The sequence below is a fragment of the Melozone crissalis genome, unplaced genomic scaffold (genome assembly GCF_028551555.1).
Source record: "Melozone crissalis strain CALT ecotype California unplaced genomic scaffold, PUWL_Pcris_2 ptg000016l_1, whole genome shotgun sequence".
NCBI lineage: Eukaryota > Metazoa > Chordata > Aves > Passeriformes > Passerellidae > Melozone > Melozone crissalis.
The window spans coordinates 980,846-1,112,063 of NW_026535794.1; the positions used below are offsets into that span (position 1 = coordinate 980,846).

The 131,218-nt window shown below is 58.4% G+C and overlaps 9 protein-coding genes and 1 pseudogene across 9 annotated transcripts; all 10 read right to left on the reverse strand.

Annotated features, from left to right (window-relative positions):
• Positions 1–2,146: 2,146 nt before the first annotated feature.
• Positions 2,147–14,233, reverse strand: CDC25A (cell division cycle 25A). The gene is made up of 16 exons (XM_054273174.1): positions 14,035–14,233; positions 12,310–12,389; positions 10,667–10,721; positions 10,265–10,297; positions 10,097–10,133; positions 9,624–9,725; positions 8,821–8,919; positions 8,073–8,207; positions 7,341–7,415; positions 6,621–6,770; positions 6,267–6,359; positions 5,760–5,822; positions 5,553–5,651; positions 4,586–4,716; positions 4,155–4,266; positions 2,147–2,850 (listed from the first exon to the last, which is right to left on the reverse strand). The coding sequence occupies exons 1-16, from the start codon at positions 14,184–14,186 to the stop codon at positions 2,710–2,712; spliced, it is 1,557 nt and encodes a 518-aa protein (XP_054129149.1). The 5' UTR covers positions 14,187–14,233; the 3' UTR covers positions 2,147–2,709.
• Positions 14,234–16,185: 1,952 nt separating this feature from the next.
• Positions 16,186–20,615, reverse strand: LOC128935148 (E3 ubiquitin-protein ligase TRIM7-like; annotated as a pseudogene).
• A 6,251-nt stretch (positions 20,616–26,866) lies between these two features.
• LOC128935147 (E3 ubiquitin-protein ligase TRIM7-like) lies at positions 26,867–31,491 on the reverse strand. Its single transcript, XM_054273185.1, has 7 exons — positions 31,084–31,491; positions 29,957–30,043; positions 29,415–29,645; positions 29,047–29,069; positions 28,657–28,760; positions 28,384–28,419; positions 26,867–27,381 (listed from the first exon to the last, which is right to left on the reverse strand). Exons 1-7 carry the CDS (start codon positions 31,489–31,491, stop codon positions 26,867–26,869), a joined length of 1,404 nt encoding a protein of 467 aa, XP_054129160.1.
• Positions 31,492–38,399: 6,908 nt separating this feature from the next.
• LOC128935140 (E3 ubiquitin-protein ligase TRIM7-like) lies at positions 38,400–43,082 on the reverse strand. The gene is made up of 7 exons (XM_054273175.1): positions 42,675–43,082; positions 41,543–41,629; positions 41,001–41,231; positions 40,581–40,603; positions 40,179–40,294; positions 39,909–39,941; positions 38,400–38,914 (listed from the first exon to the last, which is right to left on the reverse strand). Exons 1-7 carry the CDS (start codon positions 43,080–43,082, stop codon positions 38,400–38,402), a joined length of 1,413 nt encoding a protein of 470 aa, XP_054129150.1.
• A 6,322-nt stretch (positions 43,083–49,404) lies between these two features.
• Positions 49,405–54,187, reverse strand: LOC128935142 (E3 ubiquitin-protein ligase TRIM7-like). The gene is made up of 7 exons (XM_054273178.1): positions 53,780–54,187; positions 52,655–52,741; positions 52,113–52,343; positions 51,593–51,615; positions 51,191–51,306; positions 50,918–50,953; positions 49,405–49,919 (listed from the first exon to the last, which is right to left on the reverse strand). Exons 1-7 carry the CDS (start codon positions 54,185–54,187, stop codon positions 49,405–49,407), a joined length of 1,416 nt encoding a protein of 471 aa, XP_054129153.1.
• Positions 54,188–57,067: 2,880 nt separating this feature from the next.
• Positions 57,068–61,739, reverse strand: LOC128935227 (E3 ubiquitin-protein ligase TRIM7-like). Its single transcript, XM_054273375.1, has 6 exons — positions 61,332–61,739; positions 60,208–60,294; positions 59,667–59,897; positions 59,252–59,274; positions 58,850–58,965; positions 57,068–57,582 (listed from the first exon to the last, which is right to left on the reverse strand). Exons 1-6 carry the CDS (start codon positions 61,737–61,739, stop codon positions 57,068–57,070), a joined length of 1,380 nt encoding a protein of 459 aa, XP_054129350.1.
• Positions 61,740–75,770: 14,031 nt separating this feature from the next.
• LOC128935144 (E3 ubiquitin-protein ligase TRIM7-like) lies at positions 75,771–80,319 on the reverse strand. The gene is made up of 7 exons (XM_054273183.1): positions 79,912–80,319; positions 78,790–78,876; positions 78,245–78,475; positions 77,835–77,857; positions 77,433–77,548; positions 77,160–77,195; positions 75,771–76,558 (listed from the first exon to the last, which is right to left on the reverse strand). Exons 1-7 carry the CDS (start codon positions 80,317–80,319, stop codon positions 76,047–76,049), a joined length of 1,413 nt encoding a protein of 470 aa, XP_054129158.1. The 3' UTR covers positions 75,771–76,046.
• A 2,996-nt stretch (positions 80,320–83,315) lies between these two features.
• On the reverse strand, positions 83,316–87,950 carry LOC128935149 (E3 ubiquitin-protein ligase TRIM7-like). Its single transcript, XM_054273187.1, has 7 exons — positions 87,543–87,950; positions 86,400–86,486; positions 85,855–86,085; positions 85,573–85,595; positions 85,177–85,286; positions 84,907–84,939; positions 83,316–83,905 (listed from the first exon to the last, which is right to left on the reverse strand). Exons 1-7 carry the CDS (start codon positions 87,948–87,950, stop codon positions 83,394–83,396), a joined length of 1,404 nt encoding a protein of 467 aa, XP_054129162.1. The 3' UTR covers positions 83,316–83,393.
• A 4,874-nt stretch (positions 87,951–92,824) lies between these two features.
• On the reverse strand, positions 92,825–98,059 carry LOC128935141 (E3 ubiquitin-protein ligase TRIM7-like). Its single transcript, XM_054273176.1, is given in 6 exon segments — positions 92,825–93,616; positions 94,867–94,970; positions 95,257–95,279; positions 95,978–96,208; positions 96,520–96,606; positions 97,652–98,059. Coding segments are annotated over 6 exon segments (1,401 nt in total). The 3' UTR covers positions 92,825–93,068.
• Positions 98,060–111,520: 13,461 nt separating this feature from the next.
• LOC128935137 (zinc finger protein 777-like) lies at positions 111,521–118,211 on the reverse strand. Its single transcript, XM_054273173.1, has 6 exons — positions 118,154–118,211; positions 117,630–118,028; positions 116,637–116,763; positions 114,900–115,013; positions 114,594–114,704; positions 111,521–113,634 (listed from the first exon to the last, which is right to left on the reverse strand). The coding sequence occupies exons 1-6, from the start codon at positions 118,175–118,177 to the stop codon at positions 112,739–112,741; spliced, it is 1,671 nt and encodes a 556-aa protein (XP_054129148.1). The 5' UTR covers positions 118,178–118,211; the 3' UTR covers positions 111,521–112,738.
• Between the last annotated feature and the right edge of the window lie 13,007 nt (positions 118,212–131,218).

Genomic DNA, 131,218 nt, shown 5'->3' on the forward strand with positions numbered 1-131,218 from the left:
CCAGAGGCCTGCGAAGAGCTGCTGCACAAAGAAAACAGGAGGCAAAAAGGCAAAGACAGAAGGTTTGTTTGAGAAGATGCACAAGGATTTAAAACAGAAAATTGCCTGGTTTTGGCCAAAATCACCTTTTGGCTGTTCTTAAGGGAGCCTGAACGCCCCTGAGGCAGCACTGGGGGGATGCCCAACACCCACTGCCAATTGCCAAGGGAATGCAGGGGCTCCAGGAGCTGCTGGCCCTTTGCAGCTGGCCTTTATTAGCCCCAAAGACAGAGCATGAGAGTCCTTTAGGCCACAAAGGTAACGGGGTATGGGAGGAAGCACCGAGCTCTGCAGCGTTCAGGAGCTGGGGGCTGAGGCTGATGAAGGTTTAAGCTGCTTTCAGCATCAGTTTTCAGGGTGACAGATGGAGGGAAGGGGGAAGGAAAGCCCACCCCATTCTCTGCCCGAGCCTCCCGAGGCTTTGGAGGCACCGTGCTGGATTTCCAGGGAAGCTTTTCACTCTGACCCCATTGTTGGCCTCCTGCTCAGCTGTGACTGGCCCCAGCAGGGATGGAGTGAGGGGAGCACACGGCTCTGGCACTCAGGGGGCTGCAGCCCCGATGGTGGAACCCCAGATGGTTTGGGTTCAAGGCACCTGAAAGCCCACCCAGTGCCCACCTGCATGGCAGGGACACCTCCCACTGTCCCAGGTGCTCCCACCTGGCCTTGGGCACTGCCAGGGATGCAGGGGCAGCCTCAGCTGCTCTGGGAGTTTATCCTGGAAGCAACAAGCACAGACACAAAAAGCACCCAGCACCAGCCCGGGGTTCTGCCACCGTGAGCAAGCAGCTCATCCCTGTCCTGTGCAAGGAGAGGTGCAGGCAGTAACTTGGGGGTTTAGGACTTTATTCCCTGTGCCTACAGTTTTGAGTTTGGATCCTGTTTAGATCCCTCTCACACAGAACAAGGTGGGCAGGGACGGGGGGGGCTCCCCTGCGCCCCTCTGGGGTTTCAGCCATTCCCAGTCCCTGCCCTGCCGGGACTCAGCCACACCAGCCAGCCCAGAGCCTGAGCACCAGGAGGGTGGGAAGGGAGCAGGGCGAGGGAAGTGCAGCTGTGAACCAGGACTGCTGCCATGGTTGTGCTGCAGCCGAGTGACCTTGGAAAGGAGCAGCCTGAGCCAGGCCAGCGTCCATCTGCTCTTTCTGGCCAGGAGGAGGAGTTCAACATTCCCATGGAGCAACAGCTGGATGGCAGAGTGGGACTGAGAGATCCTGCCCAGCCCTTGTGGTGCTGAGCTGGTGCGTCACCCCTGGGCTGGGCCACAGGGCAGTCTGGGGCACTCAGACCTTTCCTGACTCTCCAGCACCCCACATCCCCTTCCCAGAGTTCAACCCTGCCCAAGGCAATGGGAGAAAATTGTAACCATCTCCTCTCATTTAACATTTCATCATCTCCCCATTCAAGAGAGTCAGCTCTGAGGGAAAACAGCAAATTCCAATTTTTTTTTAAACAAGAAAGAATTCCAAGTTTAATCCTCTCGGGAGCAAAAGGATTAACAGCAGGTTTTAAGAAATAGGTTTCAAAAAATAGCAAGTTAAAATTCCACATAAAGCACCCCCATTTCAGTATTTTTTGACATGGATACAACAGAGTGAACCAGGAAGTTCCCAGGCACGTGGAGCTTCCCAGGAGCAGCAGTTTTCCCCTGGAAGTTGGTGTGAGGAAAATGGATTTAGGAGTTGGAGCTGAAGTGACCCCAAAACCAGCAGCAAAGCAGCTTGGGAGGGCAGAACTTCCTCAGCTGAGGGGGTCCAACACAGCTGAGGAAATTCTGCTTCCCCCACGGATAAATCCCACCTCCTGCCTTTCCTGGCAGATGGAGAGGTGCCCACAGCCACCCCCAGGGAAGAGGTGTCAGAGTCAGAGCAGCTTCTGGGATCCCTCACAGCCAGGATCTGCTCTGGCAGCGTTTCAGGATAAGAACAACAACTCACAGGCTCAGAGGCAGCAGCGACACCACTGAGAATCCTGGCATCACACAACTGCTGGACCCCCTCAGCTCCCAACTCTCCCTCCACCAAAACACCAACTCCTCCAGAAGCACCACAGACAGCCCCTGAAATGAAACAGCCTGGAGCGAACGAGGTGAACGTGATGTTTATGAACAATAAGCAGTTTCCCTCAGATGGGCTCCCAGGGCTTCCTGCAGTGCTGGCCCAGGTGGGAATCCTGAGCCATCGTGGGATATTTCCCATTTTCCTTCCCACAATGCTACACAGAACCAAAACTGCATTGAGAAAAACAATGACCCCCCCACTCCCCCCCAGCAGGTAGCCCTGGAGCAGAAACAAGGTTTAAGTACAATCCAGATGATCCAACCGCAGCGGTATTGGCTTCATTTGACTGTATTTAAATAAAATTAAGCATTTAAAAAATTAACAGGCACTACAATTCCCTGGCAGTGCTGACACCGAGCCCAGCCCCACGAAGCTGTCCCCACCCTTCCTGGGCGATCTGGGGGTGTCACACAACGCAAGAAGCCACAACATTTTCACCAAGCAACGTAACCAAAAGAATCCCAAGGCAGCTCCCAGCTGGAATCCGGCTCGCGGGGCCGAGGTCCAGGTGATCCCAGGGAGGAGACAGCCCAGGGGGTGGGAGCACAGGAACACGGGGCTGTCCCACTGCAGCCCCAGGCTGGGCAGTCCTTGCAGGTCCCTGCAGCCCTCAGAGCTTCTTGAGCCGACTGTACATCTCCCTCTTGCTCTTCTCCCCGGCCCAGGTCCGGCTCTTGGTGCGGAACCTCTTCAGGTCCTCCTTGAAGTCCTTGTGGTGCATCGGGCGGTAGCTCTGGGGCTCGCAGAAGCTCTGGGGAAACAGGAGCTGGGGTCACCTCAGTGGCACCAGGGTGCTGATCCCTGATCCCAGCACCAGGAGCAAACAGGGACAGACCCCCCTTCCAGGCAGGAGCTGCGTGGCAGACACAGAGCCCAGGGAGATTCAGGTTACAGCCATCAAAACAAGGGCTTTGTGTACAGGGCTCTCATCCCAAATTTCCTGGCACAGAACACACGGGCTGAGCTGGTTGAGAGTTCACCTTGCAAGGTGGGAGGATGTTCCTGCTCAGATGGTCAGAGCAGGGTGGCTGATCACGGCAAGGTCGTGCATTTAGGGAACAATGAGCACTGCGGGTCCCCTCCAGCCCCAGCATTCCACGATCCGCGTGCCTCGGGCCAGCTCCCGGCTCCCACCGAGCTGCCCTTGGCTGTCCCGTGCTGCCACCTTGAGGCCTCGGTGCCCTCTCCTCAGGACAGCCCCAAGTCCACGGGGACACCCCAAACCCCGGGGGTCCCTCAGCCCAGCAGATCTCAGGGAGAGACAAAACCCGGGCAGCACTGGCTGCCATCAGCTGCAGGGCTGGGAGAGCCAACACCCCACAGGGAAGGAGCCGACAGCCCCATCCAGCCAGGCCAGGCATCTCCCACCTCCCAGGGATGAGGAGCTGAGGCCTGTTTGTGTCACAGCACCAGGACAGAGCCCAGGAGTGCTGGGACCATGGAAATGCTGCAGGAGCCAAGGACAGGAGAAATCCCAGCCCCAAAGTGCTGGGAAGAGCTGGAGGTGGGTTTTAGTTTCCTTGTCTCTATTAGAGGCTGCAAACGCCAAGCTCAGGTTTTCAATTTTGCTGGTTTAGGACTGTACAAAATCTCAGGTTTCCATTTATTATCCAGCAATTACTGTCAAGCCTTGTCTTCCCCCCTGCTCTGAGCAGGCTGAAATCCTTTCTCTGAGTGACAGTTTGTTCTGAAGGGGCAGAAACCACTTCTATTTTACTTGAGACAAGTGGAAAAGCCCTTCAGCTATGGCAGGAAGACAGCCCCAAGACGTGGAACAGGCTGAGCTGCTCTGGGACCAACCCAATGAAAGAGAGAGAGGAGGAAAAGCCCCCCAGCCAAACCACTCTGCCCCAAGGAGAAGTTTGAGTAGGAAGAAATTAATATAATTTATCTGTGTATGATAGAGGCCATAGAAAGGCTTGGGTTGGAGGACTTAAAAGATTTTGTTCCACATTCTGCCATGGGCAGGGACACCTTCCACTGTCCCAGGCTGCTCCAAGCCCCTTCCCACCTGGCCTTGGACACTGCCAGGGATGAGAAATCCACGTTACTCACCTGGCACCTCGAGAAGAAATCCTTGTAGCCCCCCTTGAGCACGTAGAGCTCTGGGTAGTGCAGGTTGGGGTACTCATTGCTCAGCCTGTCCTGCTCCCTCACAAACCGGCACCTGCAGGGGGAAAACCCCGTGTTAAATCCCACATTGACCCAGGAACTCCCAAAGCTGCACCCCAAACCCCCCATCCCTCAGAGGAGGAGCTGGAGCTGCCCATCAGGGAGAGCCTGAGCAGCCCCACAGCTCAGAGGCTTTTCCTTTCCCCTCTGAACACTGCAGTGCTCCAGCCCAGACCCAGCACAGCTCCTCACCCCCAGGCTGTGCCAGCCCCTGCCAGAGGTGCCAACCAGCCCGTGCACAGCAAGTGGAGCCAGCCCAGCCCCTCCCAGTGCTCCCAGGGCAGTGGGAGCCCTGCCCAGGGAGAGCAGCTCACATGCGCGGGCCCCGCTCCGAGGAGAACTCGCAGTGGAACACCACGATGACGCGCTTGTCCTCCGACGGCTGGATGGGCTTCTTCAGCAGGAAATTCTGCACCTCCTCCTCCATGTGCAGGTTTATGGCACCCTGCAGGGCAGAGTGCAAGCACTGAGTGCAGGGGAACGGCCACAAACTCACCCCACTCCCTTGGGAACCAATGCCTCATCGGGGCTTGCTGGAGGAGCTCTGGAACCTTCGCCCAGCACAGCTCTAATCCTCACCAGGGCACCATGGACAGTCTGGAACCTTCTCCCAACACAGCTCTAATCCTCATCAGGGCACCATGGACAGTCTGGAACCTTCTCCCAACACAGCTCCAAACCCCACCAGGACACCATGGACAGTCTGGAACTGGCTCTGTGTGATTCCTCAGCCAGGAATTCCTTCCCAATCTCCCATCCATCCCTGCCCTCAGGCAGTGGGAGCCATTCCCTGTGTCCTGTCCCTCCATGCCTTGTCCCCAGTCCCTCTGCAGCTCTGCTGGAGCCCCTCCAGGCCCTGAGAGGAGCTCAAACACCACAAGGTATCTGGGTGACCTGTTCCTGGTTCTGTTTCACACAGCCATTTTTCCTTTGAAGTCTGTCACTGAAATGAAGTTTAGCACTCCAATTTTAGCCTCCAGAGATATGAGGATGCTGGACACTGAGTGTCACATCCTCCTCAGGAACCTCTGTCACCCTGAGGGCCACTGCTCCTCTGCTTACAGAGAGCAGAATGTCCCCTCTTCTGAGGGAACAGCCCCTTTGTGACCCACGTGTGGGCCCAGGGTCCAAACCCAGGCAGTGGGGGAGCATGACAGGATCCCAGAGGGGCCCCTCAGGAATAACATATCCACAGGGCCTTGGATAAAAATCAGCCCCACAGGGATCCCAGAGACCCCAGGCTGCAGCTTTACCTGCCCTGCTCTTATGGGGCCAACATACCTTGATGTGCCCCCCTTCATACTCATAGGGGTATCTACAGTCAATTATCACACACTGCTTGATGAAGCTCTCAAACTTCCCAGTCAGCACAGACACAATCTGAGAAAAAAAGACCACAAAAAAACAGAGTTCAGTTGATTCAAGTCATTTTTGTGTTGTTCCCCAGCCCCCACTAAAGAATTTTTCTGGCTCCCTTGGAGCACTCACCATTTCGGAGTCGATGTATTTTAAATCTTGATGTTTCCCATCGACAGTGTCAAATAAATAACTCTGGAAGGGACAGGATTGAAAAAATTCCAGCTGTGAGTCATGTGGTGACAGCACAGCATCCAGCAGTTCACTCTGACAGACACTCTGCTGGCCAGAACCTCTGCAGGAGTTAAAGCTCCTAGGAATGCTAAAATCAGGCACAGAATTTCTGTTTTGGCTCCTACACTAGAGGATTTTATAGGGCTTTAACCACAAATGGATCAGTTTGTGTCCAGCCTGGGCCATCCCCTTCTCACCAACAGCCTCTCCTGGTTGTTTGAAGGAATTGTTAAGGTTGGAAAAGACCTCCAAGACCAAGCCCAAAGAAGCAAGGCAGGTTAATGAGGGAACAGAAGAGCCTCTCTAAAGGGAAGTGTTTTTCTGGGCTGGTTTGAGACATCCCCACCAAGAGAGGCCCTTAAAACACTCCATTCAAACACTTGGCCATGGAATCTCTGGAATTACCTTGGAGAAGTCCCCAATAAGGTCCCTCTGGTCACTGTCCAAAATGCTCTCAATCTCTGCTGCGGAGGGCTGGGTCCTCACCAGCTTCAGGCTCTGCAGGACACAGGTCAGAGATCCTTGAGGACACACACATCCCATTCCCTGCTCCCCACAGCTGACAGCTTGGAGTGCACTGCCAAGCCCTGAACTGCCCCCTCAGCTTCCCCGCTCAGGGCAGAGCTCAGGCTCAGCACGGTGGAATTGCTGCCCCAAAATCCACCTGGAAAAGCTTCCACCAACCTTCACAAACCAGACCCCAACTCTGCATGTCCCCTCCTCAATTCTGTGTCACAAACTGGATGCTGAGCCACCAACCGTGGAGTCCTCAGAAGTTCCTGGCAGGCTTTTCCTCTTCTTGCTTTTCCCTGGGGAATTCTCCTCCTGGGACCTCTCCATCCTCTTCTGGGTGGTTCTTCCTGCAATGCTTGACATGGATGAAGAGCCAAACAGCCGGCACCGCTTGGCCTGCGAGGGAGGAGAGGAGTTGAATTGTCCAGCAAAGGTTTATAAAAGAAAATAAACACAACTCAGGCTTTCAGATTATTCCAATCTTGGCCTCATTTAAGGCACCACCACTGCAGAGCAACAGGGGGCTGTTAATCTGAATTATCCAGGCTTTGCATTTCCAGTAAGACTTGTTACTGGGGGAGCTTGGGGCAGCATAAGCAAGATAAAGAGCCAGCAAAATGCTCTACATCAATTAGCAGCCAATTTATTAGCAGATTGAAGAGCTTTCTGCTGGAGCTCCTTTCCCAGTCTGTTATCAAAGCATCAGGTTACAGCATTCCAGGTGAGTCCCTGCAGAGTGAATTCCACATATGCCAAGATTCTGATAAGGGAAGTCAAGATCTTCTCACATTTATGAAGTGCAAGAAGAAATTCTATTCCTATAAACACCAATTGTTCCACACTGCCAGAGTCTGCCCGGTGAACAGCCCCAAGGGAATTGTTCAGGGGGTTATGTCAGGGCTTGTTGTGCTCTCAGGGATGCAGGGGACAGGGGGGTGACAGTCCCTGTCCCTTGTGGGGACTCACCCTGCTGTCTGCTCTCCTCATGACCAGCGGCGCCGTCCAGAGGCTGGACACGTCTGAGGGCATCTCCTCATCGTTCTGCAAGAGAGGGAAACCCTGCTCATCCCCACCACAGACACACTGCAGGTACAGCTCCTGCCTGCCCCAGCTGCACAGCCCAGCTGGAGCCAGCTCCAGAGATTTAACTCCATCCCCAGTGCAATTCTTCAGGAAATAATGGAACTGGGCAGAAGCGTGTTGGACAAGGTGAGTTTATCAATTCACTGATTGATTAACAAAGATGAGCCTCCAGGGCTTTCAGCATTTCAAACTCCCTTGGGTTTACAGTTTTGCATCTAAGTGGCTCAAAGCAATCACCACCTCTGACTTTTTCAGCAAGTTTCTAAAGAAAAATGCCAACTGCTCAAATAATTCCCTCAGTCCTCAAACTAAAAATAATTCACTTGTTCAGAGCCCAAGCAAATCCCACTGGCTGCACTGGGAAAGAGCAGTTATAAGATAAAGGCACCCCAGTGTGAGTTAGAAAAGATGATGAGAACTAATTAATCTCCTTGTGGGACATGTCCCTGCCCGTGTGAAGGGGATTGGAGCTGGATAAGCTTTAAGGTCCCTTCCAACCCAGAGCAGTCTGGGCCTCTGTGATTGCCAAAAACCCAGTGTGATGCAGTGTGAGCACACCAGACACATCAGGCAGAGCTGATCTGGGGATCTCCACCCCATCCCCTCTGCACACACCTTCAAGTCCTGGTCATCCAGCAGCTCCATGAAGCCATCATCATCCTCACTCTCCGAGGAGCGCAGGGAATGCTGCTGCAGGAAGGCTGCCCTGGAGTTCTCCTGTTCCCCAGAGGCCGTTTCCCCCACGGGCAGCTGAGGGGAGGCAGAAGGAGTTTGAACAGCATTCCCTCTGCTCCCTGCAGGATGCTGCAGCCAAGGAGGGGCCACCAGGGCTCCCTGCACTCCAGAACACCGTGGTCATCATCCCCAGCCCTGAGCTGCAGCACAGGCAGGGATCAGCAGGATTCTGGAAGGGCTGCTGGATCCAGGCAGCTGAGCAAGGCTTGGCCCCCCAGCTCTGGTTCTGGGCAATGATTTTTCAGTTGCTTTTTTTAAACAACGGGGTACAAATAAGGCAAATTTTCTCCCTGGATGTCACATCTGGACACAAAACCCAGCTGCATTTACAGAGTTTGGTTTGTTGTTCCAAATGCATCTGCCTGAACATTCAGTATCAGCTTTACTGATCATGTCATTCCAAACCAATGTCCAGGCTCCCTTCACTTACTGAGCAGAACCCCAGCTCTGTCCTGACTCATCTTTCCCAGAACAATGTTTCAAATTTCTCATGAGCCAGAGGTGAGAAGAATTCTCTTATCTGGCAGGCAGAAAAACTTATTTATCTGACATCACCACTTCAGAACCCTGATTTGGTTATTTTGAGGGCAGAGAATTAGGTGAGAATTAGTTGAGAAGAACCAAGTACCTGGGCTGGAGACGAATTCTGCCTTGCTGCAGGAACACCCCTCCCATCACGGAAGCCACGAGAAGCTGGTTTGGTTGGCTTCTTGAACTCAAATGATTCCTGAAATAAAAAACAGCAAAATGATCATTTTACCAAAATTACAAACTGTGTTCAGCTGCTTGGATCCTTTTATCTTTTCCATTTTGTTAAGCTGCCTGACATTCTGGATTTAAGCTCCCTGCTGCCAACAGAAGAGTCTGAAGGTGAATGTTTTCAAATTAAAGTTGTTACAGCAGTGCTTCACCTAACACAATCCACCATTTATGCTCTTGGCATCACCTACAGGCTTCAGGGCTTCTGTATTCCTGTCAGCCAGTTCTCTGCAGAATAAATAAATCATTCTTGGGGGCACCAAGCACTGACGCCTCATTGCCCACAGGATTCCCAGCAGCCAGGGCAGGCCCAGGACACTGAAGCCCAGAGGAACCAGTGGGGACAGCCAGGGGTGACCTCCCCAGACCCCTCCTGGAGGCAGCTCCTGCCCAGAGCAAGCAGGGGAACAGATTTTCCTCTGCCACAGCCAGAAAGGAGCCAGGGTCAGTGGCACCAAGGCAGACCTGGGCAAAGCCTTCCCCATTTTCATTAACCTGCCAACAGCTCTGATCAGGGCTGCAAGTTCCCTTCAGAGAAGCTGAGCTAAAGGTGGCTGTGCCTGAAGAACAGCCTGGCAGGCACCTGAATCCTTTCCCATCACATTCCCTGTGCAGGGATGTGCTAATCCAGCTGTCCCTCCCCTCCCACAAGCATCAGGAAACAGCACTCACATTTTCCTTATTTTCATCCTGATCCAAAGGCTGGAAAGCATCAGTGTCCAGAGAGTCAGAGTGGTTTCTCTTCAGAGCAGGGCTAGAGCCCAGCAGGCTTTGCTGCAACACAGAAGGGACAGCTCAGGACTGTGCAGCAGTCCTTGCACAAACACATTTCAAGCACTAAAGGGGTTAACAGAAACTGGAAAGCTCTGACTACAGATTTTGCACACCCTGTGCAGGAATCCTCTGCTGACATCTTGGTATAGGGACCAAAATGCTTCAGTGCAGCAGAGATGGAGCCACACCACAGAAATTTCACACTAAATTAAGTGAGATTGGGAGTTTACAAACTGCAGTTCTGACATTAAGCACCCCAGCAGCTGGTGTTGAAGCCAGAAAATTAACAATGCATTAAAATTAAATGCATTCAACCAAAACCATGCTAAACCCTTTAACATGTATAAAACATCAATCCCACTCTCACTTACTGGCAGGGAATGGATTCTTCTGAAAGGTATTCGAAGGCTACAATGAAAAAGAACCAAAATTATTTCAACATTTTGCTTTAAAAGGCAGGGACATTAATAGAAATCACCCCCCAGTTCCATAATCTAAAAGAGACACCGAGGAAGAATTTAAAATAGAATTATACTTACTTCAGCCTGCTGGCTTTGATTGCTTTCTCAAACCTAAAAGCAAAAGATCACAGGTTGGACTTGAAGATCTTAGAGGTCTTTCCCAAATTACATGTTTCTGTGGTTCTAAAGGCACAGACTTAAACCAAATGTTAAAAGGTGCAATTCAGCCAGCCCTTGGTGCAGCCCCAGGCTGCAGGTGGGTGCCAGTGCCATGTGGCTGGCACAACACCCAGCTGAGAGGCAGCACTGCAGTGCCCTGGGCAGGGGCAGGGCCAAGCCCAGCATTCCAGCTCTGGAGCACAGGGAGAGGGGCAGCAGGGGAGCCCCAGGGCACTGTGCCAGCACAGGAAAGCCCTGCCCAGGCCTCATCAGCCCAGGTTTGTGGGTTAACCACACCAGGTTTCACACAGGGGCACTCACGTGTCCTCCACGGCGTCGTGGGAGCTCGCAGGGCCAGGAGAATCCAAAGCCAAACCTGCACAGGAGACACAGATTTCCACTCATTTATACCCAGGGATGTCACAGATTTCCCACTCATTTATAGCCAGGGATGTCACAGATTTCCCACTGATTTATAGCCAGGGATGTCACAGATTTCCCACTCATTTATACCCAGGGATGTCACAGATTTCCCACTCATTTATAGCCAGGGATGTCACAGATTTCCCACTCATTTATACCCAGGGATGTCACAGATTTCCCACTGATTTATACCCAGGGATATCACAGATTTCCCACTCATTTATAGCCAGGGATATCACAGATTTCGAACTCATTTATACCCAGGGATGTCACAGATTTCCCACTCATTTATAGCCAGGGATATCACAGATTTCCCACTCATTTATAGCCAGGAATGTCACAGATTTCCCACTGATTTATAGCCAGGGATATCACAGATTTCCCACTGATTTATAGCCAGGGATGTCACAGATTTCCCACTCATTTATAGCCAGGGATGTCACAGATTTCCCACTGATTTATACCCAGGAACTATCACACACTGCTACACATTTCCACAGAAAGACCCAGGAAATTCATGTGCAAAGTCCCACCTGCACCTGACCTCAGTGCAGAATAAAAAAGAGTCACAGCCACTCCTCACCATGGGTTTGGCCGTGGATCATCAAGTGCCAGTGCTTGAGAATTTAAAAAAGACCCCAAGCCCTGCCTGGGCTGTCACCTGGAACACAGTGCTGGCACTCAGCACTCTGTTTATCCACCACACACATCTTAATAAACAATTCAGTCCTTTAGGGGTTTTTTTAAGCCATGTTTTTAGTTATACCTGCAAAGAAATTTGGGGCTCATTCCCAAAAATAAGCAGTCAAAAGACCTGAATGTCCTGGGATTAACAGGAAGCACTCCAGAAGCACAAAGCAAGCCCAGCTTTACAGCCCCAGAGCATTTCAGACACATCCAGAGTCACTCCAGCACGGACTCCTGAGGAGCCACAGAAAGTGAGGATTTAGCAAGGCTGGTTGCTCTGTCCTGCTCCATGGTCTGTGAGCTGTACTCGTGCTTTAGCACTTCACAAAGTTCTTTTTTAGGCTGAAAGTGCCCTCAAAATGGGGCATAAATCCAGGTGGAAACAGTGATTTCCCTCAGCTGGAGCAATGAAGCACCAGAGGGAATCTACAAGTTATGGGGTGAGAGCTTATTTCATTTTCACAGATAGAACAACTCGTGTGAAAAACAGGAAATCCTCCCAGGAAGTAGCAGAACTGAGGGGTTTCAGATCATCAGCCAGCTCTGGGTGACAGGAGAACACAGGACAGAGCCACTCACTGGCACAGTCTGGGTTTCAAGAGACAAAAAAGGAGGACTTGTTTTCCCTCCCTACTGCTCGCAGCCTCCAGGACAATTATAGCAAAAAAAAAATTAAAATAAATTATATATATCTATATCCACAGCCCAAGCCCTGAGCTGCAGAGGTTTCCTGGGGATTTTCCACCTGCCTCCCTCCTTCCAAGGGCCAGTCCTCTCTCCAAACCCCAGGTGCCACATAGAAGTGCATTGCTTTCCAATTCCTAATCACTGTTTGTTAATTGAGGCAGCCCCACCTGAGTCTGTGGACTCTGAAGAGGCTGATCTGTGCAATCCATTTTTGGTTCCCATGTCTTGGTCCAGGTTTTCACGCTGCCTGGAAAGGAAAGTTTGGGATTTGCTTTAAAAGCAAGAAACACAACACTGCAGCTAGGTACAGCACAGGTGGGCATCACCTGGATTCCTCCCAGCGCCCAGTTATCCTTCCTGGAACTGCAATCCTCTTTGACAGCCACCCCTTTAATTCAAGTCTTGCATAGAGAAAATTGGCAGATTTCTAATTCAAATCCATTTTGATAAATAGTTACCTCCCAAATTTTGTTTTATCTGCTAAACCTCGGCACTGAGAGAGAAGAAAATCACATGGAGCCCCACATATGTAAGGGAAAAGCTACTTGAGTGAGGCTCCAGCAAGTGGTTAATTAAAAACTAAAAAGAAAAAAAAAAAAGTAGCCAGGGCTACAAATTCAAAGGGCTGAATAACTTCCAAGGGGGGCACTGCCCATGGTCTGCAGGAATCTGAAGGAAGGGAGGACCATAAAGCAGGTGGTGGCAGAAATGAGAATGACAGAAAATCAACAAATAAAACCCAGGAGGGTCATTGAGATCCGAGCGGGCCAGGACAAAACAGGAGCCCCACAAGGGAGGAGCTGTGGGAATAATGGGATTAGAGGAGTTCAGAGAGCAGCAAAATGGAGCAGCTGTGGCTGCAGTTTGGGGAACGGGAGCAGCTGCCAGCACAGGCTGCGGCACCTGGGACTCAGAGCAGAGAGCAGGAACGGGGCCGGGATGGACAGGGCAGCCAGGGGGACACGGGAGGGACACAAAGGGGTTTGTGGGACAGAGGGAAGGGCTCAGGAGGGAAGGGGAGAAGCAGGGAAGGTGTCCCAGAGCGGGGATCCATGCGGCATGAGGAGAGAACAGAGGGAAGCACCAGCAAAGGGTCGGGGGACACCAAGGGACACATGGAGGGAGGGCTACAACTGAGGCCTCGTGGGTGGCCGTGGGGAGAAGAAACAGCTCCGGGAGGCGCCGTTTTTGGGGGAAGGGCTGGGAGAAGGGTGCTGCAGGCCTGGGCTGGAGGGAGAGCAGCAGCATGAGCCCCCACTGCCTCACTGCCGGGGGGAGAAGGGCACCGAGAGACCCCCGAGGCCTCCACTGGGCTGGGGGAAAGGAGAAGGAGGGACCCACGAGGCCTCGCTGGGGTTTTTGGGGGATGAGGGCAGAGAAGCACCCCGAGGCCTTCCTTGGGAAATGGGGGGGACAGGGAAGGAAATGAGAGCTCTCCTGAGGGCAGGCAGGGCCGAGGAGGGAGCAGAGACATTCCGGAGGGCCTGGGGAAGGGGGTGGTAAACTGGGGCTTTGGGGCTTCAGAGGGCATGGAGACATCCCAGGGGAGTTTGGGGTTTTTTTCTGGAGGGGCGGGCGGGAATTCCAAAAGGCTTCGCTGCGCGGGAGGGAAGTACGGGGGTGGATGGGACGGAAGGAAAACGACTCCAGGCGGCCCTGAGGGTTTCACATATGGGGGAGCCTCCCTAGGCCTCGCTTCGGGTCCGGGAGGGGGAACAAAACGCTCTGGAATGGGGACAAAGTGCCCGGGAGGGCTCGGAGGGATGGCGGAAAGGAGAAAGAAGCTCTCTTAGAGCAGGAGGAGGAAGCGGGCGGTAAAGCCTCCAAACCTCGCTTTTTGAGGGGATCAGGACAGCGGTGAGAAAAAGGAGAATGCCCGGGCCCCGACTCACCCGCGCCCCAGCTGCTCCATAGTGAGGCGGAGGTCCGAGACAGGCGAGAGCTCATCCTGAAAGAGCGCCTTGACCACGGCGGGCGAGGCGGGGGACGCCGGCGAGAGAAGCAGGAGGCGGCGGCGGTGGGAAGTGCTCGGGGTGGGATCCATCGGAGGGGGACCGGGAATCCAGCACAGCCGTCCCGTCCCTGCCGACAGCGCGGACGCCGCAGCGTTTTGACCCCAACCAGTACCCGTCGCCCGCTCCGAAGCTGGCGCCAAACCGCGACTCAGCCAATCAGCGCGCGGAGCCCCGCGGGGGGCGGGTTGTTTTTTTTCAAACCTCCCCTCCCACCGCGCGCGCCCCGGCCAGTAGGAACGGCGGCGCCGCGGCCAGGCCCCGCCCACGGCGGTTGCTTGGCGTCGCTCTGGACCAATAGGAACGCGAGGAAGCGAGAAGGGGGGGATGCGCGCCAGTGCGGGGGGGAGGACTACATTTCCCAGTGTCCCTAGCAGGCGCGCCGCGTTATCGCTCTCTGCGTTGCATGCTGGGGAATGTAGTTCCCGCCTCACAGAGGCGCGTATTTTCCGCCATGTTTCCGACCGTCTCCCTTTAGCCTGGGCGTGAGGGGAAAATGGGGAACATGAACGAAAAAAGGCACAAATTCAGCAGATAACACCACCTCGCTGACACAAGGAGCCCTTCTCATATCATTTCTCCTCAAAGAGCCCTTCCCATATAATTTCTCTTCAAATAAGCTCTCCATGAGAACAAAAGCCACTTTATAAAAGCCACTTCGTGGGGGTTTGGTGAGCGGCTGGGGAAATAAGGCAGGGCACAGGCCTGCGACACCAGGATGGGGTTCACGGAGAGAGGAGCAGGAGAAGGGAGACTGACAGTCCCCCACTTGTACTCCACATAAACTCTTTAGGACACGCAGCTTCTCCTCAGCACAGGGTTGGCAGATCTTGCTGTCCAGCCCCTGGCAAATCCTCTGCCATGTCTCTCTGGTGATTCCAGAAGCTGCTGTGTCCAGCTGATCGCTTTGGTTCCAGGAGATCTCCAGGACACAACCCACAAGCCGTGTTGCTCTGCCTGAGCCCTGCCAGTCACACAATGCCAGTTCCTGGATAAATATGTGGGGTGTTTCCTCTTTCCCCAAGCATACCAAATCTCAGAGATCGCCATCACACCGCAGCTCCTGCTGCTCTTCCCTAACTCCTGCTATCGATCCCTGAACATTTTCCTTTTTACAAATTTTTGAGCAGTTACCACCACTAATGGATAAGGCATTGGCTTCCTGAGCCAGGGACTGTGGGTTCTGTCCCATTGGGGTGCCAGAACTGAGGCCTTATGCAGATTGACCTAGAACACAGGCTAGATAGAGTTAAAGAATTAGGTAGGAATTTGGTAAAAGGCCTCAATGGCTACGTTTTGGGCAGTAGCCTGGCCGGGGCTACATCCAAGATGGACCCAAAGCAAGTGGTCTCACGCTTTTATAAGTTCTGCTTCATTAGAATATTGGAGTTAATTTTCCAAATACAGTTTTAGGTTATGAAGTACCATCCTCCTTCTTTCTCTCTCTTCAATTCTCTGTTGTTTTTATTTTTTGCGCCGGGACCTTCTATCCTTGGTCTCAAGCTACAAAAGGATTGTTTTTTCTACCTACCCTGTGAAAAGAACTTCCCAACACTTAACATGAAGCTCAGAGCTACGCACCAAAGCAGCACAGAATCCAAAAACTATGAAACATAAAATTGAAGACATAATTATCAGTTTGGGGCTCCAGCCTGGCTTTCCGAGTGCAGGGTGGCTGCATCCTCCACCCCAGCCCAGCCCAGCTGCCCCCAGCCCTGCAGTGCTGCCAAAGGCTGGCATGGACAATCAGAGCCTCTTCCCTCCTCCCTCCCGATTATTCTGTGGCCTCAGTGCCCACAGGGAGAGGCAGGACACCATCCCCATGGCCCCTAGGCAGGACAGCAGCACGCAGACAGCCCCAGGCAGGACAGCACTTCTTCAATGCTCCAAAGGACTGGGCGGGAGGAGATGCAGAAAATTGCAGAGAGGGTCCAGGGCAGGCAGAGCTGCAGGGAGGCTGCAGAGTGATGCCGTGTCATTGCCACAGCTCCTCCCTGCTCAGCCAGCCAAGGGCACGGGCAGGGGCCCGGCAGCCATCCCAGCCTGTCAGTCACACACCCGGATCTGGGTATCTTCTGAGCAGATCCAAAAATACGGGAAGACATTCTCAGTGAAGGTGGCCTCCAATTGCAGGATCAGGCTCATGTTCTTTGCGTTATAAAAGGTCACTCGGCCCATTTCATAGTCCAGGCAAACCCTGATTCTCTGGAGTTTTTCCCTGAGTGCCAGAACCTCAGGGGTCATGCAGATTGTACTGTACTCCCCAGCCCAGTGCAGTCGTAGGGCCCAGACCTTCTCAGAGCTGAGCAGGCTGACTAGGTCCTTCCGGAGCACGGACTCCAGGGCCACTCCCACAGCCCAGCAGCCCTTTTCCCCGACTTCCACCTCCCAGTAATGCCTCCCAGACGTGAACCCCTGGGAGCCCAGGACACTGAGAGTGCGCGTGAACTTCTTGGGGGTATTAGGGAGGCTTTGTTTCTGACTGCTGAACTGGACCAATTTGTTGTTGTCCAAGAGCATCAGGCAAGGATGCGCCGTCTGTGGGTCGAGCCTCACCTGCTCTAAAGGGTGACAGAAACATCAATCTGTGCCTGCTGCTCCCAGAGCTGCTGGAGAGTGCAGCCCGTGGGGAGCAGGGCATGCCGTGGCTGTGAGCAGGCAGTGCTGCAAGGCACGAGGGGCCAGGCCAGTCCCTGCTCCTGTGCCAAGGGCTCCCCCAGCTCGGAGCCTGCTCTGCCCAGCCAGCAGGCAGCCTCAAAGCTGCAGAGCCCCAGCTGCCCATCCACCGGGGATGTTCTGCTGCCATCCCGTGGCCGTGCCACAAGGCCACACAGCTGTCACTGGGCGGTGTCACCAGCCCAGACCCTCTGCCCAACCCACTCCTCCGGGGACTGCAGGGGGGAAACTGAGGCACGACTCTGCTGTGCTCAAGTGCATCATCCCAACAACGGAGAGTGTGGAGAGCGGCCTCAGCACAAATGGTGCCAGCCACAGCTCAGCCCAGCAATGCTGCATCATGGGGGCCCTGAGCACCTGCAGAAGCACTTCTGATCACACCTAAATGCCAGCTAAAATCAGGTACAGCCCCTGTGCTGAACTGGGCACAGCCTGACACGGCCTCCTGCTGTCCTGGCCCTGGCCTGGCGTCGCAGGACAGCATCCCTGGTGCTGCCTGGCACAGGGACAGACCTGGATTTGTACAGCAATCCTAGTCAAAACAACAGCACTCAGCTATAGACAGATGCTGGGTTTAGATGTGCTGTGAGCCCATCTCTGCACCAAGGACATGAGGACACTCATCCTGGAAAGCTTTTCCCTCTCAGTTGTGCTCAGCAGCTCCACAAACTTACCCCTTCTACCCCAGTATTTCTCCCTCCTCAGGTTCTCTGGAAGAAGGAAAGGAAGATGCATGAGTGTCTCTCCTGTGGCACCTGTCCTGCTCCCCAGCAGGGCAGCAAGCCAGATGTGGAGCCCCAGGCTCCAGCAAAGCCCATCCTGGGCAGGGTTCCCGTCTGGAGCAGCCGTTTTGCTCCTGAGCCCCAGGCAGAGGCAGCAGGCAGTGAGGATTTCCCACTGCCAGCCAAGCCCAGGGGAAGCACAGCACAGAGCCAGCAGGGCTTTACCTCTGAATTTATCCACCATGGCCACGACCTGCTGGCTCTTCTCAGTGAGGTTCTGAATGCTCTTCTGCAGCTCTGGGGAAACTGGCTCTGGTATCAGGGCCTTGGCTGCCTCACAGCTGAGGGGAACAGGGAGAGGAGCTCAGAGCCCAGCCACCAGCCAGGGCCAGCAGGGAAACAGGGAAATCCCTGCAGCCCCAGAGCCCAGGGCAGCTGTGTCCCTGCTATCAGCACAGGAAGCCCATCTTTAGGAGGGCTGCAGTGGCCTCTGGTGCCTGGTAACATCCCATGGAATGCCAAATCCCCAGCGGGGCAAACCACCTCCTTGGCGGCTCCTGCAGCGCTGCCAAAGCTCTGCCCAAAGGAGCTGGGCAGGAGGAGAGGGACAGCGAGCCTGTTTCATACCTGCTCAGGATTGTGCCGACATCCTGCAAGAGAGAAAACACAGGAGAGCTGTGGCACTGCCGAGGGCCAGGCAGCTGCAGTGGCTGCCCAGCTGTGTGAAGCAGCTTAAGGGGGCTGGGGCTGAGCCCACCCCTCATCCCAACCCTGCCTTCCCTCAGGGCCCTGACCCACAGCGGGCACAGCGCGGTGGCACAGCACAGTGTCACAGCACAGTGTCACAGCACGGTGTCACAGCACGGTGTCACAGCATGGTGTCACAGCACGGTGTCCCACCATGGCCCCAGCCTGCACCAGCATGCAGAGGGTGCCAGCACGGTGTCCCCAGCCCCAGCAGTGCCCAGGGGCTGATGCTGCCTCACCTTGAGGAACTCCACCGCCGGCTGCTCCTCCTTCTCCTGGATCTGCGCAATCACCGTGTCCAGTAGCGACTGCCTCTCCAAAACCCTGCGCGTGTATTCCTCGCTCTTTCTGATCAGCTCATGGGACATCTGCTCCAGCTGGGCCAGCAGGGTCTCCTTCTGCTCCTCCAGGCACTGCTGCAGCTCCTCAAAGCTCTCAGCCACTCGCTGCAGCTCCGACCTCACTGTCACCTGCAAGGCACCGCACGGAGGCCCTGAGCCCAGCCAGGCTCCGGCTGCCCCCGCAGGGACACGGCTGCTGCAGAGAGGGGACAAGGATCACACACAACGGGCCCACAGGTTTGCAACAGGAACAGCAGGAAGAACAGAGACGGGGGGGCAAGTCTGGATGTTGATGGGCCCAAGGAGGCCACATGAGATGGGCAGAGAAAAGAAGGTTGGCATGGATTAGGAGATAAAGATATATGGGGAGAGGGAAAGGTGGGACATTCCTGGGGAGCCACACGGGTGAGCAGTGGGGGGCATGGAGAGGAACACACACCTGCAGGTCTTCACTTTTCTCGTCTCCCCTGTGATTCAATTTTTTCTTCTGTTCTTGTAAAGAAAGCAGGTTTCTCCGGAGTTTCTTCTGGAGAAGGGATTAAAAAATGGCATTTGTGTTAATTTTGGAGTGGCATTCACAGGAGGGAGATGATGTCACCAAACAACACCTGTGGGGACAATCCCAATCTGGGGAGGCACTGTGGGTGACCCCTGAGTATCTGGGAGTGAGTTTTTGAGATCAGTGACACCACCCAACTCTTCAGATTCAGGATGGGGAGTTCCTTATCTACAGCTCTTATGGCCAGAAACATTTCTGGAATAATTTAATGGCGAAACCCTTCAGTTTGTGGGGTTTTAAATGTTTTTTGAATTAAAAAAAACCAAACAACTCTCAGCATTGGAAGTGTGATTTTTGGGAAGAGGTTTGCAGTGCCAGGAGCGGGGACTCAGGCACACCCCATAAATTTGCTGGAGTATTCACAATCTCCTCCGGCTCTGAGGCATCTCCTGCGTTGCAGTGAGCCCAGACCCCAGCCCACACTGTGGGGAGAAAGCCCGGCTGGGGACATGTGGGGCACAAGGGACCATGTGGGGAGCAAGAGGGGTGAGCAGGGAGAGGGACCTGGGCTCCTGCGTGGGCTGGGGCCAGGCCATGGCAGAAGCAGCAGCCCCAGCAGGGTGGCTACAGCAGCCCAAGCCGGCAGCCACACACGGAGCCCGGGCAGCCGCCGGCTGAGGCCGCAGCTCCGTGGCTGGCCGGGGACACGGCCGAAGCTGTGTGTGGAGGGGAAGCAGAGCCGTGCCCTGAGGGAAGCCCAGACCCTGCTCGGAGCAGCCCCAGCCGCGCACGGAGGGCACCCAGAGCCACAGGCAGAGGAGCTGATGGCCAGAGCAGAGCCCAGGCTGTCCCTGAAGGGAGCCCAGACGTGTGCCCGGACAGGACACGGAGCTGTGCCCACAGGGGAGCCCAGGCTGTCCCCGAGGGAGCCCAGCCCCTGCTGCAGGGGATCCCCGCCTGTGGCCGGAGGGGAGCCTGAGCTGTGCCCCTCGGCCGCCCCAGCCCGGGCAGCCGAGGCCCCCAGCCCCTGCCCAAGCCCCCGGCCCCTCTCGCGGCGCCGCCCCGTACCTGCAGCTCCCGGGCGGCCTCTTCGGCGGGGCGGACACGGTGCCCGCGGTGCTGGGGCCCGTCCCGGCAGGGCGCGCAGAGCAGGGCGGCGCAGGGCTCGCAGAACAGCGCCAGGGCCTTGCCGTGCTGGGGGCACCGCGGCCGCGCCGCCTCCTCCTCCAGGGACCGGGCCAGCCCGGCTATGTTGCCCAGGGAGCGGATGGGGCGCTGCGAGCCCGGCTCCAGCGGGGCGCGGCACTGCGGGCAGGCGGCGGGGCGCGGGGGGTCCCCCAGCACGGCCGCCAGGCACTGCCCGCAGAAGCTGTGCCCGCACGCCGTGACCACGGGCTGCTCGAACACATCCAGGCACACCGGGCAGGTGGCCTCGGCCAACAGCTGCTCTCGCAGAGCCAGGACCTCCTCAGCCATGGACGCCATGGAGCGCAATAGACGGAAGCTGCCGGGGAGGAAGCGGCCCTCGGTCGGGATCGCTCCGGGGCGAGGCAGGGCCGGGCTGCAGGACCAGGAATGGCCTTGGGGGTGTAACTCTGAGATTGTGTGTGTGAGAGTGTGATTATATCAGTGTGTGTATCAGTGTTCGTGTGCAAGAGTGTGACTGTGTCTCTGGTTGTGCATGAGTGTGACAGTGTGTGTGTCTGTGTGTGTATGTGTGTGTGTGTATGTGTGTGCGCCCGGGAATGTCCCCTTCTCTCCCTGGGCAGATTCCTGTGCTTGCATCTGACATTACTCACACGCGTGTCCGTGTCCATGTGCGTATGTGCAAGCAGGGGAGGAAGGAGCAGGAAAACCCCAGGGGGACACGGGCACGGGGCCGCTGCGTGTGCTGTGTGTGCCCGTGTCTGCAGCCCACGGGAGTGGGGTGAGTGTGAGTGCGAGTGTGAGTGTGTCAGTGTGAGTGTGAGCCTTCATCCAAGCCTTCCCCCAGGGTGCAGCCAGCACAGTACTGCCAGCACCCGTAGATGCTGGGGATGCTTAAATCAGTTTAATTGTTAGTATGAGAAACCACTGTTCACTTTGACAATTTAAAAACCTTTGTTTAAACTTAAGAAAAATAAAACAAAGCACTACATAAGGAAAAAGTTGCACCCGTGGAACTGCCCCAGTGCATACCACGGGGCCGGTTCCAGATGGATGCTCAGCTTTTTATACCCCTGGGATAGCATGAGCCAGCCCTGGCCCTTCCCAAAGTCTGTCAGCCTGCTCTTCTTTGCCATTTATCAGTCAAGACTCCTCTCTTGTAACTGGGTTGGAGGTCAGGTGTTGCCATGCCACACCCCCTAAGCACCAAGCTTTTCCATTCCCACCTCCCCCAGGTAAGGGACACACGTGCAGCCTTCCTTGTACCTGTCCTAGACAGCCCCAGCTATCTGTTGGCAAGAATACAGGGGGGGAAAGGGAACCATGGGGAGAACAGAGGATACCCAAACTACCATAACATAACTATACATCACTAAAGCTTATCTTAATATTCACACAATAGTTATCTTTTACTTGCCTGGGCAAATAATCTCATTATCCATCAACAGCAATCCCCCCTTTTCTATTTTATCAGTTATTTGGCTCGAGCAATTAACTTATTTTTAATAGCATCTGTTGATGTGAGTGAGGACAGTGGAAGAGGGTTCTAAGTAAAATGATTGGTAGAGTCTGTGAACAGAGGTCCAGTATGGCTTTTACCCCCAGTTCCCATGCCCTCAGGGTTGCTGCCTGCAGCAGGGTTACTCTGATCTTCTCCGTGGTGAGTACAGGGGCCAACCTGGTCTTGCCCTCTGGTTCTCACTCTGCTTCAGTTTTAAGGGAATCATTTTAATGTTTCTCATTGTCCCTCCCCTTAACAGATACCTGTGATTTTCATAGCACAATTATATTAAATGACTATTACAAATTAAATTTTTTGTCCAAAAATGTTACTTAAACAGTTATTTAAAGCACTTAGAATAGTTCTGAGGCTTTCACTTGTCTTTCACAAAGTACAGTACACATTTATAGGTTTTACCAAGTCTACAGCAAAATTAAGGCACAAGGTGAGAATGTAAATAACAACAGTTGGAATGGGTTGGTTTGTATCTCAGTTACAAACTAAGCGGAACTGTACATATTGCAGACGGAGCTGGGGCTCCTCTGGTCAGTAGAGCTGAGCAGTGACACACACACAGTGACACACACAAACACACAGCTCTGTTTTCTCAGGGCACACAGCAGCCAGAGGCACAGGGCCGTGCATCCAGAGCCGTGTTTCTGGGTGTGCTCAGCCCGTGCCCGCACGCAGGGCTGTGTGCAGGACTGGCGCACACACACACAGGGATTTGTTTACTGCTATGGAGCCTTGGCATGCAGAGGCACCTGTCAGCAGCACACACCTGCACACAGCCACGGAGCTGTGCAGGCTCTGCTTGCACACGCTGCCGCACGTGTGCCACGGAGACACTCGCTGATGGATGTACAGTCTCTGCTCATGCACACGTGCTCACACACACCAGATTCCCTTGGACACAGAACTGTGTGCACTAACACAAACATATGAATGTGTGCACGCTAATATGGGCTGTGTTACCAACACACGTATCTTACATAGGGCTGTGCTCACACTTGCAGAGCCTGTGCACACTCACAAGCACAGGGCTGTACCCAACATAGTCGTACTTGAGAGGAAAATTGAACACACACGCACGTAATAATGCACACAACGCGCCTACACCGTGGTACCTGTGTGTGCACTCAGAGCTGTGCACACTGGCACACACAGGTATTGCTTGTGCAGACTCACACACCTTGGTACACGTGTAGCCACAGATACACACTGGCACATGCGTGTAAAGCACTCCCCAGGGCTCTTTTGGGGAGAGAGTAGTAGGATATCTACTGTCTGTTACCACCCTGCCACTTCGAGGGAGGATTTACCCTCCGTGCCTTTGGGGTGGGATCAGACAGTGTTGTTTTCAAGGAGAGGTTAAAGAAAGACTGCATTGGACTGCCATCCCCCATCTCTCACCTTGGCAGCACACAAAAATTCCCATCAAACCAGCCTTTGAACTGCCCAAACAATCCAACACAGTCAGGCAGTGCATCAACCCCCCACACAGAGAACAGCTCGGCTCTGATACTGCTGAGATGTCCCGCTGCCATCAGCATCCCTGTGCAAAGTCTCTGCAAGGCACTCGCAAAGTGCTTTCCTTGGAAGGCCCTGCACGTTTGCAAATGAGGGGATCCCAAACGCACTCATGAAAGTGCAATGTCAGCAGATGCTTCCCAACCCATCTCACAACATCCATCTCAACTGGATCTGCACACAACACTGACCAGCGATGTACAACATCTAAATATGTGACAGTGAACAAGAAATCTCTACAAATGCACTGCTCAAAGAGTAAATAAATGGATCTTGGTGTTCTCTATCCCTTTCACACCTACACTGTTGTGTTTTGTTAAGGGATACCTCTTATCTTTTAACTAAAAAAGGGGTGCTTTGAGACGACTGCTGGTTTCCCCGACAGAACTTGTCTCCTTGATTACTTAAAAAGACAGAGAAAGAAAGAAAAGGGAGAAAAAGAAAGTGAAGCTTTGCCTTCTTCTTGGAAAGCGAAAGCACCTCATATTCTCGGAAGCACCTCATATTCTCGGAAGCACCCCATATTCTCGGAAGAGCAGCGGAAGCAGCTGCTGAGCCGCTGCCGTGGTGCTCTCGTGTTTTCGCGGCTCTGTGCCGATGTGATCGCGGCGGGTTCTGCAGCTCCGTGTCCCGGCCAGCCCTGCCGGGCACAGCTGCCCCTCCCCGGCAGTGCCGAGTCTCCACGGCCGTGGCGGCTCCATTCCGATGGTCTGAGGCTGCCAGGAGCGCTGCTGGGCAGAGGGGGCTGCACATGTCCCGCCTCTCCCTCGGCTCCGCCGTTCAGCCAGACCGGCTGCCCGCGGCTCTAACACTTGCCGCCGCTCGCACGGGCCCCGGACCTGCCCGCCGGAGGGTTTTGCTTTGGTTTTGGTTTTGTGTTTGGTTTTTAGCCGACCTGGAGCCAGCCGCAGCGCACCGCCGCGGGGCAGACGTGCTCGGCCCGGGCTGGCCGCCGGTCCTTGCCCCGCTCCGCTCCCGCTCCGCGTTTGCTCAGCCCCGCCGTGCTGGGCTGTGGCTCTGCGCCGGACACGTCCCGCGGCACTGCCGCCAGGCTGGGCACCGCTGGCATTGGCAAGATGGCACAGCCGAGCCTGCCCGCTCCGGCGGCGGCTCCGCACCCGTGAATGTCTCGCTTTACCAAAGCGGCTGTCCCGTGGCCGGCAGCCCGCCCTGACAGAGCCGCGGCTCTGGGCTCCGCCGCCCAAAGCTCAAAGGCTCTCGGCGCCGCTGCTCCCGCGCCTCCGAACCGCCCTGGTCCATGCGGGCAGCCTTTGCTAGCGGCAGCCCTGCGCTCCGGTGCGTCCGAGGGCCGCAGCCCCGCTCCGTTGGCTCGGAGCTGCCGACAGGCACCGCGCCGGGGGCTCCCGGCTCGCTGCCGCCCGTGCCGTACGCGCGGTCCCCGGCCGGGAGCTCCGCGCATTCGGCGAAAGCCGCCGCTGGCCGCCCCTCCGCTACCCACGGCCCCCGCCGCCTCCGAGCGTCATTTTCCGCTAAATGGTGATTTCCTCCTGCCCCCAGCCGCCCGCGGCACGGGAAAGGTGCTTCGACTGCCCGGGCCGCCACGAGAGCCATTTTCTGCTGAGTGGTGATTTTCGCTATCACTTTAACACCGTGGATCTCTACTTGGCGAATTCCAGCTGCTCTCGAGCTTTTAAAAACTCCCTTAATGTTACGCGTCCCGCCTGCCGGAGGTCCCTGCTTTTGTCTTTCACGCATCCCGCCCGCGGCATTTCAGCCCTTCTTGCACACGCGTCCCGCCCGTTCCAGAGTTCCTCCCTTCTTCTCACCTGCCTCCCGCCCTGTTTCCAACCGTCCATCCACTATCCTGAAGCTTCAACAGACCAGGACGGATCCGTGTATTACTAATGTGAATCCTATTATTAATGTAATCTGTGTATTACTAATGTGAAGCTCGCGTTCATATCCTGGGATTACGGAACTGTATTCTGGCCAGATTAAATAGGAGGATATTTTACTGTGAGCACACTCCCAAAACTACTTCACTCGCAGTTTAGGCATACACATACTCACAATCCTCTAGATCCTTCTTCTTTTCGTTATATAGTCCCTTGCAGTCCCAGGTTTACCTGCAATCACCGATGGTCCCAAGAGAAGTCGTTGGATCTGGTAAAATCAGCAGCGGCACCATTCCTCTGAAATATCCTGGGCCAAAGGCGAAGAGGCTTTATGTCCCGGATATATCAGCCCCCATTGTGAGAGGCAACTGCTCACTTTGACAATTTAAAAAGCTTTATTAAACCTTAACAAAAATACAACAAAGGACTACCTAAGGAAAAATTCACAGAGCAGAAAACTGCCCGTGTACATACCATGAGCCAGTTCTTCTCCAAGATGGATGCTCAATCTCTTATACCCCTGGAGTTTCATCAGCCAGCCCTGGCCCTTCCCAAAGTCTGTCAGCCTGCTCTTCTTTGCCATTTATAGGTGGAAATTACTTTCTTGTAACTGGGTTGGAGGTCAGGTGTTGCCATGCCGCACTCCCTAAGCACCAAGCTTTTCCATTCCCACCTGCCCCAGGTAAGGGACACACGTGCAGCCTTCCTTGTACCTGTCCTAGACAGCCCCTAGTGTCTGATGGCAACAATACAGGGGGGGAAAGGAACCATGGGGAACAATAACATAACCATACATCACTAAAGCTTTTCTTAATATTCACACAATAGTTATCTTTTACTTCAGAGAGCAAATCATCTCATTATCCATCTATAACACTTAATAAGCTGGCAGGGGCTGGGAGCTTCGCCCCGGCCCGGCCCCAATGGCGGTCGGAGCTGGGAGCGGAGCCCCTTCCCCAGGCCGTGCCCCGCGATCCTTCCCGAGGCCCGGCTCTGGGCGGAGCCGCTCCCGGCCAGCCGGGCTGCCTCAGGGCGCTTTGAAGGGATTGTGTCGGGGCGGCAGCTGCGCCCTGAGGGAGCCCGGGCTGATCCTGCGCTGCCTCCCTGCGCTGCCGGCCCGGCCCGCTCGCCCGAAATGCCCCCAAGGCCCGGCTGCTCCTGCCACGAGGGCTCCGGCCTCCATCCCTGCAGCGCACGACTCCGGCGCCTCTCCCGGTGCCTCCTGCACCCTCAGCCCGCTCCAAAGCACCCGCACAGCAGCAGCAGCAGCAGGCAGCCCCAGAATGCTCCCATCCACAGCAATGAGCAGCTGGTGGCTCCCAAAGAATAAAGCAGGGATTTATTACAAGGCCTCCATGGATTCACCTTGGGCAGCACAAGAGCCCGGCCAGGGCTACACCCAAGATGGACCCAAAGTGATCTCAAAATGGACGAGCGCTCACACTTTTGTAAGTGTGGTCTCATGCTTTTATAAGTTCTGCTCTATTTGAATATTGGAGTTAATTGACCAATTACAGCTTTAGGTTATGAAGTCCCATCGTCCTTGTTTTTCTCTCTTCAATTCACTGTTCTTTATACTTTTGGGCCTGGTCCTTGTATCACTGTATCCAGAGTGATGCCGTGTCATTGCCACAGCTCCTCCCTGCTCAGCCAGCCAAGGGCACGGGCAGGGGCCGGGCAGCCATCCCAGCCTGTCAGTCACACACCCGGATCTGGGTTTCTTTTAAATAGAGCAAAAAATACGGGAAGACTCTCTCAGTGAAGGTGGCCTCCAACTGCAAGATCTGTGTCAGGTCCTTTGCGTTGTAGAAGGTCACTCGGCCCATTTCATAGTCCAGGCAGACCCTGATTCTCTGGAGATTTTCTCTGAGTGCCAGCGGGGGTGGGGTCTTGCAGACTGCTCTGTACTGGCGCCTCCACTCCTCCTCCAGGGCCCAGACCTTCCCAGAGCTGTCCAGGTAGAATGGCTCCTTCCTGGGCACGGACTCCAGGGCCACACCCACGACCCAGCAGACCTTATCCCCGACCTCCACCTCCCAGTAATGCCTCCCAGATGTGAATCCCACGGTGCCCAAGACACTGCACCATTGCATGAATCTCTTGGGGCTGTCAGGGAGGTTTTGTTCTTCAGCTCCTAACCTGACGGTTTTGCAGTCCCTCGAGAGGATCAGGCGAGGATGCGCCGTGTCTGGGTCCAGTCTCACCTGCTCTAGAGGGGGACAGAAACATCAGTCTGTGCCTGCTGAGAACAGAACCAGCAGCTCTCCTCCAGCCTGCACCACGGGGCTGGCTCCTGTCCTGGGAGCACCAGGGGCACTCCTGCAGCCCCCTCGGCTGGCATGGGACACGGGAGCCTCACTGTGCCCACGCTGGCACCCGAGGGTGAAAAGCTGCTCCCTGAGGCAGGACTGAGGCAGGCAGTGTCCCCACAGGCAGGGGACAGACACGATGGGCTTTGCTCAAGCTGCTCCCAGAGCTGCTGGAGAGTGCAGCCCGTGGGGATGCCCCAGGGCATGCCGTGGCTGTGAGCAGGCAGTGCTGCAAGGCACGAGGGGCCAGGCCAGTCCCTGCTCCTGTGCCAAGGGCTCCCCCAGCTCGGAGCCTGCTCTGCCCAGCCAGCAGGCAGCCTCAAAGCTGCAGAGCCCCAGCTGCCCATCCAGCAGGGATGTTCTGCTGCCATCCCGTGGCCGTGCCACAAGGCCACACAGCTGTCACTGGGCGGTGTCACCAGCCCAGACCCTCTGCCCAACCCACTCCTCCGGGGACTGCAGGGGGGAAACTGAGGCACGACTCTGCTGTGCTCAAGTGCATCATCCCAACAACGGAGAGTGTGGAGAGCGGCCTCAGCACAAATGGTGCCAGCCACACCTCAGCCCAGTAATGCTGCATCATGGGGGCCCTGAGCACCTGCAGAAGCACTTCTGACCACACCTAAATGCCAGCTAAAATCAGGTACAGCCCCTCTGCTGAACTGGGCACAGCCTGACACGGCCTCCTGCTGTCCTGGCCCTGGCCTGGCGTCGCAGGACAGCATCCCTGGTGCCGCCTGGCACAGGGACAGACCTGGATTGTATAGCAGGCCTAGTCAAAACAATGGGAAAGATGCTGGGTATAGATGTGCTGTGAGCCTATCTCTGCACCAAGGACATGAGGACACTCATCCTGGAAAGCTTTTCCCCCTCAGTTGTGCTCAGCAGCTCCACAAACTTACCCCTTCTGCCCCAGTCTACCTCACTCCGCAGGTTCACTGGAAGAAGGAAAGGAAGATGCATGAGTGTCTCTCCTGTGGCACCTGTCCTGCTCCCCAGCAGGGCAGCAAGCCAGATGTGGAGCCCCAGGCTCCAGCAAAGCCCATCCTGGGCAGGGTTCCCGTCTGGAGCAGCCGTTTTGCTCCTGAGCCCCAGGCAGAGGCAGCAGGCAGTGAGGATTTCCCACAGCCAGCCAAGCCCAGGGGAAGCACAGCACAGAGCCAGCAGGGCTTTACCTCTGAATTTATCCACCATGTCCATGAGTTGTTGGCTGTTCTGAATGCTCCTCTGCAGCTCTGGGGAAACTGGCTCTGGGATCGGGGCCATGGCTGCCTCACAGCTGAGGGGAACAGGGACAGGAGCTCAGAGCCCAGCCACCAGCCAGGGCCAGCAGGGAAACAGGGAAATCCCTGCAGCCCCAGAGCCCAGGGCAGCTGTGTCCCTGCTATCAGCACAGGAAGCCCATCTTTAGGAGGGCTGCAGTGGCCTCTGGTCCCTGGGAACATCCCCTGGAATGCCAAATCCCCAGCGGGGCAAACCACCTCCTTGGCGGCTCCTGCAGCGCTGCCAAAGCTCTGCCCAAAGGAGCTGAGCAGGAGGAGAGGGACAGCGAGCCTGTTTCATACCTGCTCAGGATTGTGCCGACATCCTGCAAGAGAGAAAACACAGGAGAGCTGTGGCACTGCCGAGGGCCAGGCAGCTGCAGTGGCTGCCCAGCTGTGTGAAACAGCTTAAGGGGGCTGGGGCTGAGCCCACACCTCATCCCAACCCTGCCTTCCCTCAGGGCCCTGACCCACAGCAGGCACAGCGCGGTGGCACAGCACAGTGTCATAGCACAGTGTCACAGCACGGTGTCACAGCACGGTGTCACAGCATGGTGTCACAGCACGGTGTCCCACCATGGCCCCAGCCTGCACCAGCGTGCAGAGGGTGCCAGCTGGGTGTCCCCAGCCCCAGCAGGGCTCACAGAGCCCAGGGGCTGATGCTGCCTCACCTTGAGGAACTCGACCGCCGGCTGCTCCCGCTTCTCCTGGATCTGCGCAATCACCGTGTCCAGCAGCGACAGCCTCTCCAAAACCCTTCGCGTGTATTCCTCGCTCTTTCTGATCAGCTCATGGGACATCTGCTCCAGCTGGGCCAGCAGGGTCTCCTTCTGCTCCTCCAGGCACTGCTGCAGCTCCTCAAAGCTCTCAGCCACTCGCTGCAGCTCCGACCTCACTGTCACCTGCAAGGCACCGCACGGAGGCCCTGAGCCCAGCCAGGCTCCGGCTGCCCCCGCAGGGACACGGCTGCTGCAGAGAGGGGACAAGGATCACACACAGCGGGACCAGAGGTTTGCAACAGGAGCAGCAGGAAGAACGGAGACGGGGGGGGCAAGTCTGGATGTTGATGGGCCCAAGGAGGCCACATGAGAGGGACAGAGAAAAGAACATTGGCATGGATTAGGAGATAAGGATATATGGGGAGAGGGAAAGGTGGGACATTCCTGGGGAGCCACATGGGTGATCAGTGGGGGACAAGGAGAGGAACACACACCTGCAGGTCTTCACTTTTCTCGTCTCCCCTGTGATTCAATTTTTTCTTCTGTTCTTGTAAATAAAGCAGGTTTCTCCGGAGTTTCTTCTGGAGAAGGGATTAAAAAATAGCATTTGTGTTAATTTTGGACTGGCATTCACAGGAGGGAGATGATGTCACCAAACAACGCCTGTGGGGACAATCCCAATCTGGGGAGGCACTGTGGGTGACCCCTGAGTATCTGGGAGTGAGTTTTTGTGATCAGTGACACCACCCAACTCTTCAGATTCAGGATGAGAAGTTCCTTATCTACAGCTCTTATGGCCAGAAACATTTCTGGAATAATTTAATGGGGAAACCCTGCAGTTTGGGGGGTTTTAAATGTTTTTTGAATTAAAAAAAAAAAACAACTCTCAACATTGGAAGTGTGATTTCCGGGAAGAGGTTTGCAGTGCCAGTAGCAGGCACTCAGGCACACCCCATAAATTTGCTGGACTATTAACAAACTCCTCCGGCTCTGAGGCATCTCCTGCGTTGCAGTGAGCCCAGACCCCAGCCCACACTGTGGGGAGAAAGCCCGGCTGGGGACATGTGGGGCACAAGGGACCATGTGGGGAGCAAGAGGGGTGAGCAGGGAGAGGGACCTGGGCTCCTGCGTGGGCTGGGGCCAGGCCATGGCAGAAGCAGCAGCCCCAGCAGGGTGGCTACAGCAGCCCAAGCCGGCAGCCACACACGGAGCCCGGGCAGCCGCCGGCTGAGGCCGCAGCTCCGTGGCTGGCCGGGGACACGGCCGAAGCTGTGTGTGGAGGGGAAGCAGCGCCGTGCCCTGAGGGAAGCCCAGACCCTGCTCGGAGCAGCCCCAGCCGCGCACGGAGGGCACCCAGAGCCACAGGCAGAGGAGCTCATGGCCAGAGCAGAGCCCAGGCTGTCCCTGAAGGGAGCCCAGACGTGTGCCCGGACAGGACACGGAGCTGTGCCCACAGGGGAGCCCAGGCTGTCCCCGAGGGAGCCCAGCCCCTGCTGCAGGGGATCCCCGCCTGTGGCCGGAGGGGAGCCTGAGCTGTGCCCTTCGGCCGCCCCAGCCCGGGCAGCCGAGGCCCCCAGCCCCTGCCCAAGCCCCCGGCCCCTCTCGCGGCGCCGCCCCGTACCTGCAGCTCCCGGGCGGCCTCTTCGGCGGGGCGGACACGGTGCCCGCGGTGCTGGGGCCCGTCCCGGCAGGGCGCGCAGAGCAGGGCGGCGCAGGGCTCGCAGAACAGCGCCAGGGCCTTGCCGTGCTGGGGGCACCGCGGCCGCGCCGCCTCCTCCTCCAGGGACCGGGCCAGCCCGGCCATGTTGCCCAGGGAGCGGATGGGGCGCTGCGAGCCCGGCTCCAGCGGGGCGCGGCACTGCGGGCAGGCGGCGGCGCGCGGGGGGTCCCCCAGCACGGCCGCCAGGCACTGCCCGCAGAAGCTGTGCCCGCACGCCGTGACCACGGGCTGCTCGAATACATCCAGGCACACCGGGCAGGTGGTCTCGGCCAACAGCTGCTCTCGCAGAGCCAGCAGCTCCTCAGCCATGGCCGCGATGGACTGGAATAGACGGGAAGGTGCCGAGGCGGGGCAGGGCCGGGGCCTTGCCCCGGGGCACAGTCCGCACGGTACGGCAGGCGCGGCTTGCTCCGGGCGGGGCGCTGTCAGTGCCAGGTTTAATGTTTATATTCCTATAAATATCAATATGCTGGAACACGTCCAGCCTGGCTCGGCCGTGGCGGTGGCTCGGGACGGCCCTGCAGAAATCCCATCTCCAGGCCTTGCACTGTGTCCTGAGGTGACTTCATGATTCTCGAATCCCTATTCGTCTTTGTCGTTCAGAAATAAATTTTGCATCTTTAGGATTGGTTGTGACAGCGAAGAGGGGGTCAGAAGAAGAAGCGTGGAGTTTGTTTTTAGAAAACTGCATTCTCTCCTCCACATACCTGCTGCGGTTCGGCGTTGCCTGCAGCATGGACAGGCAGTGGGACAGAGCGCTCCTTTGCTCTTAGTAACTTTTAGTAGCTGAGGCAGAGAAGATGTCTGGACTGTGGGGTTTTCTTTTCCTTTTCATTGGAGCTGTTTAAACCTGTTCTGCACTGAACAGCCAGAAGAGCACCAGCAGCTCCCACCTGTGGCCCATCAGACCGGGCCTGGGCCTGAGGGACTGATAAGAGATTAAGTGAGCCAAGCTACAGCTCACAAAGGGGACTTTCTGAGTTTGTCATCTCTTGGAGCAGCAAGAGGTTTTTATATTAAATATGGCGCAATTTTGCTGCTGATGAATTCTTTGCCCCACAAAAACACATTTTTTTCAACTTTCCTCCACAGAAATATTTTTCTGAACCATTTGAGGGAGGGGACGCTTGAATTTGCTTTCCAGAGGAAAACCCTTGAAAGGTTTTTCTCCCAAAATGGTCCTAAACCCGGTGCCTCCTGCACCCTCAGCCCGCTCCAAAGCACCCGCACAGCAGCAGCAGCAGCAGCAGCAGCAGCGCTGAGGGAAGCAGAGCCCCTCGAGCTGCCTGGTGCTTCTCGGCCTGCTGGGCCCACATTGGCCCTTCTGTGCTGCTGCCCTGGGCTCAGCGCCGGAGGCTGCTGGGTGCCCAAAACCAAGGCCCCGGATTCAGCCGTCGCTTCTGCTCCTCCTGCACCCTGCTGTGCTGCCAGCCGGGGCCCAAGGAGAGTTTGGGGAGCACCATCCAGCCCCTGACACGATAAGGCAGTGGAACAAATCCCTCTGCAGGCGCTTACTGCCCTGCCATGGCCGTGCCCTGCTGAGTGTCCCTGCCACCCCACCGCCAGCTTCCCTGCCCCGGTGGCTCCCAGGCCCTGGGCCAGCGGCTGTGACAGGCCATGGCGGCGCTGCCAGCCCCTGCCCAGCGTCCCTGCAGCAGCCCGGGGTGACAGCCTGATGTCCCCACTCATCTGGAGCCCCTGGGCTGCTGCCCGGGCCTACACTGCCCATCTCAGCCCCAGCTGGGGACAGCGGTGGCTCCTGCTCGTCCCCTGTTCCTGGAGCTGCTTTCTGGCTGCATCTGTGTCCAGTTCTGCCAGCAGCCCAGGCCAGGCAAGGCCGGGGGACTGTCGCCCGTGGCCCAAGCTGCAGGGACAGGAGCCGTCGAGTCCGTGTCCCACCAGGGGAAAACGCTGTCAATTGTCACCACCGTGACAGATTTCAGAGTCACTGCCACCTGCGCTCAGGGCCACACTGGCCGTGCTGTCCCACTGGCACGGGAGCTGTCTCTGCAGAGACATTGGTGACATTTGGGCTGCTGAAGGTCACCGGGATGTTGTTCAATCCCAGCAGGGTCCAGTGGCCGAGGCTGTTAGAGCCGTGTGTGGCGGGCGAGGAGCAGCACGAGGGGCAGGAGTGGCTGTGTGGGGCCAGTGACACAGAGCAGGGCACGGGCACTGCCAGCCTGGCCACACCAAGGCCCAGCCACTGTGGGGCACAGCCAGGCTACAACAGGCACCTCAGCTGCTTCATTGCCAATAAAAAGCTGAATTCATCCATCCTTAGGAAGAAAAAAGGACTCTGCCAGGTCCCTGTCACTGCCATTGTGACGGACATGAGCCTCAGAGAACCAGAATCAGTTCTGCTTTTCATTGCCTCCTTGCCCATCCCTGCATCCAGTCCTGGTGAGGGGGATGCAGGGAGGCTGCTGAGGGACACAGGGCTGCAGCCAGGCCCTCCTGTGCTGCCCCCACACCTCCCTGCCAGGACATCAGCCCCAGCACAGCACTTTTCATGGAATCCCAGAATGGTTTGCCTGGGAAGGCACCTCCAAGCTCATCTTGTTCCACCTCCCTGCAAGGGCAGGAGCACCTTCCACTATCCCAGGCTGCTCAAAGCCTCATCCAGCCTGGCCAACTTCCAGAGATGGAAGTGTCAGCTCCTGTCAGACAGCAGGCCTGACCTGAAACCCCAAACTTCTTCCAGGGATCTGCAGCACCACCCCAGCAGTGGGAAGGCAGAAACCCTGGCAAGAGCCTGCCCAGGCAGCCCCAAAATGCTGCCACCCACAGCAATGAGCAGCTGGTGGCTCCCAAAGAATAAAGCAGGGATTTATTACAAGGCCTTCATGGATTCACCTTGGGCAGCACAAGAGCCCGGCCAGGGCTACACCCAAGAGGGACCCAAAGTGGTCACAAAATGGACAAGTGCTCACACTTTTATAAGTGTGGTCTCATGCTTTACAAGTTGTGCTCTATAGGTGCCCTTTGAGTCACAGTAAAATATATGTATTGTATGGGTGGCCTTGCCCCGGTCACTCCCAATTGTTCTTGATGGGCTGCAGCTGTGATGTCCTTCAGTGGGCTGCAGCTGTGACCAATGAAGATAACTGGGATAAAAAGGGGCTGGGCTGGCCAGTCAGGGAGAGCCTTGATGGTGCCCTGAGGGAGAAGATGGAACAATTTGCAGGAGAAGGAGTCTGTGCTGTGAAGAGATGCCCTTAGGAAAACACCAAAAAGGTATGGGACTCGTGAAATATGATAACAGTGCTCCCTTTAAATATTTGTGTTAATTAAGCAGTTGCAGCTTCAGGTTATGAAGTTGCATGCTGCTTCTTTTTCCCTCTTCAATTTGCTTTTTATACTTTTTGTCCTAGACCTTATATCCTTGTTCTCAAGCTACAAAAGGATTGTTTTGTCTACCTACCCTGTGAAGAGAACTTGCTAACAAGTAACAAGAAGCTTAAAGCTACACACCAAAGCAGCACAGAATCCAAAGAATATCGATCCTAAAATTCAAGGCATTGTTATCAGCTTGGGGCTCCAGCCTGGCTTCCAGAGTGCAGGGTGGCTGCATCCTCCAGCCCTGCAGTGCTGCCAAAGGCTGGCATGGACAATCAGAGCCTCTTCCCTCCTGTCTCCCGATTATTCTGTGGCCTCAGTGCCCACAGGGAGAGGCAGGACACCATCCCCATGGCCCCTAGGCAGGACAGCAGCACGCAGACAGCCCCAGGCAGGACAGCACTTCTTCAATGCTCCAAAGGACTTGGCGGGAGGAGATGCAGAAAATTGCAGAGAGGGTCCCGGGCAGGCAGAGCTGCAGGGAGGCTGCAGAGTGATGCCGTGTCATTGCCACAGCTCCTCCCTGCTCAGCCAGCCAAGGGCACGGGCAGGCCCTGTAAGAATCCGTGTCTGGATGGGCTGTTTGGGTGCATTCCAGCTAGCCATGGACCCCAGCCCACTCCATCTCACAAGGACGAAAGCAACAGTCCAAAAACGCTCTTCTCCATGCAGAGACCAACGTGGCACGTTCATTTCCAAGGTGGGAAAGAGACTGTTGCCTCATGGTGGGAGCCTTTTAACCCGGGGAATTGGGGGCAGAGGAGGAGGAGCACAGCCCATGGGACACCAGTGAGGAGGGGTAAAGCAGGGCAGAGACCAGGGGAGGGTACTGGGGAGAGGGGTGGGTGAAGGAAATCATGAGGTAGGAGAGGGGAAGAACAAACCATGTGATATAACATAAACTATTCAGTGCAATATAAAGACTATTCAGTGCAAATCTCCAGTCACCCAGTGTGAAAGAACAATCAACAATTTAGGGCAATGCAAGAGGGGCCCGGCAGCCATCCCACCCTGTCAGTGACACACCCGGATGTGGGTTACTACTGAGGAGACCGAAAAATATGGGAAGACTTTCTCAGTGAAGGTGGCCTCCACCTGCAAGATCTGTGTCATGTCCTCTGCGTTGTAGAAGGTCACTTGGCCCATTTCATAGTCCAGGCGGACCCTGATTTTCTGGAGCTTTTCCTTGAGTGCCAGCAATTCAGAGGACATAGAGAGTGCGCTGTAGTGGCCGCAGTGCAGTTGCAGCACCCAGACCTTTTCAGAACTGCCATGGTAGATTGGCTCCTTTGTTGCATGGCTTTGTACGAGTTCCTCAGGGTGAGAGAGATAGATGAGAATCTTGGTCTCATGATCAGAAGGCTGGATTTAATAATTTATGATATATATTACATTTTGACTATACTAAAAAGAATAGAGAGCAAAGTTCAGAATCTGCTAAGCTAAGAATAGAATAGGAATGAATAACCAAAGTTCTGTGTCCAGGCAGAAAGCAAGAAAACTCTCCTGTGAGTGGTCTGTAAATCCAAACACTCACAGAAGACCAATCACAGATGCACCTGCTGCATTCCACAGCAGCAGATAATTATTGTATACATTCTCTTTCTGGGGCCTCAGCTTCCCAGAAGAGGGAAAAATCCTAAAGAGAGGATTTTTCACAAAAGATGTCTGTGACAGGGTTTAATAAATGCAGGGCTTTTGGCCTCTCAGCCTCCTGACCTGGGGTCTGTGTCATCCCTGACCAATGGGGACAGGAGCCGGCCCAGGCAGCCCCAAAATGCTGCCACCCACAGCAATGAGCAGCTGGTGGCTCCCAAAGAATAAAGCAGGGATTTATTACAAGGCCTCCATGGATTCACCTTGGGCAGCACAAGAGCCCAGCCAGGGCTACACCCAAGATGGACCCAAAGTGGTCTCAAAATGGATGAGCACTCACAGTTTTACAAGTGTGGTCTCATGCTTTTATAAGTTCTGCTCCATTTGAATATTGGAGTTAATTGTTCTATTACAGCTTTAGGTTATGAAGTTGCATGCTCCTTGTTTTTCTCTCTTCAATTCTCTGTTTATACTTTTTGGGCCTGGACCTTGTGACAGTTATCCTTGGTATGAAGCTAGAAAAGGATTGTGTTTGCTACCTACTCTGTGAAGAGAACTTGCTAACACTTAACATGAAGCTCAGAGGTATTGAGTTTTCTCTGGGTCTTGGGCCCTCCAAGAGACAGGAGCAGTTGTTGGCTGCAGTAAAGTTGTTTATTGCATGAGTACATGGGGCTGGAAGGCAAAGAGCTGGAAGTGGGAAAGTCTGTGCTAAAGCTCTCTGGCGTTGAGTCCCGAGCAGAGGCAGCAGCAGCTCTGTGGCACAGAGCCCCAAGCAGAGGCAGCAGCAAAAGCTCCCTAGCATGCAATGCCAGGCCAAGGCAGCAGCAGCAGCCCCATGCCTTTCTCCTTTCCTCTTGATGGTGATGGTGGTTGTTGCTGTAGAGCCCCACACGGCACAAAGCACCAGGGCTCAGTCAGAAGGCTGTTCAGACTTATTTATTAAAGCAGCACGGTGCTTTTATGGTTTTACAAGAGGTTTACATTTACTTAAGGAACACATACACTGCCCATTGGTCATAAAGATAAAACTTTGAATAGGTGAAAGAAGCCACCCCACTGTGTAAGCCAAGCAAAGTCTAGATCTTTGTGCTTACACTTTTTTCTCTGTCTTTCTTTGCATTTTCATGGTGATAGCTTTGGTAAATTCCTTGAGACAGATATGAGGCATGCCTTATCTTCAGGAAGCCTTCCCTGGCTCACAAGAACAGCACAGAAATGCCCTTCCCATAGGTGGTGGCCCATACGCCAACACAGGAGTTTTTATACATAAAACAACCTATCAGCTAAAAACATGATTCTAAAACATTTTTTCTTCATCAGTCTAAACTTGATTCTAATGCACAAAAATATGAAAGTAGTATCAGTCCTTACCTAGATTTTTACGCATATGGCTTGATCTATCTGCACATATAGCATAATCTATTTATGTGAACATTTCTGTTTGCTCTGTTCTATATATCTTGATCTATTTATGCATATAGCTTGTCTATTTAGGTGAATAAGTCTATCTGTTTTGTCTATCAAGAAACCCAAGCAATATTCTACTATATTTTTAGTTATGTCTAGAGCTAAGTTACTGAACTGTAATCTAGGCCTCAAGGGTGTTTGCTAGCTAGCACAGTTACCTAAGGCACTTAAAATGTATATCTACTGACTTAAAACAAAGGAAACATTTCGATTTACTTAAACTTACTTACACTTCTTTTTACTATCTGTGTGGCTTCATATACTTAAATTTCTCTAAAGGCCTTAATTCAAACCCAGCGTTCATTTCTCTCTCTGAGGAAATTGAAGAGGCTTGTTTTCCAACACAGAGCTAGAGACCAAAGCATCACAGAACCCAAAAAGAATGAAAGCTAAAACTCAAGGCATAATTATCAGCTTGGGGCTCCAGCCTGGCTTCCTCTGTGTAGGGCGGCTGCATCCTCCACCCCAGCCCAGCCCAGCCCTGCAGTGCTGCCAAAGGCTGGCATGGACAATCAGAGCCTCTTCCCTCCTCCCTCCCGATTATTCTGTGGCCTCAGTGCCCACAGGCAGAGGCAGGACACCATCCCCATGGCCCCTAGGCAGGACAGCAGCACGCAGACAGCCCCAGGCAGGACAGCACTTCTTCAATGCTCCAAAGGACTTGGCGGGAGGAGATGCAGAAAATTGCAGAGAGGGTCCAGGGCAGGCAGAGCTGCAGGGAGGCTGCAGAGTGATGCCGTGTCATTGCCACAGCTCCTCCCTGCTCAGCCAGCCAAGGGCACGGGCAGGGGCCCGGCAGCCATCCCACCCTGTCAGTCACACACCCGGATCTGGGATTTAACTGAATAGAGCCAAAAATATGGGAAGACTTTTTCAGTGAAGGTGGTCTCAAACTGCAATATCTGCATCATGTCTTTCACATTGTAGAAGGTCACTCGGCCCGCTTTGTAGTCCAGGCACACCCTGATTCTCTGGAGTTTTTCCCTGAGTGCCAGCGGGTAGGGGGCCATGCAGACTGCTCTGTACTGGCCAGCTGATTCCATTCGCAGCTCCCAGACCTTCTCAGAGCTGGGCAGGTGGAGCGGCTCCTTCCTGGGCACGGACTCCAGGGCCACCCCCACGGCCCAGCTGCCCTCTTCTCCAACCTCCACCTCCCAGTAATGCCTCCCAGAAGTGAACCCCTGGGTGCCAAGGACACTGAGGCTGCCTGTGAACCTCTTGGGGGTGTCAGGGAGGTTTGTTACCCTACTATTTAACTGGACCATATTGCAGTGCTCCCAGACGATCAGGCGAGGATGCGCTGTGTCTGGGTCCAGCGTCACCTGCTCTAAAGGGGGACAGAAACATCAGTCTGTGCCTGCTGAGAACAGAACCAGCAGCTCTCCTCCAGCCTGCACCACGGGGCTGGCTCCTGTCCTGGGAGCACCAGGGGCACTCCTGCAGCCCCCTCGGCTGGCATGGGACACGGGAGCCTCACTGTGCCCACGCTGGCACCCGAGGGTGAAAAGCTGCTCCCTGAGGCAGGACTGAGGCAGGCAGTGTCCCCACAGGCAGGGGACAGACACAATGGGCTTTGCTCAAGCTGCTCCCAGAGCTGCTGGAGAGTGCAGCCCGTGGGGAGCAGGGCATGCCGTGGCTGTGAGCAGGCAGCGCTGCAAGGCACGAGGGGCCAGGCCAGTCCCTGCTCCTGTGCCAAGGGCTCCCCCAGCTCGGAGCCTGCTCTGCCCAGCCAGCAGGCAGCCTCAAAGCTGCAGAGCCCCAGCTGCCCATCCACCAGGGATGTTCTGCTGCCATCCCGTGGCCGTGCCACAAGGCCACACAGCTGTCACTGTGCGGTGTCACCAGCCCAGACCCTCTGCCCAACCCACTCCTCCGGGGACTGCAGGGGGGAAACTGAGGCACGACTCTGCTGTGCTCAAGTGCATCATCCCAACAACGGAGAGTGTGGAGAGCGGCCTCAGCACAAATGGTGCCAGCCACAGCTCAGCCCAGCAATGCTGCATCATGGGGGCCCTGAGCACCTGCAGAAGCACTTCTGATCACACCTAAATGCCAGCTAAAATCAGGTACAGCCCCTCTGCTGAACTGGGCACAGCCTGACACGGCCTCCTGCTGTCCTGGCCCTGGCGCCGCAGGACAGCATCCCTGGTGCCGCCTGGCACAGGGACAGACCTGGATTTGTATAGCAGGCCTAGTCAAAACAATGGGAAAGATGCTGGGTATAGATGTGCTGTAAGCCCATCTCTGCACCAAGGACATGAGGACAGTAATCCTGAAAAGCTTTTCCCCCTCAGTTGTGCTCAGCAGCTCCACAAACTTACCCCTTTGCCAGTCTATCTTGTGACACATGTTCACTGGAAGAAGGAAAGGAAGATGCATGAGTGTCTCTCCTGTGGCACCTGTCCTGCTCCCCAGCAGGGCAGCAAGCCAGATGTGGAGCCCCAGGCTCCAGCAAAGCCCATCCTGGGCAGGGTTCCCATCTGGAGCAGCCGTTTTGCTCCTGAGCCCCAGGCAGAGGCAGCAGGCAGTGAGGATTTCCCACTGCCAGCCAAGCCCAGGGGAAGCACAGCACAGAGCCAGCAGGGCTTTACCTCTGAATTTTGTCACTGTGTCCACGACCTGCTGGCTCTTCCAAGTGAGGCTCTGAACGCTCTTCTGCAGCTCTGGGGAAACTGGCTCTGGTATCAGGGCCTTGGCTGCCTCACAGCTGAGGGGAACAGGGAGAGGAGCTCAGAGCCCAGCCACCAGCCAGGGCCAGCAGGGAAACAGGGAAATCCCTGCAGCCCCAGAGCCCAGGGCAGCTGTGTCCCTGCTATCAGCACAGGAAGCCCATCTTTAGGAGGGCTGCAGTGGCCTCTGGTCCCTGGTAACATCCCATGGAATGCCAAATCCCCAGCGGGGCAAACCACCTCCTTGGCGGCTCCTGCAGCGCTGCCAAAGCTCTGCCCAAAGGAGCTGAGCAGGAGGAGAGGGACAGCGAGCCTGTTTCATACCTGCTCAGGATTGTGCCAACATCCTGCAAGAGAGAAAACACAGGAGAGCTGTGGCACTGCCGAGGGCCAGGCAGCTGCAGTGGCTGCCCAGCTGTGTGAAGCAGCTTAAGGGGGCTGGGGCTGAGCCCACCCCTCATCCCAACCCTGCCTTCCCTCAGGGCCCTGACCCACAGCGGGCACAGCGCGGTGTCACAGCACAGTGTCACAGCACGGTGTCACAGCACGGTGTCACAGCACGGTGTCACAGCATGGTGTCACAGCACAGTGTCACAGCACAGTGTCACAGCACGGTGTCACAGCATGGTGTCACAGCACAGTGTCCCACCATGGCCCCAGCCTGCACCAGCGTGCAGAGGGTGCCAGCTGGGTGTCCCCAGCCCCAGCAGGGCTCACAGTGCCCAGGGGCTGATGCTGCCTCACCTTGAGGAACTCGACCGCCGGCTGCTCCCGCTTCTCCTGGATCTGCGCAATCACCGTGTCCAGCAGCGACTGCCTCTCCAAAACCCTGCGCGTGTATTCCCCGCTCTTACTGACCAGCTCCAGGGACATCTGCCCCAGCTGGGCCAGCAGGATTTTCTTCTGACCCTCCAGGCACTGCTGCAGCTTCTCGAATGTCTCAAGCACACGCCGATACTCCAACATCACTGTCACCTGCAAGGCACCGCACGGAGGCCCTGAGCCCAGCCAGGCTCCGGCTGCCCCCGCAGGGACACGGCTGCTGCAGAGAGGGGACAAGGATCACACACAACGGGACCAGAGGTTTGCAACAGGAGCAGCAGGAAGAACGGAGACAGGAGGGGCAAGTCTGGATGTTGATGGGCCCAAGGAGGCCACATGAGAGGGACAGAGGAAAGAAGGTTGGCATGGATTAGGAGATAAGGATATATGGGGAGAGGGAAAGGTGGGACATTCCTGGGGAGCCACATGGGTGAGCCGTGGGGGGCATGGAGAGGAACACACACCTGCAGGTCTTCACTTTTCTGGTCTCCTCTGTGATTCAAGTTTTCCTTCTGTTCTTGCAAAGAAAGCAGGTTTGTCTGGAGTGTCTCCTGGGCCAGGGATTAAAAAAAGGCATTTGTGTTAATTTTGGAGTGGCATTCACAGGAGGGAGATGATGTCACTAAACAACACCTGTGGGGACAATCCCAATCTGGGGAGTCCCTGGGGGTAACACTGAGGGTATGGGAGTGAGTTTTCAGCTCAGAGGCAGCACCCACCTCTCCACAGTTACTTTAGTCCGGCTGGGGAGACCCTATCCACAGATCTTATGGCCAGAAACATTTCTGGAATAACTTCATGTGGAAACCCTGGCGTTTGTGGCTTTTTATTTTTTTGGGTTTTTTTAATTAGAAAAACCAACTCTCAACATTGGAAGTGTGATTTCTGGGAAGAGGTTTGCAGTGACAGTGGCAGCGTCTCAGACACACCCCATAAATTTGCTGGAGTATCAACAAACTCCTGCTCTGAGGCATCTCCTGCGTCGCAGTGAGCCCAGACCCCAGCCCACACTGTGGGGAGAAAGCCCGGCTGGGGACATGTGGGGCACAAGGGACCATGTGGGGACCCCGAGGGGTGAGCAGGGAGAGGGACCTGGGCTCCTGCGTGGGCTGGGGCCAGGCCATGGCAGAAGCAGCAGCCCCAGCAGGGTGGCTACAGCAGCCCAAGCCGGCAGCCACACACGGAGCCCGGGCAGCCGCCGGCTGAGGCCGCAGCTCCGTGGCTGGCCGGGGACACGGCCGAAGCTGTGTGTGGAGGGGAAGCAGAGCCGTGCCCTGAGGGAAGCCCAGACCCTGCTCGGAGCAGCCCCAGCCGCGCACGGAGGGCACCCAGAGCCACAGGCAGAGGAGCTGATGGCCAGAGCAGAGCCCAGGCTGTCCCTGAAGGGAGCCCAGACGTGTGCCCGGACAGGACACGGAGCTGTGCCCACAGGGGAGCCCAGGCTGTCCCCGAGGGAGCCCAGCCCCTGCTGCAGGGGATCCCCGCCTGTGGCCGGAGGGGAGCCTGAGCTGTGCCCCTCGGCCGCCCCAGCCCGGGCAGCCCAGGCCCCCAGCCCCTGCCCAAGCCCCCGGCCCCTCTCGCGGCGCCGCCCCGTACCTGCAGCTCCCGGGCGGCCACTTCGGCGGGGCGGACACGGTGCCCGCGGTGCTGGGGCCCGTCCCGGCAGGGCGCGCAGAGCAGGGCGGCGCAGGGCTCGCAGAACAGCGCCAGGGCCTTGCCGTGCTGGGGGCACCGCGGCCGCGCCGCCTCCTCCTCCAGGGACCGGGCCAGCCCGGCCATGTTGCCCAGGGAGCGGATGGGGCGCTGCGAGCCCGGCTCCAGCGGGGCGCGGCACTGCGGGCAGGCGGCGGGGCGCGGGGGGTCCCCCAGCACGGCCGCCAGGCACTGCCCGCAGAAGCTGTGCCCGCACGCCGTGACCACGGGCTGCTCGAACACATCCAGGCACACCGGGCAGGTGGCCTCGGCCAACAGCTGCTCTCGCAGAGCCAGCAGCTCCTCAGCCATGGCCGCGATGGACTGGAATAGACGGAAGCTGCCGGGGAGGAAGCGGCCCGCGGTCGGGACCGCTCCGGGGCGAGGCAGGGCCGGGCTGCAGGACCAGGAATGGCCTTGGGGGTGTAACTCTGAGATTGTGTGTGTGAGAGTGTGAGTATATCAGTGTGTGTATCAGTGTGTGTGTGCAAGAGTGTGACTGTGTCTCTGATTGTGCATGAGTGTGTGTGTATGTGTGTGTCTGTCTGTGTGTGTACACATCCATGTCGCTGCACACACGTGTGGAATGTCACACTTTGTGCACATCCATGTCACTGCAAGTCTGCAAGTGTGTCTGTGGTCTGTGTGTGCCTGTGTCTGTGTGAGTGAGTGTGCGCCTGGGAATGTCCCCATCTCTCCCTGGGCAGATTCCTGTGCCTGCATCTGACATTACTCACACGCGTGTCCGTGTCCATGTGCGTGTGTGCAAGCAGGGGAGAAACGAGCAGGAAAACCCCGGGGGTCACACGGGCACGGGGCCGCTGTGCGCGCTGCGTGTGCTGTGTGTGCCCATGTCTGCAGGCCACGGGAGCGGGGTTTGAGTGTGAGTGTGAACGTGTCAGTGTGAGTGTGAGTGCGAGTGTGTCAGTGTCAGTGTGAGCCTTCATCCCAGCCTTAACCTGGGGCACAGCCGGCACGGTGCTGCCAGCACCCGTGGATGCTGGGAATGCTTAAATTAGTTGAATCGGTAATATGCGAAACCACTGCTCACTTTGAAAATATTAAAAGGTTTATTAAACATTAACAAAAATACAACAAAGGACTACCTAAGGAAAAATTCGCAGCTTTTTATACCCCTGGGATAGCATGAGCCAGCCCTGGCCCTTCCCAAAGTCTGTCAGCCTGCTCTTCTTTGCCATTTATCAGTCAAGACTCCTCTCTTGTAACTGGATTGGAGGTCAGGTGTTGCCATGCTGCACCCCGTAAGCACCAAGCTTTTCCATTCCCACCTGCCCCAGGTAAGGGACACACGTGCAGCCTTCCTTGTACCTGTCCTAGACAGCCCCGGCTGTCTGATGGCAACAATACAGGGGGGGAAAGGAACCATGGGGAGAACAGAGGAGATCTAAACTATAATACCATAACAATACATCCCTAAAGCTTATCTTAATATTCACACAATAGTTATCTTTTACTTGCAAGGGCAAATAATCTCACTATCCATCTATAGCAATCCCCCCTTTTCTATTTTATCAGTTATTTGGCTCAAGCAATTAACTTATTTTTAATAGCATCTGTTGATGTGAGTGAGGACAGTGGAAGAGGGTTCTAAGTAAAATGATTGGTAGAGTCTGTGAACAGAGGTCCAGTATGGCTTTTACCCCCAGTTCCCATGCCCTCAGGGTTGCTGCCTGCAGCAGGGTTACTCTGATCTTCTCCGTGGTGAGTACAGGGGCCAACCTGGTCTTGCCCTCTGGTTCTCACTCTGCTTCAGTTTTAAGGGAATCATTTTAATGTTTCTCATTGTCCCTCCCCTTAACAGATACCTGTGATTTTCATAGCACAATTATATTAAATGACAATTTAAATTTTTTGTTCAAAAATGTTACTTAAACAGTTATTTAAAGCACTTAGAATAGTTCTGAGGCTTTCACTTGTCTTTCACAAAGTACAGTACACATTTATAGGTTTTACCAAGTCTACAGCAAAATTAAGGCACAAGGTGAGAATGTAAATAACAACAGTTGGAATGGGTTGGTTTGTATCTCAGTTACAAACTAAGCTGAACTGTGCATATTGCAGACAGGAGCTGGGGCTCCTCTGGTCAGTAGAGCTGAGCAGTGACACACACACAGTGACACACACAAACACACAGCTCTGTTTTCTCAGGGCACACAGCAGCCAGAGGCACAGGGCCGTGCATCCAGAGCCGTGTTTCTGGGTGTGCTCAGCCCGTGCCCGCACGCAGGGCTGTGTGCAGGACTGGCGCACACACACACAGGGATTTGTTTACTGCTATGGAGCCTTGGCATGCAGAGGCACCTGTCAGCAGCACACACCTGCACACAGCCACGGAGCTGTGCAGGCTCTGCTTGCACACGCTGCCGCACGTGTGCCACGGAGACACTCGCTGATGGATGTACAGTCTCTGCTCATGCACACGTGCTCACACACACCAGATTCCCTTGGACACAGAACTGTGTGCACTAACACAAACATATGAATGTGTGCACGCTAATATGGGCTGTGTTACCAACACACGTATCTTACATAGGGCTGTGCTCACACTTGCAGAGCCTGTGCACACTCACAAGCACAGGGCTGTACCCAACATAGTCGTACTTGAGAGGAAAATTGAACACACACGCACGTAATAATGCACACAACGCGCCTACACCGTGGTACCTGTGTGTGCACTCAGAGCTGTGCACACTGGCACACACAGGTATTGCTTGTGCAGACTCACACACCTTGGTACACGTGTAGCCACAGATACACACTGGCACATGCGTGTAAAGCACTCCCCAGGGCTCTTTTGGGGAGAGAGTAGTAGGATATCTACTGTCTGTTACCACCCTGCCACTTCGAGGGAGGATTTACCCTCCGTGCCTTTGGGGTGGGATCAGACAGTGTTGTTTTCAAGGAGAGGTTAAAGAAAGACTGCATTGGACTGCCATCCCCCATCTCTCACCTTGGCAGCACACAAAAATTCCCATCAAACCAGCCTTTGAACTGCCCAAACAATCCAACACAGTCAGGCAGTGCATCAACCCCCCACACAGAGAACAGCTCGGCTCTGATACTGCTGAGATGTCCCGCTGCCATCAGCATCCCTGTGCAAAGTCTCTGCAAGGCACTCGCAAAGTGCTTTCCTTGGAAGGCCCTGCACGTTTGCAAATGAGGGGATCCCAAACGCACTCATGAAAGTGCAATGTCAGCAGATGCTTCCCAACCCATCTCACAACATCCATCTCAACTGGATCTGCACACAACACTGACCAGCGATGTACAACATCTAAATATGTGACAGTGAACAAGAAATCTCTACAAATGCACTGCTCAAAGAGTAAATAAATGGATCTTGGTGTTCTCTATCCCTTTCACACCTACACTGTTGTGTTTTGTTAAGGGATACCTCTTATCTTTTAACTAAAAAAGGGGTGCTTTGAGACGACTGCTGGTTTCCCCGACAGAACTTGTCTCCTTGATTACTTAAAAAGACAGAGAAAGAAAGAAAAGGGAGAAAAAGAAAGTGAAGCTTTGCCTTCTTCTTGGAAAGCGAAAGCACCTCATATTCTCGGAAGCACCTCATATTCTCGGAAGCACCCCATATTCTCGGAAGAGCAGCGGAAGCAGCTGCTGAGCCGCTGCCGTGGTGCTGTCGTGTTTTCGCGGCTCTGTGCCGATGTGATCGCGGCGGGTTCTGCAGCTCCGTGTCCCGGCCAGCCCTGCCGGGCACAGCTGCCCCTCCCCGGCAGTGCCGAGTCTCCACGGCCGTGGCGGCTCCATTCCGATGGTCTGAGGCTGCCAGGAGCGCTGCTGGGCAGAGGGGGCTGCACATGTCCCGCCTCTCCCTCGGCTCCGCCGTTCAGCCAGACCGGCTGCCCGCGGCTCTAACACTTGCCGCCGCTCGCACGGGCCCCGGACCTGCCCGCCGGAGGGTTTTGCTTTGGTTTTGGTTTTGTGTTTGGTTTTTAGCCGACCTGGAGCCAGCCGCAGCGCATCGCCGCGGGGCAGACGTGCTCGGCCCGGGCTGGCCGCCGGTCCTTGCCCCGCTCCGCTCCCGCTCCGCGTTTGCTCAGCCCCGCCGTGCTGGGCTGTGGCTCTGCGCCGGACACGTCCCGCGGCACTGCCGCCAGGCTGGGCACCGCTGGCATTGGCAAGATGGCACAGCCGAGCCTGCCCGCTCCGGCGGCGGCTCCGCACCCGTGAATGTCTCGCTTTACCAAAGCGGCTGTCCCGTGGCCGGCAGCCCGCCCTGACAGAGCCGCGGCTCTGGGCTCCGCCGCCCAAAGCTCAAAGGCTCTCGGCGCCGCTGCTCCCGCGCCTCCGAACCGCCCTGGTCCATGCGGGCAGCCTTTGCTAGCGGCAGCCCTGCGCTCCGGTGCGTCCGAGGGCCGCAGCCCCGCTCCGTTGGCTCGGAGCTGCCGACAGGCACCGCGCCGGGGGCTCCCGGCTCGCTGCCGCCCGTGCCGTACGCGCGGTCCCCGGCCGGGAGCTCCGCGCATTCGGCGAAAGCCGCCGCTGGCCGCCCCTCCGCTACCCACGGCCCCCGCCGCCTCCGAGCGTCATTTTCCGCTAAATGGTGATTTCCTCCTGCCCCCAGCCGCCCGCGGCACGGGAAAGGTGCTTCGACTGCCCGGGCCGCCACGAGAGCCATTTTCTGCTGAGTGGTGATTTTCGCTATCACTTTAACACCGTGGATCTCTACTTGGCGAATTCCAGCTGCTCTCGAGCTTTTAAAAACTCCCTTAATGTTACGCGTCCCGCCTGCCGGAGGTCCCTGCTTTTGTCTTTCACGCATCCCGCCCGCGGCATTTCAGCCCTTCTTGCACACGCGTCCCGCCCGTTCCAGAGTTCCTCCCTTCTTCTCACCTGCCTCCCGCCCTGTTTCCAACCGTCCACTATCCTGAAGCTTCAACAGACCAGGACGGATCCGTGTATTACTAATGTGAATCCTATTATTAATGTAATCTGTGTATTACTAATGTGAAGCTCGCGTTCATATCCTGGGATTACGGAACTGTATTCTGGCCAGATTAAATAGGAGGATATTTTACTGTGAGCACACTCCCAAAACTACTTCACTTGCAGTTTAGGCATACACATACTCACAATCCTCTAGATCCTTCTTCTTTTCGTTATATAGTCCCTTGCAGTCCCAGGTTTACCTGCAATCACCGATGGTCCCAAGAGAAGTCGTTGGATCTGGTAAAATCAGCAGCGGCACCATTCCTCTGAAATATCCTGGGCCAAAGGCGAAGAGGCTTTATGTCCCGGATATATCAGCCCCCATTGTGAGAGGCAACTGCTCACTTTGACAATTTAAAAAGCTTTATTAAACCTTAACAAAAATACAACAAAGGACTACCTAAGGAAAAATTCACAGAGCAGAAAACTGCCCGTGTACATACCATGAGCCAGTTCTTCTCCAAGATGGATGCTCAATCTCTTATACCCCTGGAGTTTCATCAGCCAGCCCTGGCCCTTCCCAAAGTCTGTCAGCCTGCTCTTCTTTGCCATTTATAGGTGGAAATTACTTTCTTGTAACTGGGTTGGAGGTCAGGTGTTGCCATGCCGCACTCCCTAAGCACCAAGCTTTTCCATTCCCACCTGCCCCAGGTAAGGGACACACGTGCAGCCTTCCTTGTACCTGTCCTAGACAGCCCCTAGTGTCTGATGGCAACAATACAGGGGGGGAAAGGAACCATGGGGAACAATAACATAACCATACATCACTAAAGCTTTTCTTAATATTCACACAATAGTTATCTTTTACTTCAGAGAGCAAATCATCTCATTATCCATCTATAACACTTAATAAGCTGGCAGGGGCTGGGAGCTTCGCCCCGGCCCGGCCCCAACGGCGGTCGGAGCTGGGAGCGGAGCCCCTTCCCCAGGCCGTGCCCCGCGATCCTTCCCGAGGCCCGGCTCTGGGCGGAGCCGCTCCCGGCCAGCCGGGCTGCCTCAGGGCGCTTTGAAGGGATTGTGTCGGGGCGGCAGCTGCGCCCTGAGGGAGCCCGGGCTGATCCTGCGCTGCCTCCCTGCGCTGCCGGCCCGGCCCGCTCGCCCGAAATGCCCCCAAGGCCCGGCTGCTCCTGCCACGAGGGCTCCAGCCTGCATCCCCGCAGCGCACGGCTCCGGCGCCTCTCCCGGTGCCTCCTGCACCCTCAGCCCGCTCCAAAGCACCCGCACAGCAGCAGCAGCAGCAGGCAGCCCCAGAATGCTCCCACCCACAGCAATGAGCAGCTGGTGGCTCTCAAAGAATAAAGCAGGGATTTATTACAAGGCCTCCATGGATTCACCTTGGGCAGCACAAGAGCCCGGCCAGGGCTACACCAAAGATGGACCCAAAGTGATCACAAGATAGACGAGCGCTCACACTTTTGTAAGTGTGGTCTCATGCTTTTATAAGTTCTGCTCTATTTGAATATTGGAGTTAATTGACCAATTACAGCTTTAGGTTATGAAGTCCCATCGTCCTTGTTTTTCTCTCTTCAATTCACTGTTCTTTATACTTTTGGGCCTGGTCCTTGTATCACTGTATCCAGAGTGATGCCGTGTCATTGCCACAGCTCCTCCCTGCTCAGCCAGCCAAGGGCACGGGCAGGGGCCCGGCAGCCATCCCAGCCTGTCAGTCACACACCCGGATCTGGGTTTCTTTTAAATAGAGCAAAAAATACGGGAAGACTCTCTCACTGAAGGTGGCCTCCAACTGCAAGATCTGCGTCAGGTCCTTTGCATTGTAGAAGGTCACTCGGCCCATTTCATAGTCCAGGCAAACCCTGATTCTCTGGAGATTTTCCCTGAGTGCCAGCGGGTGTGGAGTCTTGCAGATTGTACTGTACTGGCCCCTCCAGTCCTCCTGAAGGGCCCAGACCTTCTCAGATCCGTGCAGAGCGAGTGGCTCCTTCCTCGGCACGGACTCCAGGGCCACCCCCACGGCCCACCAGCCCTCTTCCCCGACCTCCACCTCCCAGTAATGCCTCCCAGATGTGAATCCCAGGGTGCCCAAAACACTGCACCACTGCATGAATCTCTTGGGGCTGTCAGGGAGGTTTTGTTCTTCAGGTCCTAACCTGACGGTTTTGCAGTTCTTTGAGAGGATCAGGTGAGGATTCGCTGTCTCTGTGTCCAGCGTCACCTGCTCTAGAGGGGGACAGAAACATCAGTCTGTGCCTGCTGAGAACAGAACCAGCAGCTCTCCTCCAGCCTGCACCACGGGGCTGACTCCTGTCCTGGGAGCACCAGGGGCACTCCTGCAGCCCCCTCGGCTGGCATGGGACACGGGAGCCTCACTGTGCCCACGCCGGCACCCGAGGGTGAAAAGCTGCTCCCTGAGGCAGGACTGAGGCAGGCAGGGTCCCCACAGGCAGGGGACAGACACGATGGGCTTTGCTCAAGCTGCTCCCAGAGCTGCTGGAGAGTGCAGCCCGTGGGGAGCAGGGCATGCCGTGGCTGTGAGCAGGCAGCGCTGCAAGGCACGAGGGGCCAGGCCAGTCCCTGCTCCTGTGCCAAGGGCTCCCCCAGCTCGGAGCCTGCTCTGCCCAGCCAGCAGGCAGCCTCAAAGCTGCAGAGCCCCAGCTGCCCATCCACCGGGGATGTTCTGCTGCCATCCCGTGGCCGTGCCACAAGGCCACACAGCTGTCACTGGGCGGTGTCACCAGCCCAGACCCTCTGCCCAACCCACTCCTCCGGGGACTGCAGGGGGGAAACTGAGGCACGACTCTGCTGTGCTCAAGTGCATCATCCCAACAACGGAGAGTGTGGAGAGCGGCCTCAGCACAAATGGTGCCAGCCACACCTCAGCCCAGCAATGCTGCATCATGGGGGCCCTGAGCACCTGCAGAAGCACTTCTGATCACACCTAAATGCCAGCTAAAATCACGTACAGCCCCTTTGCTTAACTGGGCACAGCCTGACACGGCCTCCTGCTGTCCTGGCCCTGGTCTGGCGTCGCAGGACAGCATCCCTGGTGCTGCCTGGCACAGGGACAGACCTGGATTGTATAGCAGGCCTAGTCAAAACAATGGGAAAGATGCTGGGTATAGATGTGCTGTGAGCCTATCTCTCCTCCAAGGACATGAGGACACTCATCCTGGAAAGCTTTTCCCCCTCAGTTGTGCTCAGCAGCTCCACAAACTTACCCCTTCTGCCCCAGTCTATCTCACTCCGCAGGTTCACTGGAAGAAGGAAAGGAAGATGCATGAGTGTCTCTCCTGTGGCACCTGTCCTGCCCCCCAGCAGGGCAGCAAGCCAGATGTGGAGCCCCAGGCTCCAGCAAAGCCCATCCTGGGCAGGGTTCCCGTCTGGAGCAGCCGTTTTGCTCCTGAGCCCCAGGCAGAGGCAGCAGGCAGTGACGATTTCCCACTGCCAGCCAAGCCCAGGGGAAGCACAGCACAGAGCCAGCAGGGCTTTACCTCTGAATTTATCCACCATGGCCACGACCTGCTGGCTCTTCTCAGTGAGGTTCTGAATGCTCTTCTGCAGCTCTGGGGAAACTGGCTCTGGGATCGGGGCCATGGCTGCCTCACAGCTGAGGGGAACAGGGAGAGGAGCTCAGAGCCCAGCCACCAGCCAGGGCCAGCAGGGAAACAGGGAAATCCCTGCAGCCCCAGAGCCCAGGGCAGCTGTGTCCCTGCTATCAGCACAGGAACCCCATCTTTAGGAGGGCTGCAGTGGCCTCTCGTCCCTGGTAACATCCCATGGAATGCCAAATCCCCAGCGGGGCAAACCACCTCCTTGGCGGCTCCTGCAGCGCTGCCAAAGCTCTGCCCAAAGGAGCTGAGCAGGAGGAGAGGGACAGCGAGCCTGTTTCATACCTGCTCAGGATTGTGCCGACATCCTGCAAGAGAGAAAACACAGGAGAGCTGTGGCACTGCCGAGGGCCAGGCAGCTGCAGTGGCTGCCCAGCTGTGTGAAGCAGCTTAAGGGGGCTGGGGCTGAGCCCACCCCTCACCCCAACCCTGCCTTCCCTCAGGGCCCTGACCCACAGCGGGCACAGCGCGGTGGCACAGCACAGTGTCACAGCGCAGTGTCACAGCACGGTGTCACAGCATGGTGTCACAGCATGGTGTCACAGCACGGTGTCACAGCACAGTGTCACAGTGTCACAGCACGGTGTCACAGCACGGTGTGACAGCACAGTGTCACAGCACGGTGTCACAGCACAGTGTCACAGCACGGTGTCAGTGTCACAGCACAGTGTCACAGCACAATGTCACAGCACAGTGTCACAGTGTCCCACCATGGCCCCAGCCTGCACCAGCATGCAGAGGGTGCCAGCTGGGTGTCCCCAGCCCCAGCAGGGCTCACAGTGCCCAGGGGCTGATGCTGCCTCACCTTGAGGAACTCGACCGCTGGCTGCTCCTGCTTCTCCCGGATCTGCGCAATCACCGTGTCCAGCAGCGACTGCCTCTCCAAAACCCTGCGGGTGTATTCCCCGCTGTTACTGTCCAGCTTATGGGACATCTGCTCCAGCTGGGCCAGCAGGGTCTCCTTCTGCTCCTCCAGGCACTGCTGCAGCTCCTCAAAGCTCTCAGCCACTCGCTGCAGCTCCAACCTCACTGTCACCTGCAAGGCACCGCGCGGAGGCCCTGAGCCCAGCCAGGCTCCGGCTGCCCCCGCAGGGACACGGCTGCTGCAGAGAGGGGACAAGGATCACACACAACGGGACCAGAGGTTTGCAACAGGAACAGCAGGAAGAACGGAGACGGCGGGGGCAAGTCTGGATGTTGATGGGCCCAAGGAGGCCACATGAGATGGGCAGAGAAAAGAACGTTGGCATGGATTAGGAGATAAAGATATATGGGGAGAGGGAAAGGTGGGACATTCCTGGGGAGCCACACGAGTGAGCAGTGGGGGACAAGGAGAGGAACACACACCTGCAGGTCTTCACTTTTCTCGTCTCCCCTGTGATTCAATTTTTTCTTCTGTTCTTGTAAATAAAGCAGGTTTCTCCGGAGTTTCTTCTGGAGAAGGGATTAAAAAATAGCATTTGTGTTAATTTTGGACTGGCATTCACAGGAGGGAGATGATGTCACCAAACAACACCTGTGGGGACAATCCCAATCTGGGGAGGCACTGTGGGTGACCCCTGAGTATCTGGGAGTGAGTTTTTGAGATCAGTGACACCACCCAACTCTTCAGATTCAGGATGAGAAGTTCCTTATCTACAGCTCTTATGGCCAGAAACATTTCTGGAATAATTTAATGGGGAAACCCTGCAGTTTGGGGGGTTTTAAATGTTTTTTGAATTAAAAAAAAAACAACTCTCAGCATTGGAAGTGTGATTTTTGGGAAGAGGTTTGCAGTGCCAGTAGCAGGCACTCAGGCACACCCCATAAATTTGCTGGACTATTAACAAACTCCTCCGGCTCTGAGGCATCTCCTGCGTTGCAGTGAGCCCAGACCCCAGCCCACACTGTGGGGAGAAAGCCCGGCTGGGGACATGTGGGGCACAAGGGACCATGTGGGGACCCCGAGGGGTGAGCAGGGAGAGGGACCTGGGCTCCTGCGTGGGCTGGGGCCAGGCCATGGCAGAAGCAGCAGCCCCAGCAGGGTGGCTACAGCAGCCCAAGCCGGCAGCCACACACGGAGCCCGGGCAGCCGCCGGCTGAGGCCGCAGCTCCGTGGCTGGCCGGGGACACGGCCGAAGCTGTGTGTGGAGGGGAAGCAGCGCCGTGCCCTGAGGGAAGCCCAGACCCTGCTCGGAGCAGCCCCAGCCGCGCACGGAGGGCACCCAGAGCCACAGGCAGAGGAGCTCATGGCCAGAGCAGAGCCCAGGCTGTCCCTGAAGGGAGCCCAGACGTGTGCCCGGACAGGACACGGAGCTGTGCCCACAGGGGAGCCCAGGCTGTCCCCGAGGGAGCCCAGCCCCTGCTGCAGGGGATCCCCGCCTGTGGCCGGAGGGGAGCCTGAGCTGTGCCCCTCGGCCGCCCCAGCCCGGGCAGCCAAGGCCCCCAGCCCCTGCCCAAGCCCCCGGCCCCTCTCGCGGCGCCGCCCCGTACCTGCAGCTCCCGGGCGGCCTCTTCGGCGGGGCGGACACGGTGCCCGCGGTGCTCGGGCCCGTCCCGGCAGGGCGCGCAGAGCAGGGCGGCGCAGGGCTCGCAGAACAGCGCCAGGGCCTCGCCGTGCTGGGGGCACCGCGGCCGCGCCGCCTCCTCCTCCAGGGACCGGGCCAGCCCGGCCATGTTGCCCAGGGAGCGGATGGGGCGCTGCGAGCCCGGCTCCAGCGGGGCGCGGCACTGCGGGCAGGCGGCGGCGCGCGGGGGGTCCCCCAGCACGGCCGCCAGGCACTGCCCGCAGAAGCTGTGCCCGCACGCCGTGACCACGGGCTGCTCGAACACATCCAGGCACACCGGGCAGGTGGCCTCGGCCAACAGCTGCTCTCGCAGAGCCAGCAGCTCCTCAGCCATGGCCGCGATGGACTGGAATAGACGGGAAGGTGCCGAGGCGGGGCAGGGCCGGGGCCTTGCCCCGGGGCACAGTCCGCACGGTACGGCAGGCGCGGCTTGCTCCGGGCGGGGCGCTGTCAGTACCAGGTTTAATGTTTATATTCCTGTAAATATCAATATGCTGGAACACGTCCAGCCTGGCTCGGCCGTGGCGGTGGCTCGGGACGGCCCTGCAGAAATCCCATCTCCAGGCCTTGCACTGTGTCCTGAGGTGACTTCATGATTCTCGAATCCCTATTCGTCTTTGTCGTTCAGAAATAAATTTTGCATCGTTAGGATTGGTTGTGACAGCGAAGAGGGGGTCAGAAGAAGAAGCGTGGAGTTTGTTTTTAGAAAACTGCATTCTCTCCTTCTCCACATTCCTCCTGCGGTTCAGCGTTGTCTGCAGCATGGACAGGCAGTGGGACAGCGCGCTCCTTTGCTCTTAGTTACTTTTAGCTAGCTGAGGCAGAGAAGACCTCTGTACTGTGGGGTTTTCTTTTCCTTTTCATTGGAGCTGTTTAAACCTGTTCTGCACTGACCAGCCAGAAGAGCACCAGCAGCTCCCACCTGTGGCCCATCAGACCGGGCCTGGGCCTGAGGGACTGATAAGAGATTAAGTGAGCCAAGCTACAGCTCACAAAGGGGACTTTCTGAGTTTGTCATCTCTTGGAGCAGCAAGAGGTTTTTATATTAAATATGGCTCAATTTTCCTGCTGATGAATTCTTTGCCCCACAAAAACACATTTTTTTCAACTTTCCTCCACAGAAATGTTTTTCTGAACCAGTTGAGGGAGGGGACGCTTGAATTTGCTTTCCAGAGGAAAACCCTTGAAAGGTTTTTCTCCCAAAATGGTCCTAAACCCGGTGCCTCCTGCACCCTCAGCCCGCTCCAAAGCACCCGCACAGCAGCAGCAGCAGCAGCAGCAGCAGCGCTGAGGGAAGCAGAGCCCCTCGAGCTGCCTGGTGCTTCTCGGCCTGCTGGGCCCAGATTGGCCCTTCTGTGCTGCTGCCCTGGGCTCAGCGCCGGAGGCTGCTGGGTGCCCAAAACCAAGGCCCCAGATTCAGCCGTCGCTTCTGCTCCTCCTGCACCCTGCTGTGCTGCCAGCCGGGGCCCAAGGAGAGTTTGGGGGGCACCATCCAGCCCCTGACACGATAAGGCAGTGGAACAAATCCCTCTGCAGGCGCTTACTGCCCTGCCATGGCCGTGCCCTGCTGAGTGTCCCTGCCACCCCACCGCCAGCTTCCCTGCCCCGGTGGCTCCCAGGCCCTGGGCCAGCGGCTGTGACAGGCCATGGCGGCGCTGCCAGCCCCTGCCCAGCGTCCCTGCAGCAGCCCGGGGTGACAGCCTGATGTCCCCACTCATCTGGAGCCCCTGGGCTGCTGCCCGGGCCTACACTGCCCATCTCAGCCCCAGCTGGGGACAGCGGTGGCTCCTGCTCGTCCCCTGTTCCTGGAGCTGCTTTCTGGCTGCATCTGTGTCCAGTTCTGCCAGCAGCCCAGGCCAGGCAAGGCTGGGGGACTGTCGCCCGTGGCCCAAGCTGCAGGGACAGGAGCCGTCGAGTCCGTGTCCCAGCAGGGGAGAACGCTGTCAATTGTCACCACTGTGACAGATTTCAGAGTCACTGCCACCTGCGCTCAGGGCCAAGCTGGCCGTGATGTCCCACTGGCACGGGAGCTGTCTCTGCAGAGACATTGGTGACATTTGGGCTGCTGAAGGTCACCGGGATGTTGTTCAATCCCAGCAGGGTCCAGTGGCCGAGGCTGTTAGAGCCGTGTGTGGCGGGCGAGGAGCAGCACAAGGGGCAGGAGTGGCTGTGTGGGGCCAGTGACACAGAGCAGGGCACGGGCACTGCCAGCCTGGCCACACCAAGGCCCAGCCACTGCGGGGCACAGCCGGGCTACAACAGGCACCTCAGCTGCTTCATTGCCAATAAAAAGCTGAATTCATCCATCCTTAGGGAGAAAAAAGTGTTCTGCCAGGTCCCTGTCACTGCCAGTGTGACAGACACGAGCCTCAGAGAACCAGAATCAGTTCTGCTTTTCATTGCCTCCTTGCCCATCCCTGCATCCAGTCCTGGTGAGGGGGATGCAGGGAGGCTGCTGAGGGACACAGGGCTGCAGCCAGGCCCTCCTGTGCTGCCCCCACACCTCCCTGCCAGGACATCAGCCCCAGCACAGCACTTTTCATGGAATCCCAGAATGGTTTGGCTGGCAAGGCACCTCCAAGCTCATCTTGTTCCACCTCCCTGCAAGGGCAGGAACACCTTCCACTGTCCCAGGCTGCTCAAAGCCTCATCCAGCCTGGCCAACTTCCAGAGATGGAAGTGTCAGCTCCTGTCAGACAGCAGGCCCTGACCTGAAAGCCCAAACTTCTTCCAGGGAGCTGCAGCACCACCCCAGCAGTGGGAAGGCAGGAACCCTGGCAAGAGCCTGCCCAGGCAGCCCCAAAATGCTGCCACCCACAGCAATGAGCAGCTGGTGGCTCCCAAAGAATAAAGCAGGGATTTATTACAAGGCCTTCATGGATTCACCTTGGGCAGCACAAGAGCCCGGCCAGGGCTACACCCAAGATGGACCCAAAGTGATCACAAGATAGACGAGCGCTCACACTTTTGTAAGTGTGGTCTCAAGCTTTTATAAGTTCTGCTCTATTTGAATATTGGAGTTAATTGACCAATTACAGCTTTAGGTTATGAAGTCCCATCCTCTTGTTTTTCCCTCTTCAATTCACTGTTCTTTATACTTTTGGGCCTAGTCCTTGTATCATTGTATCCAGAGTGATGCCCTGTCATTCCCACAGCTCCTCCCTGCTCAGCCAGCCAAGGGCACGGGCAGGGGCCGGGCAGCCATCCCAGCCTGTCAGTCACACACCCGGATCTGGGTTTCTTTTAAATAGAGCATAAAATACGGGAAGACTTTCTCAGTGAAGGTGGCCTCCAACTGCAAGATCTGCGTCAGGTCCTTTGCGTTGTAGAAGGTCACTCGGCCCATTTCATAGTCCAGGCAAACCCTGATTCTCTGAAGATTTTCTCTGAGTGCCAGCGGGGGTGGGGTCTTGCAGACTGCTCTGTACTGGTGCCTCCACTCCTCCTCCAGGGCCCAGACCTTCCCAGAGCTGTCCAGGTAGAATGGCTCCTTCCTGGGCACGGACTCCAGGGCCACACCCACGACCCAGCAGACCTTATCCCCGACCTCCACCTCCCAGTAATGCCTCCCAGATGTGAATCCCACGGTGCCCAAGACACTGCACCATTGCATGAATCTCTTGGGGGTGTCAGGGAGGTTTTGTTCTTCAGCTCCTAACCTGACGGTTTTGCAGTCCCTCGAGAGCATCAGGCGCGGATGCGCTGTGTCTGGGTCCAGCCTCACCTGCTCTAAGGGGGGACAGAAACATCAGTCTGTGCCTGCTGAGAACAGAACCAGCACCTCTCCTCCAGCCTGCACCACGGGGCTGACTCCTGTCCTGGGAGCACCAGGGGCACTCCTGCAGCCCCCTCGGCTGGCATGGGACACGGGAGCCTCACTGTGCCCACGCTGGCACCTGAGGGTGAAAAGATGCTCCCTGAGGCAGGACTGAGGCAGGCAGTGTCCCCACAGGCAGGGGACAGACACGATGGGCTTTGCTCAAGCTGCTCCCAGAGCTGCTGGAGAGTGCAGCCCGTGGGGAGCAGGGCATGCCGTGGCTGTGAGCAGGCAGTGCTGCAAGGCACGAGGGGCCAGGCCAGTCCCTGCTCCTGTGCCAAGGGCTCCCCCAGCTCGGAGCCTGCTCTGCCCAGCCAGCAGGCAGCCTCAAAGCTGCAGAGCCCCAGCTGCCCATCCACCGGGGATGTTCTGCTGCCATCCCGTGGCCGTGCCACAAGGCCACACAGCTGTCACTGTGCGGTGTCACCAGCCCAGACCCTCTGCCCAACCCACTCCTCCGGGGACTGCAGGGGGGAAACTGAGGCACGACTCTGCTGTGCTCAAGTGCATCATCCCAACAACGGAGAGTGTGGAGAGCGGCCTCAGCACAAATGGTGCCAGCCACAGCTCAGCCCAGCAATGCTGCATCATGGGGGCCCTGAGCACCTGCAGAAGCACTTCTGATCACACCTAAATGCCAGCTAAAATCAGGTACAGCCCCTCTGCGGAACTGGGCACAGCCTGACACGGCCTCCTGCTGTCCTGGCCCTGGCGTCGCAGGACAGCATCCCTGGTGCTGCCTGGCACAGGGACAGACCTGGATTTGTATAGCAGGCCTAGTCAAAACAACGGGAAAGATGCTGGGTTTAGATGTGCTGTGAGCCTATCTCTCCTCCAAGGACATGAGGACACTCATCCTGGAAAGCTTTTCCCCCTCAGTTGTGCTCAGCAGCCCCACAAACTTACCCCTTCTGCCCCAGTGTTTCTCCCTCCTCAGGTTCACTGGAAGAAGGAAAGGAAGATGCATGAGTGTCTCTCCTGTGGCACCTGTCCTGCTCCCCAGCAGGGCAGCAAGCCAGATGTGGAGCCCCAGGCTCCAGCAAAGCCCATCCTGGGCAGGGTTCCCGTCTGGAGCAGCCGTTTTGCTCCTGAGCCCCAGGCAGAGGCAGCAGGCAGTGAGGATTTCCCACTGCCAGCCAAGCCCAGGGGAAGCACAGCACAGAGCCAGCAGGGCTTTACCTCTGATTTGCTCCACCATGGCCACGACCTGCTGGCTCTTCTCAGTGAGGCTCTGAATGCTCTTCTGCAGCTCTGGGGAAACTGGCTCTGGGATCGGGGCCATGGCTGCCTCACAGCTGAGGGGAACAGGGAGAGGAGCTCAGAGCCCAGCCACCAGCCAGGGCCAGCAGGGAAACAGGGAAATCCCTGCAGCCCCAGAGCCCAGGGCAGCTGTGTCCCTGCTATCAGCACAGGAAGCCCATCTTTAGGAGGGCTGCAGTGGCCTCTGGTCCCTGGGAACATCCCATGGAATGCCAAATCCCCAGCGGGGCAAACCACCTCCTTGGCGGCTCCTGCAGCGCTGCCAAAGCTCTGCCCAAAGGAGCTGAGCAGGAGGAGAGGGACAGCGAGCCTGTTTCATACCTGCTCAGGATTGTGCCAACATCCTGCAAGAGAGAAAACACAGGAGAGCTGTGGCACTGCCGAGGGCCAGGCAGCTGCAGTGGCTGCCCAGCTGTGTGAAGCAGCTTAAGGGGGCTGGGGCTGAGCCAACCCCTCATCCCAACCCTGCCTTCCCTCAGGGCCCTGACCCACAGCGGGCACAGCGCGGTGGCACAGCACAGTGTCACAGCGCAGTGTCACAGCACGGTGTCACAGTGTCACAGCATGGTGTCACAGCACAGTGTCACAGCACAGTGTCACAGCCCAGTGTCACAGCACGGTGTCACAGCACAGTGTCCCACCATGGCCCCAGCCTGCACCAGCGTGCAGAGGGTGCCAGCTGGGTGTCCCCAGCCCCAGCAGGGCTCACAGTGCCCAGGGGCTGATGCTGCCTCACCTTGAGGAACTCGACCGCCGGCTGCTCCCGCTTCTCCTGGATCTGCGCAATCACCGTGTCCAGCAGCGACAGCCTCTCCAAAACCCTGCGCGTGTATTCCTCGCTCTTTCTGATCAGCTCATGGGACATCTGCTCCAGCTGGGCCAGCAGGGTCTCCTTCTGCTCCTCCAGGCACTGCTGCAGCTCCTCAAAGCTCTCAGCCACTCGCTGCAGCTCCGACCTCACTGTCACCTGCAAGGCACCGCACGGAGGCCCTGAGCCCAGCCAGGCTCCGGCTGCCCCCGCAGGGACACGGCTGCTGCAGAGAGGGGACAAGGATCACACACAACGGGACCAGAGGCTTGGAACAGGAGCAGCAGGAAGAACAGAGACAGGGGGGCAAGTCTGGATGTTGATGGGCCCAAGGAGGCCACATGAGATGGACAGAGAAAAGAACGTTGGCATGGATTAGGAGATAAGGATATATGGGGAGAGGGAAAGGTGGGACATTCCTGGGGAGCCACACGGGTGATCAGTGGGGGACAAGGAGAGGAACACACACCTGCAGGTCTTCACTTTTCTGGTCTCCTCTGTGATTCAAGTTTTCCTTCTGTTCTTGTAAATAAAGCAGGTTTCTCCGGAGTTTCTTCTGGAGAAGGGATTAAAAAATAGCATTTGTGTTAATTTTGGACTGGCATTCACAGGAGGGAGATGATGTCACCAAACAACACCTGTGGGGACAATCCCAATCTGGGGAGGCACTGTGGGTGACCCCTGAGTATCTGGGAGTGAGTTTTTGAGATCAGTGACACCACCCAACTCTTCAGATTCAGGATGAGAAGTTCCTTATCTACAGCTCTTATGGCCAGAAACATTTCTGGAATAATTTAATGGGGAAACCCTGCAGTTTGGGGGGTTTTAAATGTTTTTTGAATTAAAAAAAAAAACAACTCTCAACATTGGAAGTGTGATTTCCGGGAAGAGGTTTGCAGTGCCAGTAGCAGGCACTCAGGCACACCCCATAAATATGCTGGAGTATTCACAAACTCCTCCTGCTCTGAGGCATCTCCTGCGTTGCAGTGAGCCCAGACCCCAGCCCACACTGTGGGGAGAAAGCCCGGCTGGGGACATGTGGGGCACAAGGGACCATGTGGGGAGCCCGAGGGGTGAGCAGGGAGAGGGACCTGGGCTCCTGCGTGGGCTGGGGCCAGGCCATGGCAGAAGCAGCAGCCCCAGCAGGGTGGCTACAGCAGCCCAAGCCGGCAGCCAGACACGGAGCCCGGGCAGCCGCCGGCTGAGGCCGCAGCTCCGTGGCTGGCCGGGGACACGGCCGAAGCTGTGTGTGGAGGGGAAGCAGAGCCGTGCCCTGAGGGAAGCCCAGACCCTGCTCGGAGCAGCCCCAGCCGCGCACGGAGGGCACCCAGAGCCACAGGCAGGAGCTCATGGCCAGAGCAGAGCCCAGGCTGTCCCTGAAGGGAGCCCAGACGTGTGCCCGGACAGGACACGGAGCTGTGCCCACAGGGGAGCCCAGGCTGTCCCCGAGGGAGCCCAGCCCCTGCTGCAGGGGATCCCCGCCTGTGGCCGGAGGGGAGCCTGAGCTGTGCCCCTCGGCCGCCCCAGCCCGGGCAGCCCAGGCCCCCAGCCCCTGCCCAAGCCCCCGGCCCCTCTCGCGGCGCCGCCCCGTACCTGCAGCTCCCGGGCGGCCACTTCGGCGGGGCGGACACGGTGCCCGCGGTGCTGGGGCCCGTCCCGGCAGGGCGCGCAGAGCAGGGCGGCGCAGGGCTCGCAGAACAGCGCCAGGGCCTTGCCGTGCTGGGGGCACCGCGGCCGCGCCGCCTCCTCCTCCAGGGACCGGGCCAGCCCGGCCATGTTGCCCAGGGAGCAGTTGGGGCGCTGCGAGCCCGGCTCCAGCGGGGCGCGGCACTGCGGGCAGGCGGCGGGGCGCGGGGGGTCCCCCAGCACGGCCGCCAGGCACTGCCCGCAGAAGCTGTGCCCGCACGCCGTGACCACGGGCTGCTCGAACACATCCAGGCACACCGGGCAGGTGGCCTCGGCCAACAGCTGCTCTCGCAGAGCCAGCAGCTCCTCAGCCATGGCCGCGATGGACTGGAATAGACGGGAAGGTGCCGAGGCGGGGCAGGGCCGGGGCCTTGCCCCGGGGCACAGTCCGCACGGTACGGCAGGCGCGGCTTGCTCCGGGCGGGGCGCTGTCAGTGCCAGGTTTAATGTTTATATTCCTATAAATATCAATATGCTGGAACGCGTCCAGCCTGGCTCAGCCGTGGCGGCGGCTCGGGACGGCCCTGCAGAAATCCCATCTCCAGGCCTTGCACTGTGTCCTGAGGTGACTCTATGATGCTCGTATCCCTCTTCATCTGTGTCAATCAGAAATAAATTTTGCACCTTTAGGATTGGTTCTGAGAGCAAAGAGGGGGAAAGTAGAAGAAGCGTGGAGTTTATTTTCAGAAAACTGCGCTCTCTCCTCCTCTGCATTCCTCCTGCGGTTCGGCGTTGTCTGCAGCATGGACAGGCAGTGGGACAGAGCGCTACTTTGCTCTTAGTTACTTTTAGCTGGCTGAGGCAGAGAAGATCTCTGGGCTGTTGAGGTTTTCTTTTCCTTTTTCATTGGAGCTGTTTAAACCTGTTCTGCACTGACCAGCCAGAAGAGCACCGGCAGCTCCCACCTGTGGACCATCAGACGAGACCTGGGCCTGAGGGACTGATAAGAGATTAAGTGAGCCAAGCTACAGCTCACAAAGGGGACTTTCTGAGTTTGTCGTCTCTTCTGGAGCAGAAATAGCTTTTATTGTGGAATATTGTTCCATATTTTGTGCTGATGAATACTTTGCCCCCTAAATAAACATTTATTTCAACTTTTCTCCAAGGAAATCTTCTTTCTGAACCAGTTGTGGGAGGGGACGCTTGAATTTGCTTTTCAGAGGAAAACCCTTGAAAGGTTTTTCTCCCAGAGTTGCCCTAAACCAGGACACGCTGCGATCCTTCCCGAGGCCCGGCTCTGGGCGGAGCCGCTCCCGGCCAGCCGGGCTGCCTCAGGGCGCTCTGAAGGGATTGTGTCGGGGCGGCAGCTGCGCCCTGAGGGAGCCCGGGCTGATCCTGCGCTGCCTCCCTGCGCTGCCGGCCCCGGCCCGCTCGCCCGAAATGCCCCCAAGGCCCGGCCGCTCCTGCCACGAGGGCTCCGGCCTCCATCCCCGCAGCGCACGGCTCCGGCGCCTCTCCCGGTGCCTCCTGCACCCTCAGCCCGGCTCCAAAGCACCCGCACAGCAGCAGCAGCAGCAGCAGCAGCAGCGCTGAGGGAAGCAGAGCCCCTCGAGCTGCCTGGTGCTTCTCGGCCTGCTGGGCCCACATTGGCCCTTCTGTGCTGCTGCCCTGGGCTCAGCGCCGGAGGCTGCTGGGTGCCCAAAACCAAGGCCCCGGATTCAGCCGTCGCTTCTGCTCCTCCTGCACCCTGCTGTGCTGCCAGCCGGGGCCCAAGGAGAGTTTGGGGAGCACCATCCAGCCCCTGACACGATAAGGCAGTGGAACAAATCCCTCTGCAGGCGCTTACTGCCCTGCCATGGCCGTGCCCTGCTGAGTGTCCCTGCCACCCCACCGCCAGCTTCCCTGCCCCGGTGGCTCCCAGGCCCTGGGCCAGCGGCTGTGACAGGCCATGGCGGCGCTGCCAGCCCCTGCCCAGCGTCCCTGCAGCAGCCCGGGGTGACAGCCTGATGTCCCCACTCATCTGGAGCCCCTGGGCTGCTGCCCGGGCCTACACTGCCCATCTCAGCCCCAGCTGGGGACAGCGGTGGCTCCTGCTCGTCCCCTGTTCCTGGAGCTGCTTTCTGGCTGCATCTGTGTCCAGTTCTGCCAGCAACCCAGGCCAGGCAAGGCTGGGGGACTGTCGCCCGTGGCCCAAGCTGCAGGGACAGGAGCCGTCGAGTCCGTGTCCCAGCAGGGGACAACGCTGTCAATTGTCACCACTGTGACAGATTTCAGAGTCACTGCCACCTGCGCTCAGGGCCAAGCTGGCCGTGCTGTCCCACTGGCACGGGAGCTGTCTCTGCAGAGGCATTGGTGACATTTGGGCTGCTGAAGGTCACCGGGATGTTGTTCAATCCCAACAGGGTCCAGTGGCCGAGGCTGTTAGAGCCGTGTGTGGCGGGCGAGGAGCAGCACAAGGGGCAAGAGCGGCTGTGCGGGGCCAGTGACACAGAGCAGGACACGGGCACTGCCAGCCTGGCCACACCAAGGCCCTGCCACTGCGGGGCACAGCCGGGCTACAACAGGCACCTCAGCTGCTTCATTGCCAATAAAAAGCTGAATTCATCCATCCTTAGGGAGAAAAAAGTGTTCTGCCAGGTCCCTGTCACTGCCAGTGTGACAGACACGAGCCACAGAGAACCAGAATCAGTTCTGCTTTTCATTGCCTCCTTGCCCATCCCTGCATCCAGTCCTGGTGAGGGGGATGCAGGGAGGCTGCTGAGGGACACAGGGCTGCAGCCAGGCCCTCCTGTGCTGCCCCCACACCTCCCTGCCAGGACATCAGCCCCAGCACAGCACTTTTCATGGAATCCCAGAATGGTTTGCCTGGGAAGGCACCTCCAAGCTCATTTTGTTCCACCTCCCTGCAAGGGCAGGAACACCTTCCACTGTCCCAGGCTGCTCAAAGCCTCATCCAGCCTGGCCAACTTCCAGAGATGGAAGTGTCAGCTCCTGTCAGACAGCAGGCCCTGACCTGAAACCCCAAACTTCTTCCAAGGAGCTGCAGCATCACTCCAGCAGAGGGAAGGCAGGAACCCTGGCAGCAGCCTGCCCAGGCAGCCCCAAAATGCTGCCACCCACAGCAATGAGCAGCTGGTGGCTCCCAAAGAATAAAGCAGGGATTTATTACAAGGCCTTCATGGATTCACCTTGGGCAGCACAAGAGCCCGGCCAGGGCTACACCCAAGAGGGACCCAAAGTGGTCACAAAATGGACAAGTGCTCACACTTTTATAAGTGTGGTCTCATGCTTTACAAGTTGTGCTCTATAGGTGCCCTTTGAGTCACAGTAAAATATATGTATTGTATGGGTGGCCTTGCCCCGGTCACTCCCAATTGTTCTTGATGGGCTGCAGCTGTGATGTCCTTCAGTGGGCTGCAGCTGTGACCAATGAAGATAACTGGGATAAAAAGGGGCTGGGCTGGCCAGTCAGGGAGAGCCTTGATGGTGCCCTGAGGGAGAAGATGGAACAATTTGCAGGAGAAGGAGTCTGTGCTGTGAAGAGATGCCCTTAGGAAAACACCAAAAAGGTATGGGACTCGTGAAATATGATAACAGTGCTCCATTTAAATATTTGTGTTAATTAAGCAGTTGCAGCTTCAGATTATGAAGTTGCATGCTGCTTCTTTTTCCCTCTTCAATTTGCTTTTTATACTTTTTGTCCTAGACCTTATATCCTTGTTCTCAAGCTACAAAAGGATTGCTTTGTCTACCTACCCTGTGAAGAGAACTTGCTAACAATTAACAAGAAGCTTAAAGCTACACACCAAAGCAGCACAGAATCCAAAGAATATGGAACCTAAAATTCAAGGCATTGTTATCAGCTTGGGGTTCCAGCCTGGCTTCCAGAGTGCAGGGTGGCTGCATCCTCCAGCCCTGCAGTGCTGCCAAAGGCTGGCATGGACAATCAGAGCCTCTTCCCTCCTGTCTCCCGATTATTCTGTGGCCTCAGTGCCCACAGGGAGAGGCAGGACACCATCCCCATGGCCCCTAGGCAGGACAGCAGCACGCAGACAGCCCCAGGCAGGACAGCACTTCTTCAATGCCCCAAAGGACTGGGCGGGAGGAGATGCAGAAAATTGCAGAGAGGGTCCCGGGCAGGCAGAGCTGCAGGGAGGCTGCAGAGTGATGCCGTGTCATTGCCACAGCTCCTCCCTGCTCAGCCAGCCAAGGGCACGGGCAGGCCCTGTAAGAATCCGTGTCTGGACGGGCTGTTTGGGTGCATTCCAGCTAGCCATGGACCCCAGCCCACTCCATCTCACACGGACGAAAGCAAAAGACCAGAAGCGCTCTTCTCCATGCAGAGACCAACGTGGCACGTTTATTTCCAAGGTGGGAAAGAGACTGTTGCCTCATGGTGGGAGCCTTTTAACCCGGGGAATGGGGAGAAGAGGAGGAGGAGCACAGCCCATGGGCCACGAGTGAGGAGGGGTAAAGCAGGGCAGAGACCAGGGGAGGGTACTGGGGAGAGGGGTGGGTGAAGGAAATCCATGTGGTAGGAGAGGAGAAGAACAAACCATGTGATATAACATAAACTATTCAGTGCAATATAGAGACTATTCAGTGCAAATCTCCAGTCACCCAGTGTGAAAGAACAATCAACAATTTAGGGCAATGCAAGAGGGGCCCGGCAGCCATCCCACCCTGTCAGTGACACACCCGGATGTGGGTTACTAGGGAGGAGACCGAAAAATATGGGAAGACTTTCTCAGTGAAGGTGGCCTCCAACTGCATGATCTGTGTCATATCCCTTGCATTGTAGAAGGTCACTCGGCCCATTTCATAGTCCAGGCAGACCCTGATTCTCTGGAGATTTTCCTTGAGTCCCAGCAACTCAGAGGACATAGAGAGTGCGCTGTAGTGGCCCCAGTCCAGTTGCAGCACCCAGACCTTTTCAGAGCTGCCATGGTAGATTGGCTCCTTCCTGGGCACGGACTCCAGGGCCACCCCCACGGCCCAGTGGGACAGAGTAGAGATCCATTCTGAATTAGGTGAAGTGTCTAGGAGAGGTGAAAAGTCTGTGAGGCCAAAGCTGAAAGAAAAACTCGCTTGCCGGAGACAGAGAGAGAAAAACAGAAAAGCCCACGAGGTCAATTTGCCTCCCAACCTAGGATTTCCTTTGATAAAGAAGAACTGGCGATAAATGTCACGCGGAATGAATATGTATGAACCTATTGTGAAACTGTATGCATATGCATTTGGAAGGGGGATAAAAGGAGACCTGAGGTCTTCAGGGGTGCGCATGCCTTTTGGGGAAGCTTGAGTTCCTAATAAAGGCATACCGGGCTTTACAACTTTTATAAAGTTGTGGGGTTTCTTCTTTTCTCCGCAAAACACTCTCTTTCTCTTTGATCGAGCTTAAATTTAAGCTGGCATCAACTTACAATTTTTGACTCTTGAGCTTCATATTTAATTTTTTGTGTTGATTATACATTTCTTGAGCACTCTGGTAATCATAGTTAACTAACTCTATTACCTTTCCTGGTTTCTTCATGTTAGAATTTCTTGAGATTTTTAGGTTGGTCTCCACAGCTGAATCTACTGTTTTAATGAAACAGGGAAATAAGCATAGTGAAAAGAGCCATCCTCCAAGTATACACACAATGAGCAAACTTACTTTTTCTTACATCTTTTTTGAAAATCTGTAGGTTATCCCACCAACTGGAATCAAGTGTAGGAGTTTGTTCTTGGTTCTTTACATATGCTATTTTTTTTTTCATGTTTCTAATAATTGCAATCTTTAACACTGCCTGGAGCCTGATGAATCTGTTTAACATAGATATTGGGGTCTGAACTTGGCTTTGACAACTTTGGATTCTTTCAATTTCTATTGTATTTTGCTTGTTCTGTTTAGTTTCTCCTAAATCATTGTATATAGGAACTCCTAAACTTGATCCAGTTTCTTTGGGTAATAAGAAGAAAATTGGTTTTATCATTTTAGCAGTGCAGCTGCCTGACCAGTCTCTTAACAATTTAGTGTAGGCTGTAGTACCAGAGATCAAAACCAGGTGGTTAGGGCTCTCTCGAAATGTGGTATCAGTTTCTATGGCACATTCCTTTTATTTACACAGTTCTTTCATTTTCCAAAAGGGGTTTATCTTTTTTTTCAGAACACTTATAAGATTCATAAACTTCATGGTGGGTACACTTGTCTCTTTCTTTTTTCTCAACAGACTCTAATTTATTTGGATCTCTTAGGATCCACTGGGTAGCTGAATACTTTACTGTTAAATACTTGTTACAAACCCTCTTTCTTACTGTTTTTACAATTTCTTTTCTTTTTCCTGGATCTGCTGAGCTTGTTTCAGCAGCATCACATTCAGAGCACAACCAGGCTTCCCCTATAGGGCACTCTCCTAGGAGTGGCTGCCTAAAAGTGGCAGTATTGTATGCTCTCCAATACACTCTTATTTTTCTGATAAAGGACCAATTGGGAGAGGTTAACACAATCTGGGTCAGAACTGATGTGGACTCTGGACAAGGAGCTCACCTTCTTCCTCCTCATAGCGGGGTTGGTAGCATTCACTGCACGGCTCAGCTGGGCTTCCCAGAGCACCACCAGCAATCAGAGCCATCAGTACTGCCCTTCCCAAGAGTCCGGTATGGGTCATCTTGCACAGCCTGCCCACCCGGCCTTGCCTATGGGGAATTTTACTGAGGAGAAGCTTCCAAGCTCTTTAGAGTCCCTTCTACCCGCTTCTCTGGTTAAACCTCTCTTGGTCTGTTCCCTACCAATTTTGGTTTCTTTTAGGGGAGTGCTCTGTAGAGGATTAACCTGGAGTCTTTAGAATTAAATTGGGGAATTTAACCAGAATTACTTATTTACAGCCTTAAACTTTTTACCAACATAGTTTACACAGAACAGTCTTGAACCATTTTAAGCAATGTTAGAACTCTGATACCAATTTTTTCCCATACAGTTCAGTCTTTTTGACTCTTCCTCCTGAGAGTCAACTTTAAATCCTTTGGTCCTTTTATCACAGTATACTCAGGTGAATTAACTTGGGAAGCAGATGAATCCTTATCCAGTGCCTGGAGGTGAGAGTGGTGTGGACTCTGGCCCAATGCCAGAGGGAAAAACTGGGAGTCTGGCCCAATGCCACAGGGAGAATGGGGTGGAGTCCGGTCCAATGCCAGAAGGAGAATGGGGAGCAGTCTGGTCCAATGCCAGAAGGAGAATGGGGAGCAGTCTGGTCCAATGCCAGAGGGAGAATGGGGAGCAGTCTGGTCCAATGCCAGAGGGAGAATGGGGAGCAGTCCGGTCCAATGCCAGAGGGAGAATGGGGAGCAGTCTGGTCCAATGCCAGAAGGAGAATGGGGAGCAGTCCGGTCCAATGCCAGAGGGAGAATGGGGAGCAGTCCGGTCCAATGCCAGAGGGAGAATGGGGAGCAGTCCGGTCCAATGCCAGAGGGAGAATGGGGAGCAGTCCGGTCCAATGCCAGACTGCTAGAGGGAAAAAACCGATGTTGAATCCTGGTCCAATGCCAGGGGGTGAGAGTGATGTGGGTCCAACCTTTTTCTTTTGGTCTGCACAATCGAATTAGTGATGAAGAGTACCTGAAACAGGCTTTGAAATATAGGCATTAATGGTCTGCTATTTTATGATTCTATCAAAACTCAGTTTCTGTTTATTGTTATTGGTTAATTTCTCTTTTTCCATAACGTGCATGTTTCTCTCATCAACTTCTGCATACTCTGTATTTTGCAAGGAGTTGTATTTCTGTTAGCTAACTTAACTCCCTAATGCTTTTATTCTCCTATTTTTCTGTGTATTTAACTTACCGGTTTTCTGTTCTATTTTCAAGATCTTATCTATTTATCTCTTGCCTCTGTTTCCTACTTTCATTAACAGCTTAAATACTACTTTTCTTTTAACCCATTACACTTAAATTTTTTTTTCTCACAATATTCTTCTACACAATACACTTCCCTCTAAGGAGATGTGGTAAAACTTATAATGCACAATCTACATTATCTCTATTCTAATTCATCTACATTCACTCTCTTTTATTTCTCATTCACGTTCACACATTCCTTCACACTCAAGACACAAACCGGATCATTACTGCTAGAAAATCTTTGTGGCTCCCCTCACCTTGGGGTTGGCCCACAGGTCTCAGCATCTCTGGGCCTCCTGGAAGGGCCCTGGCTCTGGTTGCCTCTGGTGCACATTCACCTGTGAGGCTGTCTGCGTGTCACTCACGCTCTTACAGCTACGGCTCCCTCACACACCTGGGGAGCGCTAGTCTGGTTTGCAGGTCACACACACACTTCAGCCACAGCCCCCACCTGCCCAGGGAACAGTATCCTGGTTTGCAGGTCACACACACACACACTCTTTGGTCACAGCCCCCACCCGCCCGGGGGACACAGGCCTGGTTTGCAGCTCACACACACACACACACACTTCCACTGCCCCCTTCCCACCTGCCCGGGAAGTTGAGGCTGACTTTGTGACTCACTCTCACACACACAAGACAACAATAAGGTACCTTTTACTTTCACATCACTTCTTACAAGTTTAGGTGTTACTGGCCAGTTTTGGTGCTATGGGATATCCTTTCTACCTAGCTGGTTTTGTCTAACTTTAGATGTTTTTTCACTATACTATACTTTTTAGTACTTTGTTGAGACAGCACTTATCTGCTCTTGTATCTACTCACAAATTCTAATTCTTCATTTAGGGGTCCCACCTCAAAGTTTACCAAGGGCTATTCTAGATGTTGCATCGGGTCCCCTAAAATGTAAAGCCCCTGACCCTCTAATCGTCACCTTTAAGGATCTTCCCTAAATTATCTTGTTCCCTGGCTATTGCCTCATCGAGACTGAGCTTTCTACAAAACCTCCTGACGTGTCCTGGCTCTCCACAGTAATAGCAATGTCGCTCTCTCAAAGGGCCTTGAGGTTTCTCCATCCCTCTTGCACCTGACAGTACTGACCTATCCTTGCCTCCTCCCGGTGGTGGTCCTGCCCACCCTGCACTTTCTCTAGCTACAGCAACCATGATCTTAGCCTTGGCCTTTGCTTTTTCTTCCTCCCTCCTTAAATACACCTTCAATGCCTCTCTCAATAACTCATTTATGTCTTTTTCTTGCCAATCTTCAATCTTTTCCAATTTTTTCCATATATCAGGGCAAGATTTGGTAACAAATTGGACTTTTAGTAGCATTTGACCTTCTAGGGTGTCTGGGTCTATTCTAGAGTACAACTGGAAGTTCCACTTTAGGTGGTTAAGCCAGGCAGCAGGAGCTTCATCCTTCTCTTGTGTGCCCTCAAATGCCAATTGGGTATTAGTTCCTTTGGGAACTGACTCTTTGATCCCCCGAATTTTCAGTGATCTATATTCCCTCATGGCCTTCCTCCCCTCCTCCTGGTTAGGGTTCCAGCTGGGATCTGTTAGTGGCAATTTCTGTTCACCTGTTGGCACCTGGGGTCCCGGACTGTTATCTTTCTCCCATATTCTTATGCCAGCCGCCCTTATCATCCGGACCTCTTCTGGGGAAAATAATATACTCAGGATGCAATTCATCTCCCCCCAACTGTAGATATTTGGACCTAGAAATTGATCCACTTGGTTGGCTATGCCCACTGGGTCCTCAACTAAATGCCCCAACTCTTTCTTGAATCCTCTCACCTCAGAAGCAGTTAGGGGAGCATTCACAAAGCCAACACCTCTCGCTACTCCTCCCATAGGAACCTCTCTGAGGGGAAAGAGTCTCTCCGCCTTGGAGGTCTTGGATCTGGTGCTACAGTACGGCCCACCTTCAGATGCCAAACTACTTTGAGGGATATCTGGGTTACCCTGAACTTTCTGCAGATCAGCAGGTGTATTTGGTGATAGCTGTTTACTGGGCAAGGAGGCATTTGTGTCCCAACTAGGAGGAGGTAAAGGGACAGCAATAGGAGGGGGAGAAGAGCCTGAGTGGATATTAAGCGGAGCTGGAAGAAGGGGTGGAGAATGCAGCAGGTGGAGTAGGCACTTGTGGTGATGCAGAAGGAACTGGAGGCGATACTGGGTTTGTCATAGCGGAAGCTGAAGAGGTAGGAGGAGGAATTTGAGCAGGTGGTAATGAGATGGCAGCCGGGGGAGGAACCGGACCTGCCATTTGAGGTGCTTGAGGAAGAGGATTATAAAGTGGAGGGGCAGAAGGAGGCAAATCCAGAGGTTCCATCTTTTACTAGTCCTATCATCCCCTCCTTCATTCCCCTTCTCCTTCTTCTGTACCTTACAAATTCGCACCCCTTCATCCTCAACAGCGCTCTTTACCCAGCAAGCTACATACAATAATTGCTCAGGATCAGTATCTCCTTGAGCTGGCAGATAATTATTTAGTTGTTGGCACATCCATTTATCCTTTGTCCCACACCAAGGCCATCCTCCTTGCACCTCTAATTCCGGCCACACTTCTACAATAATCGATCATTTTCACTTTATCTAATCCCTCCGTGGCCTCTATAGAATCCCATTTTACTAACAGTTCTCCTAAGGGACTATTGGGATGTATATTCCTCAGTCTCTTGCCGGTCTTTTTACTATTACACCCTCCCATTTTTCAGGTCTTAACAGTAAAAAAATCCCAAAGGTGCCTCCACTGACCAGGAATTTCAAAAACAAACTTTGTTTGAGGAGCTTCAGCCTCCTCCACTGAACTTCAAATTTCTGCCTGATGCTCAGGACTTTATACTGAAACAACTGCCCGATCTCTTGATTGCCCAACTTTCCCAACGTCAGCTCTTACATCTATCGGGACTTGAACACACGAAACCTCGGCCTAAGAATCCGGGTCATGCCTGACTCCCTCAGTCAGGAAAAACAACTGCCTGATTTTTAGTTTGCCCAACCTGCCAATTCTTAGGCTTCGCCGTATCGGGACTTAAAAGCAAACCGCAGCCTCCTTCACTGGGGTTTGTGCCTGACTCCTTTGTCAGGACTTACTTTGCCTGCAGGGCTGGCGAAAACACCCGAATCCTTCTCGGGACTGACAAATCTGCCTGACTCCCCTCTGTCAGGACTTACTTTGGGTGCGTGCCACTCATACAACTATTCCCTCCGCACGCCCGGAGGGGGGGGGGGGCCTTTTTTCCCCCTTAGGAGACGACTCACTCACACTAATTCCAAGCACTTCCCCCTGTTCCCGGCCGGCTTTCTCGCGAAAGGCTGAAAACGCGGTACTGAGGGGTCCCTCTCGCTCCGAAGGTCCGGCTGCCGGCCCTCGTCTCACTCACACACATGCGCACGTCTCCCACTCCTGCCACCGGATTTCTCACCAGTCCGGTGCTCCGGTGCTCCTCTGTGTCGCTGGTCCTGAGCCGATCCCTCTGGTCCTGGTAGCCAGCTGTCCTGGAGGTCCAAGATGGCCAGTCCTGGTGTCCTCTTGAGGCGTGGCTATTCCGGACGAGGCCCCAGCTGAAATAAACAGGGCCAGGAGACTTCTTCTCCTTTTTAATGCCTTTATTAAAAGTGATCAGCTGAGGATTGGGCAGCTCGACGGGGCTGCAGCTTCCCATCATCTCTCCCAGAGCGACCCAGGGGAGGAGGATAAGCTCAGTTCTGTCCACCAGGGGCAAAGCTGGGGATCAGGTCCTCGTGAGAGCCTTTGGGGTGTGGTGATCCCATCCGATGTGAAATTGGTCTCAGTCTCGCTTCCTCCCAGACCTGGCCCGGGGGCTCTCGAAGACAGGGTGAGGAACAACGAAGGTTTTCAGCATCTCTGCAGGCCCAGCACTCCGCTCCTCTCATCCAGACATCACTCCAATCTCTCAACTCTTAGGTGGCTCGTTGTTTTTGGGGTTTTCTCAGTACATTTGGAGCAGGGGTCCCACACACCATGCTGGACCTTGGAGTTATTTGCATAACCCTCCCCTCCAAAGTCTCTTCTCCTCGCTGTTCTTGGGAGGTACCCCACCCTTCAGTGTCTCAGAGAAGGGCCAATACCTCGCCCCAGCCAGGGCTTTTACTGATACAAAACCAACTATTAACAACAATGACCCGTAATTGCCATAACACAAGCAGCAGCCCAGCGGCAACAGTGGTAACCTTTTTCTCACAGAAAAAATCAACAGAATTTTTGTTCATAACAGCCAAGACATTCCAGAAATTTTCTCGAAATTTTCAGATGACTGTCAATGGATTTTAGATGACTATTGATGGATTTTTCTTTAGCAATTTGTTGTTTCAGGATTCTGCAAGCCTGTTTCAGGACCAAAAGAGACTTTCACAGACGTCAAAGAGGAACATCAGCAGTCCATGGACTTTCTCCTGAAACTCAGCTATATGGACTTGGAGCAATGAATTTTCTTTGCATTGCTTTGCATTTTCTTATATTGTAAGATTGTTTTAGTGATATGATAGAATTTTCTGTTCTACAGGTGAAGAATTTCCCTGGTCATTCCACATCAGAACTTGATTGAGGTTTTGATTGGCAACAGATAACCTGTCAAGTGTTTGTTCTTTCCTCGGCATGGGCCCAGCAGAGAAAATTACAAACGCTTTTCTTTTTAATTTAATTAAAATAAAAGAAAGGTGACATGTTGCAGAAATCTTTTATGAAAAATCCTTTCCTTAGGATTTTTCCTCCTGAGAAGCTGTGAGGCCTCAGGAACAAAATGTAAACATTGATTATCTGCTGCTGTGGAATGCAACAGGTGCATCTGGGATTGGTCCATGTTGGATGTTTGTAATTAATGGCCAATCACAGTCAGCTGGCTCGGACGGAGAGCCTGAGCCAAAAACCTTTGTTATCATTCTTTGCTATTCTGTTCTTAGCTAGCCTTCTGATGAAATCTTTCTTCTATTCTTCCAGTACAATTTTGATATAATATATATCATAAAATAATAAATCAGCCTTCTGAAACATGGAATCAGATCGTCTCTTCCCTCATCCTGGGACCACTGTGAACACGGCCACAGCTAGCTGGCATCATTTCCTAAGGCACTTAAAACATATTTCTACTTACTTAAGACTAGAGACAAACATTTCTATTTACTTAAAACTTAAAATTACACTTCTATTTAGTATCTATGTGGCTTCATATACTTTAATTTTTCTAAAGGCTTTACTCAACCTCGGCATTCATTTCTCTGAGAAAATCAGAGAGGCTTGTGTTCCAACAAAGACAGACACATCAAAGCAGCACAGAATCCAAAAAATACGAAAGCTAAAACTCACGGGATCATTATCAGCTTGGGGCTCCAGCCTGGCTTCCAGAGTGCAGGGTGGCTGCATCCTCCAGCCCAGCCCAGCCCTGCCCTGCAGTGCTGCCAAAGGCTGGCATGGACAATCAGAGCCTCTTCCCTCCTCCCTCCCGATTATTCTGTGGCCTCAGTGCCCACAGGGAGAGGCAGGACACCATCCCCATGGCCCCTAGGCAGGACAGCAGCACGCAGACAGCCCCAGGCAGGACAGCACTTCTTCAATGCTCCAAAGTGTCGGATCTCAGCGCCTCAGGAATGAGGTGCAGAGTCACCGAGACCACCCTTGGGGGGCTCGGAGGTCCTGGAATGTTGCCAGAAGTGTCTGGTGGCTGGACTTTGATCCTGCACGGGAAACGACACCTGTATGAGGACGGGAGGATTTCACTGGGATAAATGGTGAAGGGATAAGTTAATTAGAGTGTGAGACAAAGGGTTTAGAATTTCTGTACAGGGGGGTCTGGAGAAGTAAGATGGAGGAATTGGGGCGTGTCCTGTCCTCCTTCTTCTTCTTGGCCTCCATCTTCTGTGGTGATGGTGGCACTTTGGGATTGGTCCTTACTAAAAGTGCACTGGTCAATAAGGGTGAAAGGTATTGGAAAAAATAGGTAAATATTGTATACGTAGTTTTGAGTATAAAGATAAGTGACCGCCCCGAAGGCAGTCAGTGTGCTCATGGCTGACGTGCTGTGCAGACCTCTGTCAGGCCGAGAGAAAACCTTGTAGATAAAAAACTAATAAACACTGAAGACCGAGAAAAAACCTGAAGACTCTTCTCGTCCTTTGGAGCGTGGGCTGCCCAAGGCCATCCCGAGCCTTTCCAGGCAATCAAAACAGCCGAGACAGCGACACAATGGACTTGGCGGGAGGAGATGCAGAAAATTGCAGAGAGGGTCCAGGGCAGGCAGAGCTGCAGGGAGGCTGCAGAGTGATGCCGTGTCATTGCCACAGCTCCTCCCTGCTCAGCCAGCCAAGGGCACGGGCAGGCCCTGTAAGAATCCGTGTCTGGACGGGCTGTTTGGGTGCATTCCAGCTAGCCATGGACCCCAGCCCACTCCATCTCACACGGACGAAAGCAAAAGGCCAGAAGCGCTCTTCTCCATGCAGAGACCAACGTGGCACGTTTATTTCCAAGGTGGGAAAGAGACTGTTGCCTCATGGTGGGTGCCTTTTAACCCGGGAATTGGGGTGCAGAGGACAAGGAGCACAGCCCATGGGACACCAGTGAGGAGGGGTAAAGCAGGGCAGAGACCAGGGGAGGGTACTGAGGAGAGGGGTGGGTGAAGGAAATCCATGTGGTAGGAGAGGGGAAGAACAAACCATGTGATATAACATAAACTATTCAGTGCAATATAGAGACTATTCAGTGCAAATTTCTAATAACCTAGTGTGAAAGAACAATCAACAATTTAGGGCAATGCAAGAGGGGCCCAGCAGCCATCCCACCCTGTCAGTAACACACCCGGATGTGGGTTACTTCTGAGGAGACCGAAAAATACGGGAAGACTTTCTCAGTGAAGGTGGCCTTAAACTCGAAGATCTGCATCATATCCTTTGCATTGTAGAAGGTCACTCGGCCCATTTCATAGTCCAGGCAGACCCTGATTCTCCGTGGCTTTTCCTTCAGTGCCAGCAAGTTGGAGGTCATAGAGAGTGCGCTGTAGTGGCCGCAGTGCAGTTGCAGCACCCAGACCTTTTCAGACCTGCCATGGTAGATTGGCTCCTTCCTGGGTAAGGACTCCAGGGCCACCCCCACAGCCCAGCTGCCCTTTTCCCCGACCTCCACCTCCCAGTAATGCCTCCCAGATGTGAATCCCTGGGAGCCCAGGACGTTGTAGTTGCCTGTGAACCTCTTGGGGGTGTCAGGGAGGTTTTGTTCTACATTTCTGAACCAGACCTCTTTGTTGTCGTCCGAGAGCATCAGGCGCGGATGCGCCGTGTCTGGGTCCAGCCTCACCTGCTCTAAAGGGGGACAGAAACATCAGTCTGTGCCTGCTGAGAACAGAACCAGCACTTCTCCTCCAGCCTGCACCACGGGGCTGGCTCCTGTCCTGGGAACACCAGGGACACTCCAGCCCAGACCCTCTGCCCAACCCACTCCTCCGGGGACTGCAGGGGGGAAACTGAGGCACGACTCTGCTGTGCTCAAGTGCATCAACCCAACAACGGAGAGTGTGGAGAGCGGCCTCAGCACAAATGGTGCCAGCCACACCTCAGCCCAGCAATGCTGCATCATGGGGGCCCTGAGCACCTGCAGAAGCACTTCTGACCACACCTAAATGCCAGCTAAAATCAGGTACAGCCCCTCTGCTGAACTGGGCACAGCCTGACACGGCCTCCTGCTGTCCTGGCCCTGGCGTCGCAGGACAGCATCCCTGGTGCTGCCTGGCACAGGGACAGACCTGGATTTGTACAGCAGGCCCAGTCAAAACAACAGCATCCAGCTCTAGACAGATGCTGCGTTTAGATGTGCTGTGAGCCTATCTCTGCACCAAGGACATGAGGACGCTCATCCTGGAAAGCTTTTCCAACTCAGTTGTGCTCAATTGCTCCACAAACTTACCCTTTATATCCCAGTCTATCTCACTCCACATGTTCTCTGGAAGAAGGAAAGGAAGATCCATGAGTGTCTCTCCTGTGGCACCTGTCCTGCTCCCCAGCAGGGCAGCAAGCCAGATGTGGAGCCCCAGGCTCCAGCAAAGCCCATCCTGGGCAGGGTTCCCGTCTGGAGCAGCCGTTTTGCTCCTGAGCCCCAGGCAGAGGCAGCAGGCAGTGAGGATTTCCCACAGCCAGCCAAGCCCAGGGGAAGCACAGCACAGAGCCAGCAGGGCTTTACCTCTGAATTTAGTCACTATGTCCACGACCTGCTGGCTCTTCCAAGTGAGGTTTTGAACGTTCTTCTGCAGCTCTGGGGAAACTGGCTCTGGTATCAGGGCCTTGGCTGCCTCACAGCTGAGGGGAACAGGGAGAGGAGCTCAGAGCCCAGCCACCAGCCAGGGCCAGCAGGGAAACAGGGAAATCCCTGCAGCCCCAGAGCCCAGGGCAGCTGTGTCCCTGCTATCAGCACAGGAAGCCCATCTTTAGGAGGGCTGCAGTGGCCTCTGGTCCCTGGGAACATCCCATGGAATGCCAAATCCCCAGCGGGGCAAACCACCTCCTTGGCGGCTCCTGCAGCGCTGCCAAAGCTCTGCCCAAAGGAGCTGAGCAGGAGGAGAGGGACAGCGAGCCTGTTTCATACCTGCTCAGGATTGTGCCAACATCCTGTAAGAGAGAAAACACAGGAGAGCTGTGGCACTGCCGAGGGCCCGGCAGCTGCAGTGGCTGCCCAGCTGTGTGAAGCAGCTTAAGGGGGCTGGGGCTGAGCCCACCCCTCATCCCAACCCTGCCTTCCCTCAGGGCCCTGACCCACAGCGGGCACAGCGCGGTGTCACAGCACAGTGTCACAGCACAGTGTCACAGCACAGTGTCACAGCACGGTGTCACAGCACAGTGTCACAGTGTCACAGTGTCACAGCACGGTGTCACAGCATGGTGTCACAGCACAGTGTCCCACCATGGCCCCAGCCTGCACCAGCATGCAGAGGGTGCCAGCTGGGTGTCCCCAGCCCCAGCAGGGCTCACAGTGCCCAGGGGCTGATGCTGCCTCACCTTGAGGAACTCGACCGCCGGCTGCTCCCGCTTCTCCTGGATCTGCGCAATCACCGTGTCCAGCAGCGACTGCCTCTCCAAAACCCTGCGCGTGTATTCCCCACTCTTATTGACCAGCTCCAGGGACGTCTGCTCCAGCTGGGCCAGCAGGATTTTCTTCTGATCCTCCAGGCACTGCTGCAGTTCCTCAAATGTCTCAAGCACACGCCGCAACTCCAACATCACTGTCACCTGCAAGGCACCGCACGGAGGCCCTGAGCCCAGCCAGGCTCCGGCTGCCCCCGCAGGGACACGGCTGCTGCAGAGAGGGGACAAGGGTCACACACAACGGGACCAGAGGTTTGCAACAGGAGCAGCAGGAAGAACGGAGACGGGGCGGGGGGCAAGTCTGGATGTTGATGGGCCCAAGGAGGCCACATGAGAGGGACAGAGGAAAGAACGTTGGCATGGATTAGGAGATAAGGATATATGGGGAGAGGGAAAGGTGGGACATTCCTGGGGAGCCACATGGGTGAGCAGTGGGGGGCATGGAGAGGAACACACACCTGCAGGTCTTCACTTTTCTCGTCTCCCCTGTGATTCAATATTTTCTTCTGGTTTTGTAGAGCAAGCAGGTTTGTCTGGAGTGTCTCCTGAGGCAGGGTTTATACAAATGGCACTTCTGTTAATTTTGGAATGACATTCACAGGATGGAGATGATGTCACCAAACCACCCCTGTGCAGACAATCCCAGTCTGGGGAGTCACTAGGGGTGACTCCTCAGTGACTGGGAGTGAGTTTTGGAGCTCCGTGACAGCACTCAACTCTTCAGACTCGCGCTAGGTAGATCCCCAACCACAGCTCTTACGGCCAGAAACATTTCCAGAATAACTTCATGTGGAAACCCTGGAGTTTGTGGGTTTTAAATGGTTTTTGAAGTTGAAAAAACAACTCTCTAGACAGGAAGTGTGACTTCTGGGAAGAGGTTTGCAGTGCCAGTAGCAGGGACTCAGGCACACCCCATAAATTTGCGGGAGTATCAACAAACTCCTCCTGCTCTGAGGCATCTCCTGCGTCGCAGTGAGCCCAGACCCCAGCCCACACTGTGGGGAGAAAGCCCGGCTGGGGACATGTGGGGCACAAGGGACCATGTGGGGACCCCGAGGGGTGAGCAGGGAGAGGGACCTGGGCTCCTGCGTGGGCTGGGGCCAGGCCATGGCAGAAGCAGCAGCCCCAGCAGGGTGGCTACAGCAGCCCAAGCCGGCAGCCAGACACGGAGCCCGGGCAGCCGCCGGCTGAGGCCGCAGCTCCGTGGCTGGCCGGGGACACGGCCGAAGCTGTGTGTGGAGGGGAAGCAGAGCCGTGCCCTGAGGGAAGCCCAGACCCTGCTCGGAGCAGCCCCAGCCGCGCACGGAGGGCACCCAGAGCCACAGGCAGAGGAGCTCATGGCCAGAGCAGAGCCCAGGCTGTCCCTGAAGGGAGCCCAGACGTGTGCCCGGACAGGACACGGAGCTGTGCCCACAGGGGAGCCCAGGCTGTCCCCGAGGGAGCCCAGCCCCTGCTGCAGGGGATCCCCGCCTGTGGCCGGAGGGGAGCCTGAGCTGTGCCCCTCGGCCGCCCCAGCCCGGGCAGCCAAGGCCCCCAGCCCCTGCCCAAGCCCCCGGCCCCTCTCGCGGCGCCGCCCGTACCTGCAGCTCCCGGGCGGCCTCTTCGGCGGGGCGGACACGGTGCCCGCGGTGCTCGGGCCCGTCCCGGCAGGGCGCGCAGAGCAGGGCGGCGCAGGGCTCGCAGAACAGCGCCAGGGCCTTGCCGTGCTGGGGGCACCGCGGCCGCGCCGCCTCCTCCTCCAGGGACCGGGCCAGCCCGGCCATGTTGCCCAGGGAGCGGATGGGGCGCTGCGAGCCCGGCTCCAGCGGGGCGCGGCACTGCGGGCAGGCGGCGGCGCGCGGGGGGTCCCCCAGCACGGCCGCCAGGCACTGCCCGCAGAAGCTGTGCCCGCACGCCGTGACCACGGGCTGCTCGAACACATCCAGGCACACCGGGCAGGTGGCCTCGGCCAACAGCTGCTCTCGCAGAGCCAGCAGCTCCTCAGCCATGGCCGCGATGGACTGGAATAGACGGGAAGGTGCCGAGGCGGGGCAGGGCCGGGGCCTTGCCCCGGGGCACAGTCCGCACGGTACGGCAGGCGCGGCTTGCTCCGGGCGGGGCGCTGTCAGTGCCAGGTTTAATGTTTATATTCCTATAAATATCAGTATGCTGGAACGCGTCCAGCCTGGCTCAGCCGTGGCGGCGACTCGGGACGGCCCTGCAGAAATCCCATCTCCAGGCCTTGCACTGTGTCCTGAGGTGACTCTATGATGCTCGTATCCCTCTTCATCTGTGTCAATCAGAAATAAATTTTGCACCTTTAGGATTGGTTCTGAGAGCAAAGAGGGGGTAAGTAGAAGAAGCGTGGAGTTTGTTTTCAGAAAACTGCGCTCTCTCCTCCTCTGCATTCCTCCTGCGGTTCAGCGTTGTCTGCAGCATGGACAGGCAGTGGGACAGAGCGCTACTTTGCTCTTAGTTACTTTTAGCTGGCTGAGGCAGAGAAGATCTCTGGGCTGTTGAGGTTTTCTTTTCCTTTTTCATTGGAGCTGTTTAAACCTGTTCTGCACTGACCAGCCAGAAGAGCACCGGCAGCTCCCACCTGTGGACCATCAGACGAGACCTGGGCCTGAGGGACTGATAAGAGATTAAGTGAGCCAAGCTACAGCTCACAAAGGGGACTTTCTGAGTTTGTCGTCTCTTCTGGAGCAGAAATAGCTTTTATTGTGGAATATTGTTCCATATTTTGTGCTGATGAATACTTTTCCCTCTAAATAAACATTTATTTCAACTTTTCTCCAAGGAAATCTTCTTTCTGAACCAGTTGTGGGAGGGGACGCTTGAATTTGCTTTCCAGAGGAAAACCCTTGAAAGGTTTTTCTCCCAGAATTGCCCTAAACCAGGACACGCTGCGATCCTTCCCGAGGCCCGGCTCTGGGCGGAGCCGCTCCCGGCCAGCCGGGCTGCCTCAGGGCGCTCTGAAGGGATTGTGTCGGGGCGGCAGCTGCGCCCTGAGGGAGCCCGGGCTGATCCTGCGCTGCCTCCCTGCGCTGCCAGCCCGGCCCGCTCGCCCGAAATGCCCCCAAGGCCCGGCTGCTCCTGCCACGAGGGCTCCGGCCTCCATCCCCGCAGCGCACGGCTCCGGCGCCTCTCCCGGTGCCTCCTGCACCCTCAGCCCGGCTCCAAAGCACCCGCACAGCAGCAGCAGCAGCAGCAGCAGCAGCAGCGCTGAGGGAAGCAGAGCCCCTCGAGCTGCCTGGTGCTTCTCGGCCTGCTGGGCCCACATTGGCCCTTCTGTGCTGCTGCCCTGGGCTCAGCGCCGGAGGCTGCTGGGTGCCCAAAACCAAGGCCTCGGATTCAGCCGTCACTTCTGCTCCTCCTGCACCCTGCTGTGCTGCCAGCCGGGGCCCAAGGAGAGTTTGGGGGGCACCATCCAGCCCCTGACACGATAAGGCAGTGGAACAAATCCCTCTGCAGGCGCTTACTGCCCTGCCATGGCCGTGCCCTGCTGAGTGTCCCTGCCACCCCACCGCCAGCTTCCCTGCCCCGGTGGCTCCCGGGCCCTGGGCCAGCGGCTGTGACAGGCCATGGCGGCGCTGCCAGCCCCTGCCCAGCGTCCCTGCAGCAGCCCGGGGTGACAGCCTGATGTCCCCACTCATCTGGAGCCCCTGGGCTGCTGCCCGGGCCTACACTGCCCATCTCAGCCCCAGCTGGGGACAGCGGTGGCTCCTGCTCGTCCCCTGTTCCTGGAGCTGCTTTCTGGCAAGAGCCTGCCCAGGCAGCCCCAAAATGCTGCCACGCACAGCAATGAGCAGCTCGTGGCTCTCAAAGAATAAAGCAGGGATTTATTACAAGGCCTCCATGGATTCACCTTGGGCAGCACAAGAGCCCGGCCAGGGCTACACCCAAGATGGAGCCAAAGTGGTCACAAAATGGACGAGCACTCACAGTTTTACAAGTGTGGTCTCATGCTTTATAAGTTCTGCTCCATTTGAATATTGCAGTTATTTGTCAAATTACAGCTTTAGGTTATGAAGTTGCATGCTCCTTGTTTTTCACTCTTCAACTCACTGTTTATACTTTTTGGGCCTGGCCCTTGAATCCTTGGTCTCAAGTCAGAATAAGATTGTTTTGTCTACCTACTCTGAGAAGAGAACCTGCTAAGACTCAACATGAAATTTAAAGCTATACAACAAAGCAGCACAGAATCAAAAAAGTATAAAAGCTAAAACTCAAGACATTATTATCAGTTTGGGGCTCCAGCCTGGCTTTCTGAGTGCAGGGCGGCTGCATCCTCCACCCCAGCCCAGCCCAGCCCTGCAGTGCTGCCAAAGGCTGGCATGGACAATCAGAGCCTCTTCCCTCCTCCCTCCCGATTATTCTGTGGCCTCAGTGCCCACAGGCAGAGGCAGGACACCATCCCCATGGCCCCTAGGCAGGACAGCAGCACGCAGACAGCCCCAGGCAGGACAGCACTTCTTCAATGCTCCAAAGGACTGGGCGGGAGGAGATGCAGAAAATTGCAGAGAGGGTCCAGGGCAGGCAGAGCTGCAGGGAGGCTGCAGAGTGATGCCGTGTCATTGCCACAGCTCCTCCCTGCTCAGCCAGCCAAGGGCACGGGCAGGCCCTGTAAGAATCCGTGTCTGGACGGGCTGTTTGGGTGCATTCCAGCTAGCCATGGACCCCAGCCCACTCCATCTCACAAGGACGAAAGCAACAGTCCAGAAGCGCTCTTCTCCATGCAGAGACCAACGTGGCACGTTCATTTCCAAGGTGGGAAAGAGACTGTTGCCTCATGGTGGGAGCCTTTTAACCCGGGGAATTGGGGGCAGAGGACGAGGAGCACAGCCCATGGGACACCAGTGAGGAGGGGTAAAGCAGGGCAGAGACCAGGGGAGGGTACTGGGGAGAGGGGTGGGTGAAGGAAATCCATGTGGTAGGAGGGGAAGAACAAACCATGTGATATAACATAAACTATTCAGTGCAATATAAAGACTATTCAGTGCAAATCTCCAGTCACCCAGTGTGAAAGAACAATCAACAATTTAGGGCAATGCAAGAGGGGCCCGGCAGCCATCCCACCCTGTCAGTGACACATCCGGATGTGGGTTACTACTGAGGAGACCGAAAAATACGGGAAGACTTTCTCAGTGAAGGTGGCCTTAAACTGGAAGATCTGCATCATATCCTTTGCATTGTAGAAGGTCACTTGGCCCATTTCATAGTGCAGGCAGACCCTGATTCTCCAGAGCTTTTCCTTCAGTGCCAGCAATTCAGAGGACATAGAGAGTGCGCTGTAGTGGCCGCAGTGCAGTTGCAGCACCCAGACCTTTTCAGACCAGCCATGGCAGATTGGCTTCTTCCTGGGCACGGACTTCAGGGCCACCCCCACGGCCCAGCTGCCCTTTTCCCCGACCTCCACCTCCCAGTAATGCCTCCCAGATGTGAACCCCTGGGAGCCCAGGACATTGAGGCTGCCTGTGAACCTCTTGGGGTTGTCAGGGAGGTTTGGTTCTTCATTTCTGAACCAGACCTCTTTGTTGTCGTCCGAGAGCAGCAGCTGAGGATTCGTTGTCTGTGGGTCCAGCGTCACCTGCTCTAAAGGGGGACAGAAACATCAGTCTGTGCCTGCTGAGAACCAGCAGCTCTCCTCCAGCCTGCACCACGGGGCTGACTCCTGTCCTGGGAGCACCAGGGGCACTCCTGCAGCCCCCTCGGCTGGCATGGGACACGGGAGCCTCACTGTGCCCACGCTGGCACCTGAGGGTGAAAAGATGCTCCCTGAGGCAGGACTGAGGCAGGCAGTGTCCCCACAGGCAGGGGACAGACACGATGGGCTTTGCTCAAGCTGCTCCCAGAGCTGCTGGAGAGTGCAGCCCGTGGGGAGCAGGGCATGCCGTGGCTGTGAGCAGGCAGCGCTGCAAGGCACGAGGGGCCAGGCCAGTCCCTGCTCCTGTGCCAAGGGCTCCCCCAGCTCGGAGCCTGCTCTGCCCAGCCAGCAGGCAGCCTCAAAGCTGCAGAGCCCCAGCTGCCCATCCACCGGGGATGTTCTGCTGCCATCCCGTGGCCGTGCCACAAGGCCACACAGCTGTCACTGTGCGGTGTCACCAGCCCAGACCCTCTGCCCAACCCACTCCTCCGGGGACTGCAGGGGGGAAACTGAGGCACGACTCTGCTGTGCTCAAGTGCATCATCCCAACAACGGAGAGTGTGGAGAGCGGCCTCAGCACAAATGGTGCCAGCCACAGCTCAGCCCAGCAATGCTGCATCATGGGGGCCCTGAGCACCTGCAGAAGCACTTCTGACCACACCTAAATGCCAGCTAAAATCAGGTACAGCCCCTCTGCTGACCTGGGCACAGCCTGACACGGCCTCCTGCTGTCCTGGCCCTGGCGCCGCAGGACAGCATCCCTGGGGCTGCCTGGCACAGGGACAGACCTGGAGATTTACAGCAATCCTAGTCAAAACAACAGCACTCAGCTCTAGATAGGTGCTGTGTTTACATGTGCTGTGAGCCTATCTCTGCACCAAGGACATGAGGACACTCATCCTGGAAAGCTTTTCCCCCTTAGTTGTGCTCAGCAGCTCCACAAACTTACCCATTTCCCAGTCTATCTTGTGACCCATGTTCACTGGAAGAAGGAAAGGAAGATGCATGAGTGTCTCTCCTGTGGCACCTGTCCTGCTCCCCAGCAGGGCAGCAAGCCAGATGTGGAGCCCCAGGCTCCAGCAAAGCCCATCCTGGGCAGGGTTCCCGTCTGGAGCAGCCGTTTTGCTCCTGAGCCCCAGGCAGAGGCAGCAGGCAGTGAGGATTTCCCACAGCCAGCCAAGCCCAGGGGAAGCACAGCACAGAGCCAGCAGGGCTTTACCTCTGAATTTATCCACCATGGTCACGACCTGCTTGCTCTTCTCAGTGAGGTTCTGAATGTTCTTCTGCAGCTCTGGGGAGACTGGGATCGGGGCCTTGGCTGCCTCACAGCTGAGGGGAACAGGGAGAGGAGCTCAGAGCTCAGCTACCAGCCAGGGCCAGCAGGGAAACAGGGAAATCCCTGCAGCCCCAGAGCCCAGGGCAGCTGTGTCCCTGCTATCAGCACAGGAAGCCCATCTTAAGGAGGGCTGCAGTGGCCTCTCGTCCCTGGTAACATCCCATGGAATGCCAAATCCCCAGCGGGGCAAACCACCTCCTTGGCGGCTCCTGCAGCACTGCCAAAGCTCTGCCCAAAGGAGCTGAGCAGGAGGAGAGGGACAGCGAGCCTGTTTCATACCTGCTGAGGATTGTGCCGACATCCTGCAAGAGAGAAAACACAGGAGAGCTGTGGCACTGCCGAGGGCCAGGCAGCTGCAGTGGCTGCCCAGCTGTGTGAAACAGCTTAAGGGGGCTGGGGCTGAGCCCACCCCTCATCCCAACCCTGCCTTCCCTCAGGGCCCTGACCCACAGCGGGCACAGCGCGGTGGCACAGCACGGTGTCATAGCATGCAGATGGTGCCAGCTGGGTGTCCCCAGCCCCAGCAGGGCTCACAGTGCCCAGGGGCTGATGCTGCCTCACCTTGAGGAACTCGACCGCCGGCTGCTCCTGCTTCTCCCGGATCTGCACAATCACCGTGTCCAGCAGCGACTGCCTCTCCAAAACCCTGCGCGTGTATTTCTTGCTCTTTTTGTCCAGCTCCTTCGACATCTTGTTGTGCTGGGCCAGCAGGGTCTCCTTCTGCTCCTCCAGGCACTGCTGCAGCTCCTCAAAGCTCTCAGCCACTCGCTGCAGCTCCGACCTCACTGTCACCTGCAAGGCACCGCACGGAGGCCCTGAGCCCAGCCAGGCTCCGGCTGCCCCCGCAGGGACACGGCTGCTGCAGAGAGGGGACAAGGGTCACACACAACGGGACCAGAGGTTTGCAACAGGAACAGCAGGAAGAACGGAGACGGGGCGGGGGGCAAGTCTGGATGTTGATGGGCCCAAGGAGGCCACATGAGATGGGCAGAGAAAAGAACGTTGGCATGGATTAGGAGATAAGGATATATGGGGAGAGGGAAAGGTGGGACATTCCTGGGGAGCCACATGGGTGAGCAGTGGGGGACATGGAGAGGAACACACACCTGAAGGTCTTCATGTTTCTTGTTTCCTCTGCGTCTCAATTTTCTCCTCTGCTTTTTTAGAGTATGCTTATTATCCTTGAGTGTTTTCTGGGGCAGGGATTAAAAAAATGCATTTTTGATAATTTTGGAATTACATTCAGATTAGGGTAGAGGATGTTGCCAAACAACACCTATGGGGACTATCCTAGTCTGGGAAGTCACTGCGGGTAACCCCTGAGTGTCTGGGAGTGAGTTTTGAAGCTCAGAAACACCACGCAACTCTCCAAACTCAGGCTGGGGAGATCCCATCCACACCTCTTATGGCCAGAAACATCTCTGGACTAACTTCATTGAAGTTACAGTACACTCCAGGGGAAAACCTAGACTTTGTGGTTTTTTAAATTGTTTTTTAATTAGAAAAAACAACTTTCAAAGTTGCAAGTGTGATTTCCGGGAAGGGCTTTGCAGTGCCAGTAGAAGGCACTCAGGCACACCCCATAAATTTGCTGGAGTATTAACAAACTCCTCCGGCTCTGAGGCATCTCCTGCGTTGCAGTGAGCCCAGACCCCAGCCCACACTGTGGGGAGAAAGCCCGGCTGGGGACATGTGGGGCTCAAGGGACCATGTGGGGACCCCGAGGGGTGAGCAGGGAGAGGGACCTGGGCTCCTGCGTGGGCTGGGGCCAGGCCATGGCAGAAGCAGCAGCCCCAGCAGGGTGGCTACAGCAGCCCAAGCCGGCAGCCAGACACGGAGCCCGGGCAGCCGCCGGCTGAGGCCGCAGCTCCGTGGCTGGCCGGGGACACGGCCGAAGCTGTGTGTGGAGGGGAAGCAGAGCCATGCCCTGAGGGAAGCCCAGACCCTGCTCGGAGCAGCCCCAGCCGCGCACGGAGGGCACCCAGAGCCACAGGCAGAGGAGCTCATGGCCAGAGCAGAGCCCAGGCTGTCCCTGAAGGGAGCCCAGACGTGTGCCCGGACAGGACACGGAGCTGTGCCCACAGGGGAGCCCAGGCTGTCCCCGAGGGAGCCCAGCCCCTGCCGCAGGGGATCCCCGCCTGTGGCCGGAGGGGAGCCTGAGCTGTGCCCCTCGGCCGCCCCAGCCCGGGCAGCCAAGGCCCCCAGCCCCTGCCCAAGCCCCCGGCCCCTCTCGCGGCGCCGCCCCGTACCTGCAGCTCCCGGGCGGCCTCTTCGGCGGGGCGGACACGGTGCCGGCGGTGTTCGGGCCCGTCCCAGCAGGGCGCGCAGAGCAGGGCGGCGCAGGGCTCGCAGAACAGCGCCAGGGCCTTGCCGTGCTGGGGGCACCGCGGCCGCGACCCCTCCTCATGCAGGGACCGGGCCAGCGCGGCCACGTTGCCCAGGGAGCGGATGGGGCGCTGCGAGCCCGGCTCCAGCGGGGCGCGGCACTGCGGGCAGGCGGCGGCGCGCGGGGGGTCCCCCAGCACGGCCGCCAGGCACTGCCCGCAGAAGCTGTGCCCGCACGCCGTGACCACGGGCTGCTCGAACACATCCAGGCACACCGGGCAGGTGGTCTCGGCCAACAGCTGCTCTCGCAGAGCCAGGACCTCCTCAGCCATGGCCGCGATGAAGTGGGATAGACGGGAAACTCCTGAGGCGGGGCTGGGCCCGGGCCTTCCCCTCACGGCACGGCCGGCACTGTACGGCAGGCGCGGCTTGCTCCGGGAGTAGTGCTGCCGGCTCCCGGCTTCAAGTTTCAGTTCCTATAGTCATTGATATATATCGTAGAAATAATTCATGCTAATAAAGAATGTATGTGTTAAGATTGTAAAATCCGAAATGCGTCTCTGCCCACTCACGGCCCGAGAGCAGATGCCTATTCAGATTCCAAAGAATTCCCGGACGCACGGCTAAAATAACGATCGACGCTTTAGCGTAAGAATAGACGCTTCCAGGACGATGATCACCGGTATCTGAGAGCGATCTAAGAAACCGCCCAAGAGCCATCATCGCCCTGCTGATTACATCAATCAAGATAGCCAGCGGCCCAGAATTATAGGTCTGAATACAGGGCTTTCCCGGAGCCCATCCACGCTGACTATCCACCTGGAGACTGGTCTTTGTCCAGCTCTGCACACTGAAAGAAACAGCGATGAATGTGAAGAGTAACAAAAGAAATTGGGACTCCTTCACCTCGGGCACAATGAACTGTGTAAAAACCTCACCGCAAGAGGCAGTTCTCGTGAAGGAGGGGGGGGATTCCGATGCCATAGAGGTCGGATCCAGGTTCACCCTGGGCCGATCCCGGACTCGACGCTGCCTCTTTGGCTGTGGTGGTTTCGAAGTCCGTAATTGGGTCGCGCAGAAAGATTAATAAATCTTTTCGGACATTTTGATAATTTGGCTCACGATTGATCATTTATAACAGTCATCTATAAGCTGGAACGCGTCCAGCCTGGCTCAGCCGTGGCGGCGGCTCAGAGCTGCCTGACGCTGGCCAGGGGGGGCTATTTACAGACGCGAACGAGATGGGCTGCTGTAGCTAAAGCCTGCCTTTTGCAACTTTCCCTAAAACCCTCTGATTATCCCTCTAATTTCGTAGGTTCCCCCACGACGTGGGGAAATCTCATCTCCAGGCCTTGCACTGTGTCCTGTGGTGACTTGATGATGCTCGTATCCCTTTTCGTCTGTGTCACTAGGAAATAAATTTTGCACATTTAGGATTGGTTCTGAGAGCGATGAGGGGGTCATAAGAAGAAGCACAGAGTTTGTTTTCAGAAAACTGCGCTCTGTCCTCCTCTGCATTCCTGCTGCGGTTCAGTGTTGTCTCCAGCAGGGACAGGAAGCAGGACAGAGCTCTTCTTTGCTTTTAGTAACTTTTAGTAGCTGAGGCAGAGAAGATCTCTGGGCTGTGGGGTTTTCTTTTCCTTTTTCTATGGAGCTGTTCTGCACTGAACAGCCAGAAGAGCACCGGCAGCTCCCACCTGTGGACCATCAGACCAGGCCTGGGCCTGAGGGACTGATAAGAGATTAAGTGAGCCAAGCTACAGGCACAAAGGGGACTTTCTGAGTTTGTCATCTCTTTTGGACCAGGAAGAGGTTTTTATGTTAAATATGGCTCATTTTTTGTGCTGATGAATACTTTGCCCCAAAAAAATCATTTTTATGAACTTCTCTCCACGGAAATGTTTTTCTGAACCAGATCACGGAGGGGCCGCTTGAATTTGCTTTTCAGAGGAAAACCCTTGAAAGGTTTTTCTCCCAGAATTGCCCTAAACCAGGACACGCTGCGATCCTTCCCGAGGCCCGGCTCTGGGCAGAGCCGCTCCCAGCCAGCCGGGCTGCCTCAGGGCGCTTTGAAGGGATTGTGTCGGGGCGGCAGCTGCGCCCTGAGAGAGCCCGGGCTGATCCTGCGCTGCCTCCCTGCGCTGCCGGCCCGGCCCGCTCGCCCGAAATGCCCCCAAGGCCCGGCTGCTCCTGCCACGAGGGCTCCGGCCTCCATCCCCGCAGCGCACGGCTCCGGCGCCTCTCCCGGTGCCTCCTGCACCCTCAGCCCGCTCCAAAGCACCCGCACAGCAGCAGCAGCAGCAGCAGCGCTGAGGGAAGCAGAGCCCCTCGAGCTGCCTGGTGCTTCTCGGCCTGCTGGGCCCACATTGGCCCTTCTGTGCTGCTGCCCTGGGCTCAGCGCCGGAGGCTGCTGGGTGCCCAAAACCAAGGCCCCGGATTCAGCCGTCGCTTCTGCTCCTCCTGCACCCTGCTGTGCTGCCAGCCGGGGCCCAAGGAGAGTTTGGAGGGCACCATCCAGCCCCTGACATGATAAGGCAGTGGAACAAATCCCTCTGCAGGCGCTTACTGCCCTGCCATGGCCGTGCCCTGCTGAGTGTCCCTGCCACCCCACCGCCAGCTTCCCTGCCCCGGTGGCTCCCAGGCCCTGGGCCAGCGGCTGTGACAGGCCATGGCGGCGCTGCCAGCCCCTGCCCAGCGTCCCTGCAGCAGCCCGGGGTGACAGCCTGATGTCCCCACTCATCTGGAGCCCCTGGGCTGCTGCCCGGGCCTACACTGCCCATCTCAGCCCCAGCTGGGGACAGCGGTGGCTCCTGCTCGTCCCCTGTTCCTGGAGCTGCTTTCTGGCTGCATCTGTGTCCAGTTCTGCCAGCAACCCAGGCCAGGGAAGGCTGGGGGAGTGTCACCCATGGCCCAAGCTGCAGGGACAGGAGCCGTCGAGTCTATGTCCCACCAGGAGACATCGCTGTCAATTGTCTCCACCGTGACAGATTTCAGAGTCACTGCCACCTGCGCTCAGGGCCACGCTGGCCGTGCTGTCCCACTGGCACGGGAGCTGTCTCTGCAGAGACATTGGTGACATTTGGGCTGCTGAAGGTCACCGGGATGTTGTTCAATCCCAGCAGGGTCCAGTGGCCGAGGCTGTTAGAGCCGTGTGTGGCGGGCGAGGAGCAGCACGAGGGGCAGGAGCGGCTGTGTGGGGCCAGTGACACAGAGCAGGGCACGGGCACTGCCAGCCTGGCCACACCAAGGCCCAGCCACTGTGGGGCACAGCCGGGCTACAACAGGCACCTCAGCTGCTTCATTGCCAATAAAAAGCGGAACTCATCCATTCTTAGGAAGAAAAAAGGACTCTGCCAGGTCCCTGTCACTGCCATTGTGACGGACATGAGCCTCAGAGAACCAGAATCAGTTCTGCTTTTCATTGCCTCCTTGCCCATCCCTGCATCCAGTCCTGGTGAGGGGGATGCAGGGAGGCTGCTGAGGGACACAGGGCTGCAGCCAGGCCCTCCTGTGCTGCCCCCACACCTCCCTGCCAGGACATCAGCCCCAGCACAGCACTTTTCATGGAATCCCAGAATGGTTTGGCTGGCAAGGCACCTCCAAGCTCATCTTGTTCCACCTCCCTGCAAGGGCAGGAACACCTTCCACTGTCCCAGGCTGCTCAAAGCCTCATCCAGCCTGGCCAACTTCCAGAGATGGAAGTGTCAGCTCCTGTCAGACAGCAGGCCCTGACCTGAAACCCCAAACTTCTTCCAGGGAGCTGCAGCACCACCCCAGCAGTGGGAAGGCAGGAACCCGGGCAGGAGCCTGTGGATGTGACAGCCTGGTCCGAGAGAGAGAAAGCTAGATAAGCTTTCCCATGAATTGGTCTGGCAATATTAGGGAGGCAGAGAGAAAGAATGATAATCCAATGGTAAACTATCCACAGGTGCTGTTTCTACCAAGTTGTTTTTCTCATAAAGATATTTACTGAGGGGTGTCTTCTTAATTAGCCAGTCATGTCCAATGAGTTGATTAAATGAGGAATCAGGTCCACCTGTAGCAGACCAGTTTATAATAGATGGGGTTTACTAAATGCAGGGCTTTTGGCCTCTCAGCCTCCTGACCTGGAGTCTGTGCCATCCCTGACCAATGGGGACAGCAGCCTGACCAGGCAGCCCCAAAATGCTGCCACCCACAGCAATGAGCAGCTGGTGGCTCCCAAAGAATAAAGCAGGGATTTATTACAAGGCCTCCATGGATTCACCTTGGGCAACACAAGAGCCCGGCCAGGGCTACACGCAAGATGGAGCCAAAGTGGTCACAAAATGGACAAACGCTCACAGTTTTACAAGTGTGGTCTCATGCTTTTATAAGTTCTGCTCCATTTGAATATTGCAGTTGTTTGTCAAATTACAGCTTTAGGTTATGAAGTTGCATGCTCCTTGTTTTTCTCTCTTCAACTCACTGTTTATACTTTTTGGGCCTGGACCTTGAATCCTTGGTCTCAAGTCAGAAAAAGATTGTTTTGTCTACCTACTCTGAGAAGAGAACCTGCTAAGACTCAACATGAAATTTAAGCTACACAACAAAGAAGCACGGAATCAAAAAAGTATAAAAGCTAAAACTCAAGACATTATCAGCTAGGGGCTCCAGCCTGGTTTCCTGACTGTGGGGTGGCTGCATTCTCCAGCCCAGCCCAGCAGTGCTGCCAAAGGCTGGCATGGACAATCAGAGCCTCTTCCCTCCTCCCTCCCGATTATTCTGTGGCCTCAGTGCCCACAGGCAGAGGCAGGACACCATCCCCATGGCCCCTAGGCAGGACAGCAGCACGCAGACAGCCCCAGGCAGGACAGCACTTCTTCAATGCTCCAAAGGACTGGGAGGGAGGAGATGCAGAAAATTGCAGAGAGGGTCCAGGGCAGGCAGAGCTGCAGGGAGGCTGCAGAGTGATGCCGTGTCATTGCCACAGCTCCTCCCTGCTCAGCCAGCCAAGGGCACGGGCAGGCCCTGTAAGAATCCGTGTCTGGACGGGCTGTTTGGGTGCATTCCAGCTAGCCATGGACCCCAGCCCACTCCATCTCACAAGGACGAAAGCAACAGTCCAGAAGCGCTCTTCTCCATGCAGAGACCAACGTGGCACGTTCATTTCCAAGGTGGGAAAGAGACTGTTGCCTCATGGTGGGAGCCTTTTAACCCGGGAATTGGGGTGCAGAGGACAAGGAGCACAGCCCATGGGACACCAGTGAGGAGGGGTAAAGCAGGGCAGAGACCAGGGGAGGGTACTGGGGAGAGGGGTGGGTGAAGGAAATCCATGTGGTAGGAGAGGGGAAGAACAAACCATGTGATATTACATAAACTATTCAGTGCAGTATAGAGACTATTCAGTGCAAATTTCTAATAACCTAGGGTGAAAGAACAATCAACAATTTAGGGCAATGCAAGAGGGGCCCGGCAGCCATCCCACCCCGTCAGTGACACACCCGGATGTGGGTTACTAGGGAGGAGATGCAAAAATACGGGAAGACTTTCTCAGTGAAGGTGGCCTCCAACTGCTGGATCAGTGTCATGTCCTCTGCGTTGTAGAAGGTCACTAGGCCCGCTTCGTATTCTAGGTGAACCCTGATCCTCTGGAGTTTTTCCCTGAGCTCCAGCACCTCAGTGGTCATGCAGCCTGTTCTGTACTGGCCATTGAACGTCATTCGCAGTCCCCAGACCATCTCAGAGCTGCGCAGGTTGATCCACGTCTTCCTGGGCACGGACTCCAGGGCCACCCCCACTGCCCAGCTGCCCTCTTCCCCGACCTCCACCTCCCAGTAATGCCTCCCAGATGTGAACCCCTGGGAGCCGAGGACACAGCGGCTCAATTTGAACCTCTTGGGGTTGTCAGGGAGGTTTTGTTCTTCATTTCTGAACTGGAGCATTTTGCGTTTCTTTGAGAGGATCGGGTGAGGATGCGCTGTGTCTGGGTCCAGCGTCACCTGCTCTAGAGGGGGACAGAAACATCAGTCTGTGCCTTCTGAGAACAGAACCAGCAGCTCTCCTCCAGCCTGCACCACGGGGCTGGCTCCTGTCCTGGGAGCACCAGGGGCACTCCTGCAGCCCCCTCGGCTGGCATGGGACACGGGAGCCTCACTGTGCCCACGCTGGCACCCGAGGGTGAAAAGCTGCTCCCTGAGGCAGGACTGAGGCAGGCAGTGTCCCCACAGGCAGGGGACAGACACGATGGGCTTTGCTCAAGCTGCTCCCAGAGCTGCTGGAGAGTGCAGCCCGTGGGGAGCAGGGCATGCCGTGGCTGTGAGCAGGCAGTGCTGCAAGGCACGAGGGGCCAGGCCAGTCCCTGCTCCTGTGCCAAGGGCTCCCCCAGCTCGGAGCCTGCTCTGCCCAGCCAGCAGGCAGCCTCAAAGCTGCAGAGCCCCAGCTGCCCATCCACCAGGGATGTTCTGCTGCCATCCCGTGGCCGTGCCACAAGGCCACACAGCTGTCACTGTGCGGTGTCACCAGCCCTGACCCTCTGCCCAACCCACTCCTCTGGGGACTGCAGGGGGGAAACTGAGGCACGACTCTGCTGTGCTCAAGTGCATCATCCCAAAAACGGAGAGTGTGGAGAGCGGCCTCAGCACAAATGGTGCCAGCCACAGCTCAGCCCAGCAATGCTGCATCATGGGGGCCCTGAGCACCTGCAGAAGCACTTCTGACCACACCTAAATGCCAGCTAAAATCAGGTACAGCCCCTGTGCTGAACTGGGCACAGCCTGACACGGCCTCCTGCTGTCCTGGCCCTGGCCTGGCGTCGCAGGACAGCATCCCTGGTGCTGCCTGGCACAGGGACAGACCTGGATTGTATAGCAGCCCTAGTCAAAACAACAGCACTCAGCTCTAGACAGATGCTGGGTTTAGATGTGCTGTGAGCCCATCTCTGCACCAAGGACATGAGGACACTCATCCTGGAAAGATTTTCCCACTCTGTTGTGCTCAGCAGCTCCACAAACTTACCCCTTCTGCCCCAGTCTATCTCACCCCGCAGGTTCATTGGAAGAACGAAAGGAAGATGCATGAGTGTCTCTCCTGTGGCACCTGTCCTGCCCCCCAGCAGGGCAGCAAGCCAGATGTGGAGCCCCAGGCTCCAGCAAAGCCCATCCTGGGCAGGGTTCCCGTCTGGAGCAGCCGTTTTGCTCCTGAGCCCCAGGCAGAGGCAGCAGGCAGTGAGGATTTCCCACTGCCAGCCAAGCCCAGGGGAAGCACAGCACAGAGCCAGCAGGGCTTTACCTCTGAATTTATCCACCATGTCCATGAGTTGTTGGCTGTTCTGAATGCTCCTCTGCAGCTCTGGGGAAACTGGCTCTGGGATCGGGGCCTTGGCTGCCTCACAGCTGAGGGGAACAGGGAGAGGAGCTCAGAGCCCAGCCACCAGCCAGCGCCAGCAGGGAAACAGGGAAATCCCTGCAGCCCCAGAGCCCAGGGCAGCTGTGTCCCTGCTATCAGCACAGGAAGCCCATCTTTAGGAGGGCTGCAGTGGCCTCTGGTCCCTGGTAACATCCCATGGAATGCCAAATCCCCAGCGGGGCAAACCACCTCCCTGGCGGCTCCTGCAGCGCTGCCAAAGCTCTGCCCAAAGGAGCTGAGCAGGAGGAGAGGGACAGCGAGCCTGTTTCATACCTGCTCAGGATTGTGCCGACATCCTGCAAGAGAGAAAACACAGGAGAGCTGTGGCACTGCCGAGGGCCAGGCAGCTGCAGTGGCTCCCCAGCTGTGTGAAGCAGCTTAAGGGGGCTGGGGCTGAGCCCACACCTCATCCCAACCCTGCCTTCCCTCAGGGCCCTGACCCACAGCGGGCACAGCGCGGTGTCACAGCACGGTGTCACAGTGTGGAGAAATAGCTACGTGACAAGAACCCAGCTAATCTAACTGCTGCACATGAAAGGACACTTTCTTGTGAATAGGTGTGTTACCATAACAGGGTGCTGTAGCTGAGAGACTAGAGACATGAGAAAAAGCAAATGTAACTCCTTTAGAATGAGGAAGCTGATATCTGTATATAAGCAATAGACTGCTGGCTTACAGAATACCCATCAGCTTATTCCTTGTACATAAAAGTTTGATGTTCTCTTCAATAAACAGAGCTTGCTAAAAACTCATATTGAAGGTCCTGAGTTTCCCTGCACCGAGACAAATGGCCCGCCACGACATCACAGTACAATGTCACAGTGTCATAGCGGGCACAGCACAGTGTCACAGCACAGTGTCACAGCACAATGTCACAGCACAGTGTCACAGTGTCCCACCATGGCCCCAGCCTGCACCAGCGTGCAGAGGGTGCCAGCTGGGTGTCCCCAGCCCCAGCAGGGCTCACAGTGCCCAGGGGCTGATGCTGCCTCACCTTGAGGAACTCGACCGCCGGCTGCTCCCGCTTCTCCTGGATCTGCGCAATCACTGTGTCCAGCAGCGACTGCCTCTCCAAAACCCTGCGCGTGTATTCCCCGCTCTTACTGTCCAGCTTATGGGACATCTGCACCAGCTGGGCCAGCAGGGTCTCCTTCTGCTCCTCCAGGCACTGCTGCAGCTCCTCAAAGCTCTCAGCCACTCGCTGCAGCTCCGACCTCACTGTCACCTGCAAGGCACCGCACGGAGGCCCTGAGCCCAGCCAGGCTCCGGCTGCCCCCGCAGGGACACGGCTGCTGCAGAGAGGGGACAAGGATCACATACAACGGGACCAGAGGTTTGCAACAGGAACAGCAGGAAGAACAGAGACAGGGGGGGCAAGTCTGGATGTTGATGGGCCCAAGGAGGCCACATGAGATGGGCAGAGAAAAGAACGTTGGCATGGATTAGGAGATAAGGATATATGGGGAGAGGGAAAGGTGGGACATTCCTGGGGAGCCACATGGGTGAGCAGTGGGGGACATGGAGAGGAACACACACCTGAAGGTCTTCACTTTTCTGGTCTCCTCTGTGATTCAATTTTTTCTTCTGTTCTTGTAAAGTAAGCAGGTTTGTCTGGAATGTCTCCTGGGGCAGGGATTAAACAAATGGCATTTCTGTTAACTTTGGAGTGGCATTCACAGGAGGGAGATGATATCACCAAACAACCCCTGTGGGGAACATCCCAACCTGGGGAGTCACTGTGGGTGACCCTTGTGGGTCTGTGATTGAATTTTAAGCTCAGAGGCAGAAACCACCTCACCAAAGTCACTTTAGTTAGGCTGGGGAGATCCTGATCACCAGCTCTTATAGCCAGAAACATTTCTGGAATAACTTCATGTGGAAACCCTTTAGTCTGTGTTTGTTTAAATTGTTTTTTAATTAGAAAAAACAACTTTTGACATTGGAAGTGTGATTTCTGGGAAGAGGTTTGCAGTGCCAGTAGCAGGCACTCAGGCACACCCCATAAATTTGCTGGACCATTAGCAAACTCCTCCGGCTCTGAGGCATCTCCTGCGTTGCAGTGAGCCCAGACCCCAGCCCACACTGTGGGGAGAAAGCCCGGCTGGGGACATGTGGGGCACAAGGGACCATGTGGGGACCCCGAGGGGTGAGCAGGGAGAGGGACCTGGGCTCCTGCGTGGGCTGGGGCCAGGCCATGGCAGAAGCAGCAGCCCCAGCAGGGTGGCTACAGCAGCCCAAGCCGGCAGCCAGACACGGAGCCCGGGCAGCCGCCGGCTGAGGCCGCAGCTCCGTGGCTGGCCGGGGACACGGCCGAAGCTGTGTGTGGAGGGGAAGCAGAGCCGTGCCCTGAGGGAAGCCCAGACCCTGCTCGGAGCAGCCCCAGCCGCGCACGGAGGGCACCCAGAGCCACAGGCAGAGGAGCTCATGGCCAGAGCAGAGCCCAGGCTGTCCCTGAAGGGAGCCCAGACGTGTGCCCGGACAGGACACGGAGCTGTGCCCACAGGGGAGCCCAGGCTGTCCCCGAGGGAGCCCAGCCCCTGCTGCAGGGGATCCCCGCCTGTGGCCGGAGGGGAGCCTGAGCTGTGCCCCTCGGCCGCCCCAGCCCGGGCAGCCAAGACCCCCAGCCCCTGCCCAAGCCCCCGGCCCCTCTCGCGGCGCCGCCCCATACCTGCAGCTCCCGGGCGGCCACTTTGGCGGGGCGGACACGGTGCCCGCGGTGCTCGGGCCCGTCCCGGCAGGGCGCGCAGAGCAGGGCGGCGCAGGGCTCGCAGAACAGCGCCAGGGCCTTGCCGTGCTGGGGGCACCGCGGCCGCGCCGCCTCCTCCTCCAGGGACCGGACCAACTCCGCCAGTTCGCCCACAGAGCGGTTGGGGTACTGCGAGCCCGGCTCCAGCGGGGCGCGGCACTGCGGGCAGGCGGCGGGGCGCGGGGGGTCCCCCAGTACGGCCGCCAGGCACTGCCCGCAGAAGCTGTGCCCGCACGCCGTGACCACGGGGTGCTCGAACACATCCAGGCACAACGGGCAGGTGGCCTGGAACAAGAGGCGCTCGTGCACAGCCAGCGCCTCCTGAGCCATGGCCGCAAAGGGCGGGAAACGGACGGAAGGGGCCGGACCCGCGACCGCGGCGGGGGCGTGCCTGGGCACGACGGGAACGGGCTGGGCTGGGGGCGGCAAGGGGCGCTCGGATGTGGGGGTGTGTTTATGTGTGTGTGTGCGTGTGTGTGTCTGTGTGTCTGTGGCTCTGTGCCTGGGAATGTCCCCTTCTCTCCCTGGGCAGATTCCTGTGCCTGCTTCTAACATTACTCACACGCGTCTCCGTGTCCGTGTGCGTGTGTGCAAACAGGGGAGGAAGGAGCAGGAAAACCCCGGGGGGACACGGGCACAGGGCCGCTGTGCGCGCTGCGTGTGCTGCGTGTGCCCGTGTCTGCAGGCCACGGGAGCGGGGCCGCAGCAGAGGCCGCGGAAAGGGAGGGCTGGGGTGGGTTTGAGTGTGAGCATGACTGAGAGTGTGAGTGTCAGTGCAAGTGTTAGTTTGAGGGTAAGTGTGTGTGCGAGTGTGGGCCTTCCCCCGGGGCACAGCCGGCACGGTGCTGCCAGCACCCGCGGATGCTGGGGATGCTTAAATCAGTTGAATCGTAATAACCTGTCACGGGACTGGCAGCTTCGCTCCGGCCCGGCCCCGACGGCGGTCGGAGCTGGGAGCGGAGCCCCTTCCCCAGGCCGTGCCCCGCGATCCTTCCCGAGGCCCGGCTCTGGGCGGAGCCGCTCCCGGCCAGCCGGGCTGCCTCAGGGCGCTTTGAAGGGATTGTGTCGGGGCGGCAGCTGCGCCCTGAGGGAGCCCGGGCTGATCCTGCGCTGCCTCCCTGCGCTGCCGGCCCGGCCCGCTCGCCCGAAATGCCCCCAAGGCCCGGCTGCTCCTGCCACGAGGGCTCCGGCCTGCATCCAATAAAAAGCTGAATTCATCCATTCTTAGGAAGAAAAAAGGACTCTGCCAGGTCCCTGTCACTGCCATTGTGACGGACGTGAGCCACAGAGAACCAGAATCAGTTCTGCTTTTCATTGCCTCCTTGCCCATCCCTGCATCCAGTCCTGGTGAGGGGGATGCAGGGAGGCTGCTGAGGGACACAGGGCTGCAGCCAGGCCCTCCTGTGCTGCCCCCACACCTCCCTGCCAGGACATCAGCCCCAGCACAGCACTTTTCATGGAATCCCAGAATGGTTTGCCTGGGAAGCACCTCCAAGCTCATCTTGTTCCACCTCCCTGCAAGGGCAGGAACACCTTCCACTGTCCCAGGCTGCTCAAAGCCTCATCCAGCCTGGCCAACTTCCAGAGATGGAAGTGTCAGCTCCTGTCAGACAGCAGGCCCTGACCTGAAACCCCAAACTTCTTCCAGGGATCTGCAGCACCACCCCAGCAGTGGGAAGGCAGGAACCCTGGCAGCAGCCTGCCCAGGCAGCCCCAAAATGCTGCCACCCACAGCAATGAGCAGCTGGTGGCTCCCAGCAGCTCCATGTGGCTGCGCTGCCCTCTGGCACATTCTAGCACCGTAGAGGTCGAAAATCCCAACTTAGGAGGGTTCATACACCAGGTCCTCGATGAGGACTTTGGTTCTGCAAAGGCATTAACAGGTCCTGAGAACTTCTCCCATCATCTCTGTGTTTATTGATGCCACCGTCCAACATGAGATCTGACAGCACCAGGAAGGAGCCCGGTGCGCTCCGGGGAGCTGGTGTCACCAGCCCAAGCTCAGTTGGTGTCACCAGCCCAGCTTCAGTTGGTGTCACCAGCCCAGCCCCAGCCCTTCGGATGGCTCTCCCCCAGCCACAGCCCAAGCTCAGGAGCTGCAGCCAGGACGAGCTGGGATCCCCAGGAACTGAGCTGGTACAAACTGGAGCTCAGACCAACAGCAGGGGGCTGGATCGTGTCCCACCCACCCCGGCAGCAGGTGCCCAGGAGCAGGGAGGCCTTTCCTTGGAGCCAGCCTGGAGCTGCTCCTCCCCCGGGCAGGAATCCCACCGCTCCTGCCGTTGAGGAGGGCACGGTCCATGCCCCCGGCAGCGGCTCAAGGACAGCAGAGCAGTCAAACACAACAAGGTCTTGCTCTCAGTCCCTGCTGGCCCCACAGCAGGCAATGGCCAGACTCACAGCACCCCATGCCCTCGGGGGCAGCAGGGCCAGCCCCGGTGGGAGGATTGAGCGCTGGGAATGAATGTTTGGGGGAGCCTTGTGGAGGGGTCCTACCAGAAAAAGGGTCTTTTACTGCAACTAGAATTTTATTCTATTGTATAATTCAGGAGTGCATCACAGCCCCGCGAGCCGGGCAGGCACCTATCAGCGCTTCCAATCTAGACACACGCAGAACTTCCTCATCAGCTGCATCTGTTAATTACTCACCTCCCCCCGGCTGGAGCTCCTCCTGTCGCATCCAGCCCGGACCGGAGCAGCGCCTCCACAGAGCTCCTGGACAAAAAGTGACTGTGCCAGAATCAGCCTACAGAGCAGTTAACAAAAAAAAAAAACAAACCAAACCAAACAAACAGAAAACAAACCCGAAAATAAAATCTTGCCCATCCTTAGGTTGCTTATCAAATAAAAAGTTCCTCCACATTTATTAAAAAAAACCAAACAGTAGATTTAAAAAGCAGTTACGAGTCCTACTCCGGCAAAACACCCTGTGTACAGGTTTCTTTTGTTGGTGGTTTGTTTGCTTGTTGGTGAGGATTCCCCTTAAATCAGCTGCTTCTGTTATTTTTTTTTATATATATAATCTTTTAATTTTGCCGCGCGTTGCTTGCTTTAATTCATTAATTTATTTCCAATCAGCCGAGTCTCCACCAGACCAGCGGCGCTACCACACAAAGCTTCCTTGATGTCCATGCCCTGAGCCGGGGTGGGGGGAGATGGATGGAGGGAGGGTGGGAGAGATCAGTGGAGGAGAAGGAGGACGAGGAGGAAGGGAGGGATGGAGGGAGGGAGGGAGAGGAAGCCTCGGCAGCCCCTCACTCTCCCATGTGCGTCCTCAGGTGGTACTTGAGCGACTGCTTGTAGCGGAAGCACTTGGTGCACTCGGTGCAGGGGTAGGGCCGCTCGCCGGTGTGCGCCCGCTGGTGCTCCAGGAGGTGATGCTTCTGCGTGAAGTTCTTGCCGCACTCGGTGCAGTGGTAGGGCCGCTCGCCCGTGTGGATGCGCTGGTGCTCCAGGAGGTGGTGCTTGCGGATGAAGCCCTTCCCGCAGACGGCGCAGGCGTGCGGGCGCTCCCGCGTGTGGATGCGGTAATGGTTGGTGAGCTTGGACTTCTCGCTGAAGGTCTTCTCGCACTGGCTGCACTGGTAGGGCCGCTCGCCGGTGTGAGTCCGCTGGTGCCGCAGCAGGTGGGAGGGCCGGGTGAAGTTCTTGCCGCACTGGGGGCACAGGAAGGCCATCTCGTTCTTGCCCGCGTGGATCCTCTGGTGCATGAGCAGGCTGATCTGCAGGCGGAAGCTCCTCCGGCACTCGCCGCAGGTGAAGGGCCGCTCCCCGACGTGGGTGATCTGGTGTTTGCTGAGGCTCGACTTGTGGCTGAAGCTGCTCTCGCACTCGGAGCACTTGTAGGGCTTCCCCGGGGGCGGGGGCCGCGATGGGGGCTTGAGGCCGTGCTCGGGGCGCCGCGGGACCCCCACGCCGCGGCGCGTGTGGCTGCGCTGGTGCAGCAGGAACTGCTGCTTGTTGCGGAAGCTGAGGTCGCACTCGTGGCACTCGTAGGGCCCTTCCTTGAGGTGGTTGCGCTGGTGGATCATGAAGTTGATCTTGAGCATGAAGCTCTTGCCGCACTCGGGGCAGATGTAGGGTCTCTCCCGCGTCCGGTTCCGCTGCTGCCCGCTGGCCGGCTTCACGTCCCCGGAGTCCCTCTCGCAGGCCGACGGCTTCCTGACGCGGGCCAGGCTGCGGGGCTGCGCCTTGGAGCTGCACTGCGCCTCGCAGCCCAGCCCGGCCTCGTGGCTGGGGAACGCCGGCGCCTCGCTCCGGCCCGAGAACATGGCGCACGGCTCCAGCGTGTCGGGGTCATCCTCCTCCTCCTCCTCCTCCTCCTCCTCTTCCGTCTTGATCACGATCCCATCCTCTGAGGGGGAAGATCAAACAGCATTAGGGTCATTGGGTGGGATGAGGTGGCCTCTTATACCTCTGGGTGCTACAGAAACACCGGCATGGGTTCCTGCAGCTGTTTGTGCACTGGGAGCCAGCCTGTGCCACAAATGGGGCTGCAGGTGGAGCCCGGAGCGCTGGGATGGGCCATGTGGCCCCAAACATGGAGTGCAGACAAATCACCCCAGCCAGGCTCCTCTAGAGGGTGCGCTCCAACCGCCTGCCAAAAGGTTTGGCAACTTTGAGCTGCTGCAGAATGTGAGGGATAAAAGCACCATGGGTTCACCAGGGCTCGGGTGCATGAGTGATTTCAGAGCTGCTCCATCTGCTCCCTTTCACTGGGCTGCAACAACACCCCTGGCACAGCACTGCTCGACAGAAACAGCGCGGGGCTGCCAGCTCTGCTCTGGGGACAGCACAGCCCGCCTGGAACTGTCCCCTTCCCTCAGCCCTGCTGCCATGTGGTGTGGTGAGAGACCCTCTCCTTCTCAGAGCTCCCAGCAGTGGGATGGAATGGCAGCAGGATGGATGGCAGCAGGATGGAATGGCAGCGGGATGAAATGGCAGTGGGATGGATGGCAGCGGGATGGAATGGCAGCGGGATGGATGGCAGTGGGATGGATGGCAGCGGAATGGATGGCAGTGGGATGGAATGGCAGTGGGATGGATGGCAGTGGGATGAAATGGCAGTGGGATGGAATGGCAGTGGGATGGATGGCAGCGGGATGGAATGGCAGTGGGATGGAATGGCAGTGGGATGGATGGCAGTGGGATGGATGGCAGCGGGATGGATGGCAGCGGGATGAAATGGCAGTGGGATGGAATGGCAGTGGGATGGATGGCAGCGGGATGGAATGGCAGTGGGATGGATGGCAGTGGGATGGAATGGCAGCGGGATGGATGGCAGCGGGATGGATGGCAGCGGGATGAAATGGCAGTGGGATGGAATGGCAGTGGGATGGATGGCAGCGGGATGGAATGGCAGTGGGATGGATGGCAGTGGGATGGAATGGCAGCGGGATGGATGGCAGCGGGATGGATGGCAGCGGGATGACATGGCAGCGGGATGGATGGCAGCAGAATGGATGGCAGCAGGCCAGGCTCCCCTTCGTGTCACCGAGGCTGGATGTGAGCCAGGGACTTTGTTTGGTGACAGCAGCCATCCCAGGGACACATGGCAGGACACACAGTCAGCACAGCCCAAGGAAAGGCCCACAGGTCATCCCTCATGTCACCCCACACTGGACTGTGAGCCAGGCCTAAATGCTCTCCCAGGAGGAGCAGCTACACTTTCCCAAGAAAAGGAAACTGATGGGAGTGGATGTCTCAAAGCCATGGCCCTCTTCCCTCTGAGGAAGGGAAAACCCAGGTCCTTCTGCCTGCCCCCTCTGTGGGCCTGGGGGCTCAGCCCCCCATCCTGGCAGCACAGCCACAGCTCCTGCCCAGCCCCACCAGCCAGCCCCGTGCCCTGGCAGAGGCAGTGGCTCTCAGACAAGGATCAGCTTCAGCCCCCTGGTGGCTTGGCTGGTTTCCCTCACAAAGCCTTGAGCAGACCACAGCACCCACAAGACGGAGTTGAGGCCCTCAAGAGCCCAACTCTCTGTGTCTTGGTTTGTGTTACACCACCACAAAGCCGTCAGGAGGAAGGAACCCACCATTCCCAGCCTCTCATCTCCCTGCTCTCCCATTCCCAGCCTTACAGCACATCTGTAGGACTTGGCCTGTATCTGCCACTCCACCAGCAGAATTCTACACATGAAACACTCGGTGCCATCATCTCATCTCTCCACAAATCACCTCTTCCTTCCCCTTCCCTCCTGGCAGCTCACAAATCACAGAGCTCCAGCCACATTCTTCCCTATCCTTATCCTGTGGAGCTGCCCTGAGCAACTCCCACATGTGGCAACCTGCAGGACCTCCCACATTCCTCCAGCAGTGTCCAGTGTGCAACCACCCACTCCTCCACACCTCACACCGACCTCCTGCCCTCTGCCACAGCGGGGTTTTGGGAGCAGGGCTCACTGGGGCTCTCACAGAACACAGCCTGAGACACATCTTCCCTTGGTGTCCATGGCTAACCAGGGCTTTTCCCAGACTCAGAGGACTGGGCAGTGTTTGCTCTGCTCCTGAGCAGGACAGGAGCCCTTGGAGACTACGTTCTGTGTCCACCATGGACGTGCTGCCTCCTCCTCCAAGTTCAAGGTGTGACCAGAGCCACTCTTGGAACTCGCTGCACCCAGAAACTTTCCTTCTGGTGCTGGTTTTGGGGGGGAATTAACACCTCCTGTCCATCCAACCCCTTCCCCACCTCTTCCTAACCCACCACAGCCCCCGGGCCTCCAGTCCCTGACACCCCAGGTGTGCAGAGCCGTGTCCGAGTGCCTCACCTGTGCAGCCCCCGTGGTGCACGATGACCCTCTGGATCTCGCTGAAGTCGGCTCCGTACTCGGAGGAGTCGCCCAGGCTGGTGCCCGGGAGGTCCCTCGGGGGGGACACGGAGCCGTAGGGGCTCTCACAGGCCGCCTCCTCGTCGGGGCTCTGGAAGCTGCCCTCGGACTGCCCCGACATCCCGTGCAGCTCGGGGTTCTCGGGGCTGTCTTCAGGAAGGAGCTCCTCTGTTTTGATCACCACCCTTATTCCAGCTGCAGCAACGAGAGATTCCCACCTGCCATCACTCCCAGGAGCCAGAATGAGGGACCTGCTCCCAGCAATCCCCGCTGGTTCCAGCTGCTGATCCCACTGAGGGGTCTCCCTTCTGCTCTCCCTTCAGCCATCCCTGCCACGCTGCCATCTCCCTTCACCCATCCCTGCCATGCTCCCAGCTCCAGCCCAGGACCCTTCACAGGCACAGGGAACTCACTCCACCCAGCCTGGGGCACCCCTCAGCCACCCCACATCTCCCAGCTGCAGCTCCACGTGGGTCTGTGATTTTCCCCTTCCCACTGGCCTCGATTTAATTTCCAGATCCTTGTGGATGGAGAGCACAAGCAGGGCGTTGGTGTGACCCCACATGCACAGCCTGGAATCAGGGATGACAAGTGGAGGTGACACCAACTCTTCCAGGACAATTCCTTATCTCCTTATCAGCTCCCTTATCACAGAGCAGGAGCTGCTCTGGGACTCGGGGTCACCGGTACCCCATTCCCAGCCCAGTCTTGGCCCTCACCATCCCATCTCTCTGCACACAGCCTGGGACCAGGCTTCCCTGCCCGGGAGGATGCTCCAAGGATAAACCCAGGCACCATCCACACAAAGAGAGGGTGGAGGATTTTCTGGGTGGGTGGGACCTCCCAATGGGACCCAATTCTCTGTCCTTGCTGGGCACACCGGCTCCCTGAGGACCTGGTCTGGTTGCAGATGCTTCCCTTGCTGGGAAGGGCTCCCAGTGCCCAACTCTCCAGGCTCTGCTTGCCCTGGTTTCTATGTTGAGCTGTAGCTGGACACCAAACCTCCAATCAGCCCAGTTTATCCCCCTCCTAGGCAAGGCTTCTCCTGATAAACCACATCAGCCACAGCTCCCAGCAACATCTGCTGCAGCCTTGGGATGAGCAGCTCCTGGGAATTCAACGCAGGGCTGCCCTGGTGCCAAGGTGCCGCCTCACCTGCCGTGGCATCAGTAATGATCTCACTCTCCTCCAGGTCCTGCTCATTCCTGCCCCGCGATTCCTCCCCTTGCTCGATCTGAGACAAAACACCAGGTTTGGAAATTGCATAGTCTGTTGAGAGACAGAGGGGTGGGAGAGAGGAATTACTGCACTGGGAATCTGATAATGGCTTCCACCTCTTCCCGCGCGGGGGACACGTGAGGACACTCGGGAACATCCACAGGGGACACATGAGGACACTCGGGAACATCCACGGGTGCAAAATCCTCTGAAGGGGTGCAGGGGCTGGTACCCACTGCACACCCAGAGGATGCAGGGAAACTCTCCCAACAGCCATGGGGAAGGAAGGAGCTGGTTTTGGATGGCATAACTGGGTCTGGAAGAGGTTTGGGAGGTCTCCACCCCACCTGCCCACAGGGCATCCCTTGCCCAGCCAGAACACCACCATGGCATGAGCTGGAATAAACCCAGACTGAAAACATCCTCCTGTGTTTTCAAGCCTTTAAAATGGGCCATTGGGGTCTCATCCAAGGGGATCTCCAAGGAGGAGCCAGAAGGAGCCTCCTGTCCCTCAGAAGGGCAAGGACGCCCCGTATTTACCCAGGGAGATCAGAGACTCGTAGTTCCCCTTCATCACATTCTTGTAGAGCTCCTTCTGCCACTCCTCCAGCTTCTCCCATTCCTTGTCATTGAAATAGACGGACACGTCATCGAAGGTCACCGGCACCTGCAATTCCAACACTGCCTTCAAGCAGGAGCTGGACACAGCCAGGCTTCAGCTCCTCCGAGGCCAGCCGTGAGCTGCTTTTTGCATTTAAAACAACTCCAGGGTAGGAATTTCTTTGGGAATAAAGGACTCAACCAAATGGATGGTTCCTGATGGTGAATCCAGACTGGGATTCCCCCAAAGGACCCCAAGCTCCTCCTCTCAGTCCCTGCTCTCTGCAGGGTGATCAGGCTTGGGGGACCACAAGGGAGAGAAAACCCAGGAGCTGGGCTGGACTCATCCCTATTGATGAGCTGACGTAACTCCCGGATTCAATTACCCCAGAACTCCAGGGAAAACGCTACCCAGGCCCACAGGGCTCCCCATTATCCCTGGTTACTGTGCGCCCACCATCTGCAGCTTCCCAGCTTGTTAGCCAAGGAATAATTCCTAAGAATAAATTCAGGATGTGCAAACTGTGCCGTGCTGGAGTGGAGCTCTTCAGAGGGAACACAGCGCTCCAATTCTGTCCCCCAGCTGCACTAATGGGGTGTCAGGGTCTGAACCCACCTTTTCCTGATCCTCTCTGCTCTCTCCCCAGATACTCCCTCTCCCATGTCATACATGGTCTCATTTGCACACTCTTTCAGCAGGAAGGCTGTGAAATTCAAGTAGGAGCTGAATATTGATGGTGGGCTCTTTCCAGAGCTATGTCCAGGGAGCTCATCTGCCTTCCTGAACCCCAAAGCTTTCCCCTTCCCTGCAGCAGCAGCTCCCACTTGTTCCTTCCCTGGCCTGGGAGACTCTGCAGCGTCAAGGTGGTCAAAACAGAAAAACCACAAAATCTGCAGGGTTTCTAGAAATGGTGGCAAAAAAAAAAAAAAAAAAAGAACAAAAAAAGAGTCAACGGCCCCAGGGCTGTGCAGCACAGTGAAGCAGAACTGAAACCTCTGGCCTGAGTACCAGGATGTCCTCCCAGGCCTCTGTCCCTCCGTATTTCAGCCCCAGCAGGGGATGAGCTGGGAAGCTGCAATGGGGAGCTGCAATGGCGAGAGAGGCTCACCTGAGCGGGGGCTGTCCCTGCTCACCCACCCCGGGCCGGACCCCCGGGAGCATTTCGGCAGCAGCGCCCGGCTCCGCTCCCCAGGACACCGTTACCTTGGGGACTTCCCCCTTCCTGCCCGGGGGCAGCCGCAGGATCCAGAAGTTCCTGTTCTTCAGGAGGTTCTCCATGTTCTCCAGGCGCCGCTGGAGCAGCCCGTACTCCTGGATGAGGGTGCCCAGCGCCGCGCACTTGCTCTCCAGCTGGTTCCCCAGCTCCGCCGCCGTCTTCTCGCAGTCGATCAGCTTCTTCTCCGCCATCCCCGTCCGACCCTCCAGGTCCAGCAGGCGGGTGGAGTGGGAATCCACCTTGCGCTCCACCGCCTGCACGGCCGCCACCACGGTCAGGGACAGCTCAGCCGTCTGCGTCTCCCGCTCCGAGGTGCGCTCGGGGCCGGCCGCTGGCCGGAGGGGCGAGGGGCAGCGCGGCGGCCGCGCCGGCTCCGGCGCCTGCGGACACAAGGGCGCGGGGTCAGGCCGGGGATGCCCCCAGGGGGACAGGGACCCTCCCGGGGTGATAGAGACCCGCCCGCCCCCGGTGTGACAGGGCCCCCCGGGGCGACGGGGACATCCCCGGGGCCATGCGCACCCCGCGGGGGGGCCGCTGCAGGGCCCGGCGCTCGCCGGGGCGGCGGGGACGTCCCCGTGTCCCCGCTAAGCCGCTTACGGCGGCCCCGTGCCGGTCCCACGGGACGGGCAGGACCCGCGGCGGCGGGGGAGGGGGGAGGTGACAGCGCGGGGCCGGGAGGTGACACGGGAGGGGGGGGGCGCGGGGTGACACGGGCGGGCCGAGCCCCGTTGCCATGGGCACGGCGAGGGGACACCCGGGGGGCTGCGGGCGCCCCGTCGCCATGGGGACCGGGCGGTGACACGGGAGGCGGGGGCGGCGGCGGGTCGGTCCCGGGGGGCCGCAGGGCCGGCGGCGGGGGGGGGGGCGGCGCGGCGGCCGGGCAGGCCCGGCCTCGACGGCAGCGCGGGCGCCGCCGGCCGCGGAGGCCCGGGCGGGCTCGGCGCGGCGCCGCCGCCCCCCCGGGGCCGCCCGTCCCGTCCCCGCCCGTCGCCCCGGGGGGGCGGCCGCGGCCCCGCGCGCTGACAGCGCCCGCCGCCCGCCGCCCCCCCCCGCCCGCCGCGGCCCCGACGGCGCGGCCCGTGAGCCCCGACGTGCGGCCCGCGAGCCGCGGGCGGGCGGTGCGCGCCGGGCCCGGCCCCGCGCCGGGCGGGCGCCCTTTACCTGAGCGGGGGCCCCCTCGGCCATGGCCCTTTGTTCCGTGCCCGGGGCCCCGGGGGCCGCGGCCGGGAGGATCCAGCGCCCGCTCGCTGCTTCACCTCCGCCCGCCGCCGGGCATCGGGCTGGGCGCGGGGCGGCGCGGCGGGGCGGGGGCGCGGCGCGGCGAGGGCGGGGCGGAGGCGGCGCGGGCCTAGCGGGCGGACGCGGCGGGGCGGGGGCGGCGGCGGCTCCGACACCGAGCGCGGCTCCGGGTCCGGGTCCGGGTCCGGCGCTCCGGCCGCGCCGCTGCCCCGCCGCGCCGCCAGGGGGCGCTGCCGCCGCCGGACCGCGCTCGGAGCGGGGCGGAGCGGGGCGGGCGCGCGCCGCACAGCGCCCCCTGGCGGCCCGACGGCATCAGCGCCCCGCCCCGTCGGGGCCCCCCCACGGCACCGCCCGCACGGCGAACCGCGGGCACCGGGGGGACTGCGGGCACCGGGCGGGGATTGTGGGGACCGGGGGGACTGCGGGGACCGAGGGATTGGGGAACTGACGGGGCTGGGGCCGTTGGTGGCACTCGGGATTGCCCGAGGAGCTGGGCTGGCAGCGGGGAGCCAGGGGGGACGGGGGGACCGAGGAGTAACGGGGTGCGGTGCGAGGTGACGGGAGGGGCTGGTTTGACTGGGGCGAGCGAGAGAGTGCGGGGGGCTCGCTGCGACATGGCGGGGCAGGGGAGGGACCAGGGGGTCACTGTGGAGGCCCCGGGGCGGCTTTTCCGGCCCCGCCCGTCGGGTCCCCGCCGCCCATCCCTGCGGGCTCGGAAATGGCGGCCGGAGGCGGCGGCGCCGTGGAAATGGAGCGACCCCTCCTCTCCCACCTCTCGGCCTCCCCGCCGGACCCGACCGCAGCATCCCATCGCATCCCATCCCGTCCTCTCCTGTGCCATCCCCTCCCGTCTCACGTCATCCATTCCTATTGTCTCCCATCCCAGTCCATCCTGTCCTGTCCTTCCCGATCTTGTCCTGTCCCATTCTGTCTATCCATCCGTGCCCTCCTGTCCCACTCATCCTCGCTGCCTCTCCATGCCCCGGCCCATCCCACTCCGTACACCCTGGCTGATCCCATCCTGTCCCATCCCATCCCATTCCATCCATGCTGTGACTCTTGTCCCAGCCAGTCCCACCCTGTCCATCCCACATCTTGTCCCATCCCATCCCATTCCATCCATATCTCATCCAGTTCCATCCCATCTCATTCCGTTCATCTTCTCCCACTGTATCCTTCCTTATCCCATCTGCCCCATCCCACCCCATCTCACCATCCCTGCCTGCTCTGGCACATCCCTGGCACACCTTGGGGGAAAGTTGGTGGCACTGAGCACAGGGAAGGGCAGGAAACCCTTTGGTGTGTGGGAAAAGGGAGAGGACAAGTGGGATGGGTCACCCAGGCTAAGGGAGGCACAGGGGTGTGGCAGCAGGTGGGGACCCCCAAGAAAAGACCCCCTGTCCTGGGCTGTACCAGGGATCCACAACCCCTGTCCAGGGCTGATCCATCAGGAGGGGACACGAGGAGCAGCTCTGGAATTCAGGGCTGTCCCTGGCTGGAGTTTGTACATCCCAGTGCACAGGGAGTGCCTGACCCTGAGGGACTCCACGCTGTCCCTGTGGAGATGGGTGGGGATCACCAGGTGTGGTTATTGCCAGGAGTGGAGTGAGCAGGACTGGGATACAGCCATGTCCATGGAGAGCTGTGTGCCTGTGACCAGCCCTGCGTGACCACAGAGGGACACTCATGTGTCCTCTCAGCGTCCCTGTGTGCTCAGAGCTGTGCTCAGCCTTGCCCTTGGCAGCACCCACCCTCCCCAGCCTGGATCCCACGGGCTGTTCCTTCCCTGAGCTCTTTTCCCTCTCCCTCTTTCTCCCCATAATCCATCTCCAACATCTTTATGTCCATGTGGGGCAGCCCCATTCCATGGAGGGGCTCCAGAGTGTGGGGGATTCACTGGGGTCACTCAGAGCATGGGGGATTCACTGGGGGGATTCACTGGGGTCACTCAGAGCATGGGGGATTCACTGGGGGGATTCACTGGGGTCACTCAGAGCATGGGGGATTCACTGGGGGGATTCACTGGGTCACTCACCCTATCCCCCCGGGCACCCAGCACGGGTTGGGGTGGCTGAGGCACTCTGGCACTCCCTGGTCTCTGTGGACCCCAAGTGCCACATCCCCATGGTGGCTGTGACCTCAGGGCTGCCCTCTCTCCTCCCAGACCGGTCCCAGGCTGGAACAACCCCTGGAGCTCGGGGGGTCTCTGGTGGGGAGAGGGAACTCTCTGTGTCCTGGGCTCTGGCAGGAAAGAGCCTGAGGAATGCTGGGCTGAGAGGGAGCCTGGAAAGAAAACCCCAGTGTGTGGCATCAGCTGGGCACCCTATGAGGCCCCTTCCAACCCATCCCTTGATCCCATGATCCCAGCTCCAAGGTGGCCACAGCCACCAGCGCTTCTCCCTGTCACCACGGATCCAAGGATTCCTCAGCTGTCCACAGCCCCATTTGTGTGTGGCACAGGCACAAACCCAAATCAAGTTAAAACCACCAATCCCAGATGCAGCATCCCAGAGCAGCCTCCTTTGCCAGGCTTGGCTCTCCAGCTCAGCTTGGTTTGTGCTGTTCACCTGCTCCACAATCACCTGGAAAAGCTCCTGAGTACCAGGATGAGGGAGCTCCACAATGAGCTGAAAAAGCTCCAGCAAGGGGCAGGATGAGGGAGCTGCAGGTACTCACAAAGGGCTGACAAGGAATTCAGAATGGAAACACTGTATTGACAGACTTTACAAAAGTTATTACAAAACACGGTCACAAACCAGCAGCTGACAATACAGAGCGAAGAGACACCACGTACAGCCACCTCAGAACAACACCAACAGCTCCAGAAGTCATCCAATATTTACACAAACAGCTGGAAAACTCCGGGCGGTTATCGCATACATGGAAGTGTTTTAGAGCAACTGTGAAATATAGTGTCACACCTTTCCTTGTAGTATTATCATCATCATAATTAATAATAATAATAATAATAATTAATAATAATAAGACTACTTCTAGGTTAACTAAAAACCAAACAGCTCTTTACAGGGGTTAGGAGAAGCTGCTTTCACTCGTCTGACTTACCTGAGTGAGACCAAACCCAGTTAAAAAATAGAAATAAAATCACCTTCATTGTCAGGAGTCCGCGTGTCGGCCCAGCGGCGCCGTTCCCTCGGGCCAGAGGGGAACCACAGCCCGACTGGTGCCAGTGACACCTCCAGAAGCTCGGAGACGCGTCCTCCTCGTGTGAGCGACCCCAGCACGCCTCCGCACGCTGCCCTTCCCGACTCCTCCTGCTCCAATGTCCTCAGCCCCTTCTCCTGCACCTGCTTTATCTCACCCCGCTCTTTGCCACGCTCTCCTCTCCGCTTTTCCGCCTTCCACAAATCCCACGTCGCGCCCCGATCGCCTCTCTCTGCCTCTCCTCTCTCTGGCCTTCATCCCAGTCGTGGCCTCGCGGCCTTTGGGGACGCGGCGACGCAGCGGGAGCGGCCGGCCGGGAGCGGCGCCTTCCTTCCCTCCCTCCCTCCTCGCGCTTCCAGCCTTGCAGTGAAACGAGTGGAAAAAAGAAAGCGAAAGCTTGTCACTCCTGAATATGCACAAAGATAGGTGGGGGAACACCTGCTAAATACGGAGCCCGGAGAATCGCTCGGGATCGTTCTCTACGGGCAGAATCCAACCCTGCGTGGGGAACAGCGAGCGCGGGGCCTGCGCCGCGGTGGGAGCGCCACGGAACCCCGCGGGGTCCCAGAGCCGCCTGGGCCGGCCGAGCAGAGTCTTTAAGAGGAATTCCTTGGATGCTTCACCAAAGCGGGCTTCGTAGCATGACCACATGGATTAGCTGCGATACAAGTCACCTGCCATCATGCTGCACGTCCACCTGCCAGACCGTCACGGTCACCGCGAGCCCTCCTGCCCCGGCCCCACCACGGCTACTGCTTAGTCTCTTTTTTCACGCAGAAATGGTCGGTCTGGGTGCCCGCCGAGCCCAGGTTGTGCTGGGAATCCTCGCCGGGCCGCGGGTTGCGCGAGTGGATTTTCTGGTGGCAATTCAGGGACTCTTTGTAGCGGAAGTGCTTCCCGCAGACGGGGCACTGGTAGGGGGTCTCCCCGGTGTGCACCCGCCAGTGCTTGAGCAGGTGGTCCCGCCGGATGAAGCTCTTGCCGCACTCGGTGCACTGGTAGGGCCTCTCCCCGGTGTGGATGCGCTGGTGGCGGATGGCCTTGGAGAGGTCTCGGAAGTCCTTCCCGCAGTAGGTGCACGTCAGCGGCCCGTCGCCCTTCCCCGTGTGCAGCTTCTGGTGCAGGATCAGACTCACTTCCAGGCTGAAGCTCTCCTTGCACTGGGAGCAGGTGTAGGGCCTCTCCACCATGTTGTTCACCTGGTGCCTGACGAAGCCGTACTTGAAGCCCGAGCTCTTCTCCCCGTCGGGGCGCTTGGAGGCTTTGGAGCGGGAGGGGCCCTGGCCCTTGGCTTTGGATTTCTGCCGGAAGCTCTCGCCGCGCTCCAGGGACGTGCAGGCCTCCTCGCTGGCGTGCGCCTTCTGGTGCGCGGCGAAGAGCTGCTTGTCCAGGAAGCTCTGGCCGCACTCGCAGCAGATGTAGGGCCCCTTGTCGGCCGCCGCCTCCTCGGGATCCTTCCTGGCCAAGTCTCTCCCGCGGCGCACCGAGCGCCTCAGCCCGTTGCCCGTCGCCGTTCGCTGCGGCGGGGCCGACCCGCTCTGGCTCTTGCTGCTCGACTGCATCTCCTCCTCCTCTTCCCACTTGCCTGTCAACGACCTGGGAAGCTCCAGGCTCTCGGAGCCTTCCTCATCGCACGGCTGTTCGTCTGGTGGAGCAGAGACACCGGTGTCATTTGGGGAGTCAGGGACTGGGGGGGTTACTCACTCAGCTCCCTTGGGACACGGGAGGTCTCTGCTGTGCACACCCAGCTCAGAGCCTGGCACTGACGGGGCTCTGAGGCCGGCTGGGAGCACCTACTCTGTCCAGAGGGATTGGACTTGGAATCTTGGAATTGTTGAGGCTGAAAAAGGCCTCGGAGATCATTAAGCCCAGCACTGGCAAGGCCACCCCTGACCATGTCCCCAAGCGCCACATCCACATGGATGTCACATCTCTCCAGCAATGGAGAATCCACCACTGCTCTGGGTGGTCTCAGTGTGTAACAGGCTCTTTTAGGGAAGAATTTTACCAATATCCAACCTGACCTTCTCTGGCACAGCCTGAGGCCCTTTCCTCTCCTCCAGTCCCTGTTCCCTGGGAGCAGAGCCTGACCCCCCTGGCTGTCTCCTCCTATCAGGGAGTTGTGCAGAGCCAGAAGGTCCCCTCAAGCCTCCTTTTCTCCAGGCTGAGCCCCTTTCCCAGCTCCCTCAGCTGATCCTGGTGTTGCAGACCCTCCCTCAGCTCCACTTCCTTCTTTGGACACACTCCAGCAACTTCCTGCCTTCAATTATATTGTAATATAACATTATATATATAATCTAGCTATAGATAGGTAGCCAGAGGAAAAAAAAGGGTTCCTGAAGCAGGACAGGTCTTTAAGAACTTGTCCTTTAGGATAAGCCCAAAAAACAGAGGAAAAGGGAATAAAACTTCTTTTCTTTCATGGACTTGGACAGTGCCTGAGGGTGAAGGATCTCCCATGGTATAAACTGTGACTCAAAGCAACTTTCTGAAATTCTGGAAAAGCATCATCCAGAAAAGCTGAGCTGCTCCTGGGAACAAGGCCGGGATGCCAAAAGCACATCGAGGCAAGGGACACTTCCCAAAGCAGCTCAGTGCACTCACATGTACCAGGGACCTCCATGCTCTCCTCTTCCTCAGAGCCTTCGTGGCTTTCAGCCAGAGTCTCTTCATATTTACCCCACGAGCTGTCATCGGGCCCAGGGAAGAAAAACTCTGTGCAAGAGGAAAGAGCAGGAGTTACACTCCAACCTCCCAGCTGCTTTAGAGGATTCCAGGTGAGATGGATGCATCAGGTGGGAGACAAGCAGGAAAGCAAAGCCCCCCTGCACCTGAGGAGAGCTGACAAAACAGAACAGCCCCACATCTGCCTGCACCTCCCCCCTGAGTCCCAGGAACCTCGTGGCTCACCGGTGGTGGGGTCTGTGGGGGTCTCTCCTCCCTCAGAGTCCTCCTGATCCTCAGCGTTGGGATCCTCTCCCTGCTCAATCCGTGTCAGCAGGTCAGGCTTGGAAATGGCAGCGTCTGCACATGAAAAGAGGATGAGGATGTTTCCCCTGCCCTGGCGGGAGAGAGACTCTGCAGCCTTTGCCCACCAACCTTCCTTCTCCGGGGAACGAACGAGAGAGGCTTGGGAAGCTGCTCTCAGCCCTCTGCCCCGCTCAGCTCACGTGGGCCCTGGATGCAGGAGCACACTCTGCTCAGGTGAGCAGCACCTCCCAGCCTGCAGCGCGAGGAGGACAGGAAGGAAAGGCACCCAAGCTTACCTGCAGGCTCTCCTGTCTCCTCCTCTGCGCTAAGGTCCGCGGATCCATTACAATGGGGGCGTCAGCTCGGGGGCGGCAGCAGAGCTGCCAGCACTGCCCTCCCCGTGCGGTTCCCTCCAGCCAGGACCGCTCCGTCCTACTCGTCCGAGTCCCGGGCTGCTCGCGGATTTTGGTGGGGGAAAGGGGACAATCACCATCTCTCCTGGGGCGGAGAGCAGAAAACTTCACTTCCAGACATGTGGGAGGCCCTGGGGGTTAATCTCCACCTCTGCTGCGGTGGATCCGTTTGCCTTACACGGGAGCCAAAGCCCTAAACCTCATTTCTCAAGGGAAACCTTGGGATGAAGCACAGAAAGGTGCTCTAAGCTCCAGGCTCAGATCCCCAGATCCCCTGAGCCTCAGGAGCAGGACAGGGGACTGGTATGGAAACAGGAGACTGGGGGATGTGGTTACCCTTCCCCTTTCTCCTGGCACACAGGGACTGCAAGAAACTTCTGTTCAAAGAAATATATGGGGGGAAAAAAAAAGCAGAAAAGGCCTGGATTGAGCAGAGCTGGATGGCAGGGAGGCAGATGAGCCTGGGCTCAGCACAGGGAAGCGTCTGGCTACCAGGGACGGCGTCTGCGCTCCCAGCCCCGGTCCAGCCAAGGCAAGGTCATTTCTGGAACGTGCTGTGAAGGGAAGGCGTTCCGCAGAGGGAATTCCCGCAGCCAGGAGCGGCAGGAGCGAGCGGAGCGCGTTCCTTTGGCTGGGAATGCACTGCCCTGAGCTGCTGAGGGGAAAGCAGGAGGCAGAGCTCACCCCCAGCCACTGCTCCTCCCCAGCTCTGCCCCAGCAGAGCCCGCAGCACCGCGAGCAGGACTGGCTCCCCTCCCTGGGGCTGGACAGAGCACCCGGCAAACGTCCCTTCTCCCTCAAGGGAGAGGAAAGGGAAGTGTGCACCACTCCCCACGGAAAGAAGGGCTGGAAGGAACCTCAGGGGCAGGGCACAGGGCACCCTCTGCTGCCCTAAGCAGCCAGCGGGCTGATGCACCCAGCGCAGTGGATCTGTGGACCTTGGCGTGACAAAGGAACTTCCCTCTTCCCCAGCTTTGCTTGGATTGAGGCTCCTCTCACTTGCCCTCCTCCTCCTCCTCCTCCTCACAATCCCAGCACACACAGGCTGCAGGGACCATCAGGGAGCCACCGTGCCTGCGGTGACACTCATGACATCCTTCCACCCTTGGCGTGGCTGTGAGGGCTGAACTCACAGCCAGGGCTGTGTGACACCTCCCCAGAGCACAGCACCCCTCCCTGACCCTGCAGGACACAGGTTCCATCCACCAGTTCCCAGGAAAACTCAGTGCCAGGAGGCTGAGAGCCAAGCCAGGCCTGTCATTACCCATGGAGATGACGGCCTCGTAGTTGCCTTTCATGATGTGCCTGTAGAGCTCCTTCTGCCACTCGTTGAGGCTCTTCCACTCCTCCTCAGAGAAGTTAAACGAGGCGTCGTTGAAGGCCACGGGGACCTGCAAGGAGCAGCACCACGGGGTTTGTTTCTCATTTAAGAAAACACCTGGGGATGTTTTCTCATTCAATTTTCTCACTCAAACTCAAGTGTCGTGCAGACAGGAACATCTGCTCCTTCCCACGTCCCTCATGCCTCAAGGGACATGACAGGGATTTCCCCTGTCACCTCCCCCTGCTCAGCCTCCTCCTGTCACTGCCCGTGCACAGGGCCTGGCACAGGCTCCTTTTCACTTCCTTTTTGACACAATTCTGCTGCTCATCACCTCTGAACAGCCCTGGGGATGCTCCCAAGCCTTCCCAGTTAGACGGGGCTGAGCCACCAAACTCCACGTGATCCAAACACAGGAATTTGTGACATCCCCCCGAGATCACACGTGCATGAGCAGGGAATAACCAACACAGCAGGACCTGTGCTGGTGCTTCTGGGTACTGAAGGGAGGACAAGGCTGTGGGGGAGCCATGAACAGCTCTCAGCACTGCAGCTGTCCCAAAATGGGACTGTGAGTGCAGGGGTCAGGGTGTCACTGCAGGAGATGGGGCTGTCAGTCCAGGATATGGAGCTGTGAGTGCACAGGATATGGGGCTGATAGTGCAGGATATGGGGCTGTGAGTGCACAGGAGATGGGGCTGACAGTGCACAGGAGATGGGGCTGTGAGTGCACAGGAGATGGGGCTGTCAATGCAGAATTTAGGGCTGTCAGTGCAGGATATGGGGCTGTGAGTGCACAGGAAATGGGGCTGTACAAGGCATGGGGCTGTGAGCTCAGGATATGGGGCTGTGAGCACAGGGCACGGGGTTCTGAGCCCAGCAGACGTGCAGAACAGCCCCGTTTTGCAGCGGGGAGCAGCAAACCCAAACCGTTACCTTGGGGACTTCCCCTTTCGCCCCCGGGGGCAGCCGCAGGATCCAGAAATTCCTGTTCTTCAGCAGGTTCTCCATGTTCTCCAGCCGCTTCTGCAGCTGCCCGTACTCCTGGATGAGGGTGCCCAGCGCTGTCCACTTGCTCTCCAGCTGGTTCCCGAACTCCACCGCCGTCTTCTCGCAGCCGATCAGCTTCGTCTCGGCCATCCTCATCCTGCCCTCCAGGTTCATCAGCTGCGCGGCCTGGGTGTCCACCTTCCTGTCCACGGCCTGGATTTCGGTGACCAGCGTCAGGGAGATCTCTGCGGCCGGCAGCTCGGCCTCGCCGCCGGGGCCGTGCTCGGGGGCGGCCAGCGGCTGCTCCAGGCCCAGCTCCTGGGGCTCCATCATGCACTCCAGCTCCTGCGGGGGGAACGCGCGGCGCTGAGCGCGGGGACGCGCCCGCAGCCCGCGGGGGGGGCGGGACGCGGGGCCGGCCCGGGGGGCGGCGGCCGGCGGGGGAGGCGGGGGGCGGCGGCGGCGCTTACCTCAGCGGGGGCCCAGTCGGCCATGGCGCGGGGGGCGGCGCGGGCGGTGCGGGGCGGCGGCGCGGGCGGGCGGTGGCGGGGCCGGGCGGCGGCGGCGGCGGCTCAGCAGCGGCGGGGCGGAGCGGCCATGCCGAGGGCGCGGGGCGCGCTGGGAGCGGCGGCGGCGGCGCCCGGCGCCACAGCGACCCCCGGCGGCGGGCGGACCGCGCGCCCATTGGGCGGCGGCGCGGCCAATCGGGGGGCGGAGCGCCGAGGGGGCGGGGCCGCCCGGCGTCGCGCGCGCTCCCGCCGCCGGTAGCGGGGCCGCGCGAGGAGGGGGCGGCGGCGGCACCGGGCGGGACCGAGCGGGCGGGAGGGGACGGAGACAGGTGCGGCAACGCCACCGAGGCCCACCGGGGCTCCGCGGCCCCTCCACCGGCCTCACGGGCGCCGCCAACGCCGCGTCCCGCCGCCCGGCCGCGCGTCGTCATCCCGGCGCGGCATCACTCAGGCACCGCCATCCCTCGCGCTGCTGAGGCCTCGGCGGGAGCAGCACCGGGAGCAGCTGCCGCCGCGTTTCCCGACGACCGGGACGGTGCCGGTGCCATGAAGGAGGACCGCCAGCATCCCGTCGACTTGGGTGAGGCACCGGGGCCATCCCGGCTCCGCTCCCGGCACTGCCGGTCGTGGCCTGGCCACGAGGGAGACCGGCACTCACCGGGTTCATACCGGGAGCAGGTCACGGGGTGGCTCTGGGGTCACCACGGGACCACACCGGCTGCCTGTACCCATCACCTCGGGCAGCCAGCCCTGGCCTGTTGTGACCGATGTCACCTCTGGTGGCATGTCCGTTGGCACGGCCAGTGGCATCACCGGCTGTCCCTCCTCTTGTCTCTGTGACAGGTTACGCCATCACCAAGCCCGACATCCTGGCCGAGGTGGAGCGAGGGGACGAGGGGGTGGCGGCGGCAGCGGGGCGCTATGGGGAGCGCCAGAGCCCCCGGCCACCCGCGGCACCCGCCGGTCCCTCCCAGGGTGAGCGGGACACGGGGACGGGCGGGATCGGGGCCAGGTGGCACCGGGAGCAGGAGTCGGGCACCGGCCCGGATCCTGCCGAGCCGGGGGCTTGGGCCGCCCCCCAACGCGCTCCCGTGTCCACAGGGGACTGGCAGGGCAAGGAGGTGAAGAGCGAGGACGGGGTGTCCCCACCGCCCCGCTCGCCCCCGTCCCTCCACGCCGGCCCCACCGACTTCCTCGTCCCGCTGCGGGAGCGGGGCTGCAGCTACTGCGGCGTCCTCGAACCGGAGCCGAACCCCGGTGCCGGTAACGGGGGGTTCATCGCCGCGCCGCCCGCCTTCGAGAGCCGCCGCTGCCGGCCCGGGGAGCCGCCGCTGGATTGTGCCGAGTGCGGCCGAGGCGGCATCGGGCACAAACCGGACCTGGTGCGGCACCGGCTGGGGCGCGGCTACGCCTGCGGCCGCTGCGAGACAGGCCTCGCCGAACCGGCGGGGCTGGGGGCCACGGGCAGCCCCCACCGGCCGGGGCCCTGCACCGGGCGCTCCCCGGGCACGGCGGAGGGAGGCACGGCGGCGGCGCCGCGGAAGGAGCGGAAGGAGCTGTCGCTGACCGAGAAGGTGCGCGTTCTGGAGATGCTGGAGGGCCCCAAGGTGTCGCAGAGCGAGCTGGCCAAGCGCTTCGGGGTGTCGCAGCCCCAGATCTGCCGCATCATCAAGAACAAGGAGCGCATCCTGAGCGAGTGGCACCGCAACGGCGACCCCGAGCGCAAGCGCAAGCGGGAGGGGAAGGACGCGGCGCTGGAGGCCGCGCTGCTGCGCTGGGTGCAGGGCGCCCACGCTGCCGAGCTGCCCGTGGGCCGCCCGCTGCTGCAGCTCCGGGCCCGGCACCCGGCCCGGCCCGAGCCCGAGCCCAGCGGCGGCTGGCTGGCTCGCCTGGGCGCTCGCCACGGCAAGAAGCCGCCGGCGGAGAAAGGGGACGCGGAGCAGCCCACGGCGGAGCACTGGGCCGGCGCGGTGCTGCCCGGGCTCCTCCGCAGCTACGCGCCCGCCGAGATCTTCGCCTGCGGGGAGACCGCGGTGCCGCTGCCGGCCGGCGCCCCCGGTAACGGCGAGAGCCCCGGCGAGCGGCTGACGCTGCTGCTGTGCGCCAACGCCAGCGGCTCGGAGAAGCTGCCGCTGCGGGCGGTGGGGGACAGCCCCCGGCCGCGCTGCCTGCGGGGCGTCAACCTGGAGCAGATGCCGTGGAGCTACCGCGCCGGCGGCCCGGCCGGGCTGAGCGCGCCGCTCTTCACCGAGTGGCTGCGGGAGTTCAACGAGGGCATGCGGCGGCGGGGCAAGAGCGTCCTGCTCCTGCTGGCCAAGCACGAGGCGCACCCCTACCTCCAGCTGTCCAACGTCAGGATGGTTTTCATCCCGCCGGCCGCCGCCCTGGCCCAGCCCCTGGACCGCGGCATCGCCGGCGACCTCAAGGGCCACTACCGGCGCCGTTTGCTGCGCTGGCTGCCGGCGGAGCGCGGCGCGGGCCAGCCCAGCCTGCTGGACGTGCTGCACATGCTGGCGCAAGCCTGGGGCGACGTCCACCCGGGGCTCATCGCCGGCTGCTTCCGCGCCGCCGGCTTCACCCCCGACGCCGGCACCGAGGCCGTGTCCCTGAGCTCGGCCTCCGGTCCGCTCGGCCGGGAGCGGCCGGAGCGCGACGGGGACGCGGCGGAGGCGGACGGGGACGAGGGCACGGCGGAGGGCGAGGACGCGGGCGAGCTGGCGGCCGTGCCGCCCTGCCCCTCGGAACGGGAGGTCTGGAGGAGCCTGGCCACGCTGCGGCGGTACCTGGAGTGCCAGGCCACCTCGCCGGACCTCTTCCAGGCCTTCTACGAGCTGGAGGACGCCGTGCACATGGTGTCAACCGGGGCAGGGCGAGCCTTCCTCGGGGACAGCCCTCCCCAGCAGTGACCGGGCAGAGGGGCCGGTGCTCCTTGGGGCCGTCACCGCCCGGCCCGGCCGCTGTTCCCCGCAGCTGAGCCGTGGGGTTTGCAGTGGCAGCGCTGGGGACACAAAGCTGCTGCCAGAACCTTCTCCCAGGGAGTGGCTGCTGCAGCCAGCCGGAAGCGGTGTGCAGCAGCTGCCTGCGGGGATTTGCCCTGAGTGGGGCAGTTGTGGCTGCCGTGGGGGGATGTGGGCGGTGCTGGGGTGTCCCCGTGCTGGGGACAGCAGCTCCATCCCACACGAGAATCGGGTGCCTCCGGCTGCTGTCACCACGTGGTGCCTGGAGGATTGTCACAGGCATTAAAAAGTTGGAATTCAGCAAAGCCAAGCACGGGTGGTTTTATTCTGCTGTCACATCTGCTGGGAGAGGGGCAGAGCTCCCGGGGTTTCCCGGAGCACAGAGTCACCCCAAATCCCCTTTTACCTCCTGGGGACACCGTGGCCCCCACAGCCACCCCGAGCTGTGCCATCCCCACCCGGGTACCAGGGCCGTGGCAGCACCTGCGGGCAGTGGGGACCTGGCTGAGCACCCTGTGCTGGCTGTGCCAGCCTTGGTGGCACCCTGGGGTCCCCTGCAGAGCCCCCCGTGTGCGCTGTGCACCCTGAGGTCCCTGGGGTCCCTGTCTCTGCTGGACTGCAGCGGGTCAGTGGCAGCTGGAGGCCACCAGGCAGGGACAGAGGTGTCCCCACAGGGCCAGGGGGTACAGGCATGGGGGCCACAGGGGGATCCCCACACGGATACAGGGTCACGGGTGGGCATGAAGCACCCGGGGAAGGGGGGTGCAGCAGGCGGGACCCCCACAGGGATGCACAGCTGCAGCTGGGAAAGGGGGGGACACAGGGGCTCCTGCACTGGGGGTCCCCACCGGGACACCCCGTCATGGGGGTACATGGGGTGCACGGGGAATGGACCCCCGTGGGATGCACCTTCCCGGGGGTGCAGGGGTGGGGGGCATGGCGGGATCCCCACGGGGACACAGCCCCGCAGGGGTACCCGCAGCGCCCTCGGCAGTGGGGTACAGGGATGTATCACCCCAGGGGGGACCCACGCAGGGATGCATCCGCAGTGGGTACCCGCTGTCCCCTCGGGGTGGAATGCAGGGATGTCCCGTCCCTTTGGGATGTTCTGTCCCGGTGTGATGTCCGGTGCCGGTGTGATGTCCGTCTCGGTGGGCTGTCCGGTCCCGGTGAGCTGTCCCCTCCCGCAGTGCTGTCCCTCCCGCAGGGCTGTCCCTCCCGCGGGGCTGGCTCTTCTCGCTGTGCTGTCCCCTCCCGGTGTGCTGCCTCTCTCGCTGTACTGTCCCGTCCCGGTAGGATGTCCCGGTGTGCTGTCCCTCCCGGGGCTGTCCCCTCCCGGTGTCTTATCCTGTCCCGCTGTGCTGTCCCGGTTTGCTGTCCCCTCCCGGTTCGCTGTCCCGGTTCGCTGTCCCCTCCCGGTTCCCCGTCCCCTCCCGGGGCTGTCCCGGTTCGCTGTCCCCTCCCGGTTCCCCGTCCCCTCCCGGTTCCCCGTCCCCTCCCGGGGCTGTCCCCGCTCTCGGTGCCGCCCCCGGCGGTTCGCGGCGGTGCCGCCAGGGGGAGCCCGCGGCCGCGGTGTCGCGCAGGGCCCGCGCCGGCGCTCGGAGGAAATGAAGGCGAGTTCCGCCGAGGCGGGAGCCATTACCCGCCGCCGGACCTGAGCCCCCCCTCCCGCCGCCGCCGGGGCCCCGCTCCGCGCCCCCCGCGCCCCGCACGCCCGTCCCGGCGCAGGTAAGCGCTGTCCCGGGGCCGGGGGGGCCGGCGGGCCGGGGGGAGCCGCGGGCCCGGGGCCGGTGCCTGCCCCGCGCACCCGCCCGCAGTGGGATCCCGAATGGGGGGGGGTCCGCGGGGCAGGCCCCGGCCCGGCCGCTTTGTCCCCGGCGAGAGGAGCGCGAACAAAGCCGGGGCAGGGCAGCGCTCAGACCCCCGGGCCCGGCAAAGGGCGCCCCGAGGCCGCGGGTGCGGGCGCTGCCGGGGGCCCCGGGATGGGGAGGGGGCTCGGGGCACGGCGGGGGCACCGCGGGGCTGCGGGCTCTGCTCGAGGCCGCTGCGCTGCTCCTGGGGGTTCCTGCGGCTCCAGGGCGCGATGGGAGCCGGGGGTGGGCACGGTGGTCTCTGCTGCGGTCCCGTGGTGCTCGTGGGAGCTTGAGGTGTGCGCACCTGGTCCAGGTGAGCGCCATGGCCAAGGGCTTCTTCGTGGCCTTGGAGCACTCGCTACAGCCCGGGCTTTTGATGTGGTCCCAAGTTCCTCAGGAGGAGTTTGGGGTGTTCACTGTGGCCACGGTGTTTACCATGGCCGAGGTCTTTGCCGTGGCCCCAGGATGGTCACTGGGAGCTTCAGGTATGCACCGGGGCCGAGGTCTTTGCTGTGTCCACAAGGTCCTCGCTGGGAGCTTGAGGTGTTCACCATAGTCAAGGTCTTTTCTGTGGCTCCTCACCCCTCATGGGCTCTTCAGGTGTTCATCATGGCCAAGGTCTTCATTATGGCCTTGCAACACTTGCCATGGCCTCGGTCATTGTCTTGGTGCCAGGTTGCTCCCTGCAAGCATGAGCTGCTCACCATGGCCAAGGCCTTTCATGATGCCTTTGCCATGGCCTTGGGGCTCTCACTGTGGCCATGGGTTTCACCATGACTCCAAGGTCCTCAGTGGGAGCTTGAGGCGCTCACTGGGCTCTTGATGCTCCCACCATGGCCAAGACCCTTGCCAAGGCCTGCTTCTTGGCCAAGGTCTTCACCATGGCCTTGAGGTGCTCATGTCCTTGGTCAGTGCTGTGGCCCCGAGGCCCTGGCTGGAAACCTGAAATGCTCATCATGCCCAAGACTGTCCCCATCATGGCTGGCATTGCCGTGAGCCCTTGCCGTGGCCCTGAGGTGTCTCCATGACCCTCAGCCCGGCCCTGAGGTGCTCTGAGGCACCCCGTGAGGCAGCTCCGTGGCCCCAGGGCAGGTGCCGTGCCCGAGGCGCTCACCACAACCCCTCACCGTGGTGCTGACGCTCAGCACGGCCACGTCCCCATCCACGGCACCCTGGTGGCTCTCCCGGGTGCCTCTGGCTGGAGAGAGCCGGGGGGCCCTCGCCGTCCCCCCGCGCTGCCACCAGCCACCGCTGCCCTTTCCTTTTCTCCCCTCCCAGGTGCCCTCGAGCCGGGCGAGGCGATGCGGTGCGCCCGTGCCGCGTGCTGTGCCGAAGCGGCTCTTTAGATCCTCCCTGGCCCGAGCCTCCCCTGCCATGGATGCCTCCGGGGCTCTTGCTTCGGCTCCCTCCTCCACGGCTCCCTCGGGCTCCCGCAGCCCCATGTTCCCCCCAGGAGCCGAGAGAGAGGAGTGGGGACCGAGGTTCAATTGTGCCCCTTCCACCTCTGCCGCAGCCTCGCAGGCGATGCCAGCGTCTGGCCGGAAGAGGAAGGCCAACTTCTCCAATGACGAGACCGAGACGCTGGTCTGGAATGTGGTCCGGCATTTCAGCGCCCTGTACGGGTCCGAGGCCCTGCGGGCTCACCCCGTGCGGCGGAAGCAGCTCTGGACCCAGATCCAAAGCCGCGTCAACTTCCTGGGCTACACCGAGCGCTCCATCGACGACCTCAAGCACAAGTGGCGCGACCTGCGGCTGGACGTCAAGAAGAAAATCACCTCCAAGAAGCACCTGCCCATGAACCGCGCCGGGGGGCCGCTGCACAAGCCGCGCCTCACGCCCCTCGAGAAGATGGTGGCGTCCACCTTCCTGCAGGCCAGCCACGACTCGGAGCCCGAGATCATCCTGGACCCAGGTGGGTGGTGGTGGCTCCGCGGGCAGAGGGTGGTTGGAGCTCTGGCTGCGCTCGCTGAGGGATGTCCGGCCGTGCTGGTGTTCTCAGCTGGCTGTTGTGCCTTGTGGAAAGAGACTCTGAGGTTTGTCTTGGGGTTGCAGCACCCACCAGAGTCACAGTCATGTTGTACCCAAGTGCCAGCCACTGGGTAGGGAACTGGGATTAGAAATCCTTTGTGGAAATAACCTGGGATCAGCAAGTCATAGAAATCCCAGAGTGGGAAGGGACCTTAAAGCTCATCCTGTTCCACCCTGTGCCATGGGCAGGGACACCTCCCCCTATCCCAGGGTGCTCCAAGCCCCATCCAGCCTGGCACTGGACACTTCCAGAGATTCAGGGGCAGTCCCAGCTCTTCTGGGAAAACTCTGCCAGATCAACAGTATTCATAGGAACACCTCAAGCTTTGCAGGAGTGGATCTTTTTTTGTTCTTCTTTCTTCTTTTCTTTGATTTGATGCTTTTTGATCCCATAGTGGCCTCTCTGGTTTCACTGGGGGCATGATAGGCTCCATCCATGTGGCCCAGACTCAGCTGTCTTGTGCCAAGCACAGGGCTCTAGGCTGAAGGCAGAAATCCTATGTAATGGCATGAAGCTGTGCAGTTGGAGGGTCAGGCTGGAGATCAGGGAAAGGTTCTTCCCCCATAAGGTGCTGGGCACTGCCCAGGCTCCCCAGGGAATGGGCACAGCTCCAACCCTGCCAGAGCTCCAGGAGCATTTGGACAGCACTCTCAGGCATGCACAGTGTGGGATTTTGGGGTGTCTGTGTAGGTCCAAGATCTGGATCAATGATCCCTGTGGGTCCCTCCCAGCTCAGGTCATTCCCCAAGCCCACAATTCTCTGGCACTGGGGGCTGTCAGCCCCCGGGGGGCTCAGGATGGCGCTAGGGCAGGTGAGGCTGAGCGATGGCGCAGGATGCCCTTGCGGGAGCATCTTTACCTGGGGCCACCGTGTCCCCGCCAGCTGAGGCCGCATCCTCTGTGTCCCGCAGACCTGTTCTTCCCCGGCGCCTCCAAGCAGCCCTTCATGCACCTGCAGCCCGGCGTGAGCCACCCCAGCATCTACATCGACACCAATGGGCAGCCCTCGGCCCTGCCCGACGTGGAGGGCTCGGCCGCGCCGCGCCTGCCGGGACAGAGCCCCGACCCCGCCGGCGGCTGCGAGTACCGGGGAGAGGGGCAGGGCGGCCCCGGTACGGCGGGAGCAGCACGGGGGGCTGGGGGGGCTGGGGGCAGGGCGGGATGGAGACGGGCTGGGTCTGCACGGAGATCCGCTGGGAGTGGGGTTTGGGTGGAGATCCACTGGGGCAGGGTGGAGATTCGCTGGGTCAGGATAGAAATCCACTGGGTCTGCATGGAGATCCACTGGGAGTGGATTTGGGTGGAGATCTGCTGGGTCAGGGTGGAGATCTGCTGGGTCAGGATGGAGATCTGCTGGGTCAGGATGGAGATCCACTGGGTCTGCATGGAGATCTGCTGGGAGTGGGGTTTGGCTGGAGATCCACTGGGTCAGGATGGAGATCTGCTGGGTCAGGATAGAAATCCACTGGGTCAGGATGGAGATCTGCTGGCAAGTGTGGGATCTGGATGGAGATCCTCTGGCAGCAGGGTTTGGGTGAAGATGCAGTGACAGTGGAGTTCTGGATGGGGTCTGCTGGGAGTGGAGTCAGGATGGAGAGCCTCTGACTCAGGATGGAGAGCCTCTGACGCAGGATGGAGATCCTCTGGGTCAGGATGGAGATCCACTGGGTCAAAATGGAGATTTACTGGGTCAGGATGGAGGTCCACTGGGTCAAGATGGAGATCCTCCAGGTCAGGATGGAGATCTGCTGGGTCAGGGTGGAGATCTATTGGATCAGGATGGAGATCCTCCGTGTCAGGATGGAGATCCACTGGGTCAGCATGGAGGTCCTCTCACTCAGGATGGAGATCCACTGGGTCAGGGTGGAGATCTGCTGGGACCCACGTGCTGGGGAGGGCCTGGGGCCAGGGCAGTGCTGTGGTTTCTCTCACCAGAGGTTTCTCTTCTCTCGCAGCCGAGTCGGGCCCGGAGCTGCGCACTCCAGAGGCGTCGGCCATCTCCCCGTCCCTGCGGAACGAGTCCCTGGTCTCCTACGCCTCCATGTCAGAGGAGGAGGAACGGGAAGGCCGGGAGGTGGAGAGGGGCCACGGCGGGGCCGCGGGGGTGCAGCCGGGGCCCGAGGCCCCCATGTCAGCGGAGGAGGACATGAAGCTGTCCCGCCAGGCCATGCTGATCCGCCGGTGCAGCTCGCAGGGCTCCGTCACTTCCCTGCCCGAGGACTCCCTCAACCCCGCGGACGCTCACTCGGACTGGGGGCACGAGGGCGTGTCCGACCTGCCCGCCCTGGGCCGCGGGCTCGACTCGGCGCATCCCGAGGAGCAGGCGGGCGGCCCGGGCCCGGAGATGGGCGCCTTGCCCAGGGTACTGATGGGGCCCACCTGGGAGAAGGCTCCGGCCGAGGAGGAGCCCCCGGCGCGCTCCCCGCTGCACGGCGCCCTGACCGAGGAGTCGCTGCCCTCGTCCGCCTCCCCGCCCGGAGACGGCCCGGCCGCCGCCGGCCCCGCCCGCGGGCTGGGCTGCTCCCGCCTGCGCGAGGACCGCCGCGAGAGCTGGAGGACTAGCATCCATCACCTGCTCGACCTGGAGGAGCAGTGGGACCAGCTGTACCACCAGGAGCTGGCCATGTGGCAGGAGGAACGGGCCACCCAGCGCGAGGAGCGGGCCCGCGACCGGGAGCTGCAGTTCCGCCTGCTCGGCGTCCTCACGGACATCCGCGACGAGCTGCGCTACCTGCGCCAGGAGCGCGCCGCCGCCCGCCAGAGCCCGGCCCCGCCGCCCCCCGAGCCCCGCCGCGACCCCAGCCCGCTCCTCGAGCAGCCCAAAGCCGAGCCCGGCTTCCCCGAGCCGCCGCCGGCCGGGAGCGCCGCCTGGGCGGACGCCGCCGTGCCCGGCCGGAGCCCCTTCGGTAACCGCGGCCGGGGCCGGCGCCGCGGGCGGCCGCGCGGCTCCGCTTCCCGACACAGACGCCTCTTCCTCACCAACAGCTAGGGACGGGCGGGAGCCGCTCCGCCACGGACACCGAGTGCCCGCGGCCGCCCCGGGGGACGGCGTGCGGTGACGCGGGCGGCACCCGGACGGATCCCCGCGGGAAGGACAGGACGGACGGACGGACGGACGGACGGAGGGCGCGGGCGGCCGGCGCTGCCCCGGCGGGCTCGGAGCGCTCCGGGCGGGGCCCCGCGGGTCTGAGGCACGGGAGGGCCCCGAGGTGACGCCGCCGTGCCCGCGGGAGACACGCGTGACAGCGCGGCCTGGCCCGACGGCGCCGGTCCAGTAGGAATTACTACCTGTCGGGGGTGGGAGTTAGAAACACTTAGTCGCTGACGTGCGAACATTTTATGCAAATCATTTAATGACCTAATTTGCATATAACCATAAAACTTCTGTTAAAAAAAAAACGCCTCCAAAAAAACCCAGAAACGATGGTTTTGTGTGTGATCTCTGTGTGGGGGCGGGAGCTGGGCCAGGAGGAGCCGTTTGTCCCATGGCTCTGCAGCTCTGGATGGGGACAAGGCCATGGGACAAACGAGCTTCACTCCATTCCTTTGGGGCAGCCCAGCACCGCGGGATCAGGGCTGGGGAACAGGAGCTCTGCTGTCCAGGCTTGGAAACAGCAGCTGTGCAGACCTGGAGAGGGGTGAGGGCATGCACATCCTGGGGGGAACATGGAGGGTCCCCTGCCCAGGAGTGTGCAGTGTCCCTGGGCTGTGTGCAGTGTCCCTGGGCAGTGTGCAGTGTCTCCGGGCAGTGTACAGTGTCCCCGGGCAGTGTGAAGTGTCCCCAGGCAGTGTGCAGTGTCCTCAGGCAGTGTGCAGTGTCCCCGGGCAGTGTGAAGTGTCCCCAGGCAGTGTGCAGTGTCCCCAGGCAGTGTGCAGTGTCCCTGAGCTGTGTGCAGTGTCCCCAGCAGGTTTGAGGGTCCCCAGGACTGTGCAGGGCCCAGGCAGCCTGACAGGTTCCAGGAGCGTGTACTGTCCCAAAGAAGTGTCCAAGGTTCCCAGCACTGTCCAGTGTCCCCAGGAAGTGTGGAAGGTTCCTGGCATCATGCAAGGCCCCTTGGGCAGTGTGCAGGGTCCCCAGGCAGTGTCCAAATTCCCCAGCAGTGTCCCCAGGGAGTGTGCAGGGTCCCCAAGCATTGTGCAGTGTTCCCAGAGCATGTGCAGGATTCCCAGGAAGTGTCCCAGGTCCCCAGCACCATTTGGGGTCTCCAGGCAAGGTGCAGTGTCCCCAGCGAGCTTGGGGTCCCCAGCAGTGTGCAGGGTCCCCAGGGAATGTCTGAGGTCCCCATGGCAGGTGTAGTGTCCCCACAGCATGTGCAGTGTCCCCAGGGCACCCCAGCAATGTCTCCCCCCTCCATCTGCAGCCCACATCAGGGTGACAGCACTGCTGAGCCCTCTGTGCTGTGTCCGCTCTGCTGTCCCCTGCTCCAGCCCCCAGTGTCCAGGGCCCCTTGACTGCCACGTCCTGGGAGGGGACAGTGGGGCAGCAGGAGCTGTGGCATTTGCAGGGTCACCCAGCCCTGGTGGTGGCCTCCCAGGAGGATGGTGACACCCAGCTTGGGGACCCTGGCGTGCCTGAGGAAAGGGCCTGGATTCTGTGGGGAAAGAACTGTGTGAAATAACTCCTATCCCCAAATCTCCTATCCCCAAATCTCCTACCCCTAAATCAGGGCTAGGAGGGACCTGGGGATGGGGCAAGGACAGGGGACAAGAAGGACCCAGGGATGGGTTGGTGACAGGAGTGGGGGTGTCCTCACAGCCCCACCAGCACGAGTCCACCGCAGCCGGTGACACTGGGACCTCCTGAGTGCCACACTCCCAAACCCAGAACCCATTCCCAGTACCCCGTGTGCCACCAGGACATTCCCGCTTTCCCGTCCTGCTGCCGCTGCCTTCCCAGAGCGCGGGACCCCGGGACGGGGCACAGAGCACGGGGGACCCGCGGCGGGGGCGCTGAAGGCTCTGCAGCCCAGCACGACTTTATTCCGTATGTATCGCTTCGTCCATACAAAACTACACCCCAAGCACTGTACAGCGGGACGGCGCGGGGGGAGCAGTAAAAATAAGCAGCGGGGGCGAGGGGACAGAGCGGCAGGCGGGGGTGGCGCGGGGGGACACGGCGGGGGCCGCCCCCCACTCCGAGCGGCGACATCGTCCGTGGGGGGAGCGCGGGGGGTGAAGCGTCCGTCGGCGGCGGGGGAGGCTCGGTCCCGCCCCGGGGCTCCCCGCCCGCCCCCGGCCCGGCCCGGTGGGAAGCGGCGTGGCCGGGGCCGTGCCGGTGCCGGGGCTGGCAGTCCGCGCCGGGGCGGCCCCTAGTCCCCGGGGGGCAGGATCCCGGGCGGCGGCAGCGGCGGCGGCCCCGCCTCGGCGCCGTGCACCCGCTGGTGATCCTTGAGCGATTCCTTGTAGCGGAAGCTGCGGCCGCAGGCGGGGCACTGGTACGGGCGCTCCCCGGTGTGGATGCGCTGGTGCTTGAGCAGGTTCTGCTTGCGGATGAAGCTCTTGCCGCACTGGGCGCAGGCGAAGGGGCGCTCCCCGGTGTGCAGGCGCTGGTGGTTCTGCAGGTGTTCCTTGCGGCTGTAGCACTTGCCGCACTCGGAGCACTTGTAGGGCCGCTCTCCGCGGTGGATCATCTGGTGCCGCACCAGCCCCGAGTGGCAATTGAAGCTCTTGCCGCACTCGGCGCACGGGTAGGGCCGCTCGGCCGCGTGGCTGCGCTGGTGGATCCGCAGGCTCTTCTTGCCGCTGAAGCTCTTCCCGCACTCGGCGCAGCCGTGCGGCCGCTCCTCGGCGGGGCCCGGCGGCGCCGCGGGGACGGCCCCGGCATCGGCCCCCGGGCCCGCCTCGGGGCCCGGAGCTTTGCCCAGTCTGTGCTGCGCCGGCAGAGCCACGGCGGCCGGCACCGCCGCCTGTCCCTCGGGGCTCCCGAAGGCCGTGCCGGGGAAGAGCAGCTCCCCGGAGCTGCCCGGCAAACCCACCTCCTCGGGGGGCTCGGCGTGCGGGCACCGCTCCTCCGTCTTCACCAGCAGCCCCTCGCTGGCTGCAGGGGACAGAGAGACCGGTCAGTCCCACCGGGGACGCTGGGGATGTCCCCGAGTCACAGCTCGTCCTGCGGGGTGCTCCCCCCACCCCAGCCCCACGGCGGGGATCGCTCACCAGGACCAGGCCCCGGGGGCAGCATCTCCCTCTC

Excerpts from the sequence above, each read along its gene's own strand:
- CDC25A (XM_054273174.1), bottom strand. The coding sequence starts at position 14,186 with ATGGATCCCACCCCGAGCACTTCCCACCGCCGCCGCCTCCTGCTTCTC. Across the intron at positions 6,360-6,620 it reads GAACTTCTGAGGACTCCACG|AGCCTGAAGCTGGTGAGGAC; the intron begins GTTGGTGGCTCA and ends TGTGTCCTGCAG. Across the intron at positions 5,652-5,759 it reads AATACATCGACTCCGAAATG|ATTGTGTCTGTGCTGACTGG; the intron begins GTGAGTGCTCCA and ends TTTTTTTCTCAG.
- LOC128935147 (XM_054273185.1), bottom strand. The coding sequence starts at position 31,491 with ATGGCTGAGGAGCTGCTGGCTCTGCGAGAGCAGCTGTTGGCCGAGACC. Across the intron at positions 30,044-31,083 it reads AGGCCGCCCGGGAGCTGCAG|AAGAAACTCCGGAGAAACCT; the intron begins GTACGGGGCGGC and ends TCCCTTCTCCAG. Across the intron at positions 28,420-28,656 it reads CATGGTGGATAAATTCAGAG|TGAACCTGCGGAGTGAGGTA; the intron begins GTAAAGCCCTGC and ends TCCTTCTTCCAG.
- LOC128935140 (XM_054273175.1), bottom strand. The coding sequence starts at position 43,082 with ATGGCTGAGGAGCTGCTGGCTCTGCGAGAGCAGCTGTTGGCCGAGGCC. Across the intron at positions 41,232-41,542 it reads AGAAAAGTGAAGACCTGCAG|GTGACAGTGATGTTGGAGTA; the intron begins GTGTGTGTTCCT and ends GGTGCCTTGCAG. Across the intron at positions 40,604-41,000 it reads CGGCGGTCGAGTTCCTCAAG|GATGTTGGCACAATCCTGAG; the intron begins GTGAGGCAGCAT and ends TCTCTCTTGCAG.
- LOC128935142 (XM_054273178.1), bottom strand. The coding sequence starts at position 54,187 with ATGGCTGAGGAGCTGCTGGCTCTGCGAGAGCAGCTGTTGGCCGAGGCC. Across the intron at positions 52,344-52,654 it reads AGAAAAGTGAAGACCTGCAG|GTGACAGTGAGGTTGGAGCT; the intron begins GTGTGTGTTCCT and ends GGTGCCTTGCAG. Across the intron at positions 51,616-52,112 it reads CAGCGGTCGAGTTCCTCAAG|GATGTCGGCACAATCCTGAG; the intron begins GTGAGGCAGCAT and ends TCTCTCTTGCAG.
- LOC128935227 (XM_054273375.1), bottom strand. The coding sequence starts at position 61,739 with ATGGCTGAGGAGCTGCTGGCTCTGCGAGAGCAGCTGTTGGCCGAGGCC. Across the intron at positions 60,295-61,331 it reads TGGCCGCCCGGGAGCTGCAG|AAGAAACTCCGGAGAAACCT; the intron begins GTACGGGGCGGC and ends TCCCTTCTCCAG. Across the intron at positions 57,583-58,849 it reads CATGGTGGAGCAAATCAGAG|AGCAGGTGAGGCTGGACCCA; the intron begins GTAAAGCCCTGC and ends GTCCCCCCTTAG.
- LOC128935144 (XM_054273183.1), bottom strand. The coding sequence starts at position 80,319 with ATGGCTGAGGAGCTGCTGGCTCTGCGAGAGCAGCTGTTGGCCGAGGCC. Across the intron at positions 77,196-77,432 it reads CATAGTGACTAAATTCAGAG|AGAACATGTGGAGTGAGATA; the intron begins GTAAAGCCCTGC and ends TCCTTCTTCCAG. Across the intron at positions 76,559-77,159 it reads GATAGACTGGGATATAAAGG|AGCAGGTGAGGCTGGACCCA; the intron begins GTAAGTTTGTGG and ends GTCCCCCTTTAG.
- LOC128935149 (XM_054273187.1), bottom strand. The coding sequence starts at position 87,950 with ATGGCTGAGGAGGTCCTGGCTCTGCGAGAGCAGCTGTTGGCCGAGACC. Across the intron at positions 86,086-86,399 it reads AGAAACATGAAGACCTTCAG|GTGACAGTGAGGTCGGAGCT; the intron begins GTGTGTGTTCCT and ends GGTGCCTTGCAG. Across the intron at positions 85,287-85,572 it reads GTCGGCACAATCCTCAGCAG|CTGTGAGGCAGCCAAGGCCC; the intron begins GTATGAAACAGG and ends TGTTCCCCTCAG.
- LOC128935137 (XM_054273173.1), bottom strand. The coding sequence starts at position 118,177 with ATGGCCGACTGGGCCCCCGCTGAG. Across the intron at positions 118,029-118,153 it reads CCGACTGGGCCCCCGCTGAG|GAGCTGGAGTGCATGATGGA; the intron begins GTAAGCGCCGCC and ends TTCCCCCCGCAG. Across the intron at positions 115,014-116,636 it reads CGAGGCCGTCATCTCCATGG|ACGCTGCCATTTCCAAGCCT; the intron begins GTAATGACAGGC and ends TTTCATGTGCAG.